General features: G+C 39.7%; 4 protein-coding genes and 1 long non-coding RNA gene across 12 annotated transcripts; all 5 read left to right on the forward strand.

The window, feature by feature from the left end:
* Positions 1-37,500: 37,500 nt before the first annotated feature.
* LOC148879872 (ribulose bisphosphate carboxylase/oxygenase activase, chloroplastic-like) lies at positions 37,501-40,199 on the forward strand. Of its 2 annotated transcripts, none has more exons than XM_088961589.1 (7): positions 37,501-37,727; positions 37,827-38,143; positions 38,404-38,509; positions 38,647-38,732; positions 38,855-39,327; positions 39,522-39,803; positions 39,980-40,199. In XM_088961589.1, exons 1-7 carry the CDS (start codon positions 37,680-37,682, stop codon positions 40,093-40,095), a joined length of 1,428 nt encoding a protein of 475 aa, XP_088817715.1. In that variant the 5' UTR covers positions 37,501-37,679; the 3' UTR covers positions 40,096-40,199. The 2 variants fall into 2 exon arrangements, with proteins under 2 accessions (XP_088817715.1, XP_088817716.1); XM_088961590.1 differs by having other exon boundaries at positions 37,577-37,712.
* A 6,844-nt stretch (positions 40,200-47,043) lies between these two features.
* On the forward strand, positions 47,044-62,248 carry LOC148879873 (uncharacterized). Of its 6 annotated transcripts, none has more exons than XM_088961592.1 (14): positions 47,044-47,617; positions 49,175-49,233; positions 50,258-50,336; positions 50,888-50,997; positions 53,659-53,727; positions 54,952-55,575; positions 56,658-57,184; positions 57,352-57,416; positions 58,773-58,852; positions 59,120-59,224; positions 60,449-60,588; positions 60,688-60,816; positions 61,523-61,666; positions 61,761-62,248. In XM_088961592.1, exons 1-14 carry the CDS (start codon positions 47,446-47,448, stop codon positions 61,897-61,899), a joined length of 2,442 nt encoding a protein of 813 aa, XP_088817718.1. In that variant the 5' UTR covers positions 47,044-47,445; the 3' UTR covers positions 61,900-62,248. The 6 variants fall into 6 exon arrangements, 4 of the variants coding, with proteins under 4 accessions (XP_088817718.1, XP_088817717.1, XP_088817720.1 ...); XR_016104375.1 differs by having other exon boundaries at positions 47,195-47,617; positions 60,680-60,816; XR_016104374.1 differs by having other exon boundaries at positions 47,196-47,617; positions 59,120-59,278; positions 60,680-60,816.
* Positions 62,249-92,205: 29,957 nt separating this feature from the next.
* LOC148879874 (serine/arginine-rich splicing factor SR45a-like) lies at positions 92,206-100,582 on the forward strand. 2 transcript variants are annotated; one of them, XM_088961597.1, is made up of 7 exons: positions 92,206-92,384; positions 92,693-92,715; positions 92,818-92,904; positions 93,035-93,146; positions 98,522-98,671; positions 99,381-99,444; positions 100,138-100,582. In XM_088961597.1, the coding sequence occupies exons 2-7, from the start codon at positions 92,693-92,695 to the stop codon at positions 100,326-100,328; spliced, it is 627 nt and encodes a 208-aa protein (XP_088817723.1). In that variant the 5' UTR covers positions 92,206-92,384; the 3' UTR covers positions 100,329-100,582. The 2 variants fall into 2 exon arrangements, with proteins under 2 accessions (XP_088817723.1, XP_088817722.1); XM_088961596.1 differs by lacking the exon at positions 92,693-92,715 and having other exon boundaries at positions 92,252-92,384.
* Positions 100,583-111,291: 10,709 nt separating this feature from the next.
* LOC148879875 (uncharacterized) lies at positions 111,292-112,513 on the forward strand. The gene is made up of 2 exons (XR_016105806.1): positions 111,292-111,365; positions 111,528-112,513. It is a non-coding gene; the product is annotated as an uncharacterized LOC148879875 (long non-coding RNA).
* Positions 112,514-116,147: 3,634 nt separating this feature from the next.
* On the forward strand, positions 116,148-120,358 carry LOC148879876 (uncharacterized). Its single transcript, XM_088961595.1, has 7 exons — positions 116,148-117,473; positions 118,244-118,638; positions 119,231-119,354; positions 119,496-119,623; positions 119,728-119,790; positions 119,889-119,957; positions 120,063-120,358. The coding sequence occupies exons 2-7, from the start codon at positions 118,447-118,449 to the stop codon at positions 120,132-120,134; spliced, it is 648 nt and encodes a 215-aa protein (XP_088817721.1). The 5' UTR covers positions 116,148-117,473; positions 118,244-118,446; the 3' UTR covers positions 120,135-120,358.
* The last annotated feature ends 23,821 nt before the right edge of the window (positions 120,359-144,179 follow it).

Below are 144,179 nucleotides of genomic sequence, written 5' to 3' on the forward strand. Positions count from 1 at the left end.
TGGCAAATTATCAAACAAGGTGTGCTTGGCAGTACAAGAATTTTTTCAGGGTGCTTACCTCTCTCCGAGTTACACATCCACTCTATTAGTTTATATTCCAAAGAAAGACCAACCTAATGAATTCTCCGACTTTAGGCCCCCAAGTCTGTGCAATGTTGCTTACAGGGATAGAACCAAGGAAGGAGGCCAAAACCTGAAGTGTATTAAGGGGGATAAATATGGAGGGGCCATTGGGGTGGGGAAGGAGGGCAATTTACATGGAAGAGTGTATTACAAGTGGGGATTTCTTGACAATATTAGGGAGGGGGGGCATGGCTCCCTTGGGTCCCCCTGGCTTTACCCCTAGTTTCTTATAAAATTATAGATAAATTGAGTGTGCTAAGCTTGGGTAATATTTTACCACAAATCATCTCTAAGGAGCAAGGAGTGTTGGTGAAAGGTAGATTGATCCTCAACAATATTGTTCTTACCCAAGAAATGACAAATGAAATTGGAAGAAAGATTAGGGGAGTGAATGTATAATGTTAAAATTATATATGGCAAAAGTTTATGATGGATTAGATTGATTTTTTTCATTTTTTCAATAGTGGATAAATTTGACTAAGAAAATCATGATCAATTGTTGGTTCTCAATAGGCTTGAATGGCTATTTCAAGTCAACGAGGGGCCTCCATCAGGGGGATCCACTATCTCCAAGCTTGTTCATCCAAGTGCTCAGTGGAGGCCTTACGAGTGTATTTGAGGAGGAGAGAGTTAGTCGTTTTCATTTTTGGAGACGGTGTACTTTGGTTTCTCATTCTTTGATTGCTGACGACGATCTTCAGTAATGCAACTAAGACCACCTCCCTAATAATTAAATTTGATGGGTTTTCTAGGGAGATATGAGAAAGCTTCAGGTCAACGAATAAGCAAGGAGAAAAGTTGCTTCTTGGTGTTGGTGGGTACAATGCTGAGCACCTACAGTGGTAGATGTAACTGCTCTAGCCGGACCGGGCCGGGCCGGGCCGGGCTGTGTTTTCACTCTGTATTAAAAAAAAAATTCTAAGGCCTGAGCCCGAGTCCAGCCTGACCATCGGACCTACAATTTGGGCTCGAGCCCAGCCCTCATAAAAAGTCCGAAACCCGGGCCTAGGCCCGAGCCCAAAATTTTGCCCATACTGTTACTATTGCTGAAGCGGCTGAATATAGAGAGAGAGAGAGAGAGAGAGAGAAATTATAAAGAAAATGATAAAATATGTATATATATTAAATTACAAATATATATTTTAATAAATATTATATTGTTTATATATTTTATATAATATATAAAATACGTATTATATATATAAATCTGAGTCAAATCGGGCCATGCTTTTTTGACAAATCCCGAGCCCGGCCCGAAGCACAGTCGGACTTACTGTGTTAGGCTCGAGGTCAGGCCAATAGGCCTAATTACATGATCAAGCCTGACCGGGATGCAGGCCGAGCCATCGGGCTACCCGGCCCATGAACAGGTCTAGGTGCTAGTAAGACATGTCTTCTAATCTATGGACTATGGCTATTAATGTGTTGGCATCTATTTCCCTTTTGGGGTGACTTGGAGACCAATGCCTCCCCGTGGAAGAGGGTTGCTAGGCTTGGTTTGAGTTTGAGTAGGATTGGATCCAGAGGTCCTTGTAGGTTGTAGGAATCCGGCCCAGATGGTGGGTGTGTATTCAAGTAGAGCCACGGGAGTCTCCATTGAAAATTTAGGAAAAAGAAAGAAATGATACAAGAAAACATCTTGGTCTAAATTTAATTAGGTTACAAGTGTGGAAGGTATTAACCACCACACTCATCTGGAATAATAATGATTCCGGTCTCTACATCATTGCTTTATTCCTTAAAGCTTAGTGTCATTATGTTGGCCTATTTTATCCAAAAAAGAATAGGGCGTTAGTAATTTAGTTGTTCTCATTGGCAGTTTTTTAATCCACCGTTGATTTGGTTGGTTTAGCTGTTTGAATCATCACTCAGTCAGTATTTTGGGTCTAATTTAATCGCTCGGATCAATGATAATTTGGTCAAAAACCATTCCATTGGGCTGGTTCAATTGTTGACCCGTTCAATCCAATCACCAGGTCACGGGTTTAACACTCAATACATGCGAACTTTCAGAAGTCATAACTTTGCAATCTAATGTTCAATTAGGTTGATCTGTTTTTTTCTTTTTTGGTAACTTTTCGAGATCTATGCATCTCAAGGAGCTGTAGGAGCCTTGCCCCACTATTTTTGCAAAATAAAAAAAAAAAACTTTTTTGGCCTCAAATTGTATTTTTAATATTTTTATAAATAAAAAATAAAAAACTGAATAAAAAATATAAATTAAATATAAAAATACATATAACATATGCAAAACATGATTATATATATACTATGTATATGTATATAAATATATATACCTTAAATACATGTAGGACGATCTGACCTATTCAACTGTGACCCGCGAGCCAGAGGCAAAAATAGTTCAGCCTTCGGGTCAATTTTTAAGACATTGCTCATTGGTCCCCAAAACGCTAATTTTCTAGTTTACATGCCTAGGTGCAAAGCTACATGATATACAAGCAATTAGGATTTTCCCTTCTATATGCAAAAAACAGTAGAAAGTTATATATGATGCATGAGGAAGAAAATATACAATTAAGTAATTAAGATTAAGCCATCAAGATTGCTCCTATTTAATGAATCATATATGTACTCATGAAAGGCTTATCCTGATACTGCTTTAGAATTATGAGAACACAATTTACCTGAATTAAACGAAACTAATGTATTAGACAACCAAGAATTGATCAGAAGATGATGGATGAAGCATAGTGAACTACCCGAAGTGGGGATGGTGGACACTTTTCCTTGAGCAAGTTGGTGAATTGAACATCTTGATCATATCCCTTGGAAGCTTCAGTAGGCACACCATACTTGGACAAGAGTAGGGGTGGAAATGAATCAAGCCGTTTACAAGTAATTTGAGTTCGGTTCGGTTTAAATCAAGCTTCAAGTTGAATTCGAGTCTAATATATAGACTCGATTTTTAATCGACTCGAGATCAAGCCTAATATAGCTTGATTCATAAGGCTCACGAGCCTAATCGATCATATATATATATATAATAACTAGTTTTTATAATTCTTAAATTTTTATATGTAAAATAAAAAATATTATTTTATCTTTATAACTTTTTTAATTGTGTAGGGCTCACAGTTGAGTTCAACCTTACAAGCTTTTGAGTCGAGCTGAACTCAAGTTCAACTCTCTAGCTCAAACCAAGTTTGAGCCTCTTTTCTTTCTGGTGAGCCGAGCTCGAATAGCCAAATATTTGGCTTGGCTCAATTCAGCTTGGCTCAAATCCACTCCTAGACAAGTGACTCTACTCCATATGTATTCTTGCTTGGGAGAGATCGTTCTAAGTAGAATTTTCAACAAAATGTGAATTTGCTTCTCTAAAAAGTCCAGCTCAAGTGGTTTGACATTTGCAAAAGAAAGAGAGCTTCCAATCAATACCTTAATCTTGTTGATTCCTTACGGCTCCCAAGACCCCCTATTTATATTTTATAGAGTTGGGAGGACTAGGGTTTCTAAAACAAGGTAGAAGTCGAACCTAAACACAGGTATGTCAAGATTTAAGAACCCTAAGGGCAATTTTCTTTTTAATTATTAGAAAATGGCTTCAAATTTTAAATTTTGAGAGATCTACTTGTAACTACTTTAGACCCATTCTAGAACAATCTAAGGGCTTTCCTTCAGCCAAAATTTCAATTCCCTGTTCAAAAATGTCTTGGAAATTTGAGAATATAAGAAAGGAGCTATGTTTGGTGATTTGACCAGGTTTCACACAATGTTGAGCCGGGGATGGGGATTGTTTTGGCAAGGTGGGGGTGGGGATTTATAAGAATCCCCGATTGGGGTTGGGGTCAAGGATGGGGATTGAGGTCCTTGCTCCACCCCCACCCCGATTATATATATATGTTATTTATATTAAATGTATATTATTTATATTATATAATATCAAAACACATTTAAAACATTATTTATAATTTATAATTTTTATTTATTTTAAATAAATTTATTTTTCAAAAAATACTACTATCTAAAGAAATTTCGAGGATCAGGGATGGAGGACAAATTTTATCATCAGGGATGGGGTTGGGGTTAATTTCATAATCGGGGGCAGGGACAGGGAATATGATCCCCTCCCTGAACTTGCCCCATTGCCATTCCTAGGGGGAGAGGGTGAGGAAAATCGAACGTTGCTACAACTATTTGTAGCGGTAGTGGCGAGAAGATAGGGGGAAGAGAGAGAGAGAAAGAGAGAGAGAGAGAGAGAGAGAGAGAGAGAGAGAGAGAGAGAAACGTCACTGTTGAGAGTTGCAGCGATGGTGGCTGGAAGACAAGGGGGAGAGAGGGAGAGGGTGAGGGAAATTGAGGATGGGCATTTTTGTCTTTTAATGCGATCTAAAAAATGTCTGAGCGCATTAAGGTGACGTTTGATAAATCTGAAATCTGAAAAGGTAAAAAGATATTATTTGTCTAAAATCTGGAAAGAAGCATAGGTGCTTTTCTACTTCTTAGAGGCTCTGAATCCAAAGATTTGTTTGTATTGGATCAACCCATTACCATCTGAAGTTCACTGATTTTATTATTTTACCGCTAGAACATACTATTTGGAAATGTTGAGTTCAATTTGCATTATCTCATAAAAAATAATTTTCAACTTCAAAATAATATTGAAACAATACAAATAATAAATAATAAATAAATAATTTAAAATTACTAATTAATAAATGAAATGATTCAAATTAAAAATTAATTATTGACTATAAAAATATTAAAATAATTAATAATTAGTGAAAATAATTTATAATTAATAATAATAATAATTATTATTATTATTATTACTCACCCTCTTCAGAGAGAGAAATGCCATTGTATATATATATCGAATGGGGTAGGGGTTTTATTTACTTTAGAGCATCTAAAACGCGTTTGAGCACATTAAGTGACGGGCCTGAGTCTTAAAATTTCATATCTGAAAAAACTTTTTAGATCATATTTCAAATGCAATACCAAATAAGCATTGCATCTAAAAAGCAGATATTTCAGACGTAATACGTTTGAAAAGTGTTATCAAGCACCACCTAAGTCATTGGGCTGCCTCTTACAAATTCAGATCTAAAAATGCATTTCAGATCTGAATTTTCAGACTCAACCCAAACATTTAAAATGCGTATGAACGCGTTAAGTGACGGGCCTGAGTCTTAAAATTTCCTATATGAAAAAACTTTTCCGATCATATTTCAAATGCAATACCAAATAAGCATTGCATATGAAAAGTAGATATTTCAAACGTAAGACATTTGAAAAGTGTTATCAAACACCACCTAAGTCATTGGCCTGTCTCTTACAAATTCAAATCTAAAAATGCATTTCAGATCTGAATTTTCAGACTCAACCCAAACATAGGTGGCGTCTAAAAAGCAGCATTTTCAAACTTCAAAGGTCTGAAAAGTGTTATAAAACGCCACCTAAGTAGCAGTAAAGTGTTGGAATCTAAAAGTTCAAGGTTTGTGGGCCGCCCACACTATAGCAGGCCATGCTTACCTTGCCTAGAACCCCTCAAAAGGCAAGACCAATATAGCTTATGACATGAGCCCAGGATGGCCCATGCTGTGTGATGATGCGCATTTTGGCAGCTCCCCGGCTGGTAGGTGACTCAGATGCCAGGCTGAATAATTCCTACCTAGAATGTGGCTTGAATGCCTATCTGAATGGTTCCTACCTAGAAGGTGGCTCTAACGCCTAACTGAGTGGTGACGAGCTGGAGAGATGGCTCTGTTGCCTATCTGAACGGTGATGAGCTAGAGATGTGGCTCTGATGCGACTTGCAAGGATATAGTGTTAGAGTGCCCGGGTTTTTTTACCCGGGGTGGGCAATCCAATGCTTAAGTTAGCAAATCAAAGATTTTAAGATAGCTAAATGTGAGAGAGCTAGAGAGCTGCAAGAACTAAATTGCACATCTCCCCTTGGGGTTGGAGGTAAGGCCTTTATATAGGCATTGTTTGGCATGAGCATAATGCAACACGTCCGGGATATTCGGGAGGACGTGCTTAACTGGTCCGAAGTCCTCGGAGGTAGTCGTGCACGTAGGCCAATCTTTGCACCTTACTCGGTTTCTCCCAAAACATTCGGTGTGAGAGCTGACTTCCTAGAGACCTGGGAGTGATGGGATGCATGCAGAAATCGACAGCAAGCACGTCTCGTAGGTCGCCAGGTCGGCGCTAGAGGCAGGTCACCAAGTCGGCAACAGGGGCAAGTCACCAGGTCAGAGCTAGAGGCAAGCCGCTAGGTCGGCGCCAGAGGTAGGTCACCAGGTCAGCACTAGAGGCAGGTCGCCAGGTCGGCGCCAGAGGCAGGTCGCCAGGTCGGCGCTAGAGGCAAGTCGCCAGGTCGGCACCAGAGGCAGGTTGCCAGGTTGGCACCAGAGGCAGGTCAGCAGGTCGGCACCAGAGGCGGGTCGCCAGGTTGGCGCCAGATGCAAGTCGCCATGTCGATGACAATGCCAGGTCGCTAGCTGGGACTCCATCATTTTAGCTAAGGCAAGTTGTCGCCTAGGTGGTTCTGGGTGTCACCTAGTTGTTCCGAGATGCCATGTGTCATGATGCTAGTGGAGGGTCAAATCTGCCCTCATCACTGTGTATGGCCAAATGTGGCAACACGATTTTTTTTTTGAAAAATTGAAAAAAATAATAAAGTTAAAATAAATTAACAAGATAGATAAGGAATTAAAAAATCTTAAAATTCTATTCTATATGAATTTTAATTACATGTATGTATGTATGTATATGTCAGAATTTGATCAATTTTTTTAAATTGTTTTAACTCTATTATTTTAAAAATCAAACAAATTAAGATAGCATTTGAAAAATTCAGATCCAAATCCAATCCAAAATCCCATAAACCTGATTAGATATAGAATTAATCTCATAGTTGGGTTTTTAATAATAAGATGATTTTGATGTGAATGAACGTAGGGGTGGCCATGAGTCAAGCTTTTCATGAGCTATTCAAGATTGGCTCATGAAAATCTCAATTTGGCTCGATTTAAACCGAGCTTCGGGCCGAATTAAGCTCAATTCATGATGCTTGCAATCCTAATCGAGCTTTTACATACATACATATATACATACATAAACAAAATAATATATATAAATAAAAATTAAAAAATGTTATATATAATATTTTTTATTTTTTATAAATAATAATAATAACTAGTTTTTATAATTCTTAATTTTTTATGTCAAATTAAAAATAATTTTTTATTTTTATAAAACATCTGATTCAAAATCAAGCTCAAGCCAACTCGAACTCAAGTCTCTAGCTCGAATCGAACTCAAGCGTCATAATTTATTGGTGATCCGAGCTCGAATAATTAGATATTCGGATCAGTTCGGCTCAAATCCACCCTAAATGAATGTAGTCCAAATCTAAGTCCGTCATAGCCCTAGGTAACAAGGTGGAAGTGTAGAGAAGTATGTATTAAACTTAGAGACATGAATCCTGTTTCATTACAATCATCATCTATGCCTTATCCCAACTATATGGGGTCAACTACATAATCTTGTTTCACCACTCCACTCTATAATTAAAACCATGTCCACTATTAAATTATTAGTGCTTAAATCATTTCTTACTACATCTACCCATGTCCTTTTTGGTCTACTCATTGCTAAGTGGATCTTCTAACCCCTCACTTGTAATAAATCATTTTTTTTTTGCTAATTAGAGCCATTAGTGGTCTTTCTATGCACGCCACCAAACCATCTTAGCCTATTATTTCTCATTTTATCACTTATTGGAACTATTCCTAGGTTTCTACAGATGACTTCATTCATTATCCTATGTTTCTAGTTTTTCTATTCATCCATCTTAACATTCTCATTTCTATCATACTTATTTTCTAAACATGTTATTTTTTGATGCCCAAAACTCTATTTCATATAATATAACTAACCTTACAACTCTTTTATAAAAAAAAAATCATGATAGTATATAAGATAATTTTTGTTAAAAACACTTGTTTTATTATTAACATACATAAATAAATTACTATTTAGTTTCATTTTTCTTAAGGTTATATTATAAAAAATTTGAAGCTTCAAATGGTTAGTGTAACTTAGGCAGATTCGGGTTAGGCTTTTATCAAATTTTGAATCAATTTAGGCCCAGGATCCGAACCTGAAACAGTGTAAAATACTTACTCACATCAACCCGAGTTGCACCCCTAAGTAGTTAGGTAATTATAGATGTCAAGTATAACTGAGTTTAATAATTGGTTCCATTCTGAGCATAAAACTAATTAATAATCGGTTCGAGACCGACCCACCTGCTCCGAACGAGACCCTACCCATTGGTAGCTCTCATCTCGTTAACCTCTTCTAATCTGATGATTGTTTAAGCAGAGTCAGCTCTTTAAGGTGTTGTACTGCTGTGCTATGAACCTATGAGGGGTGTTAATGTAATGCAGTATGCAGGTTGGTGGTCTCTGAAAAAGAAAATAAAGAAAAGAAAAAAACATTATTATTTAATATAAACAAATCCATCACTACCGTTCGATCTCTCAAAGTCTCAACAAATAATTGTCTTGGTTCCGTTGACGAGTCAACTGGTCGAACCGTGTAAAGATGGCAGGGAGCAGAAAAAGTGTATCAATCGAATCGAACCTAGTATTGTGTGGGACCCCGTTCTGGCAAACGTGGGATAGATGTGCATTGCTGTTGTAGGTCAGTCACACCGGACACAATTCCGCTGTCCTCTTCCGTTTTCCCCCATTCCCACCGGAGAGAGAGAGATATGAAGTACTTCCCACCTTACTCCTTAATTCTAATTATTTTTCTGATTTCTCAAAAAAGTAGATGGTAACACAAAATGTCGAAAGTACCCCTTGTCATTGCTGTTAAGTAATTAATATTAATTAATTAATTAATTCCAATCTTTCTGCAACTCCAGAACTATAACCTGTTTGGCTGTTTCCTGAACAGTGGATTGTATCTTGTATGTTGTATGAATGTACGTATATATGTATGAGTGTGACGACGTTCGGAAGAAACAGGCATTTCGGATGGGTATTTTTAATAGTTAATGAGGGTATTTGGGGAAATGAAAGAATGGAGTCGAAACATATGAAAGAGGCAAAAGCAACAGCAGTTAAGAAACCCTGATTATCGAGTCGCGTGAGATCTGTAACCGGGCGAGCCTTTGAGCTTTGGATCTCTCTTCTCTTTCTTTTTTGTTTTCCTCCCCCTCTCCCCTCGACCCTCGTCCGCTCCCTCTGCGTCTACTTCACCATGAGAATCCGAAAACATGCTAAGATGGATTCTCTGGCCTTCCCGCAAGCTCCACTAGATTCGTGTGCTCGTGCGAGTCTGCAGACACATGTGTGCGAGCTGAACCGGTCGCCTTGGGATGTGATGGCGTTTGCTCCCCAATCCGACCTCTCTTATCCAGACGATTACCAGGTCAGTAGAAATCCTCTCTAGTCTCTTTCGTGTCTGTATCGTTTCAGATCTGCAAGTACCCTCTTCCGAGGTTTTACGAGAGAAGCCAATGATCTCAGTTTTCTTTCTCAGCTTCGTCTGTGTATTTCTTATTTCTCGGTCTAGGGTTTTCGTTTTCCGGCATGTTGTTTCTTGCTGTTAAGGCCTGCCTAAACCCTAAATCCCGTCGCTGCCGTCATCTCTTCTTACCAGAATAATGGAATAGCTTATTGGTGTCACCTTGTTTTCTTTTTCTATATCGACTTTGAAAATTGGGTTGAAGAAAGGGAGAGAGGGGTTCGTGAGCTGCAATAAGACGGACGGGAAGGGGTGGCAATGCAGGAGAGAGGCAAAAGAAGGGCACTCGTTGTGCGAGCATCATCTAATGCAACTAAGGTCTTATCACCATAGCTATAGCAACTCTTCCAGTCGGAAATCTGATAAAAGCGGGGCTGCTGGCGGAGTTCGTCGCCGGAATCGGGGGAGAATATCTTCGTCTACGAATCCGTTGGAGTTCTATTACTACTCAGGGTTCGGGCCGTTATGGGGTAAGAGGCGAGGAGGAGGAGGAGGAGGGGATTCGACTAAGAGGAGAAACGCTGAAGCTGGGGCTGCTACGCAAACGACCTCGACCCCACCATCGACATCCGACATTGATCAAAACCGTCCAGTTGCTGCTGCCGTTGATGATGATTATATCATTAATGAAATCGATATAGATATGGTCGACGACGATGACGACGATGATAACGATGACGGTGTTGGTCACGAAGGTGAGACCGGAAGAAAGAGGGTTAGGAAGCCTGTGAAAGCTCGATCGCTGAAGTCTCTTCTTTGATAGAATTAATGGTTTTAAGAGATCTCTCCCTCTATATATCTATCTATCTATATATATTATTATAAGTTTAAACTGTTGTAGTTCGTCTCAATTTGTTCAGCTTTAATATGTTGTCGTTACCACGTGCCCCCATGTTATTTATTTAGATGGAAATTTCAAATCTGGCGGAAGCAATTTTGGTCATCAGGTTAAGTTTTTTTTTTTTACTTTTATAAAGAAAATTGAGGAAGTTTTTTTTTTGTCGTTTTAGTCTTAATTTCTTCCTACTAAAATCTCTTTTCTCTCCAGCAAAAAAAAAAAAAAGAGAGAGAGAAAGAAAAAGAGGAAGAAAAGAGCTTCTAATTAAGTAATTATCCAAATCGCAAAGAAAAGCATTTCGGGTTCTTACCGGATCTACGGTGATGGACCACCTAAAGATGATAGTTTGCTGCATACGCTATAGGTTCCACATTGAAGAGAAAGGAAATAAAAATTTTAGAATTTTGATGCGCTGCCGCTGTTCCAAACACTGACAGTCTGACGTTCTCTTCACAAATAGTTTTAAAGACGAAAAGGCCCTTTTCCCACCTCCTCTTTTGGATGGAACGCTGTTGCTTAATGAAAGAGGTTGTAACTCGTAACCTTCTAATTCTTCTAACCCTTGTTAATTTCCTTCCTTCATTATCTTATCCGCTGGATGGAGGGATATGAACGATCTTGATTTCGTGGATCTCTTCCTAGTAATTAAATTCATGATCGTCGTCACTGCAGTAACGTTTATATTGCTCCTGTCGGGCGTCGGTTCTCGGTCACAACTCACAACCTCTCTCTCTCTCTGTTTCTCCTGCACCATCCTCCTCTTGTTGATTTCCGGTTTCCCCAGCAAGTAAATAAAAGGTCCCCCCAACCCAGAAGCCAGAATGATAGTACTAAGTCCAACTGCAACGAGCTCACCCACGAATAAATCTTTTTTATGCAGTAACAGACTAACAGTAGTGGTTATTAACTCCTGAGCTACATCATCAGACACAGCGAATGCCTTCCTTAGCCTCCATCCCCTCCTCTCCATTTCATTGTAGAGCGCCTGCAATCCCATCTTCGTCTTCTTTTCTTCTTCTTCTTTCTTGTCTTCCGCCCGATAATTTCCTCTCTCCCTCCTAATTTCACCAGGATTCCTTCCTTCAACGAAGACGTGCTTCATATAACAGTAAACACTCACTCTACTTACACCTCTAACGTTTTCTTCTTCATTTATTTGTCTAAAATTACCATAAGTTTGACTCCATCTCATCTAAAAGAAACCCTAACGCCACTGTAATTTCTTTGTTTGGCAATTTACAACCTTCCGCAGAACCAACCAATCCTCCGCTAACCATTTGTTTCTTCGTTTGCGTTCATCTCTGCTTCCACCTGCATATATCATCACCATAGCAGCGTAGCTGAACCACGAAGCCAAGCTCAAATGAATAATAACGGTATATAATACACACAGCAGAATTATTCTCTTAACCTGACGAGATATATCACGACTTATCATTGGAATTAGGGTTTTATCACTCAAAACCCAACAGCAACAACAGAAAGACTCCCGAAGGATGCAAATTGGAAATCATACACCAAGAACAGAAAGAAAAAATGCACATAAAACAGGATTTGCTATTGTTTGTTTCGTTGCGGAAGAACTGCTGCGAAGAGGATGAGGCACTAGATCTGAAATAAGACAAAGGAATTCTTAGCATGAATGCAAATCTTCGTATTTGGCAGAAAAAATCGTCGAGCAAGCGAACGAGCGGGCGAGAGACAGAGATTCAAAATCCACCTGTGAGCCTGTGACTTCTCCTCCCGTTTCTTCAGTTCTCCTTCTCTCACTCTCTTTCGCTTCAGTTTACAGATCTCGTAAAACTCGACAAATAGGAAAAAGAAAAAGAAAAGGTTTTTTCTTGTTTTCCCCTTTGGCTTGCATCTTTTGTTGCTAAACACCCATAGTTTTCAATGTATTTTACAATTTTGCCATTTTTCGCAGTTAGCGTTCGGTGCCCAAACACATCCAAAGACATTATTCTTGTACAGGTTTTTTTTTTTTATTGCGTAAATTGTTAAAACCTCCCCTTAAGTTTTGTAATTGCAATGACCTCCTCTAATATGATTGCAAGTAGATCATGAAAGAGAGGCATGAAAATGTCTAAAATAGCATTAACCAAAATGTTTATTTTCCCAATTTTTTCCTCGTATGAATGGCTAACCCAAACCCCATATATTTTTTTTCTAAAATTGATTTGTTTTCTAAATTTTCCTTTCATATTGAACACTTAAAAGGTAAAATTGCAATTTTAAATTCTTTTTTTTTATCATTTTGTTGTTTTTGAAGCTTGTATTTTTTTTTGGGGGGCGGGTGGAATTTTGGAGTGCACTCCCCCTCAAAAATCTTTTTTGCAGCTCCCTCCTACTCTATTAATAGCCCCCCCATAAACCACATCCTGCTCGTGAATTTGACATCAATCCACAGGCAAGATTCAATCCACCCTTAGAAAATCCTAACTCTACCTAGGGGTGGACTGAGTCATAAAAACCATTTTATTTTCTATAGAGACCAAGCTTAATAGTAATTGCTTGGGTATTTTGGACATTTTTGTGCCTCTGTTAGAATATCATAATAGAGATAGGGATGCAAACGGATCAGGTCAGATTTGAATTAGAGTATCTTTGAATCCGATCCGGTAGTATAAATAGTTGATTTGATTCGATCAGATACTACAAACACCGATTCTAATTTGAATCTGTTAATAATATGAGATATCCAAATATTATCAAATTTGATTTAATTTCTGAAAATTTTAAAAAATATAGCAATTTATATAAAGAAAAACAAAAAAAATACAAATATTTTGTTTAACTATTTTCATCATATATGCATGTGTTTTTATAAAAATAGAAAATTACAAAAATACAATTTAAACATATTTATGAATAAATAAATAACGTGTATATATATATATATATATATATATTTCAAATTGAATAAGGGGTGATTCTAATTCGATTAGATTTTCAATCAGATCCTTTATTGATCTGATCTGATTTAAAAATCCGTCAAAAGTATATCTGAATTCAACAATTGATCTAAAAATCTGTCAAAAGTATATCTGAATCCAATAAAATAGGACCAGATTTCGAATCTATTTGCATCTTTAAATACAGGGGTTTACTTGTAATTTTGTGAAAAGCAAGGAAAATAATTACAATTATCAAACTTCAGACAATACTGAAAAACATCAAAGGACGTTTCAGCAATTTACCCTTATTATTTATTTTGATGAATTGGTGTAGGAAGGATATTGGATAAGAGGCTTCAAATGGATGGAATTGAATTCTGGAATCTGGATCACGTTGCAAAGGCGCATGTCTGATTGCGCCCGACCCATTCGTCAACAGACCACACAACAATCTAAGAAATGCCGATGCTGGAGGGTTTACATGGGCTTGGACTGTCTGAATCCGATCTTTGACTAGATGCCAACACTCATTGTACGTGGCTTTCCTGCATTTATTACCAAAAGCAAACACTGAATTGGGTCGTTGGCTTTCCGAAAAGCTCATTTCGGATTTGAAGGATGGACCATTGGATTTATAAATGGAACGATTATCGGGGCTCCAAGGAACCGAACCAAAACACGGGGGAATTGCAAAGAGAAATTTTACACGTGACGAAGTAGGGAGCAGATACGCAGAAGGTTGAACATGCGTCCAACCACCAACCTGTTGAGTCCCCATAACTTCCCAAACACAAAAAGAGGCTTTGGAAAGTGGTCAGGCCATGGAAACTGGGCTTCTTACTGCAAAGGAATGATAACATCCTACTAATCCTAAATAATTAATAAACCACACGTTTACATGTGTCCGAGAGAGAGAGAGAGAGAATTGGACGAGTTATTATTTTCGAATGGGGTTCGTCTGACGTGAGGCTAAGGTGGCGTTCGTTTGATGACAGCTTTCAACCGTTTAGCCGTTTACGTCTGAAAATTTTGGTTTTCAGACCCCACCGGCATTTGGGTTTAGGTCTTTAGACCATCTGAAATACAAGTTCAGAGACCTGCTTTCATGTATTACCAAAATCAGATGGATTTCAGACATGATAAAATGAGGTTAATGCACTCATTATTGTCATCTGTTAAATAATAATAATAATAATAATAATAATAATAATAATAATAATAATAGTTTATTAACATTATTATTTTCTTTAGTAAAAAAATATTTTTTAATAAATACTAAAATTCATTCAAATAATATTATAAATTATTATTTCATAATATTAAAATAATATTTAATAATAATAAACATTAGTGTGAAATATTTATTATTAATTAACTATTTAATAATATTTTTTATTTGAATCAATAATAACAATTAGCAATAATATTTATTTAATAATAACATTATTATTAGTATTCAAAAATAATATGTTTGTTAATAATGATAACAATAATAATTTATTTAATATGATTTAATAGTAATAATAAATCAATATTGTTGTAAATATTATTATTTCTTTACTTAAATAAATAATGATATTAGTAATAATATTTATTTAACAATAATAGTAATAATAACATGCTATTATAAAAGAATAAATGATATCATTTTAATTAAAATAAATAATAATATAAAGTATTAATGTTTATATAGTAATAAGAATATTTAATAATATGTTTATTAATAATAGTTTAAAGATTTTTATTTATTATTACTTAATAATAATAATAATAAATCATTATTAATTAACTAATAAATAATTATTTGTTTCAACAAATCATAATATTTTTTATTAATATAATACTATGTTTATTTAATATTCCTTTTATTAGTTATAATATTGCCAAACCGTCTTTCTAAGGGTAAAATAGTAAACTTCATAGTTTTAGATACTTGAGAATTGCACCAACTCAAATGATTTTTTCTTTCTAGAACTTTTAAAAAGAAAAAAAAATCATTTTTACCTCTTTTCAGATTTCAGACCCGAATAATAGCTTTTTGACTTTTCAAGCATCGAACTTAAGATTTATCAAACGCCACCTAAGGCAAAATTTTCTATTATTTTTACCATGAAACATTTTTACAAAACCTACCCCATATTATGACACCAATTACACTTTGACTTTTCAAGAATCGAACTCGTTTAGGCAGATTTAGGGGGTTGTTTATGAACGTTCCTGTTTTGATTTCATTTGTTTCAAAAATTGTCAAGTCAGCAAAAAAACAAAAAATATCTTTGTAAATTCTGTTTGTGTTTAAGGAAAAAAATAAGTTGTTTTGTTTGCAAAGGAATATATATTTTTTAAAATCATCAAAATATTGATTTTTTTTATAAAAATAAATTTTGTAGTATAGTAATTATATGATTTATATAGAACATGATATTAAATAACCGGATGAAAGCATTCCTTTAGACATAAATTCAAGAATACTTTTTTTTTCGGTTTTGAAAATGAAGAGACACACATAAAGCCAAGAACATATTTTCTGTGTTTTTTTTTTTTAACTAATCTGTTTTCAAAATCACTTGGTTTTATTTCGTTTTTAGAAGTGGCAACAAGAAAAAATAATTCACATAATCACATTTAAGAACACCCCTTAGTCAAAGTTAAATTTGGATATAAGATGTTTAAATTATATTTAAGAAGAAGATAGATTTTTTCAGTTTTTATTTGTTTTCATAGATTTTTCGTCATCTCCAAATAATTAAGTGGATATTATTAAGGAAAAAAAATAAAAATACCCTCATATTTCAAATAATAATAGCAACTAGCGAAGGGGCCCTGCTTTGCAGGGGCTGGAATGGAACCGTCGACCCATTGACCTAGTCTCTGGCCAAAACTATTGAATTGGTCAACAACCCATTGGCCCGAAGTGTCAAACCATCGACCCTTTGACCCGTAAAATGGTTTTTGGCCATTTTTTATTTTTTAATTGGAAACCATCTAGGCAACCGGTTTCGTTTTATTCTAATCTCAGTCCTTGGCCAAAAATCATTGAATTGGTCAACGACCCATTGACCCAGGCGGTTGAACCATTGACCCATTTAATGGTTTTTGTTGTCAAAACGGGCCATCTATTCAAACCAAATAGTTGAACCGTTGACCCAAAAATCGATGGCCAAAACAATTCCATTTTCAGGCTATATAAGTCACACGCTTGAATGACATAACACGTATGGTACTACTTAATGGACCTCACACACTCAATTTTTTGCTTGTAATTTTTGTTGTCAGAATGGGTCGTCCATTTTTTTTATTCTTTTTTAATTGGAAACCATCCAGGCAACCAGTTACGTTTTACCCCAATCCCAACCCCTAGCCAAAAACTATTGAATCGGTCAATGATCCATTGACCCGAGTGGTCAAACTGTCAACCTGTTGACCTGTTCAATGGTTTTTGGCCATTTTTTATTTTATTTTATTTTTTTTGTTATCAGAATAGGCCGTTCATTCGAACTGGATGGTCGAATCGTCGACCCGAAAACCGATGGCCAGAACGGTTCCATTTTCTGGTCATATGAGTCACATGCTCGAATGACACAACTTCATGGTTTTTAAAACCAACCCAAAGACTAAATCGGTCAGGGGTCCAGTTATCGAGTCGAATAGTTCGATATTTAGTTATTAACATTATTTATAATAACTATTATTTATTTATATAATTAGATAATTATATAAACAACAATTAGATAATTATAATAACAATATATATATATATATATATATATATATATATTGTGTTCCACTGCTACAAGAAGGAACTTTTTCTGTGCAACCGCGGTGGGGAAGGGGCCGAGGATGTCCATTCCCTATTGGGCGAATGGGCATGGGTTGGTGATCGGCTTTAGAGGGGCCGCAGACTGGTGATGGAGATTACAGTGACGCTGGCAACTATCGCGCTTCCAAACTAACTAGCGGCATCCTACTTCATCGTTGGCCAGAAGTAGCCCTGTCGGAGTACCTTATGGGCCAGTGTGCGCGCGCCAAGGTGATCTCTGCAAATTCCCTTATGTAACTCCCTAAGGACGTAGTCTGCTTCGAATGGGGGGAGACACTTCAGGTATGGAAGCGTGTGGGAACGACAGTAGAGTTGACCCTGTATTAAGCAATACCTAGCCGCTCTGTGTTGGAGCCTTTTTGCTTCTGCTTGATCCTCCGAGGAAGTGCCCTCTCGAAGGTACTCAATTATGGGATCCATCCAAGATGGGCCTTGCTGCACTGGAAGGATGAGGATGGCTACAGGGGCGATGCTCGGTTGGTGTGTCTAACCGGACGGCTGAGTCAAGGTCGGTTTGTGGTGAGCAAGACAGCTTCAAAAGGGTGTTAGCTCAGACATTCTCTGCTCGAGGGATCTACAAGATATTGAAATGCTTGAGCTGCTAAATGAGCTCCTGCACCTTTGTAGGTAGCTTGCCATAGAGGGAGTCCGAGCCTCAAACTGGTCACGGATTTGGTTGACCACAAGCTGTGAGTCACTGAAGGCCTCGATTCGTTAGGCCCCGATGTCCAAAGCAAGGCGGAGCTTAGCAATCAGGGCCTCATATTTGGCCTCATTGTTGGATGCTTTGAACTCAAACCTGAGGGCGTGTTCCAACACTGTGTCATCCAGGCCGAGGAGGATAAGGTCGATGCCGCTACCCTACTGGTTTGATGAGCCATCTACATGGAGAGTCCATACTAGGGGGAGTGGGGTTGGCTCCTCGATGGTGAATGTACATTTTGCGATGAAATCTGCCAAGGTCTAGGCTTTGATCGCCGGCTAGGGTGAGTACTCGATGTCAAATTCACTTAGCTCCACACTCCACTTGACTAGGCGACCCGATACTTTCGGTCTTTGTAGCACCTGCTTAAAGGGCTGGTTGGTGAGTACTCGAACGTTGTGCGCCTGGAAGTAGGGTCTGAGTTTCCTGGCTATAGTGATGGGGGCCAGAGCCAACTTTTCAAGATTGGAGTATCGGGTCTCTGCGCCACTGAGAACCTTACTGATGTAGTAGATCGAACTCTGTACCCGATCCTCTTCTTTGACCAGTACTGAGTTGACGACCTCATCTTTGACTGAGAGATATCGTCCCCTGGGTTTGGCTTAGTCAAGAGGGGCGGTGAGCTCAGGTACTACTTTAGTTCTTGGAAAGATTACTCACAATCTTCTATCTAGTGGAAGTCCTTTGGCTGTTTGAGGGCTTTGAAAAAAGGGAGGCACCGGTCCACGGATTTAGACATAAACCTGCCAAGGGCGGCTATTCCCCCGGTGAGCCGTTGCACCTCTTTGTGGGTCCGGGGGATGGCATGTCAAGGATGGCCTTTATCTTCTCTGGATTTGCTTTGGTTCCTCTCTGTGTTACCATGAACCCCAGAAACTTGTCGAAGCCAACCCCGAAGGTGCACTTGATTGGTTTAACCTCATCTTGTGCTTTTTGAGTGCGATGAAGACTTCGCGGAGGTTGGCTAGGTGATGTTCAACCTTTTTTCTCTTTACGAGCATGTCATCAACATATGCCTCTACGTTCCCCCGAGTTGTTCTTTGAATACCTCATTCACCTGTCGTTGATAAGTGGCGCCAGCATTTTTGAGGCCAAAGGGCATTACCTTGTAGAGTACAGGCTGCGGTCAGTGATAAAGGTCGTTCGCTCCTAGTCGTCTGGGTCGTTCGCTCCTACTTCAGTTCGGTGAAGTAGATGCAGATTCTCAACTTTCCATTGGCCTTCTTCACCATCACTATGTTGGCCAGTCAATCGGGGCATTTGACTTCCCGAATGAATCTGGCATCAAGCAGCTTCTACACTTCATTAGCGATTACTTATCACCGCTTCGTGGTGAAGTTTCTCTTCTTTTGCTTCACAGGTCGGTAATGGGGGTCAATGTTCAGCCAATGAGCGATAAATTCAAGGTCAATCCCAAGCATGTCCTCTACCGACCAAGCAAATACATCGGCATTATTCCTCAGTAGTCGCACAAGTTCCTCTTGGAGGTGGTCACCTAGCAGGGAGCCAGCTCGGACTGTCTTTTCAGAATCATCTTCAAATAGTGGGACCTAGACGAGGTCTTCCATGGGTTGGTCGCGTTGTGCCTTTACCTCATCATGCAGGTCATATGCTTCTGCCATCAACATCTCAGTCGTTGGACATGGTCCCCGGTAGGATAGTTGATAGTAATGTCGCGCTATTTTCTGGTCTCCGTGTGCCACCCCTATGCCATACTTGGTTGGAAATTTCATGGCGATGTGGTATGTTGAGACTACGACATGCAGGGAGTTGAGGGTCAGCCTACCGAGGATCACATTGTAAGAGGAGGGCAATGCACCATGATGAAGTCTACCATGGCCGTCGTAGTGACATCGTCGTCTCTAATCAAAAGGGGAAGAGTTATCCTCCCATTGGGCTGGAGGGACTCTCCCGAAAGTCCCATCAAGGGAGTGTTAACTGGTGTAAGCCATTCTCTATCAATGCCGAGCTTTTTGAATGCACTTTGAAATAATACGTCGGCAGAGCTTCCTATGTCAACTAGGACCCACTGTAACTTGAAGTTGGCCACTTCAGTTGTGGTGACCAAGGCATTGTCGTGCGGTGTCTAGATCCCTCGGAGGTCGTCGTCAGTGAAGGTGATAGATGTGTTGCGCCTCCTCCCATGACCTCGATCATCGATCTCACATAGTCAAGCATATCTTTTCTGGCCCGAGCTACTTTCCCCTTTGGTAGCAGCTCCTGATATAACGTGGATGATGCCGACTGGGGGGCCTCGAGGTAGTGGTTTCCGAGCTTCATCCGCTCTTCGTTCCTCTTGGGTTGGCTTCTTCCTTCGTTCTATGAAGCCGCTGAGATAACCGCGCCTAATCAGATCTTCAATATGATTGCACTGGTCGAAACAGCTCTCCGTGTCGTGACCGTGGTCCTTGTGGAACTCGCAATATCTGTTTTGGTTCCTCTTGTTACTTTGCGTCTTCATCTTCTCGGGCCACTTCACGTAGTTGTGGTTGCAGATTTGCATCAGAATTTCAAACCATGGAATATTAAGCAGCATGAAATTCTGATAGGTCGGCGGAGGGGTGCGAGGTCTATGGTTGATCTGACGATCTTGTCTCTTGTGATCTTTGTCCAACCTTGGACTTTCGCTCATCGATCTCTCTCCAACGTTGATATACTTCTGCGCATGGCTCATTAGTGCAGCCAACATCTAAGGAGGAATTTTGGAGATTGAGAAGTTGAATGGGGAAGGGTAGAGTCCGTGTTGTATGGCAATCATCGCAACTGATTGATTTAAGTCCTTGACTTGGAGTGCTTCTTTGTTGAACCTCGCCATGTAATATCTAAGGGACTCCGCCTTCTTCTGTCAAAACTGCATAAGGTTAGCCGAAGTTTTCCAATGCTCCTGACTAGCGGTGAACTATGCCCGAAACTGGGTCTCCAACTGGGCCCATGATGTTATGTACCTCGGCGGCAGAGAGGAGTACCACGCCAAGGCTAGGCCCTACAGCGTGGTCACAAGGGCTTTGCACATTAGTCCCTTCGAGGCACCGTGTAGAATCATTTAGGCTTTGAATGCCACGACATGGTCGAAAGGATCGGAGTTCCCATCGTACTTGTCGAATTGGGGGGTTCGCCATCCAGCAGGGGGTACCTCGTCTATGATGCCCTGGATGAAGGGTGACTCCTTGGTGGTATGCACGGTGGCCTGCACAGGTTGGTTTATGGTGAGAGTTATGCTGTTGTGGGTCGAAGTGTGTTCTAACTCTTCCAAACATTGCCAGAGCTCTTTGATCTCAGCATCTCTGTTGTCTGGGGTAATAGTTGTTAGACAGCTTTGTATGCCCTTAGCTTCAATCCAATTTGATGTACTTTTGACATTTAGTGTAAATAAACAAAGTACATGATTCATGTTGTTTGGTATATTTCTGTGTAAGACCCTAAAACTGAACACTTATAGAAACTTGTGTTAGTTGTAAATGTTCACAGCCATTGGATAAGTCTGGGGAGATTTATCCTGCCATGGCTGATACTGATGTGCCACCAAGTGTTGGGATGGCTTGTTTCGGCCATCAGAGTAAGACCCAAGGCGCATGCAGTATGGGATTGATTGAACCCTTGAACCGGACCAGATTTCCAACGTTGCCCTAGACCTTGGAGACAGATGGGAAAAACTGGAAAGTTACACCTGAACCCTGGACTCGATTATGACACTTCACTAGGTGTCGGATCGGGCTGTCTTTGATATATCAAGCAGTGAGATCCTTAGTGGGGGTCAAAACCTGGATATGTTGGGGCAGTCTGAGAATTCATCTGAGTGAGTGATCATAGTGACAGGATCAACCCCTTAGTCGGACAATGGTAATGATTGGGAATGCACTCTCTCTGATGGAAACCAAACAGCCGATAGTTGATTTCAATCGTTGGAATTTTGTTTTGCAAAATTAATATATATATGTACATGTATATGTACGGTTTCAAAAGATTTGCAAAATGTTTTAATTCCCGGGATCCATGTGAGTAGAGAGTGCGGCATTGTTCCTTGCAGCCGAGGGAGAGGTTTTCTCTTGTCGGGCAATGCTTGATCATTAAGGGCTGAGAGGTTAAGTGTAAGACCATTTAGGATAATACTTGATGGGCTAATCTTGCACCAACCCACAATCCCTGGGGTTTTATAAGATGGCTTGGCCCAAGGACCACTTAATGTAAGTGTTGGGCCCATAGGGTCCATGTAATGGGCTCAAGGGTGTCACTGAGTTTTTTAGTGAATTCGGCTGGGCCTTGTATTAAAGGCTGGGCCGAACCCATGTGGCTAATGTGTAGATCAATGCTTGGGTCCCACGCCATACAAAGAAGCCCAACTGGGCAGCAGATTGGAAACTAGTTAAACACTGAACACTTAATGGGCCAAAAGCCCATTACGAGCTGGGCTGATATAATCACCCATCTATGGGGCGAACCTGAGATTAATGTTAGTGAAAAGGATTGGGCTTTTGACCTTATTCACTCTGGGTGACCAAATTCAAATCAGATTTGAATCTGGTAACCTCCTGATTAGATCAGGAGTAAACTAACTTAATCTGCAGATAGGAGTAAGATTATCCCCTATCCAAATATTGATTTGGATTGGAATAACTCCTAATTAGGAGGATTACTTAATCAAGAAGAAAGGAGGAGAAAGCAGAATTCGAATATACCAGATTTTGAGCTAAGTTTTTCTCAAGAGAGAAGAAAGTCTTCTACACACAGAGATTAGATCTAAAAACTACAGAGAGAAGAAAAGTTGTTCAGTCATCTTCGTCCCAGGAGTTCTCCTCCACCCGCCGCCAACCCCTCTTGCAAGATTCGATATTTGTAGGAGAAAGAAATCAAGAAATCAGTTCTTGACATCAGTCTTGTAGAAAAGACTAAAAAGAATTCAGTGTTTAGAGTTTCCAGTGCGTTCTTGCGAAGGATCCAGTGTGTAGGACGCACCCTGTTGGTTCCGTTCCATCAACAGCTGTGTCATCTTCAGTAGGAGCGGATCTTGGTATCTTCTTTGGGCGTGAACACCAACTTTGGGAGATATTGTTTCTCCGGATCAGGTATAATCCTTCTTATTCCCTTTTGGTTCAGATTTGGTTTGATTATGGTTCAAGTAGAATCCTTGAATATTGTATTCTAAATTTAGGGAATATGATTCCTAGTTGGGAGAATGTAGGAAAATTTTTGAAATTCGCCCACCCATTCCGCACATTTCTTGGCGTCCATTAGATGGATCCTACCATTCTTTCAGCAGTGTGTATGGCCCTCCTCTTGGGTCGCATGGGTGATCCTTGACCGAACTTGATTTGGCGATAGAGACCACAAAGGGCAGCATCCTTTTGTTGAGCCTTTCTTTGGCGGGGATGCGCACTGACTGGTGTGTCTGGCTATGGTGGTCCTGTCCACGGGAGTGGGCAGTAGAGGTGGGCCTTCAGGTCGTGTCCTACCTCATACGCTCAGATCGCTTCCCCCTTATGTCTGATTGACGCGCTTTGGGGTCCTTGGTCTGAGGATCGTCCTTTGTGCACGTCAGGGAGTGAGGGGGGAGACCCGGTTGGGTGGCACAGCAGGCCCTAGTGTCTGCATGAACTCGAAGATCTTATCAACCTTCTCTTGCATGGCTCAGAATTGCACTAGATCTACTGTGGTCGAAGGCTGTGGGGCTTCTTGATGCGAGGAGTCACGGTGTCGGTTCTCCCGAGATGGGGAACCACCTACTGATCGTTCAAACTAGTTCTTAGACATCTTAATTGGCTTTGAAGATATGCGGCGAGAAATTTTTTGGGAGAGCTTTTTGTAAGTTCCCATAGATGTGCCAATTTGATGTTGCTCAATCCGAAGTGGTGCACGAACTGAGGAGGGCAACCAAATAGTCCTTGTTGGCAGGGCGGGGTCGAGCTTCAAGGACAAGGCCGCACTTCAAGACCTATGATCAAGGAAAAAGTCAGAGGCCCGAGGAGTTATCCCCAGGTAAGTACTCCGACGCTCAAGTCAGTAGGAGGTGGTGGATGGTCAGGCCTAGCTATAAGAGTGCTGGCATAAGCTAAGTAGCAGTATGGGTGTCAGAAGTTGTGAGATCCCTTACATCGAGCATGGAGTACCTTTTTATAGCCGAAGGGTCCGCATCCTATTCGGAGTAAGGTTCCAGGGAAATCGGGATAGAGTTCTCCACCGAGGTTATAGGGGGCAAAGTCCTACGCCGACGTGGCCGAGCTGTGACAGGTGGTCGTGGGCCTCTGTGCCAGTTAAGTCATGTCCCCAATAGTATGTTTGGTTCATATATGAATGAAAATAAAAATTGAAATCAACAAGAATAGGACCCCATTCCCAGGGGAGAGGCAAGGAGTGGCCATTCCTTCAAATGGGGGAATGCCATTCTAGCAAGAATGGAAATGAGATTCCAATTCTACCCAATCAAATAGTTGGAATTGAAATAGCCCATTCCGATTCCGATTCCAGACCCCTATTCATGTGAACCAAACAGGGCCTTAGGATAGTCATTCTTATTTTATTTTATTTTTTTCTGGGTAGAAAGGAGAGTCATGCTTTCCAATTTTTCAAATGTTCTATAAAGAAGAAGCATTGTACACTTGTATCAACATCCCTCCCCTTATGCAGCAAAGAGAGAGAGAGAGAGAGAGAGAATTGCCCATTTCAACATTAGATTCTAGAGTTTGATATTGTTTTGATGGTGTTTAGGTTATGGTTGAGCTAGCCCCAAACGCCACGTTCACCTACGTAGCCATCTTATCTCCTCGGCCACATCAGCGTCATGTCACCTCCACGGCCCATCATATCTTCTCGACCATGTTAACTCTGCATCATGTGAATAAGCGCAACCAAGACAGGAGAACGGATGGGGACAACTCCACTGGGGATTAGGTCTTATCCCGAAGACCTTAGTGGACAACCTCATCCCGACAACCCCAAAAGCCTCATTTGACAAGGACACAGGTCCTTGGCTATAAAAAGGCACCTCCTGCTCAAGGTAAGGATCCAACTCTTGATTTCCATATTGTAACTCTGCTTGAACCAGCACTATTCTTTAATTGCCCGGCCCAACCGCCCACCTTTCTCGACTAACTTGAGCGTCGGAGTATCTACCCGGGGATAACTCCTTGGGCCTCTGACTTTTCTTGGTTTCAGATCTTAGAGCGCAGCCTTGTCCTTCCACCTCGGCTCTGCCCAGTTGGTAGGATCATCTGACTGTCACCCTGGTTCAAGAACTACCTCGGATCGAGTAGCATCAGATTGGCACCATCTGTGAGAGTACATAGATAAAGGTTCAGAACCAAAATGTACCTTTCCATTAATCATCAAAGGTTTATACCTAGATAAAGGCCCGGCATACCGAGCCACTTAAATTGTCATCATAAAAAAAGGGAAGGAACGATAGCAACAAGAACAAAGTAAGCCGGAAGTTGCATTAGAGCGGCAACAGCAGTGGTGGACAAACACCTCAGTCCTCGGCAGGGCGGTCCTTGGCCTCTTCATTCTCCTCGAACACATCAACAACGGTCATGTTGTCCTCAACGGGAGGGGTGTCAAGATCATAAAGACCCAAGCCCTGCACGGCCTCAGCGATGTCAGGGAACCAACGCAGAATCCTGTTCTGGAAGAGATTTAACTCCGTCTCAAAGGAGCATGCAGCAAAGTCGTCCACCTCATGTTGATACTCTTTGCAAGCCCTACACTGAGCAACTGCCTCCTCCCTTGCCTAGGCCTCCCTCTCCTCAGCCTCCTTTAGCTGCTTTCACACTGCCTTTAACTCAATGGTGTGCCCTTTAAGCCTATGGACAGTATCAGACCACTTCGCAATGTCGCACTTCAGCTCAACAACCTCAACCTCCAGTGCAGCCGTCCGCACACCAACTGCCTCGAGCTCAGCCAACTGAGCCTTCAAGTTCAGGACCTCGATATAGCTTGCCTCATAGAGGCACCACACTGACCTAAGACGATCGACTAAGGCGATCGCTGAACAAGCATTCTGCAAAAAAGGAACCAAGTGTCAACACAACAACTTCAACCAACCAAAAAAGAAACTAAGTGCAAGCAAGGACTCACCGGTGCAACTTAAAGAATGAGTGCGCTCTCTAGGACGCCACTCGTTGACTCCATTGCCTCCCACCTAATGGCCTACATCAAGATGCTATGGAGAAGCTACTCGAGTACACCTTCCGTTCCGAGCCCATCCTCGGAACGAACGTTCCACTACAACATGTGCAGGGGGGACTACCGCCCTCTGGCATGGTCACTCGCAGGGTAGGAGGGTGAATGGCTTGGGTGCCCTCCTCCAGGTCAACCGCCATGACCTCTTCCTCGACCCGCTGCCTAGCTTTCTTTTGCTTCCAGGGAATCCTCTTGGCAAACCTCGACGACACCACTTCGGATCGGGGCTGGGCCCCTTGAGCACCTTGGTTGTAGCTGTCTTGCTCAGCCCTCATCTAGCGAAGGATCTCTTCTTGGCTCACCATCTCAACACCTGCACCTAAACAAACACCTAATCAGTACAATTCATAAGCTCAGAAAAGAAGAGATCAGCAAATAAAGGACCAAAGCGACAAAATAGACCGGCCTCGTCGATCATCAGCCTAGTGCGGATCAGCATCGAGAAGGATGTGTATCGCATCACATCGATCTCCTTGATCATGCCTTTTGCCTCCCTCTCCTCCTCGAAAAGTCAGGCTAACTCACGCTACTTCACCTTATTCCTTGGCTTCTGGAGCTCGGTCGGCAGAGGTGAGCCTCTAGGACAACGCACAAAGAACTTCTCCTTCCAGTGCTTCACTAAGGATGGGATCCCGACCAACACCTTGATGCGCTGCCTAGCCGAGAAGTAGTAGTACCTCTGTTGGTGATGCTTCAGTTGAAGGAAGTAGGTGACCATCCCCAAGGTAAGCTCAACATTGTGAACGAAGCAGTAGGACCTGAGACCGATCAGGAACCTAAACGAGTTGGGCATCAACTGCATCGGCTACCCCTCATGCAATGGGAACCTCAACACGGGCTTCAGACTCTTTTCATACACACAGAGCTCGCCCGGCTGAGCATCTATGGGACTCTCACCGGCCCTTAGACACCTAAGCTCGTATTCCATGAGTATGTAGTACAAACCCCGGATCTAAGCCATATCCCTGAGGGTCAAACAAAACGAAGTGGTCCCAAACTGACAACCAACCCACGATGGCAGGGCAGCTTCCTCCCTAGTTGACGACTCGGTCTCGGCCCCTGGCCTCGGCCTCCCATTCAGCAACCTACTTAGGGTCAAATGCCTCAAAGTTTTCGGCCTCAGCCCCCTGGCCATCAGCCTCAAGAACATCGAGCACGGCAGCCTTGTTGAAAGACCCCGGTTCAGACTCAGAATAAGAAGCAGTGAAATCGGAGGAAGAGGAAGAAGAACGGAAAGACGAGGAAGACATCTTACCAAGTCTTGTAGGTTAAGGCCGTGGAACTGAAGCAAACATCGAAAACTGAAGACTACTCCTCGCCGAGCTTTGCAAGTGACTTATTTCACAAATGATGAAAGGGAAATGCTCTTCTCCCCCTATTTATAGGATTCCCTACGATCCAGGTCAAGGCAAAATCAACGGTGAGGATCAAACGCCGTTCTGACAACTCGGGAATGGCCATTCGACGCTACTGACTTCCGCACGCGCATAACCTCGAGAAATCAAAACGTTGCTTCTACCAGCATGATGCGAGTGTCGAACCAGCCGGTTCACTCAGAAACCGGTTCAATCCCAAGGTCCACCCCTCACATGGCATGCTCAACCAAACTTCAACTTCAAGTTCCTCAGCCGAGGACTGAAGAACTCTTCCATGCCACATTGTGGCTAAGCACTGCTCTCCTCAACTTTGGAATTGGGAGAGTGGTGTTCGTGTTATGGTTGAGCTGGCCCCAGACGCCACATGTCACCTACGTGGCCATCTTATCTCCTCAGCCACATCAACACCGCATCACTTCTGCGGCCTATCTTATCTCCTCGGCCACGTTAGCTCTGTGTCATGTGGATAAGTGCAACCGAGGCAGGAGAACGGACGGGGACAAATCCACTAGGGTTAGGTCTTATCCCGAAGATCTTGGCGGACAACCTCATCCCGAAAACCCCGAAAGTCTTATTCAACCAGGACACAAATCCTTGGCTATAAAAGGTACCTCCTGCTCAAGGTAAGGATCCAACTCTTGATTTCCATACTATGACTCTGCTCGAACCAGCACCATTTTCTAATTGCTCGGCCCGACCGCCTACCTTCCTCGACTAACTTGAGTGTCGAAGTATTTACCCGAAGTTAATTCCTCATGCCTCTGACTTTTCTTGATTTCAGATCTTAGAGTGCGGCCTTGTCCTTTCAAGAACTATCTCGAATCGAATAGCATCAGATGGTACTGCATAAACATGCGCAAGTACAGTTTTAAGGGATGCAAATCCATTGGATTTTAATTTGATTTAGATTCCATTTCTTTTAAGTTAGACTTATTTATCCGTAAAATTACATCATATCGGATTTTAACAACATAACTTTTTAAGGCAAAATTTATGATGCATCCGTTGCATTATATAATAAAAAATGTGATTAATTGAACATTTTGTTAAATTCGTCTTATTAAACATGAAAGTACATTTTGTAAAAATTGAATCGACGACAAATAAACAAATTTTAAAGTGATTGGTTGAGATTGATTTAACATGTGGCTAATATTAGTGAATGCAATGCATTTAAACTCTTTGTTTTTATTGATATCTATTTTTCTATTTACAACCTATGTTATATTTGACATATGTTGACCCAACCGGTAAAGCCTGGGTCAGAACAGTCCGTTTTTATGACATATGTTTAATTAAAAGGTGCACCAAGTGTTAGATCATTCTAGAACATTAATTAAGAGAACTTGTGATCAAAGAACATCCTAAAATAACAATTAAAGACATGTGCACTAATTAAATGTGAGAATATTTTAAAGTAACTAAGCGTCATGGGCCAAGCGTCATGGGCGATATGGAGCAGCTATCGTCCAAGGTTCACGAGCTGGAATACCGTCTCGTGGAAAATCACGCGGGGTAAGAGAAGTTAAAGAGGACGTCAGGGAATTTCGGCATCTTCTGGAGTTATACTTCTCCACCAGGGAAGGGAGCCTTGAAGGGGCAGCCACTAACCACAGCCGCTGCCCAGATCGGACAGAGGGCTCCGGTGAGCGACAGAACGACACATTGATAGCAGCAATCATACCCAAATACAGTCGTCTGGAGTTCCCCTCATACAGCGGCAGCGGTGACCCACTCAGATGGCTGTACCGCTGTGAGCAATTCTTCCGCAATCAGCGCATGGAAGAGAAGGACAAGGTCAGCCTGGCAGCATTCCACTTGACCGATGAAGCACAACTCTGGTTCTACCGAGTGGAGCAGGAAGAACCAGGCTTTAGTTGGGGCTAGTTCAAGTCGTATTGCCTCCTCCGGTTCGGGCCCCCATTAACGAGCAACCCTTTGGGGGAGCTCATTAACTTCAAGCAGACCGGGACCGTTGCGGAGTATCAGCGGCAGTTTCAGACCCTCCTTGCCAGAGCCTCTTCAGTTTGGCCAGACCAGCAGGTGGACATGTTCATAGCCGGCCTATCTGAACCCCTGAGAGTTGATGTGGAGATGCAGAGCCCACCCAACTTGGTCACAGCAATGAATCTGGCCCGAGCCTTCGAGCGCAAGCTGCAGATCAGCCATGGGCCGTCCAGCATGGGGCATCCCGCAATGACTTGGGCGAACCCAAGGTCTACCGCAGGAGGGCCTTCGATGGCTGCCAATAGGGAACAACACCCTTTCACCAGCAACACTACCCGATCTACAACTAGCATGGGTAGCAGCACGACAACACCTCCCATCAGGCGCTTATCCAGGGCCGAGATGGCGGAGCGTCGAGCCAAGGGTCAATGCTTCAACTGTGACAAGCTGTACTCAGTCGGCCACCGTTGCAAGCGGTTATTCTGCCTTCTGGTAGACGAGCTGGAGGATGAAGAAGAGGAACAGGCGGCACTAGAACCCGAGATCTCCCTCCATGCCATCACCAGTGTCCAAAACTCCCAAACCATGCAGTTGCAAGCTTAGGTGACAGGACAACAGGTACGGATTATGGTTAACTCAGGGAGCACCCACAACTTCATCAACAAGCAGGCTGCGCTCCAACTGAAGCTACCAATGGAAGACAGACAGTGGCTCCAGGTGGCTGTAGCAAATGGGGAGAGAGTTTACAGCCCAGGGATCTGTCGAAGCGTCCAAATCCAGGTGGATTCTAAACCATTCCTTGCAAATCTATTTGTACTGACCCTAGACGAGTTCGACATAGTGTTGGGAATTAAGTGGCTCATCACCCTCGGCCCCATCCTATGGGATTTTAGCACCTTGACCATGACGTTTGACTTACATGGGAAATGAGTCACCTGGAAAGGGACCAAGATAAGAACAAGAAAACCACTGGTGCATACTCTCCATGGTGACGCCTTTTACACCGCAGAGATGGAGAGGCTTCTTGCCGATTTTTCAGACGTATTCTCAGAGCCTAAGGGCCTTCCACCTGGCCGGTCGTGTGACCATTGAATCCCCTAATACCAAGGGTAGGACCCGTGGTCGTGAGGCCGTACCGCTACCCGCACCTACAGAAGGACGAGATAGAGAGGTAATGTACAGAGATGCTAGAACAGGGAATCATACGCCCCAGCCGCTCTCCATTCTCTTCACCAATCTTGTTGGTGCCAAAGCAAGATGGCACCTGGAGATTTTGTGTGGACTACAGGGAGCTCAACAGTAGAACCGTCAAGGACAAGTTCCTGATCCCAGTGGTAGACGAATTGCTAGACGAGCTCCACAGGTCTCAGTACTTTTCCAAGCTGGATCTTAGGTCAGGTTACTTCCAGGTCCGAATGGCCCCTAAAGATGTGGAGAAAACAGCCTTCCGAATGCATCACGGCCACTTTGAATTCCTGGTCATGCCTTTTGGTCTCACCAATGCTCCATCTACATTCCAGGCCCCGATGAACGAAGTATTTCAGCCCCACCTCTGCAGGTTTGTCCAAGTATTTTTCGATGACATCTTAATTTATAGTACTTCATGAGTGGAGCACGTTTGTCACCTAAGGACAGTTCTGGAGCTGTTACGAAAGCACAAGCTCTTCCTAAAATGAACCAAGTGCTCCTTCGGAGAACCGCAAGTCCTTTAGCTAGGCCATATAGTCAGCAGGGAAGGAGTCTCGGTAGATAATTCCAAGATTCAAGCCATTCGGAAGTGGCCCAAACCTCAGACCGTTAGGGCTATCTACGGGTTCTTGGGGCTCACGGGATACTACCGCAAGTTTGTAAGGGACTATGGACTCCTGGCGGCCCCATTAACCCAGATGTTGAAGAAGAATGCATTTCAATGGGATGAGGCAGCTAACACCGCCTTCACAAACCTAAGGGACGCACTCTCCACTACCCCCGTGTTGCAACTACCAAACTTTGACCAAGAATTTACAGTGGAGTGTGATGCATCTGGCATAGGCATCGGCATAGTATTGCAACAGCAAGAGCACCCCATAGCCTTCTTCAGCCGAAAACTAGCAGATCGGCGCTTCAAGCTATCGGCCTACAAGCACGAATTGACTGGACTGGCCAAGGCCGTCCAACACTGGAGGCCGTATTTGTGGGGCAGGCCTTTCGTTGTCAAGATAGATCACTACAACCTCAAATACCTTCTAGAGCAGCGGCTTACTACTCCACCCCAACAGCGCTGGGCAAGCAAACTGCTAGGGTTTGACTTCCACATAGACCACAAGGCGGGAGCCTCTAACCGGGCCGCTGATGCGCTGTCCAGGTGTGAAGAGGATGTGGCACACCTCTGCGGGGTCTCCCAGCCCCGCGTAACCCTACTAGAGGACCTAAGGAGCGTGTTGCCCCAATCACCAACGTGGAGGGACCTGGTGCAAGAATTGCAGTCTGGCACGACCAAACCAAACTGGACCATCCACGAGGGACTTGTGCTGTACAAAGGAAGGGTGTATCTTCTAATAGATTACCCCTTGATTCCAACTATCCTCGCCAGCATCCACAACGCCACCCATGAATGGGTTCAGAAGACGTTATACCGCATTCGTGCAGACTTTCATTAGCATGGTATGCAAGGCTCGGTTAGGGATTTCATCCAGAACTGCTCTGTATGTCAGCAACAAAAGTGGGAGAACTTACACCCAGCAGGACTCCTACAGCCTCTTTCACTCTCAACGCAGATCTGGGCCGATATATCTATGGACTTCATTGAAGGCTTGCCTAAAGTTGGTGGGGAATCCATCTTATTCGTAGTGGTGGACCGCTTCTCCAAATATGCTCATTTCATTCCATTGTCCCACCCCTATAGCGCAGTTTCTGTGGCCCTTGCCTTCTTCACACACATCTTCCGCCTACATGGGCTGCCCGAGTCCATCGTCAGTGACAGGGATGCAGTCTTCACCAGCACCTTCTGGAAGGAGCTATTCAGATTACAGGGCACGACCCTAGCCTTTTCCTCCACCTATCATCCACTGACGGACAGGCAAATGGAGGTTGTCAATCGCACCATAGAAATGTACCTCCGTTGCTTCGTCGGGGACCAACCACGATGCTGGGTGGACTGCCTTTCTTGGGCCGAATACTACTATAACACATCCTACCACTCGTCCCTTGGCATGACTCCCTTCTGCGTGGTGTACGGGCGAGACCCTCCTCGTCTTCTCTCCTACGAACCGGGTTCAATACGGTTGGAAGAAGTGGACTGCAGCCTCCAAGACCGCGATGCCCTACTGGCTGAAGTCTCCTTACGGTTACAGTAGGAACAGGCACGCATGAAGATAGCCTACAATCAGCACCACCGCGAGGTCACCTTCCAGCTAGGACAGTTCGTTTGGCTAAAGCTCCAGCCCTATCGGCAGCTCTCCCTCAGGCGACGGGGCCCCCAAAAGCTGACCCCCAAGGTTTTACGGGCCCTTCAAGGTTCTTCAACAGATCGGGAAGGTTGCCTATCAACTTGAACTGCCAGAGCATAGCAAAATCCATGACGTCTTCCATGTATCCCTACTAAAGCCTTTTACAGGGACGCCCCCAATGCAAGTGCCTCCTCTACCCCCTCTCAAGGACGGCAGACCCATCCTCCAACCTAGAGCTTTGGTTCAGTCGCGCATCAATCAGGGCACCTTCGAAGTTCTAGTAGACCGAGACAGACTACCATCAGTGGAGGCCACTTGGATCCCCTGGACCGACCAACACAACGCCTACCCCGACCTCGAGCTTGAGGACAAGCTCATTGTCCAGAAGGGGTGTAATGTCATGGACACGACACCCGGCAACACGCTGCGTCGCAATCACAGGCAGCAGCGTGCCGCAGTACAGTCTGCTAGGCGCACGCATAGTGGCACGCACCGCCCGACAGCGACACGCACCACACGGCAGTAGCACACGCCTCACAACAGCAGCAAGGAGAGATGCGTGCACCAACGGTAGAGTAGGGCCCACACAACAGCTCATCCGGGTGGGCCCACTCTTATCCGACCATAGTAGCCTGGCTTGGCAACGCCAGCTGTACCTTTCCCTTATCCCCTATTTTTGTGTTCCCCTTAGAAGTAGGAGTTTGAGTTTCTCTAGAAGCTTAAGTTGCGATGAGAGAGGGACTACCTTAGCCGAATACAAGAAGGAAACCCTCTTATAATCTCCTATTTAAGGAGCTGATTTTATTCAATAAAGGTATCGAATTTTTAGCCAAGAAGAGAGCAAGGAGAGTTAGGTGATCTCTTGAACAAATCACCCCTCAGTCTGCCACCATAGGGTCAACTCGCAAAGGCAAAGAGAAGGCAAGGAGTTTTCCCAACAAACCGCCCAGTGACGAGATCCTACGCCCGGGCCCATAACAATGGTTCAGTTGGAAAACGTCCCATTAGAAACTACCCATTAAATAAATGGTTCAGATATGAGTTGCTATTTCAAATGCATGGAATAGATACCTAAAAAAATAGGTATCCGAAGATCACTAAAATGTCTCAATTTGAGACTTGTTTTAACATAGTCAATTAGTATCCTATACTTTGGGCCTATTGTCACTTTGGTCTTCAAACTTTAAAATGTGACAATTTAGTACTTGAACTTTCAAAACATGCCAATCCAGTACTTACTGCTTAACCATCCGTTAAATGATATTTGAAAAGACACTAACGTCTTTCAAGTGTCATCCAATTTTCTTTATTAACCATTTAAACACTTGACAAAAAATGAACAGTCCCAAATGGTTTTCTCTTATATTCATGAATGTTAGGATCACATCTCAGTGGACATATTGATAATCCCAACTTTTTTGAATAGAAAAGACAAGGATTTGAGACTATTGATTTTTTATCAATATTTATGTCTTTTCAATTGCCACTTAATAATTAATTAACAATAAAATTGATGCATTTTAAAATCTCAAATACTTAATTAGTTAACAATCAATTTAAATTCAGAACCAAAATAAAACTAAACCAAAAGTACAGCAGGAAATTTTCCTTTAACGTAACATGCCTCCTCACAATCACGAAGCACCCCACTTCGTATGGACGAAATGGACGGCTGATTCTATTTCCAAAGACATTGGCTTGTCCTTTGTGAGAGTGAGGACACGTACAAATACAAAAGATGTTGGTGTATGTGTATAAATCCCTAAAGTCTTCCCCAAAATATAAGGGAGGGTGAACGAATAATTATCAATAATTAAAAGGATTCCTCAGTCCCCACCAATGAAATATGTCTTTGTCCCCACACATGCATTTCCGTTATCACGTTTATGATTTAGATTAGACATTAGAGAGCCTATGCACAAAAATAAACTTTTGGGATTTTTAGACTGGACTCCACCTCACAATTTAGATTTGAGTGATACACCTACAATAATTCAAATTTATGAAAACTTCCACCTATAACACCTATATCCATTCTTGAATTGACATCAATTCCAGTTGGCACCTATCCTCAACTGTACAGTAGAGCTAGGATTTCAGAGGTAGATTGAACGATAAAAACCCCTAAGTTTTTTTTGTTATTGCTCCATACTCCAAAGTGTGGAGCAAGTGAGACCAGATCTGCTCCTCACACCTAGCGCCTCACATGCACATCCTACCATGCATTGGGAACATCTCCCGTAATTATTGTTCATGGAAGATATTCCCAATACACTGTGGATGTGCACGTGAGGCGCCCATTTGTGAAGAACAGATTCCATCTCGGATAAAGAATACTGGTGGTGGTGGGGAGTCCTTCTTGGCCCCCCAAAATTTTTATTAGAAGTTAAAACCATCATTTTATTTAATTAGTAAGTGGAGGTTGGATTAAAAATGTAATAAAGTGGGTCTTTGGCGTCCCTTAGGGATCATTCTTTAATTCTCCTCCAATTCTTAAAATTAAAAATATTTTGTTTATTTTTTCTTTTAAAAAAAATCTGTAATAGATTCAGACCTTCCTGTCCCATTTCTCTTGAAACTCTACCTCTTCTACTCGTTATGAAAAACTAAGATTATTCATTAAGCTTCAATGGGCAAGTTCTTATCCAACTTAAGAAGATGTCAACCACCATGAGTACTCAAGGTCAAGATCTTCTGCACAATTTTCGGACTTTTCTTCTGCACTTCCAATCAGGCAAGGATGCGAGTATAACACACTAATGTCAAAGTGGAGGGTTATGCAGGGGTGGGGTGCTCTTTGCTAATGTGAATGATTTTATTTTCTAAAACAATATGGACTTTCAAGTTTATAAAAACAATACATTTTTGCCTGGGTAAATTTCTGAAACTTCCCTTAAGTTTCTAGTTGTTACTGAAACCTCCCCTAAAGCTTGGTAATTGCAATCACCTCCCCTAAACTTTTTGACATAGTTGCATGTAGACCCCCTTTCATAGAATCTTTTAAAAAGAGGCATGAAGATGTCCAAAATGCCCATGCAATTATTTCTAACAAAAATATTGTTTTCCAAATTTTCTCTTCATATGAATCACTACCCCAAACCATTCCAATCTCTTTTCTGAAATTGATTTATTTTCCAAATTTGCCCTTCATATCAATCACTCAATGGTAAGACTATAACTTTAAGTTCTCTTTGCTTTTGTTGTTTATAAAGTTTGTATTGTTTTTTTTTTCTAGGAAAAACCAACCAAATAGTAATTGCATGGGTATTTTGAACATTTTCATGCTTTTTTAGAAGATTACACAATAGGGGGTCTAGTTGCAACTATATAAGAAAGTTTAGGAGAAGTAGTTGCAATTACTAAACTTTAGGGGGAGGTTTCAGAAATTTACCCTTTTTGCCTTTATAAAAACAAAATACATTGGTCAACACCCATGTTAACAACACATCAAGCCTACTAATTAGTTAGAATCATCAAGAACCAAAGATGCTTTAATTTATATTGTAAGGAACAAGATTTCATCTATATGTGCTTTGTTCCTCGGGTTCAGTTTGGAAAGAATACAAATACAAATATGTACAAGGCAACTACATATAAAATAATACAAAATACAAGGTTTTGCATTCTACATACTTGTATTTATAGTATTTCCAAACTATGCCTAAACTTTCTAATGGAACGACCTCAAACCAATCCTACCCAATTTGTTAAAGGGTAGGGCTTGGTTCCAAATTCTTAAAATTGATCCCTGCCTAAGTTGGATACAGGGTGTAGGGGTTTACCTTATCCAAACTGTCCCAATGAACCAACTTTGGTGGAACTGACCTTAGAACCAAACATGCCTTGAAATAAACCCCAAAATATTATGTGAAAATTTGAGCCCAAGAACTCATGGTTACAAAAGCCATGATCTTATTTGACCATCAAGTTACTTAAGTGATTTAATCATTTATTTTCATTTTAATATTTGCATGTGTATAATTAATAATGTAAAAGGTAATATTCACAAAATTTAAATTATAATGACAAATTTTCAACCATATATTAATATACTATGATGATCTACATATTAAATTACTCAATTTAATGAATAAAAATAATATAAGTTTTAAATTATATATTATCATTATTGAAAATCAAGCTTTTAAATAACACATTACTTTTTTTCTTGAAAAGGGAGGGTAAAGAAAAAGATTCCACGGATAGACCCCATAACCGACCCCAAAACCATCAAACCAAAACTAACATTGGAACCGACCGTTTCAATTCCAAAAATCTAAAATTGATCCCTAAAAAATAATTTTTAAATTCTGCCATAAAACCAAACCGGCCGATGCTCACCCCTAACGAGAATACTTGTCCAAACAAACTCCCAATCAAAGCTGTAGTACGTAGACTTGCTCATCTTTTCTGTTGTTGGGTGTGTGGATGGATGGTTGAGCCCTTCGCGACTGCAGATTAGGTTGGTGCATTCCCGTGCCCCGTAAACAATGAAAATAATATAGATGGGTCCACCAAACGTAAAAATGATGTATCAAAATAGAAGAAAAGGAAGCATCGGTGGGTCCCCCAACCGGGAGCCCCTACTGGATATTTCCCGATCTCTATTCGTTGCCTGGAATATTATCACGTGAGGCCTCTTTACTTTTCGGAAACCCCCCAATTATTGATCTCCTATTAACTAATATCTTTTCTATTTTGAAAGATGCCTTTTTACTTATATCTTATCCACAACATAGCCGGAAGCCACTGTATTTTGCCACGTGGCCATCCTTAAGCTTTTCAACACTGCTAAACCTCCATCTGGTTCTTCTTGACCTGCCCCCCCACCCCACCTCCCACAAGACTCAAAATATCAAGAACCTGGCTAAGCAATGGCTTCTGGTTCTCTGTACACCATCAGCTCTGTACGTCAGGCCCCTGTATGCGAGCCACTCTTTCCTTCCCACTCTCTCTCTCTCTCTTTAGGTAATTAAGATAAGAAATGTGACTGAGCATTCTTTGGTTCTTCACCTTTGCAGCTGAGGGGTAGATGTAGATCCGCAGGGAGAGGGCTGCAGAGATCGCCCTTACACGGTGTTAGCTTGAAGAGATGTTGTTCAGACGGAGGCAACAACAATCGAAAGGCTAGCGCCTTCAGAATTGTAGCAGAAGTGGATGAGGGGAAGCAGACCAAGACCGACCGATGGCGTGGGCTTGCCTTTGACATGTCGGACGATCAACAGGACATCACAAGGGGGAAAGGGGTGGTGGATTCCCTCTTCCAAGCTCCCATGGGATCTGGGACCCACTACGCTGTCATGAGCTCTTACGATTATGTCAGTACTGCCCTCCGCCAGTATGAACTATCAACCTTCTCTCCCCCCTCCCCCCCCCCTCCCATCTGAAGCTTTATTTAATTTGGTACCCGTGTCGTGTTTCTTTCTGTATGTTCAATTCTGAAAGGAGGAAAAGGAATATATATAAATGAAGCCCTCAACAATCCAACCCATCGAATTGATGGTTCATAGAAATGGTATAAAGTGAACCCAGCAACATGGGTTCACATGTTTCAATTCTTTTGTAACTATTCATGCCCTTTAATTTTGGTGAGTGCAGGTTCGCTATGGACAACATTAAGGATGGCTTCTATATAGCTCCAGCCTTCATGGACAAGCTTGTGGTTCACATCACCAAGAACTTCATGACCTTACCTAATGTCAAGGTATAATTAACACCTTAACTAATTACCACCAGCTGCTGCCTTTGTCTATCTATATATACAAATTAAAGCTGATGAAGAAGCTAGCATTTAACTAAAGGTTGGGTTTTACTAATTGGAGCCACCAATCACTCAACCAGGTTCCTTTGATTTTGGGCATATGGGGAGGGAAAGGTCAAGGCAAATCCTTCCAATGTGAGCTTGTGTTTGCCAAAATGGGGATCAAGTAAGTCATTCATCATCAATATTATTTCATTTAGTCGTCCACTACTACTACTACTAATATTACTACTACAGTACTTCAGTATACACATTCTCGCTCTCACCTTCAATCCACTCTCCATGAAGCCCAATCATGATGAGCGCCGGAGAACTAGAGAGCGGCAATGCCGGCGAGCCAGCAAAACTGGTCCGGCAAAGGTACCGTGAGGCGGCCGACATAATCGCCAAGGGAAAGATGTGCTGCCTCTTCATCAACGATTTGGATGCGGGAGCTGGAAGGCTTGGGGGTACCACTCAGTATACAGTTAACAACCAGATGGTTAATGCCACTCTCATGAACATTGCAGACAACCCAACAAATGTGCAGCTGCCGGGAATGTATAACAAGGAGGAGAACGCCCGGGTACCCATCATTGTAACGGGTAATGATTTCTCAACTCTATATGCTCCGCTGATTCGTGATGGCAGGATGGAGAAGTTTTACTGGGCTCCCACCAGAGACGACAGAATTGGGGTCTGCACTGGTATTTTCAGAGCTGATGATGTGCCTAAAGATGATATAGTCAAGTTAGTCGACACGTTTCCTGGTCAATCCATCGGTAAGAATATAATTAGGATTCTCGCCATGTTTTAACACTTTAATTTTCTCAAAGTCATTTAAACCCTGGAATCACACACAGCTTAATTAAATCACTGCATTGAATTTTCAAAGTATACTTTAGATTTGCTCCCCCTTTCTATGTATTCTTAATGAACACCTTTCTTTAACCTTTTGTTGCAATTAACGTTGCAGATTTCTTCGGTGCACTTAGAGCCAGAGTATATGATGATGAAGTGAGGAAATGGATATCAGAGATTGGGGTGGATAACATTGGCAAGAGACTGGTGAACTCCAAAGAAGGCCGACCCACATTTGAGAAGCCAGCTATGACCATTGAGAAATTGTTGGAGTATGGTAACATGCTGGTTCAAGAGCAAGAGAACGTTAAGAGAGTCCAATTGGCGGACAAGTACTTGAGTGACGCAGCACTTGGTGATGCAAATAGAGACTCCATTGACACAGGCAACTTCTATGGTAAATTTCATCGTCACTTCTGGTTCATGATTCCGGTGATGATACAACTTTGGGCGCGCCTCTGGACAGTTTTTATTACTGGTTTTCTTGTTCTTTCATCTTTCTTTGCTTCTTTTTTAACTTGTGGATTATCAAACATGGCTTTGATGAACATCTTGCTTCATTTCCTATTTCAGGAAAAGCTGCCCAACAAGTAGACTTTCCGGTGCCTGAAGGTTGCACAGATCCTGTTGCCGGAAACTTTGATCCCACAGCTCGAAGTGATGATGGCTCATGTTTATACCAGTTTTGATATCGTGCATTCTTTTTTTTTTTTTTTTTTTTTTTTGCATTTATAGACTAGTTAAAGATGTTTACTAAGAATTCCCTACAGCGTGCCACAGTGTATCATTCTCATTCGCTCTTCCCATGGATCACTAGCTAGGTTGAATTCGTATTTGCTGCTGCAACACAAACAAACAGGCACCCAATTCAGATCCACAAAACTAGACATATTCGGGTTGGACTTCAGCTTCTCTTAGAAGACTATCAAAGCATAAATCCCGGCCCTACCCATTTATATGAGACGGGATGGGCTCCCCACAGCCTAAAGGGGATGGGCTGTGGCCTGTGGGTGACTGTGGGGAACCCATCCAAACTGAGACGGGATGGGCAGTCCATCCCAAGCTCTATTTGAGATGGGATGGCTCCCCAAATAATGTGCCCCACGCACACCCCACAGGCCATAACCCATCTCCTCTGTGAATTGGAAGCATCTCTCCATGCAAGCCCATCAAGCACATAAATCAGTTATCCACAGGAAGCTCAACCTTGGCGCAGAATCAGTTGATCACTGTCAGACCAGCCTGAGCCATGCGCTGTATGTCTCAACTCCCAAGTATGTTACTTCTACTTCTTGGGATAAGATGTTTTCAACCATTCGTTGAGGAGATCCTTGCGTGAATGTCAATACCCAGTAGGATGAATTAATAGCCATGAATCCCACAATTTGTCATGTGTCGGAGCCAAAGGATCGTGGTCTACCCTTGGAAGAAGAGTGCAGCACTTTTCCAAACTTGTGAGCCAATCATGTCCGCTCAAATTGAAATTGGTAAAATGAAACCTACCCGAGCTAGGGTGGGTTTTGGTCGATTTAGATTCGATTCGTTTTATATATACTTCATTTTTATACATTTTTTAATCATGCATTCACTCAAATCTTTGAAATACAGCGTTAAAATAGGCCTAATAAATCAATGGGACCTAACCCATTGAGCCAATTTTAGTACGGGCCTTGAGCTTCCTGGGCTCTCGCTTAAGAAGAAGGATTTGTATATTAGCTTATTACGTTAACTTCTTTAAGGCTATTTTGTAAAGGTTTTCCTATCTTTCCCTACTTTTTCCTTCAAACGAAACAACAGCCTAAACTCCCTTTGAGAAGATTGCAAATTCTGGTTCAATATATATATGCGTTTTGGTTCAATTTTGCAAGTATTTGACCTATTGCAACAAAAAAAAAAAAAAATTCATTTAGGGTTTATTTGAAAAGATTGCAAATGCAGGTTTAGTGCATATATGCACTCCAGTTCAATATTACTTTTTTTTGGTAACATGTTCAGTTTTGCTAGTGTTTGGTAAGAATGCATTCTGAAAGTGACAGTCAAGGTTCAAAATTTCGTCACGTATTGGCCCATATCAGCCGATATGTATCGTTCCAGCAAGTTTTTGGCATGGTAAATGGTACCAAATTGAATGTGCCATATCTATTCGTCGTATCAAGACTGTATCATACCCATATCGTTGAGTATCGGTGCGTTTCAGCACTGTATTGGACGATACAATACGATTTTACTGTGGCGGACGATACAAGCCCTCTAGGTAGTGGAATGCCTCTGTGTTTTAAAACATGCAAAATATGCAAAATAATTATTTCATCTATTATGTCCATAAATCCATTCAATTTTTTGTTACATATTTACTTATCTTAATTTTAATTTAATTTTTAGAATAAAACATGCAAAATAATTACTTGATCTATTATGTCCATAATTAGATAGTATGTTTCTATTCCCAACTTCCCATTTATTGATTATAATATATTTTTTCATAAAACCCACTAAAATGTGTTATTTTTATGCATAAATAGCTCATTTATGTCTTATATTTAGTGATATTAATGTTTATTTATGATTTATTAGAGTATTTATAGCATTTCCATGTATTTCCATGCGTATCTTAATTTTTCGTCCGTATCCATGCGTATCCAAGGCGTATCCCGATACGTCTCTTAAATTTGCCTTTCCGATACACATAACATTTCTGATACTCTGAACCTTGGTGACAGTTTTCACAAATTTCAATGCATATTTGCATTCAAAATGAGAACAAAATTTACATCCAAAAGAGTATATGAACTTTGCGGTCTAATTAAGTTGATCAATGTTAAAAAGGTATATTTCAATCTAATGATTCATATTTGCATCCATTACAGCTAAATATCATTTGGCAAGGAAATAAATTTATCAATGCAAAATTTAACCAACTTTGTATTTGCATGAGGCCATAAAATAGAATACACTCTACAAATTTAAATTTATACTCTATTAGTCTATTTGCACTATACAAAATTATCATTACAAAACTAAATCAACTTTGCATTCCTATGAATCATACATATTTATGTTAACAAAATCCAAATGGTAATTTGGTTAGGGAGGAAAGGGATGGCACTTACCTTGAAAACATATTGGCTCAATGGCTTGTTTGGGAATGAGTTGAATATCTGTTAAAATTTGAAGGGCCCAGGCCCACTGCACGTGCAATATGTACATCCTTTAAATCAAGCATCTATTCATCCCTAATTGTTATGTTGTCCACGTGCGCAAAATTCATTGGTGGATGTCACCATCCAAGGATGATATTCTCATTTTCCAACCTAATCTTGAATAATGCCTTACCTTCCTACATACTTAAATTTGGTATAGGTAGAACGTAACTTCAGCATTTTCTTTTTTTCTTGTTTTTTAGGCCCATTGGCATTTTCTTTTCTTTTCAACCAAATTTGTGATATATTATATTTTAACTTTCTTTCAAATATTCATAGCAACCAAACAAAGCATGGGAGAGTGGAAATGGGAATATGAATCTGATGTAACTATTTTCGGCCAAGTACCAATGTTTTGTGATGTAAAATTTTTTGGCTAAGTACCTCGTTATTTGACCCGGTGGTGACGTGCCTTAGTGATGAGCTACTTGGTGAACTGCCTAGTGGCGAACTGCTTGGTGGAGAACTGCCTAGGGGCGAACTGCCTGGTGGCGAACTGTCCGGTGGCGAACTGCTTGGTGGAGAACTGCCTAGGGGCGAACTGCCTGGTGGCGAACTGTCCGGTGGCGAACTGCCTGGTGGCAAGCTCCCTGGTGGCGAACTGCCTGGTGGCGAACTGCTTGGTGGCGAGCTCCTTGGTGGCGAACTCCCTACTAGGCGGCCAGTGACTTAGAGAATGGTGGAGCTCCCTGGTGCAACGCAATCCGACTGCCCTCAGCATGAGGTGGTCTTCTTTCCCTTATAGGCAGTGGGAGCTGAGGGACATGCGAGAACTCCATCTTTTCCTCCTCTTTGTAGGTGGCGGGAGCTGAGGGACCTGCGAGAACTCCTTCTTTTCCTTCTCTTTGTAGGCGGTCGGAGCTAAGGGACCTGCGAGAACTTAATCAGAGGACCCGGGGGTATTTTCCCGACGGGGGCTCTTTGACGCTTAAGTTAGCACTCTGATTGTAGAGAGCTTTGAAGATGATATTGGAGAAACGAGAGAGCGAGAGAGCAGGGGTTACCTCCCTTTTTTCCATCCCCCTCCCCTTTGGGGGTGAGGTCTTTATATACCGGAGTCCTCGCGGGTTAGGTAGGTGAAAAGCCTCCAAACGGTAAGACTCATCACATCCCGTCAGAACCGGGGAACGGTGGTGAACTCCTCGAGGTCATCAGGTTGGCGCTTGTGTCAGGCAGCCAGGTCGGTGCCTGGGCCGGGTTGCCAGGGTGGCGCCTGTGTCAGTTGACGGGTCGGTGTCTGGGCCAGGTTGTCAGGTCGGTGCCTGTGTTAGTCGGCGGGTCAGTGTCTAGGCCAGGTCATCAGGTTGGCGCCTGTGTCAGTCGGCGGGTCAGTGTCTAGGCCAGGTCATCAGGCAAGAGATCTTCCTACGATACGCCAAACTACTCCTGTACCGAACTTCTCTACAAGTGGCGAGCAGCGGCATGCTGCTTATGGCAAGCTACCTTTGGCGAGCTGCCTAGCTCGTGGGGATGCATGCCGAGTTTATCGGTGGGCGTCTTATGGGCGGCTTGGCCGAACCATGTGCTAGGCTGATCCAGATCGGCCAGGTCGCGCAGGCCAAGCGCAGGTCGTGCCAGGTCGGCCAGACCGGTGCCTGGGTGGGTCCAACTTCGTAAGTTGTTGGTTGGGTGTTTGCCTAGTTGTCACGAGGTGCCACATGTCACAATTCCACTAGAGGGCCAAATCTGCACTCACCAATACCCCCCCACTCCCGAGTTGAGAGTAACTCAGCGAAGGGAGTAGATTTCTTTTGGCCCGTAAGCTAACAAGCTAGTAAGTGCTGATCCAATTTCTAGTGTGGCCCGTAGGCTTTGGGAGTGACTCATAGTCTACTCTTCTTTGACTTTTGCCCGTGCCGGAGAGGCGACCGGGTCTTAAGCAGTAATGTGGCCCGTAGGCTTTGGGAGTGACTCGTAGTCTACTCTTCTTTGACTTTTGCCCGTGCCAGAGAGGCGACCGGGTCTTAAGCAGTAATGTGGCCCGTAGGCTTTGGGAGTGACTCGTAGTCTACTCTTTTTTGACTTTGTCCGTGCTGGAGAGGTGACCGGGTCTCAAGTAGTAATGTGGCCCGTAGGCTTTGGGAGTGACTCGTAATCTACTCCTTTTTGACTTTGGCCCATGCCGGAGAGGTGACCGGGTTTTAAGCAGTAATGTGGCTCGTAGACTTTGGGAGTGACTCGTAGTCTACTCTTCTTTGACTTTGCCCGTGCCAGAGAGGCGACCGGGTCTCAAGTAGTAATGTGGCCCGTAGGCTTGGCCTGTGAGGTGTCGAGCTATGATGGTGCTACATCAGCTTCGTAATGCCGGTCACCCACTCCGACCAGAAGCTGCTAGGAGCTCGACCTTCGGGGGCAACACTACTAACTTTAGGTTGTCAGCTCACATGGGAGCCTTGGAAGGCTCGACCGGTAAAGGCGCCTATGTAGTCTGTTGGCCGCCAACTCCCGCGGAAGCCACGAAGAGCTCATCTTTGTAGGGGGGACCTTGCGGAGATGACTGATGTGGCATTATCTGAATCAAAAGTAAGGTTGGTAGAGCTACTTAGTCCGTTAGCTCCCTGCGTAGTCTTTGAGTTCATAAAAAATGTAAACTATAAAGTGATAGCTTCAATTTCTAAAAAGCGAGGACTTAGATTCGGTAAGATGAGAACTTAGCTTTTGTAGGATGAAAACTTAGCTTTTTGTAGCGTTTTCCCACAGACGGTGCCAATTGATGTAACCGTTTTCGGCCACGTACCAATGTTTTGTGATGTAAAATTTTTTGGCTAAGTACCTCGTTATTTGACCCGGTGGTGACGTGCCTTAGTGATGAGCTACTTGGTGAACTGCCTGGTGGTGAACTGCTTGGTGGAGAACTGCCTAGGGGCGAATTGCCTGGTGGAGAACTACCCGGTGGTGAATTGTCTGGTGGCGAACTCCTTGGTGGCGAGCTCCCTGGTGGCGAGCTCCCTTGTGGCGAACTACCTGGTGGCGAACTGCCTGGTGGCGAGCTCCCTGGTGGCGAACTACCTGGTTGTCAACTCACATGGGAGCCTTGTAGTCTGTTGGTGAACTGCTTGGTGGAGAACTGCCTAGGGGCGAATTGCCTGGTGGCAAACTGCCCGGTGGTGAACTGCTTGGTGGCGAGCTCCCTAAGGGCGAACTGCCTGGTGGCGAGCTCCCTGCTAGGCGGCCGGTGACTTAGAGAATGGTGGAGCTCCCTGGTGCGGTGCAATCCGGCTGCCCTCAGCATGAGGTGGTCTTCTTTCCCTTGTAGGCAGTGGGAGCTGAGGGACATGCAAGAACTCCATCTTTTCCTCCTCTTTGTAGGTGGCGGGAGCTGAGGGACCTGCGAGAACTCCATCTTTTCCTCCTCTTTGTAGGCGGTCGGAGCTGAGGGACCTGCGAGAACTGAATCAGAGGACCTGGGGGCATTTTCCCGGCGGGGGCTCTCCGACACTTAAGTTAGCACTCTGATTGTAGAGAGCTTTGAAGATGATATTGGAGAAACAAGAGAGCGAGAGAGCATGGGTTACCTCCCTTTTTTCCATCCCCCTCCCCTTTGGGGGGTGAGGTCTTTATATACCGGAATCCTCGCGGGTTAGGTGGGTGAAAAGCTTCCAAACGGTAAGACTCGTCACATCCCGTCAGAACCGGGGTACGGTGGTGAACTCCTCGAGGTCGTCAGGTTGGCGCTTGTGTCAGGCGGCCAAGTCGGCGTCTGGGCCGGGTTGCCAGGGCGGCGCCTGCGTCAGTCGGCGGGTCGATGTCTAGGCCAGGTTGTTAGGTCGGTGCCTATGTCAGTCGGCGGGTCAGTGTCTAGGCCAGGTCGTCAGGTTGGCGCCTGTGTCAGTCGGCGGGTCAGTGTCTAGGCCAGGTCGTCAGGCAGGAGATCTTCCTACAATATGCCAAACTACTTCTGTACCGAACTTCTCTATAAGTGGCGAGCAGCGACATGCTGCTTATGGCGAGCTGCCTAGCTCGTGGGGATGCATGCCGAGTTTATCGGTGGGCGTCTTATGGGCGGCTTAGCCGGATCATGTGCTAGACTGATCCAGGTCGACCAGGTCGCACAGGCCACGTGCCAGGCCGCGCCAGGTCGCGCAAGCCGCGCGCCATGCCGCGCCAGGTCGCGCGTAGGTCACGCCAGGTCGCGCGAGGTCGCGCAGGCCGTGCGCAGGCCACGTGCAGGTTGCACAGGCTACGCACAGGTCGCATAGGTCACGCCAGGCCGACCAGACCGATGCCCGGGTGGGTCCAACTTCGTAAGTTGTTGGCTAGGTGTTTGCCTAGTTGTCACGAGGTATCACATGTCACAATTCCACTGGAAGGCCAAATCTGCCCTCATCATAATCCTAGTCGGTCGCCACAACTAAAATCTCCGTTGGTCCCTCCGATCAAACCCATAATTCTTCTCGGAGTATAGTCTTGACTGTCGACTCTTGAGCAGAGTGAGGATTTCGGAAACCCAAATCTGTTCATAGTCTAAACGAAGAAAATAGGACGTATGAAGATTGAAGAAGCTATTTACATCAGTAAGATTATAAAGTAATAAAGTATTAACCCTCCATGATTATTATAATTAATTAATGTCGTTCGAAGACAAACATGCAAATATCAATCTGTTTTCTGCCTTGAAAATTGAAGACTTTGAAGTCACCCAGCATGCCGAGGAAGAACCGTGTTTTCCTCTGCTACTTAAAATTAAAAGCATCTACCTTTTTGTTTCCAACTTTCTCTCTTAGTTTTTTTCTCTTTTCCCCCTCCGCTGGAGAACAGTTCCATTGCTCTTCCTTTATATATAAATTAATTAATTCGTTTATTCTTGTTGAAAATTCTTTATGAGATTCAAGGTGCCCAATGAATCCAATTATGGGTACTGCTCTGGATCTCCGTCTTCTCGTTTTCACGTCATGTTTTTTGCTTTCCTGTTCTTCATACGATGAGCAGGGTACCAACAATTCTTTCACTGTTTCCGCCTTCGCCTACTCTGATATTAGGCTCAAGCCATACGACTGGCGTTACATCAGAGGTGCGTATTGCCTGTTATTTCTCTTTTCCCACCCTCCTCTTCAGTCTTCACTGTGTTTTAGTTCGTCGGTTGTTGGTCTCTACCTCCTTGGTTTTGTTCAACCAAGTTTCTGGCCGTTATTGGGTTGTGGGCTAAACTATTTCTGCTTTTAGGACACTTTTTTTAAGGCTTTTTAGGACACACTTAAGTAATCGATTAACTGATCCTTGTGATGCGGGATTGATTTATGTTCTTTTTTTTTTTTTGCTTTCTACTATTTGACAATTAATGTACTTTTTTACAAGCATTTCGTAGCAGTTTCATTATAGAGTATTCTACCGTTTTATAGAGTAGTCGTGGTGTTAATTCGGAAATTCCGTTTTTATTTTTAGCATGTACAAGGATGGGAGCAAGTGATGAACATTATTTCCTCTTTCCCTTCAGCTTTTTTTCATCTCGATTTTCCGATGTTCTTTTTTGTAGTGTTTAGGGTGTTCTACTAAGTTAGTCTAAGGAAAATATTTGGAATCGTTTACTCTTTTTTCTGATACAACGTTTATGTGGACTCGTTTAGCTGATTGGATAGTCTTACTGATTCTCTATTCAGCTTTCTACGTAATTGTCGTTTCAGTTTGCTCTTTCTTCTTCCCCCATTTTGTTGTTAAAGCTTATAGTGCACTTTTACAGATAGGAAGAGCCGAATACCAGTGAATATTAAAAAGTTTGATTCGTACATTCAATGTTCTATTCCAAGTAATGTTATAGAAGTTTAAGGATAAATTAATTGCTCATGTAGTGGGTGTGATATCAAGGCAGTGGATTTGAAAATACTGTAATGGATGGAGTTCAGTCTTTTATTGTTAACGTGTATTTTGAAACGTCATCTGATTGATTGTACATTTCTTTCTGCAAGAAGATATGTTCTTACAGATTTAATGTTGTAAGCTGTACTCCAAACACAATATTTCTATTGAAAAGGGTGCTTCATAACTCCAGTTATGTGAATCGAAGTTTGTGAAATGCTCAGAAAAGCTCAAACAAAGTTGGATATATCCCACTACAGGGACAATCCACTTAGTGTAGGAGTTGACATATACATACTCAATAGATAAGGGGAACTAATGCAGTATCAGTTGAGAATGATAGTTCAGACGTCTTATTCGGGAACATTTTGGGGTTACAATATGGTTGCTGTGAATTTGGTCCATTGTTCTGTTTGGCTGCTTTATCTTCTGTTCATGATACCTCCATTTTTGTCTATGCTGGTTATAGACAGCTGTGTATGGTTCTACCAAAGCTCTTCTTGAAGTTGTCTTTCTGGGCCAACATATTCTTTGAGATTTTGTTCAAGCTTGATAACTCATTTTTTATTATTTTTACTGTTTATAAACAAAGAGAAAACAGAATGTGCTTAGCTTGTATTTAATCTTGTCAAATAGAGGAAGAAATCTGAAAAAAGTTGTTTATTTATCCAAGATTTTGACTCTCACTTTCCAATTCTTAGGGACCTCCTTTTTGGCTTTACCATTGGATTCAAGTGTCTTATTTTTTTCTTCTCTTTTTTACTCATTGATTCAGTTGATCTTCCACCTTGGTTTGCTTCACTGTCAATTTCACTCAAGTCAGATGTGAATATTGTAAGTATGCTTTCCAATCTTCATAGAATCAGGATGGCCATCGCAGGTCTCACTGTTTCTCTGATATTGTTATTTTGAATTTCAAATTTTCTTCATAATTTCCAATATCAGTCGTATATTTTGAAATTCATATCATAAAATATAAATATATGATTCTTCAGAACATATAAGCATTCAAATGCAGGGTAGGCAGGATGCTCAGACTGGATCAATGCAAGGAACTGGGCCTCCAAACAGTTTGTTCTGATCACAAACTTCAATTAAAATGTATAAAAACAGATTGAGCTGTTGAATCACATTTCATCTCAGCTTGCTAGACTACCGAATGGAACCTCAAATTAAATATTTTATATTCAGTTGATATCATCTGTTGACCTGAGTCAGTGCATTTGTCCAACTGTATTAGACTGCTTGTTTAATTGACCAAATGAACATGTGATCTAGGTTTTAAAAGTATATGAAATATCCATCCATCAAATGTCATATTTCCATGTTTGTCCCCACTCTGGTTCTATTGTCTTGCTTGCCCATGTAGGACTGAGAATGGGTCAGGAAGACCCAACAGACCTGAAATGAACTGACCGAATTATAAAGGGTCTTGGCATGCATTATGTTTCCTGATTATAATTGGGCCGCTATTCATTTTGGTTGTTCCAAACCAACTATATATTTAGTTGTATATATAATCATGTATATGTGTATTGGCATATCACAAAGATGCCCCCTGTTTAAAAGGTACCTATTTTTCTTATGATATAGTTGTGATATTATCATATTATGATGTTCAAATATGTCAGTTTAACAAACAAGTAGGTTTATTGTTGAATTGCAGGTTAAAAGTATGGCTAACAATTACAATCCAGTCTTATTGGGCCAGATTCGATAGTCCCAATTGTAGATCCTGTCGGGTCTGGCTCAGAACTGGTTCTAGACATTTACTTATTAGTTGGGAGTGGATTTACCCTAATCTGGAAAAGATTCAGCCCATTGACGGCACTATGCTCATGATTCACATTGTCTGCAGGATAAGAGTATGATCCCCATGATATGCTTACGAGATGGCAGTCCTCCTCTTCCAGATGCTACAAATACTTCTTTAAAAGGTTTAAGTTATGCAATAGTTTCTCACCACTTCCATGTTCCTATATTATGTGTTGTTATTTCCAAACTCTGCAGCATATTATAAGCGCAGGGTCAGGATATGGTTAGTTGGTTTTCTAAACCTATTTAAGGAAAGGCGTATGACCCAATGGTAATCATTTCACGATTTACTGTTTCACATAGATTTCCACATATCCATTTTGGCCATGTTCATGCATCACAGCCCTATCCCATTGTATGAGTTATAAGAAATGTGATCTGAGATTCAGGTCCACCTTAAGCATTGGCTGTTTCTCCCAAATTTCTTCTGGGAAGTTCTATTTCTTGATGCATAACATGTAATGCCTTGGATTACTGTTAAAACTTTCCAGTTGTTAGCATTCCTGCTGCTGTATGAGCAAGATTATCAGTTTCTGCATAAACCTCTTCTCATGATTTAAAAACTTTCTGGGCTACTTTTTGTGTGAACTCTATCTCACCATTTAATATTTTCTTTTCATGTTTAACCATTTGTTGATTACTATTAGCTCAATAGACACTTTTGTTGTTGCAGCATCAGATCTTTTCTCTGACGGTTCTGTTGGAGGTTTACAAAATCTTTCAAATGTGGAACATTGTCATCTTTTGCAGAAAAATATGATGGTTAAATTGACAAATGAGCAGGCAAGTTAAAATTTGTGTGCATGTAACAAATGATAAATTATTTCTATCTGTACAGATACCAATCTCCTTTCTCCACATCTTGACAACAGATATTCAGTGATACAAAGTTGTTCATGAGAGTAGGTTTTGACAATATGAATCCTATGTTCATGGAAATAAATCCTTGATGATACTGGAACTATGACTTATAATCATTATTGTAATCAATCTTACCCCACTGAAGTCAGAGTGGAAGCACCTATCCCATTCATCCATTCTGCTCATTAGAGCCTATCCATTCTCATTAACAACATTTAATGTTGTCACTTGTCAGTAAGTCCAAACCATATGTTCCTCTATTAGCATCTTCAATCTCAGGATGAATCAATAACCCAGCCATCAACATTGAGCAAATATCGACCACAGTTATTCTACTATATTGAACCTTTACTTTAAAAGAATGTGTTTATTTCTCTCTCCAAATACCCCCAGCATACAGGTAAAGGAATAATGCTCCATGAGGTGTTAACCTTCCTACCACAAGCAATGGAAGACCAAGGAGAAAATATCTCATGCTGCCAAGGAGTCCTCCTTGACCTATCAGAGAAAAAATGACCAATCCTTGTATGTTTGAAAATGGAGAAGTACGCCCAAATGAACCTTGCCATGTTGCACTGCATAAACAAGTGATGGGCATCTTCTTGAATCCTTTGCACATAAACCCTACCGTCCTGCACTGTATGAACAAATGAGCCCTGCATCAGCTTATCTCTCAACTCAACTCAGTCTTAATCCCAATTGTTTGGGGCTGGCTACACAAATCCCACCCCACCATTTTGCTCTATCAAAAGCATAAGATATAAACTTGTGATATAATAACCTCCTGATTTCAGTTGATGATTGCCAAGTAATATCTAAACCTAGCAACCAAGCAAGCACTTAAACTTTTGGAGGATTAAGATTACTAAAACAACCCTTTATTTAAAAGTGCTCATTATTTCTTCTAATTAATTCATATAAAAAAAAACATAACAGAGAATTCCATCAACTCATTCCTTCCAACACTTAGAATCAAGCTAAGAAACATCTGCTTTAGATGACCTCTAATCTCCTAAGTAGTAAGTACATTCCTTCAATTCTCTATCTAGTGATGGATATCTGAAACTGGATGATATACAATCTGCTCCCTACTTTCCTCAGAACATTCCTTCGCCATGATATCCTTGTCACTCAACCTGTAGACTCTAGGGCATAAATTATATAACTTAAGCTCCGCCATGGTTCCTACTCCCAATAGGTTAAGATGGTTTACTCAACCTATGGAACCTATGGATTGACCTATCATCTTGGCTTTAGGTCACTCAATAGCCTGTTTACTGCAAGGTAAATCTGACCAATCAGAAGATCCAAATCAAGCTCTGGCCCCCATCCATCAGTCTCAAAAATCATAGTCTGGTCCAAGAGAAATAGAAGGATCTTCCAGAATGAAGCTAAAGAAGCAGATTGGTTAATCTCGCTCACTTTTGGCAAGCTGGTCTCTTGGGTAGCATCTGCTAAAGGCCTTCACACATCGGCTCTAGGAGCTCAGTTGAGAGCTAGAAGTCTGCTAGAGTTGTAACTTGCTCTTGAGTTCTTTTCTGGTGTATCTGGCTCTGGTTGTGAGGGCTGCTGTTGTATTCTCTTGTTGAATTTTAATAAAATTACCTTACCTTTTCTCAAAAAAATCAGTCTCAAAAATCAATTACAAGCAATGTTTGAGAGACCTGAATCTAGGACCTATTCAAAATCCACTTGTAGTGTACACTAATCGACCATTCAAGGCATCTTACTTGATTATATTACAGTCAATAATTATTAAATTCATTAGCAAATTATGGTTTTGGTGATTTTTAGGTCGTACTTAGCAATGAAGTCAAATTTTATCTGATACAAGTTAGAGGGTATAGGAAATGTAGGAGCTTCCAGAAAGGACACTGGTTGGTTGAGATAGCAAGAAATGATGTGACAGCCTACAATTTAACAATAGATATGGCTCTTGAATCCTTGATAGAATGGAGTGACAAAACAGGATTTGTTATAACTGACTCCATATGGTTGGGATACGGCTTTGTGAATTAGGTTGAGTACATCTGAAATATTTGTTCCAGTGTGCATCCTAATAAAAATATTTTGACTGCAATCCCTATCTGCCAGTCCTAGTATCTCTGCCCAATCATATTTATCTCTGAATTATCAACTAGAAGGTTTTATCAGTGCTGTCAGACGCAGGCTAGAGTGGATGGTTGGACCATCAGAACTGGGAACTGGCAAACTTGGTCAAATTTACCCCTTATACATGTCTTAATAGTTGTTGTAACCTCCAATAGTTACTATTTTATGCTTACTTTGATGTAAAATAGTTGTAAAGGATAATCTGAAACCATTTCTATTTTTCTATTTTTTTTTTGTTGCATCATTTGAGCAAGACGGACAGTCAAACTGGACAGTTAACCATTTGACCTGTAGCACAGTGGCCAAAATGGTTTTATGTCTGGTCCAAGTCTGGCAATTGGGTTTGAGTAGAATGGTTTATATGTTGCTTAAGAAGAGTAAGTTTCATTTTTGTTTTTATTTCTGTTTTCTTCTTTTCATCTATATCATTTGGTTAATAATAATGATTGAAGATGGATGTTTTTTCTACAGATCTCTCCAGGAGTTTGGTATGTTGGTTTGTTCAATGGCATTGGACCTGTGAGAACACAATCTAAAATGGTGAGTATTTCATACCATGAGTTTATGTATGCCTTCTATAATGGTTACTTTGAGACATTCTTCCTAGTTTGAGCTTTTTTTTTCTGTCCACTCTCTCCCTAGCATATAAGTAATTTCAATAATGCTCACAAATTTTTAAACCCAAATTTTACTTGAGGTGGGAATGCTTCTGCCACCTTAGAACTTTGTGTTGATGATATTGAAATAAATAGAACCTAGTTGGGGCCTGGGGGAGGAGGATGTGGAAGCCATAGAAAATTTAAGTATGAGAAACGTCTCTTATAGGAGCTATAATTAATTAATTATAAATTAAGGACTTTTTTGCAACCACAGACTATAAATAAAAGGAAAAAAACAAAAAAGTTTAGATTGTGGAAAATCCCATATTGTCATTAAGAGAGGTTTAAAGTGAAATATGCTTTCTAATTTATGGTTACAATGATATCATCATTATCTAAGCCTTGTTTCAGCTATATGGGATCAACTACATAAATCACGTTTTGCCACTCCATTCTGTTTATTGCTACATCCATTATTAAATTATGAGCAGTTAAATCATTTCTCACTACTTCAACCCATGTCCTTTTTTATCTGCCTTTAGCTCTTCTAGCCCCTTCAACTTGTAATAGATCACTTCTAATGGATGTTGTGGATGGTCTTCTATGCACGTGAACAAACCATGTCAATCTACTTTCTCTCATTTTATCACCTATTGGAGCTACTCCTAGGTTCCTCAGAATGTTTGCATTTCTGGCATGTTCTTTCTAGTTTTACCACTCATTCATCGTACATTGACATTTCTGCCACACTCACTTGTTGGACATGCTGTCTCTTGACTGCCCAACACTCTACTCCATATAACATCGCAGGCTTTACAGCTTTACAGCTGGTTATAATGGTATGCTACTTAGTTTTTAAAACAATTATTCTTTATTTTGATGATTTCTCTGTATTATGTTTTGCTTAACTAGTCCTGTACCACTCACAGATTCTTATGCTTGGGTTTCAGAGGCTTAATAGTATTACTAGAAATCCCCAAAACTGTTGAGAAAGGCTCTTCCTTTCCATGAACATGTCTTATTTCACAGTATTAGGTCCTTGGTTTTCCAACCATGTCTTTAGCGAATGTTTTCAGAAACTTTTGTTACTTATATTCATCCATTCACAATGACACTTATAATGTGAGACCTAAAAGCTATCATTGCTACTATGGTAAAAATGCAGATAATTCGAGGTCCAACATACTCAATCAGTGCCAATGTGAGTGTAGAAGGGTGCACAACTTCAACAACATGGGGCCCGTACTGCAACCAGACAGTTGACCCGCTTAGATGTGATATATCTGGTGTCTACAAGCAAACAAAATATCTTTTAGATGTTAATATGCACAACCAGACAGTGGAAAGTTTTGTTGGTTGCAGAAGTTCTTATGAGTCCGCATGCCACAGGGATGGTGAACCAAAAATTTACTCTCTGGAGGTGGTAGGGACAGCTGCACAATTGACAATTATGGCCACAAATATCAGTTTCAATGAAACAAATGCTGCAAATAAGACAGAAAATACCAGTGGAATTGTCTTGATGTGTTATGCTCGACATGATGCAATTCCTTTGACAAATTTGCATGATTATTCAAGTGATATAAGTCAAGCACCTTTGGTTATTAATTCACCAAAGGTTGGTCGCTGGTTTTTCAGTATTCAACCCATTTATCAGTCAGAGGTACACGGAAAGATGCAAGATGTAAATGTTAATGCTGATCTTTGCTATTCCATGGAGTGGCAAGTAATTCAATGTCCCATTGGAAAGGCAGGACCAAATTGTACATGGCAGAAATATGTGCTTCAGGTTTGATTGATGAATACATGTTCTCTCTACTTTCATTTTGTTTTTTCAACTTGTGAATTTCTCAGAGACGTGTTAGCCTACTATACTAACTGGTAAACCATAAGTTTGAAGGAAACATGAATGATAAAGGGTATATGAGCTGGTGACTGATAATGAATATAGGATTTAGGAAATATATGGTTTCAATTAATGTTAATGAGCAAATTATCAAAAAAAAAAAATAATGTTAATAAGCAAGATGCATAAATTTTCATTTTTTGCAGGTGTTTTCTGGCTCTTTATTTTTCACTCTATACATGCCAGCATGAGTAAAAAACACAAAACGTCAAGTTTCAAAAAAAAAAAAAAAACAGAGAGAGAGAGAGATGGCCCAAAATGTGGGCATGCACAAGCATAGGGGGGAAAGGGGGATAATGTATGCAGAGGCATGGTACAAAGAGGGACTAGGACCTTCTTGGGTTAGATTTGGAATGTATAAAATTTTGGAGGAACTTCACTACCTTGTTCCTTTTGTCATTTTTTCTTTTTCTTTTTGTGTGAATTTGTAGGAGTGGGCATCTCATTAAGGATTTCTCACTCACACTAGCAAAACCCCACAAGATTTGAACATATGGTTGTCATTTTCCTGGTTATTTTGCACCTGCTTGTCAGGGAAGCTTCATCCAGCTTTTATTACTAAATCATTCTAACTCAAATAAGATGAAAAAACCAGTTGGGGTCTCTTGCCCTGTTCATAAATTTGCTTCTCATATATAAGTCTACCAGGATCCTTGATGAAAATCATTAAGCCTTCTGGATTTATATTATAATATCCAAATGCATGGCATGCAATCTTATTGTTTCTTCACTATATTTTATCCATTGATTTGTATATGCTTTAAATGGTTAGGATGAAGGTTAAGCATCTTTCCACAGTCTCTTTCTACTAATATACATGATATATTAGAATACATTTGTTTCATTAACTTAAACTTACATCTTTTTATCATGCACTCATAGTGAAAAGATGATTGCTTTGACTGATATGTTGTGTACAGCTTATTTTCTAATATGTTTTGACTGGCTGAGATGATTTTCTGCAGACCATTCTTAGGAAAAATCCCTCTGTTCCTTTTGAGTCTTATTATTTGCCAATAGATGAAAAGATATCCTTGGAGTCGGCTAATTTCCCTCTGGAGCCCCTTTTAAGCAACTTCTCATTTGGGGACCAATTAGATAATGTTTGGACTTACTTTCTTCTGGACATTCCTCATGGTGCAGCAGGAGGCAATATGCATGTCCAATTAAAATCAGATATAAAATTGGAATATCAAATATATGCCAGGTTTGGTGGATTACCTTCTAAAGATACCTGGGATTACTATTACGCAAACAGGACAAGTAATAGCAATGCGTCCATGTTTTTCAAATTGTATGATTCTAGTGAAAAAAGAGCCAATTTTTATATATTATATGTTAAAGAAGGCACTTGGAGTTTTGGGTTAAGGCATGGTAATCCTTCCAAACATCAGACTACAATGTCAATTTCTATTGAGAGATGTCCAAAACAATGCTCTAGTCATGGGACATGTCAGAATGTTGTAGATGCAAGTGGTTTGACACTATACAGGTATTAGATTCTGCTATGTGCTTATTTTTTAAGCCTCTCGATTTATAAATATGTTTATCCTCTTCCTAGGGGAATCACATACTCTTTATCTCCCATGACCCCCTCTCATGCCCACATGTGGAAGCTTGGTAATCTATCATTTTTTAACCTTGTCTTTGTATTCTCAGCTATTGCTCTTGTGATCGGAACCATGGGGGATTTGATTGCAGTGTTGAAATCGTCTCACGTGAAGGTAAGTGTGTAACAATGTTTTGAAAATCATAATTGTATCATAAATCGTAGAGAAAGTTGAATCATATTGAATCATGAATCATATTGTAAATCGTAAGATTGTTTCTATTTTTTGCAAATTTGTCAAAAAATAATTATTTATACACTAAAGGATATATATATATATATATATATATATATATATATATAGGAATGTGGTTTTACTCTATATTTAATCCATATCTACCATATATGTACCTATAACAATAAAACTTACCACTTGTGCAATTTAAGCCTAAGATGATATAATCAAGTTTGAAAGTCAAATAATCTGCATGCAATGGCTCTTTAACCTACATATGATGGAAAATAAACTTAATGTTTGGTCTTAAATAACATAAACAAATTATTTTCTTCTATGGGCTTTAAAAAAGCTTCCCTTGACAAAATTATTTATAAACAAAAAAAAACGGCTAATGAAAACTAATTCTTAATTGAATTTATTTGAATTGTAGTGAATCACAGGAATCATATAAAACATAAGATTTATGAATCAAATCGTAGGATTCAAACAAAAAAAAAAACATAAGATTTTTGCAGAAAAGGATTCAGAAATAAGACTCAAATCAAAACCCTTGGGAGTCATGATTCATGAGTCTCATCTTAGACCATTTGGAGAAGAATGGTGCTTTGGTAGGTCATAATAAACCCTTCTGCTTCTTGTGCTAGTTTTTTATTCAACCTAGTTTTCATTTCTTCTTTCTATATTGTTTATCCTTTGCTTATCAGGTAGCTTCCTTTTTTAGTATAGTAATATCACCAAAATCCTGTATCACATAAAAGGCCTTATCCAATGTTGATCCCTACTGGTAGAATTGTGTAATGAACCTGGAAAAGAAATTTTGAATTAGCACAAAATCAGACAGCCAAGCTGATACAATATAATGGAACTGTCCTGGCTCTGTGTCCAATATAATGGAACTTTCTTTTAAGGTATAATAACTTTGTTGGCAGCCAAGCTGATACATGTATGGATGTCTCATTGGTCAAAAGTGAGGAAGTTTAATGAAACAGTTACTTGCTTTCACAAAGGAAAGTCTACTTCATTTATTGAAGAAAAGCAATTTACTTTCCATCACAAAGACCCACTGAAATTATTTAACAAAACTGTCATTCTCATAATGAAAGGCCCAACTCTAATAGTTATTTTCTCCCATTATTAGTGTTTAGTTTCCAAGGGAAACATCATTTGGGCCTGATCTTTCCATTAAATTTACTTTATTTGTCATGTGATGTAATATGTGTTCATATTTTTTCCATCTTCTAAAGAATCCCTTTATCTGTAATCTAATTCACTCATTCTTGAAAAATAATGTAGGACATATATGGCAGTCAATTGCTCTTATCTCATCAAATGCAGCAGCTTTGTTGCCAGCATTTTGGGCCCTTCGGAAAAAGGTAAGGTTCACTTGAAATGCATACTGGAGTTTATTTGTAAACTCAGAAATTAAAAACTTGACACCTACTGATATCTAGTTCAGAGCCATTACCCAATGCATTGTTAGCACAAAGTGGCTTTCAGACTCAAACCCACATTGACGTTCTGATACTTGTCAGGCTGAGATGTACCATCACACTAGGCAATGACTTTCCAACCATTTCTCTTCTTAACTAGTTATATTCCTATCCCACATTGTGATTAACTTCATTTATTGCTCTCTGCAGGAATTTGCAGAGTGGGTGCTCTTCACATCTAGTGGAATTTCAAGTGGATTGTATCATGCATGTGATGTGGGCACTTGGTGTGCTCTCTCCTTTCATGTTTTGCAGGTACACGAGTTCTTTATAGGGGGGGAAAATGCCCCTTGCCTAATGGTTGCCAATGTAATTAACTTAACCGATCATTGTGATCATTCAACATCTTAACCAAAGTATTTCATATGTTTTAGTTTATAAACATTGGGAAATTGTCTAAAACTCATCATGAGTTTTCAACATTTCTCATAAACTCACCACAACTTTTCTAAATGTCTAAAACTCACCATGTCAGTAAGTTTTTATTTTCCAAAACTCACCATCCATTAGTGCACCATTAATGCTTCTTAACAGAGATGTTCATGTCAGCATAAATAACAATTTTCAAGACCAAATTACCCTTGAATGGTGAGTTAGAGAAAAAATGGTCTTTTTCAGTATTCAATTTTCTCGTTTTTTTTTGCATTTTTAGTATTTTGTTATAATTTTCAATGTTTTTTTATAATTTCTTTTTTTTTTACATTTTTCTATTTTCTACAATCTATAAATTTTCCTTTTTTATTTATTTATAATTTCTTTGTTTTTCTATAATTTTTGGTGTTTTTTCTACAATTTTTATTTTCTGATTTTGTTTTTCAATTTCTATAGTTTCTATAATTTGAAAATAGTTTTTTATTTTGTTTGAAATTTCTACAATTTATATTTTTCTATGAAGGTTAAAATGGTAATATATTAACACCCGTTAATCTGTTTTACGTCAAATTAGTGACATGGTGAGTTTTAGACATTTTGAAAAGTTGTGGTGAGTTTAAGAGAAATACTGAAAACTCATGGTGAGTTTTAAACAATTTCCCATAAATGTTGACATTGCATTCAATCTGCATGATGGGAACAGTAAAAAAAAAGGGAGCAAACCAGGGGGGAATGGTTGTTCTTATGGAATGCCTCTAAATAATATACCCATACTTAGAGTACCCATGGAAATTTTGTGTTTCAGGACAATTTTTTTTTCCTAAACTACATAGATCTTATAACTGTATATACTTTAGGTTCAAAAATAAATAACATCCAGTGAAGTACCAGATGTTGTAAGGTTAGCATGTCCAAAAGATCAGCAGGAAAAGAATATGTTTCATTCTTTTTCTCTTAATATTTTAAGTAGTACCTGAGATATTGCCATAATTAGTTTGTCATAATTAATGAAGGTTCACAGTACCTATCACAAAGACAGTAAGAATTGGCCTTTGATGCCTGTGTTTTAAATTATATATAAAAATGTAATCTGATATCTGGTTTCAGTTTATGGACTTTTGGCTTTCGTTCATGGCTGTTGTGAGCACCTTTGTGTACCTAGCAGCTATTGATGAAGTTTCAAGAAGGGCAATTCATACTTGTGTATCAATTCTTACAGCTCTCATGGCTGCAACTGGAGCAACTAGGTAAGGAGAACTGTTGGACTTAGTTTTACTGTCTTGAAACTTAAAATTTTCTTTGGTAGGTACAAGTTCCTCCTAACCAGTTATTAATTAGCATTGCAGGTCTGCCAATATAATTATTGTCATAGCCATTGGAAGTCTAGGTCTTTTTATTGGATGGCTAGTAGAGTTTTCTACAACACATAGGTCAATATCATGGTCAACAGGCTTCTGTTTAAATATCATTGATGGGTATGTTCCTTCAAAGTTCACAGATATTTTTGGATAAATTGTGCACATATCACTCCAGCATTAGATTAGATATATTGGTAAATTCTGTATTTTCTTTAATTTTGGAAGGTTGAAGAACTTCTTGGATATCTTCACTGGTTGAGTCCATTATTATGTGAGAAACATTCTTTTAGAGATGACTTTCATTTCATTATCTTAAAATATTCTGAATTGTTTTTTTCCTGGAGTGATCCATTTACTCATTTATTATGGCTTAAGTTTTTTTTACCAGTTTCTGCAAATTGTTATGCCATTTTTTCTCATTTCCTGCTTTAGTGCTTCAAGTGATTTCTTTTTCCTGAAAATCATTATTTTCATGGGTGAGAATTTTTTAAATGCTTTTTTAAAGCTGTCACTATATGGAGTGCTATCCCATGATGATGGCAGGAATTGAAAAGGTCCCAGGAAAGATAAACATGTAAAGGCTTATTCGCTGCTCACTTACTGTCTAACTGTTGACCAGTGCTTGTAGATCATTCATTGTAAAGGCCATCATAATCACCTAAATAAGGCAATTCTTCTTAAATTGCTATATTCCTTGTGCTTTGTGTATGAGAAGAGGAAAACAGAAATGATTATCTTTGGATAAGCTGTTTTGTTTTTTCCTTGAACAAGACTGTTTTTTCCTCTTTACATGTATGAAATTTAAAACTTTCGTTTACTGCAGATGGAGAGGATGGGTCCGTAATCTTATCAAGACATTATTTAAACGTTTCCACTGGGTTTTTGTGCTCCTGGGTTTCATTGAATTGTCCATGGCTGCCATTAGCTGGAAACTTGAGAGCAGTGAAAGCTACTGGATTTGGCACAGGTATGATGGAGAGAGAATACTTCGTTTTCTACCTGATGCATTTGAACTGTGAGGCATACAACCTAACATCTTTTTTTCTCTTATGACTTTGCAGTTTGTGGCATGTCACCATATACACATCTTCTTTCTTCTTCCTCTGCTCAAAAGTGATGTCTGTAGATACCAGAAACCATGAACGTTCAGATGGAGATTATGCTCTAACTCGGCAGGATTCTTTCCCAAGGGTTGGATAAACAGAGAGGAAAAGTGATCTAACAGCCATGGGCAATGTAAGTTTCAGGGACCAAGTGACAGATAGCCACATTAACTATAGTGGATTGGTGAATTTACAAGTTGTACAGCTCTATTTTTCTCAGCAGAAGTTGTTCAAGAGACGCCTTCTACAGTAGTGTCTAGTATTGTGAGAATCCAGCTTACTTTGATGTATAATAGTGTCTTTGTTAGTTACCTTTGATTTTGTATAGTATTACACTGATAAAGTTGTGATTAATACTTGAATCTTTTGTGAGGATCACAAACAAGCTGCACAGCTTCCTGCAGTACGATTTAAGTAGAGTGCCAAATACCAATGGCTTTTTTTTTTTTTTTGTTTCCATTGAAAATAATTGCTTTTTGTAGAGGTGAAGTTCAACGGTCAAGTTTGCTCTGTTGTAAGTTAAACCTCAGCAGTTAGCACTGTATGGAACCAAGATTAGAAAAAAGAAAAAAAAAAAAAAGACTTGCCTTCCTAAAATACAAATGCAGGATTAGAGATATTGGTGTGATTGAGAAAATTATTTTTTTTGGATAGGCAAATTAAATGGGAATCAAAAATATTCCTTGTAATTAAAATATTCAAATATTAGGGTGGTTAATTATGCTTATAAGTTGTAAATGCAATGACAATTCAAATAAGTCCATATTTACATGTAAGAAACCTGAACATATGCAGCAGAAGCTGACTTGAGGGAAATGAAAAACATAGAGCATTCATGATTGTTTGGGAAACCAAGTGGCACATATCGTCATTTTGTACCTGATCTACAGTTCCTATTTTTTGTCTCCCTCGGTTTTCCCATGATTGTTCACTGAACATTTTAACTGAATGAATAGCACTTTTTGGCGTAAAAAAAATAAAAAATAAAAAAAACATACAGCATTCAAACAAAAAAGGTATGAATTTTATGTGGCTATAAGCATATATATTTAAATATTATGAAATGATAATAAACGATGTGAATTTGAATCAGATTGAACTTTACTCCTAATTCAAATAATAATGCAATAAGATCAAAACTTTAGTGTCTTTTGATTGACCCCACCTTGTAACAGAGGTGCTATTGAAAACCAGGAGTTATTTTGTCTTCTCAAGGGGAATGACTTCTTTAGAGTTTGAGAGCCCGTTTATAAGGGCTAAGTTCAAGATTCGGCTAAGCTGGTTCAGCTGGTTTGGAGTGCTGTAGGTTCAAAGTATCGTCCTCGATAGCTTATCAAGAGTTTATTTCATCTTATTTATTTTGTTATTTTGGTTTGATGTTTTGAAAATACGAACGCCATATCACGTATTGATATATAAACATAAAATAACCAAAATATGAAGTGGATAACTCTTCAAATGACTGACTGACTGACAACCAATTTGAGCTCTCCAGAGTCCAGATTTCTCACCATAGGTTATATGATATTCATATGAACGAACCTCAGAAAACCAGAAGCTGATGAGCTTCAGCCCTCCCAAATGGGCACTGAGGGCCTTTTGGGAGGGCTTAGCTTAAATTAAACTGCCTTGCTTCTTCGACTTCATTGAAGAAGCTATTAGAAGAGGCTTGTCTGGAGAGCTGGCTAAATGTGAAATGCAAAAATAAAGAAAATGATTTCAGTGTTTTCTATTTTACACCAAAAAAAAAATCAGCATAAAACAATAAATATAGAGATCATAACACCCATTAACACGTGACACAGCACTTGGGACACGGTTGACTCAACTGCTATTTCCGGTTTGAGCTGCCCAACTGATCAACACGGTCGAGTCTAACAATACTGCGATTTAGTCCTTAGAGTTAGGGTTGTCCATGAAAAATCGAAAAAACCAAAAAATTGAACTAAATTGAGAAAATCGATTTGCAAAGTTCAGTTAATCGAATCAATCGGTTTGGTTTCGGTTTGGAATTTTTGAAAAACTGAAGGACCAATTCGGTTTTCGGTTAATCTACAAAAAAATTGGCAGTTAATTGAACCGACCGGTATATATATATATATATATATATATATGTCACATATTTTCTATATATTACTGCCATATGTATTTTATATAACTGAACCGACCGTGCAGGAAATGGAAACTACTCATCCACGAGAGCAACCCAGTAATTACTGCCATATAAATAACAGTAGTTACTGATTATTACAGTAATTAATTATTGTAATTTAATAATTACTGATTATTACTGTTATTATAAATTACTGTAATTTAATAATTACTGATTATTACAGTAATTTAATAAATATATCTATTTATTTTAAAATTTTCTGATTATTACAGTAATTTAACAAATATATAATTAGTGATTATAATTAATAATTACTGTTATTATAAATATTGTTAATAACTAGATATTTACTTTAAAATTATAAATACTATTAATAAATTACTGATTATAACAGTAATTTAATAAATATATAATTAGCGATTATAATTAATAATTACTGTTATTATAAATATTGTTAATAAATAGATATTTACTTTAATTTTATTTTAAATTAAAATTATAAATATCGTTATTAATAAATACTATTAATAATTTTAGTAATTATTGTTATATTAAAAATAATTAAAAATGTTATTAAAAGTATAGTTATTGATTATTTAGTAAAATATTACAATTACTGACTATTACGGATAAATATTGTTAATTTAATTTAATTTTGGTAATTATTAATTTAATGAATATTATTAACAAATCCTATTCATAAATCTAATATTTACTATTATATTAAAAATAACTAAATAATATTATTAAAACTATCATTAATGATTAATTAACTAAATAGTATAATTACTTACTATTATCCATAAATGTTGTTAATAACGTTCTGACAACCGACGATTCGACCATTCGGATCAAACGGATGGCCCGTTCTGACAACAAAAATTACAAGCAAAAATCTACGGATCAAACGGATGGCCCGTTCGAACAAATGGTCCGTTTTGACAACAAAAATTATAGGGAAAAATTTGAGTTTGTGGGGTCCATTAAATAGTATCATACATGTTATGTCATTCGAGCATGTTTCTCAAACGACCCGAAAATGAAACCGTTCTAGCCACCAGTTTTTGGGTCAATGGTTTAACTGTTTGGTTCGAATGGACAGCCCGTTCTGACAACAAAAAATTACAAGCAAAAAAATACGGAACCATTCTGGCCACCAATTTTTGGGTCAATGGTTCGATGGTCCAGTTTGAACGGACAACCCATTCTAACAACAAAAGTTATAGGCAAAAAATTGAGTGTGTGAGGTCAATTAAGCAGTATCATATGTGTTATGCCATTCGAATGTGTGACTCATACGACCCAAAAATGGAACCGTTCTGGCCACCGATTTTTGGGTTGACGGTCGAATCATCCGGTTTGAATGGATGGCCCGTTCTAACAACAAAATTTTAAAAAAAATGAAAAAAAAAATAGTTAAAAAACATTGAACGGGTCAATGGGTTAATGGTTCAAACACTCGGATCAATGAGTTGTTGACCAATTCAACGGTTTTTGGCCAGGGATCGGGTTGGGGTAAAATGGAACCAGTTAGCTAGACGGTTCCTAATTAAAAAAATAAAAAAATGGATGACCCATTCTGATAAATAAATTGTAGGCAAAAAATTGAGTGTGTGCGGTCCATTAAACAGTACCATACGTGTAATGTCATTTGAGCGTGTGACTCATACAACCTGAAAACGGAACTGTTCTAGCCACCAGTTTTTGGGTCAATGGTTCGACTGTTCGACTAGAATGGATGGCCCATTCTGACAACAAAAATAAAAAAAATAAAAAAATGACCAAAAACCATTGAATGGTCAATGATTCGACCACCTGGGTCAATGGGTCATTGATCGATTCAACGATTTTTTGCTAGGGACCGAGATTAGGATAAAATGGAATTGGTTGCCTGAATGGTTCCCAATTAAAAAAAATGGCCAAAAACCATTGAATGGGTTAACGGGTCGACAATTTGACCACTCAGGTCAATGGGTCGTTGGCTGATTCAACGGTTTTTTGCCTAGGACTAGGTCAACGGGTCGACGGTTCCATTCCAACCCCTACGAAGTAGGGCCCCTTCGCTAGTATTATATTTATAATGATTTATTTATAAATATATTATATATCATTTATTATTTATAATATAATATATATTATAAATATAAAAAACTGAAAAAATGAATAACCAAATTAGTCAAAACCGAAACCGGCGGACCAGTTAATTGGTGGTATCGGTTTGGTTTCAGTTTGGAGAAATTGAAAAACGGGTACCACTAGTTCGGTTTACAAAAAAAAAAAGTCATGGTTCGGTTAACCGAACCGTGGACACCCCTACTTAGAGTTAGAGATACATTTTGGGCGGGTTGGGCGAGCTTTAAGGTCAACCTAGGCCCCTGAGTTTTGGGCATAAAGCCCAATTTTGGACCAAACCTGATGTTATGCCTCATTTTCCAGCTTAAACTAAAACTTAACAAACTTGGGTTGGGAACCGGTCAGAGCTCCGTTTGGGTTGATCAGGCAAGTATTCAGGCCCAAATTATTGAATGGATGCATATATGGATATGTATAAATGTATGTGTGGATGGATGGATGGATGGATGGTTAAACGAGTTGCCTACCTAGCTAGCTTCCTTGCTTTCATTCTTCCTGTCCATCTCACTCGCAGATGGAGAGAGCTGACTCTTCTTTAAGGCGCGGTGAGTATGTCTGTAGCGCCTCCTTTTGGACACTTCGGATGAACTGGTGGCTTCAGTTATGATGGGTGCGGTAGCTCGGCTTTCCACCGGGGGCTGGTTTAGGTTTTGGTCAGGAACCTGGTTAGGAACTTGACTAGGAACCCGAACAGGAGCCGAGTTAATGTTCAGCCCAGCGTTCTGTCATTGCTGTGGCCATTGTTGCTGTGTTCGCTGGTTCTATTGTTAATCCTGCTACTAGTGCCCCCTATAAGTGTGGCAAACTTATCTTCTCAGGCCCTCATTTGATTGCTCTAAAGGAAAGGGAGATCCATCATATGGATGGGCAAACCATGCAGGGTGGCTGGGCGAAATTTCAAAAATTTTCTTTCTCCCTTCTAAGAATCCTATTCCCTAATTTAGAAAAACTGCATTTTTCAAGGTTCGTTCTTGAAACAAACTGGACCAAATATGAAACAAAGATTAAGGGAGGGATATACCTAATACAGAATCAATAGTAGTTCCCAACACAGGTATTCATGCCCAAAGAGTTCACCAAATCCGTCCTCCACTAAAGATGACACAGCTTAGGGCGAGGCAGGATCAACAAAGAGATTCTTCAGTAAGAACCCCAATTCTTCAGCAAGAATCACGTAGAGATGTGAGCACAACTTCAAGATCGTATCAAGATCCAAACTTGATTACTTCCAAGAACTGGAGATCAAACAGGACAGGGGCAGCAAGAGCAAAGGGAGAAAAAATGGCAAAAGAAGAATTAACCTACTGTGCAACCCTTTTAGGATCAGCTTCCTAATCCAATTAGGAAGGAGTTTCTTGATCCAAATCTATATTTGGACCTAGACTCTTAAGTGGATAAGACTTATCATATCTTGTAATTGATCTTAATCAGATTATAAACCCAAATTCGCCCCTTTTAATTTATCTCATTAAACCCAGATCGAATTGGGCTTTAAACCCATTAAGCTTTCAGGCTCACTTCCTTTTAATTGCTGGCTAGCTTGGTTCTTTTTCTATGGCGTGGGACCTTAACATTGATTTCCACAAAAGCCAATGGGTTCAGTCTAGCTTCTGTTACAAGGTCTGACCGAATTCATTACTGAAGACAATGAACCCCTGAGCCCTTCAATATGGGCTCTTAGCACACCAACATTTATACTAAATAGTCCCTAAGTTCAGCCACCTTATCAAGGCCCAAGGACTATGGACTTAAGTGAGATTAGTCCATCGGTAAAAGCCCTAAATTGTCTTACACTTAACCTCTCAACCCATAATGATCAAACACTGTCCGACAAGAGAGGACCTCTCCCTCGGCTGTAAGGTACAGTGTTGCACTCTCCGCTCACATGGATCCCGGGAATTAAAACATTTTTGCAAACATTTTGTAAAACCATAATATATGTATATCTCTATATAAATATATTTTGCAAAACTAAATCTCAACAAGTTTGAAATCAATTGCCAACAGTTTAGGTTTCCATCAGAGAGAGTGCATTCCCCGATCATTCACTTTGTCCAACAAAGGGGTTGATTCTATCACTATGATCACCCATTCAGGTGAATTCTCAGACTGCCCCAACCTACTCGGGTTTTGACCCCTGCTAAGGATTTCACTGGTTGGCATATAAAAAATAGCTCAATCCAACAACTAGTGCAATACCATAATCGAGTCTAGGGGTTAGGTGTAACTTTCCAATTTTTCCCATATGTCTCCAAGGTCTAGGGCATAACTGGAAAATGGTTCGGTTCAGAGTTTCAAGCAAACCCACACTACATGTGCTTCAGGTCTCACCCTGGCAACTGAGACAAGCCACCAACATGGTAGCACATTAGTATCAACCTTGGCAGGATAAACCTCCCCAGGTCTATCCAATGGCTATGAAGATTCTAAACTAGCATAAGTCTCTTAAGTGTCTAGTTTAAGGGTATTACATAGAAACACACCATATATAGCACGAATCAATTATGTACTTTTAGTCATACAATAAATGCACCAGTACATCAATCTGATTGGAGCTAAGGGCATACATTGTCTAACATTCTCATCCCACGGACACATTGCACTAAGCCATAGAACTACAGTGCATCAACTCCAACAGGAGCCACAGAGGGCTCGATGTTAATTTGTCCAATTGTCACTGAAGGAACCCCTAGTGGAGTTAAGGTATGTTAATTTGTCCAATTGTCACTAAAGGAACTTCTAGGATTAGTCTAAGCTACTCGTGTCCTCCAGTGACCTGATGTTGTTGTTGTTGGTCACTTGAAGAAGCCATGGGTGCTGTTATAAAAATGCTTAAAGGTAAGAACTTAGTTTTTTGTAGTGGTTCCCACAAACGACGCCAATTTATCGTGCACAATCTAGCAACTTTCACTTGGCAGGTGACTCAGACATCGAATTGGAAGTTCCTCTGTCGATGGCCGAGCTATGTAGTTATACAAGAGAGAGAGTTAGAGTGCCCAGGTTGCTTTTACTCGGGGAGGGTACTCTGATGCTTAAGTTAGTGAAGAGTTCTTTGGGATGCATAGAAGATAAGAGAGTGTGATAGCTTAATCGCACATACCTTCTCTAAGAAGAATGGTGGATTTATATAGGTATGGGTGATTAGAGATCTTCTGTAACGTGTCCTAGACTCTCGTAGAGCCGTTTATGTTAAGTTGGGAGAGAGTAAAGACGTCAATTATGTAATCTGCACGGAGGGCTAAGGTTTGTCCGATTGACTCTGATGCGCGTGATGCGGGTAAGCTAGTCTAACGGTCGACTCATTAATGTTCCAGAGAACTCAATCTAGCAACGGATCTATGTAAAGTCGGCGAACATGACTCGTAAGTCACTGATGGTACCTTTCTCAACGGTCCCTAATGTAGGTTGCTCCTTGCTCGAAGGTCCTATAGGTCCACCAGGCCGAGGTACTTTAAGTCGGCCCTGGCAAGGTGCTACTAGCCGACTTGCCAAGGTGTCACTTGGAAGCCACGTGTTGCAATCTAATTCATAGGACCAAATTACCTTCATCAAGAACAGAACAAAATGTTTCGCATGGGATAGGTGGTTCACTTTCTAGCCCTTTAGCTTCAAAGACAACTTATCTGTAATATATTTATAATCCCAACATCTACCACTAGGACTTATTATATCACCAAGGTAGACCTTTGCAGCTTTATTAGTCGTAACCCTGATGCATGCATACCTTCCCCACTTATGTACCTCATCCAGAAATGGTTTGTAAGGTTTGCCCAAGCGTGAAGCCACCCACATAACTGCAGAAGCATTGATGTAGGGCAAGGGTAAACCAATAAGTTGTACCCAAAAGTCTGCTCAAATGAATTCATGGTTCTTTGGGGCTAGATTTGGATATCCTTTTCTTAGGATGATGAGATCATTTTCAAATAGCCACGACACCTTGTCAACCACTATGTCCCTACAATTGATTTGGAAACCGAGCTAGGAAGGCACAAAAGGATGATTCCATGAAATCCCAGATCTATGAAGGGCTTAGCCTCCATGAGTTACACATCTTTTTTTTTAGTATTGCTGCTTAATAGGATTGTTTGTGGGTAATTTGACCAAGGATTAAAGTATCGGACTATCGGAATCGGGTATTGTATTGGACAAGTCAAATACTAATATGGATATGCTTTGGAAATGTATGGAGCTTGGATATGCTAGAGAAATGCAGACAAATCACATAAATACATTAATAATACTAAACAAAAATCTGAATTATCTATGAATAAGATATAAATACATGAGAAATACATACTTCAATAGTTTATATGAAGAGGAATATTACAATAAACAATATCGGGACTCTAGAACATTCAAACATCATACAATAATTATCACTCTTTCAATTTTTATTAATTTTTAGGAATATTTATTGATGTAACATTTTTATTTAAATAACAACACCTTTCTAAATAATAAATATGTTTTCATTTTTAACATATAATGCTTTCATTTTACATATAATTGTAAAATAAACCATTTAAGTTAGATAAAATAAATTATTTGTAATTTTCAATTTTTATTAATTTTTTGGAGAAATTAAATCTTAAATTATTCATTTCAATTTTTATAATTATAATTTTTTGTTTTCCACTAATTTTGTTGGGAAATTTTATTTATTTAGTATTTTATATAATAACTTTTTTTTTAATTATAACCATGTTTTCATTTTTAACATATAATTATGTGTAAAGTAAAATATATAAATCATCTAAGGTAGATGAAATATATTATTTTTATAATTTGTAGCTTTTATTAATTTTTTTGGAAAAATTAAATCTTAAATTATTTATTTTAGTTTTCATAATACTATTTTTTTTTTTTATTACAAATAAAAAACAATCGAAAAGTAGTCAATATATAGTTTTGTCAAACTAGGCACGAATACACCTCTACATCGGTGTGTATTGAACCTTAGCCACTGATACAGTGCAATATGGCCCGATACAGAGGCATACCATGCTGATACGCACGACTCATGGGATACGTAACCATTCGTGGCATATCATGTAGCCATGACCATGGGTATGAATATGTATGCCCTGTGTTGAGAGTATCGTATCACTACCCCAATCCTTGAACTTGGCACGGTTAATCGAACTGGTCAGTTCGGTTTTAGTTTGGTATTTTTGAAAACCAAAGGACCAGTTCAACTTTCGGTTACCCTAGAAAAAATTCGCAGTTAATCGAATCGACCGGTATATATATTTATATGTATATTTTATATATTTTTTAAATATATGTCACATATTTTCTATATATTATATATAAATATATATATGCATTATATATAAATATATACATATATTATATTTATAATAATATATTTATAAATATATTATATATTGTATATTTTTATAATATTTATAATAAATTATATATCATTTAGTATTTATAATATAATATTATACATATATTTATAAAATATATATTATAAATATAAAAAAAAACAAAGAACCGAATTAGTAAAAAAACTGAAACTGACAAACCGATTAACCACTTTAGAGGAACACTTTACTTGCACTTAGGTTCTAATTTTAACTCAATACCTATTGATAGCGATGAGATTTAAAGAAAAAATGACACAACTGTAACACCTACAATATAGCCCAAATAAAGTCAAAAGCAAATAACAAAAAAAAAACATTTAAGTTCTAATTTTATCTCTATTAGTCAATTGTGTTCTTGGTTGAGGGTGATAAAGATAAAAACTTTAAAATAAGATACCCATTGTATTAAACATTGAAAATGATCCAATAATTTACAAATGAGGTTGTGACCTTTTGGAAGGAAACTATAAATGGTGAAATGGACTCGATAATGTCAAATAACACATGGGTACTAGTAGACTTGCCTCCATGATCAAAATCAATCAAATGTAAATGGGTGTTTAAAAGAAAATACAACATTGATGGAACTGTACAAGCTTTTAAGGCTAGATTGATAACCAAAGGATTCAGTCAAAAAAAAGGGATTGACCACTTTGACACATATGCACCAGTGGCCAAGCAACTTTTATTAGACCACTAATAGCACTAACATCCATTTATCACTTATCTATTCGTCAAATTGATGTTAAAACTGTTTTCTTAAATGGTGATTTAAATGAAGAATTTACATGAAACAACTAGAGGGATTTGTCCTTCTTGTAAATGAGAAGAAAGTCTATAAACTGGTTAAATGACTATATAGTTTAAAATAAGCACCCAAACAATGGAATGAGAAATTTGATTCTTGCATTATAGATTTTGGTTTTAAGCACAATAGTGATGATAGATGCATTTACTCAGAGTTTATTGAAAAATATGGTGTGATTGTATGTCTTTATGTTGATGACATGTTTATTATGGGTACTGATATGGTTGGCATAGATAAAACTAAAAACTACTTATCATTTGTCTTTAAGGATGAAAGATTTAGAAAAAGTAAATATTATCTTGGGAATAAAAGTTAAAAGACAGAGTAAGGGTTATTCATTAGGCCAATCACATTATATTGAGAGAATACTTGAGAAATTTAAGCATTTAGGACTTAAAGAATATAGCACACCATATGACTCTAGTATAAAACTAGTAAAAACTTCTAATAAGCACTTGCACAATTTGAATATGTTAGTGCAATAGGAAGTCTGATGTATGTCATGCTTTGTACTAAATCTTATATTGCATATGTAGTAAATAAACTTAGTCAGTTTACAAGCAATCCTAGTGTAGAGCATTGGAAGGGAATTGGGAGAGTTCTTAGGTACCTTAAAAGGATCTTGGAATTTGGCTTATCCTATTGCAATTACCCAGTTATACTAAAAGGGTATATTGGTGCAAGTTGGATTACTGGTAATGGAGATATTTCACTTGACCATACAAGTCCACATCTGGATGGGTTTTCATCTTTGGTGGGGGTGCGATCTCTTGTGCATCTAAGAGACAAACTTGTATATTTTACTTGACCATACAATCTAAATTCATAGTTTTGGTGGCTGCTGGAAAATAGGTTAAACGGACTAGGAATTTATTATTGGATATAAAACTGTGGCCTAGTCCTATGCCCCCAATTTCCATCTACTGTGATAGTGAAGCAACTCTATCGAGAGCCTATAATAGTACCTACAATGGTAAATCCAAACATATAAAACTGAGACATGAATTTGTTAGGCAACTGATTCAAAATGGAGTCACCACTATAATTTATGTGAGGTCAAGTAAAAACTTGGTTGATCCTCTTACTAAATGTTTACTTAGAGAATTTGTAAGGACAACAAATAAAGAGATGGGATTAAAACCCTTTACTTAGTCACTAGTGTAATCCAACAATAACTGAAAATATCAGTATTGGGTTTAACGGGTAATAACAAGTTACTGTGATGTGACTGTTAGCATTGACATTGAGAAATTTTTCATCGCAACATAAACTGGGTTGTCCATTACGATGAGAGGTTCAGTTAAAGTCTTAATGAAGTTCTAAAATGTGTCAAATAACGAAACGCATACTATAATCTCACCTATATGAACATAGAAGTGGTGCTGCTTCTGATGAGAGATTGGGTTTACTCTTGGAATTGTTCATGAAACTAGGAAAGAAGCATATGGCCATAACAATGCTGAGCAAAATTTGAAATTCTTGTAAAAGCAAAACATTTTTATGTATATGAGTATCTCCGGTTTGTCTTGAAATAGTTGGTTTAAGGTCTTATCACCAATAACCTTGACAAGACTCTAAGATATCTGTACTAATAGAATGTTTAAGTCATAAAACGCATTTTGTATGCATAACTATGTCATAGGAGTTTGGGTTGAGAGAGACCTATGTAATTGATCAATCAAAGTAAGGGATTATTGGATTTTAATCTCATTAGAGATTAAATCCAATGGGGTTCGATTGATCAATTACATGAAAAACACACATGCACAACATATCTTGGAAAATAGTTTTTTTCTCTTACTAAAACTAGTTTTCAACTTGCCCCACATTGGAAAACTAGTTTTTTTCTCTTCAATTTACTATTTGCAGATTCTCACCCAAGGCTTTGTTGTATCTTAGAACGGATTTGCCTATAACCTAACAACAAACTCAATAAAACTGACTAGGGGCAAATAATGTTCTAAAGGTGGTGTCTTCTGACACACCTTAGAGCTTCTCCTCTAAGTTTCCGTGACCCACTTTCCCCAACAAAGGGTAACAGTGGGAAGGGGTTTTAGGAAGCATGCATAAACGTCATGAGAGAATCATGCATAAGCAATTTGCATTTGTATTGTATTGTACAAATACAAATTGAGCTTTACTATTAGGAAGCATGCATTGTATTGTGTGTATAATACGAATACATACAAAATAATACAAAATACAAGGTTTTACACCCTACATATTTGTATTTGTATTTGAGCTTTACTATTAGGCTATGTTCGGTTGCATTGTAATTTTATTTGCACTAGTACAAATGCATAGGAGTGCAAATGAAAAAAAAATGCAAAATCCCATTTAATTTCATTTTGAGTTCAACTTCATTCTACTTCATGTCTTAATTTACTTCATTTGTAGTGAAATCAAATAAAATAAGATAAAATTTGAAACTAAAATATGTCAGAATTTACACTCGAATCATTTACACTGCCATAGTTTCGCTTCAGTGCAAATTTATTTGCATTGCAACCAAACATAGCTTTAGGGTAAATTACTGAAACCTCCCCTAAAGTATAGTAATTACAATCACCTCCCTTGAGCTTTTTGATACAATTGCAAGTAGACCCCTATGGTATAATCTTCTTAAATAAAAAGCCATAAATTGTCCAAAATGCCCTTAAAATTACCACCGAGGTTGCTTTTTACTGTAAAAATACAATACAAACTTTACAAACAATAAAAACAAAGATAATTTAAAGCAAAGTTGTAGCTTTACCTTTGAGTGATTAATATGAAGGAAAAATTTAGAAAATAAATCAATTTCAAAAAAGAAAAAAGGTTTGGGGTAGTAAATCATATGAATAGAAATTTGGAAAACAAACATTTTTGTTAGAATTAACTACATGGTTATTTTGGGCATTTTCATGCCTCTTTTTAGAAGATTCTACGAGCTGGGGTCTACTTGCAATTATGCCAAAAAGGTCAAGGGAGATTATTGCAAATACCAAACATTATGGGAGGTTTTAGCAACAACCAGAAACATAAGGGGAGGTTTCATCAATTTACCTTACTATTAAAAGTGTGAATGAGAGTGTGTAACTTTTGTTAAATAAAATACCCCAATTTTTTGAATTTGGTCAATCTCTATTTGTAAGGATATAAATGTAATTTGAACAACCATTTTTCTCTTCATTTAAATCTCTCTTATTAAGTTTGAAATTTAAGGTATTAACTCTTATTAAAATTCATTGAATCATATTGTTAAATAGAATGCCTCTATTTTTGAATTTGGTCCCTCTTTATATTGTAAAAACACAAAATGTAATTTGAACTACCCCATCTCTCCTCATTCAATTTCTTCATTAAGTCTTATATTTGGGATATTAACTTTCATTCTTTCTTTGGATCTTATATTAATTAACCATATTAAAGAAAAATAAGTATGACAATGAATATTTGTTTACATTGATGATATAAATAAAATACAAATTGTTAAAAATGATTTTTTTTTGTTTGGAGGCAAGCTAACAATTCAATCTTTTCATCAAATTTGTCAACCCTTGATGTCATAATTAAATAATGACAAAAAGTAAAAATAAAAAACACAAAAAAAAAATACAAAAAAAAAATGTAGAAAACTTCCAGATACATTTCTAATATTGTATACTTATCGTACTAAACAAAAAGAAGTGTGACAAATAATTAAGAATATTTTTTTATAGACAAAGAAATATATGAAAAATGTAATAAAGTTTTTAAAAACATATGTTTTACTATCATTTTCATTTATCATCAAAATTTGCCAAAGCTTGGACATACTTATTAGTTAAAGTAACAAAAAACATGTATGTGTGGATGGAATAGATTCACATTGATTGAGGTCTGGTTAGAAATCCTAAGCAAGGATTTAAAGCGTTTCCACTTCTGCCTTTGTTTATTAAAAAATGTGCATACTGTGATTCAAACCCAACTTTCCCAATGCATAAATTTTAAACATGACTTTAAGCCACTGAACCAACCTTCATCTTGCAATAATTAATGAAATAAATTAACTTTCATCAATTCTAACATCTAGATGTAATCCAAAAAACTACCTATATTTATGTTCAACAACTTAAAATAAAGATAAAAAGTATTCAAATTTATTATTTTGTAGACTAATGGAATAAATAATTCCTCAAATCCACATTTTTATCAAAAATTGGTTTTTAATGTCAAAAAAATTATGTAAATGAAAAAATTATAATTATTTTACTTAATATTTATAAATTTAAACATGATATGAATCTTAAACTTTATATAAATTATTTGAATATTTTAATTTCCATCAAATAGCAACATATTTACTATTTACAAAAATAGAAATATTATTTATAAAATACTTGAGAATATAGTATAAATTGAAAATGTCCAATCCGCAAATCTACCTTCATATCAAAAAATGATTTTTTATTTCATAAAATTTATATAAATAAAAATATTACCAATGGAATAATTATTTTAGTAATTAAAAATTATGAATTTTCATGTGGTATATATCTTTGAAATTTTAATATATTTGCTACATTTTAAGTTAAAATTATAAAAATATTGTTTACCAAACATTTGAGAATTAATTTTACTTGACTTTTCTCTTAATGTTAAAAGTTAAAAATAGAAAAATAAGAAATAATTGATATATTAATTCACATATAATAGTTGCATATATTTTATGCCTTGAACTTCAATAGAAAATAATAATAATTATGTGCATGTATTAATTTGTAAAAAGAAATATAATATGTTATAACACTCTTAATTGATACATTATTAGTAAAATTTTATAATTTATATGTATTCCGTTATATTAATTGTAATATATTTCTCCACATATACCATAAAAATATACATTTTCTATGTAATTATACATCAATTATGGCTGTTTTGATCCTAAATATAATGTTATTGATATTTTTTGTGTAATTTATATGCATTTCCTAGGGTATTCAAATGTTTCCATATTTTCCCTTCGTATCCATACATTTCCAAAGCATACTCATATCCATATTTGTATCCAAGTGATCTAATATAATACCCAATACCAATACTTTAATCATTGATCCTAAGTAGGCTGGAAAATACAACCCTAAAATTAAATTTTGAAAAGAGACAACCCAAAAACCAAAAGTCCTTGTTTAATTCGTATGAAATTTTGGATTGGATAGATCTGGATTCCCAATGGTGCCGCCCATTCCAAATTGCAATGTTGCACCACTTGGGTCTGTTTGGGACCTCAATTCAACATTTCAACACTCATGCACGATTAATCAATGATTAACTATTTTAATAGTAAAAATTAAAAACAAAAAAGGAAAATGGAGAAAGCAAAAGTAAAAAACTTTTGGAATGACCAAAGTGTCTTTCACAACAAAAATATTTTTCTTGGTTAATCAAATTAGGGCAAAATTCTTAAACTATCCCTAAGGTTTAGTAAATTGACTAACTCTCACTATTTTAATATTGTCTTAAAGTGCCCCTACTATTTCTAACAATTGTCCCCATTGTTAAATTGTAATAGAGACAGAGAAAAAAGTCATTTTTTCTCTTACGATAAGAAAGGGCCTCAAATAGTAAATTACTATTTTGACCCTATATTTAACACAACATGCGTGGAGATATTGTGTTGTCAATAACCCTAGTTGCATAGCCTGACCTTTAAATTGCCATCAATATTCCTGGCCTTTAATGGCCTGTTCACACGACTCATTGATGTGTATGTTGAAGTTCATCTTTATCTACACCAAACTAGTGTTCTTACCGATGACTACTAATGATAGAACCAACATAACAGGTTTTGGTCTTCATCAATTTGTGTGTAAAGGGCATTTCTAACCATTAAAAGGGATTTTAGATATAATTTATATCTAAAATATAAATGATATAGCGCGATCTAGCTGCTCCCTATTGGAGGTGATCTGGCTTCCAAGCAGACGATGGACTAAGTTGATCTACAAGAGAAAGATCAGAGAACCCGGGGTTGCTAGCCCGGCGAGGTCACTCCGATGCTTAAGTTAGTAGACTGTTGCGAGCTAGAAAGCTTTAGAGTGTAGAGAGCTAGAGAGCAAAATAATCACGCGTACCTTGAACCTCTGGGGGTGGAGCCTTTATATAGTCAAGTCCTCCTAGGTTTCGCTGATCGGTTCCGGGATCTTCATCACGATAGGATCCGTTTCCGCGTTAGTTGGAAGATAACGTTGCCTACCGATAAGGTTCATCAATTCCGCCCGAATCGATCGGGGAGATAATGCTAACTGTTACGCAGCTTGATCCCGTGAGGCCTGGGATCCGTTGGAGGGGTTTTCGGGATCACCACGTAGTGACATGTCGGTATCCCCGAACTAATGTCTTTAAGTCCTGAACTAGGTTGAGTGTCAAAGTTTCTTGGCATCGAGGTGTTCTTGTTGCGATCTGGTAACAAGGCGATCTCGTCCTGTAGTCACTTTAGCCCGGGGTGTTTGGGTACCCGAGCTCGATCTGTTGCGGAATGGACATGATAAGCTGAGTTGTCATCTCTTGGTCTGGTCGTGTCCATGTGTCCCCTCTTTACTAGGTCGGGCCAAATCACCCTTCATCAATTGCCCCCCACTTCCCAAGCCAGGGATCTTAACCCAGTGCGGGGAGTTCATGGATTTGGCTCGAGGTTTGGGCGGCCTGTCAGACGAATTGTTGGTCGGACCTATTCGGCTACCCGGCTCAACCAATAATAACCCAGGTCGCGTTTGGTTTACGCGTGGACGTCACGCGATCTACAAACTTTGTGGATGTCAAAAAACGTGCTAAACTGATTTCAACATCGGGGGTCGCGTAGCCGGTTTTCCTAGGAGCCGTTGGATTGTTTCGATCTTGACCATTGATTTTCAGACATACCGACTATAAATAGGGGGCCCGTGACTCATTTGCTTTGCCACAAATTCGCAAATCTTCATTTTCAGGTCGCTTTCAAGCTTCTTAGCACGGTTTCTCCAATCCGGTGTCTTCTTTCAGTTCGGTCTTTCTTTGGTGAGTCTTCCCTAGCTCTCCTTTTCTGATTGTCTTTTCTTCGCTATGTCTAGTTTTAGCTTTGATAGTCTTTTAGATGAGAGCGGTGAATCCACTGGGGCCGAGGTGGGTACCTCGGCTCAAGTCGCAAATCGCCTTACCGAAGAAGCTACTTCGGGTCAAGAAGTGGTCCGCGGTCCTCCTAAGGTGGAATCACCTTGGGAGGCACAAGAGGCCTCCGGTGGTCTGGCATCCACCTCGCACCGAGGTCGACAACCAGATAACTTTGGCCCATTGATTATGACAGCAGACAAGCTCCAGGCCTTAGTAGCTCGGTATAGGCTTCCGAGTGACCTTGCCTATTCCAATAGGTAACTTTCCCTAGGAGCACGATCACGACAAGATCATGATCTTCGAGGAGTAGCTAGTCTTTGTCTTCCACTTCACCCCCTGATCATCGAGGTCATTAAACTCTTCAACATTACCATAGATCAGTTGCACCCGAACTCCATCCGCAACATAGTAGGAACCATCTTGCTCTACCACAACTATAACCTGCCCCTTGATCTTGTCATTTTTTCTTCAATCCTTTCAATAAAGAAGAATTCCTCCTGTTTTCTACCCGAGCACAGGCGAACTTACTACTTGTCCCCATGTCCGGGCTACAAGCTCTTACACGAACTCCCAAAAAGGGCCCCAACCTGGAAAAGGGGCTACTTTTTGGTCCGTAACACTGAGGAGTGGCCTTTCTCAACCCACTAGAGGGTGTCCATCCAAGATCCCGGTGTCAGGCTAGGGTGAAGCTCGGTCTCAAGTTCATAGACTATGTGACCGAAGACAAGCTCGTGTAGTCCGGTCTAAGTCCTGGTAGGTCATTACTTTTGTGCTACCTTTGTTTTACTTTGATGTTGTTTCTGACGTTTTGCTTTAGTTACAGAAGCCATGAATCTCCCTATGAACGAACTTCTTGGCCGAATGAAGGGGAAGAAGAAGCGAGCTGTTAAAAGACCTCGCGTTGAGTCTCTGCATGCTGTCATCCCTGAGCCCAAGCAGCCCTCCACTGCACAGCCTCTAGTGATCGATCTGGTCGAGGAGGAACCAAGAAGGGTCTCCTCGCCCCGCACGCCCGAGGAGGCAACATCTTCGGAGCTCGCCCCTGTGGCTGCCACTTTGAGCAGCAAGGGGGAAATTCAGAGCATCTTGACTCTAAAGTTCTCAAGAGCAAGAGCGCGACATACGCTGAGGAGGTTGCCAACTGGGCCTAGCTGCCAGTCGCTCAGCTCGGAGCTCGAGCGGCTACTCATTGTATGGTTGTAAGTTGTCTTTACTTCTTCAATTATGTACTTGAGAACTTTTCTTGTACTAAATGCTATTCTTCTCTTGGCAGATGAACTCTGTTGTGCACGCTCTGATGTACCAATCCGAACTACACCTGCAGCTAGGTCCTCGCCTCGTGAGGCTCACACCGAGTTAAACCTGGCCCGCAGCGAGAATAACCAGCTGAAGAAGGTTGCACGGGCTCAGAAAGAACTGATCACACTATTGATGAGTGAGAAGGAGGAGCTCGCAAGGCAAAAGGCTGCGTTACAGCAGAAGGTAGAGAATCTCGAGGCCCTCGTGAAGGAGCAGATTGAGATACTCCTTCAGGCAGTGGAGGAGGCCAAGACTAAGGCCGTTGAGAAGTATAAGACCTTGGAGGAGTTCCATAGAGAGCTGATAGAGGCGGGGACGAAAGGCTACCGTAAGGGCTTCAAGCTTAGCAGGTGGCTGACCCGACGTGAATTTCTGTAGCTCGATCTAAGTGCCATCACCACCTCAAGAGTCACAGATGAAATGGTTGTTGAAGCTACCGAGGACCCAAACTACAAGGTGGGGAGTGACGGCGAGTTGCTTAGCGACATCGAAGAGGTCGGTGCTGACGAAAGGGTTGACCCTCCTGTTGAAGCCTCGGGCAAGGGCGAAGAGCACGGTCTATAGTAGAAATCTCTTTTTTTTTGTAGCGAACTTCTCATATTAATGAAATACACTTGTCTTTTTGTTAAATGTTCCAAGTGCAAATAACTCCCTAATTGGCGAACTAACCAAATAGGTACAGGTTACCCCGAACCATCGAGCTACCGAGCTGGACTACCAGTAGGGGTAACTTTGCATGATGTACGCCGAGGTGCGCGGACATTGTAGGGCATATACCTGACCTGCCTGCGTAGGGCTACTTAGTAATGTAATTTGTCCCTTAGCAGGGGTTCAACTTTTTCATTATATGCCAAAGTGGGCTAGACATCGTAGGGTTTATACCTGAGTTGTCTATACCTTAGGCATGAGGAGATGAGTTGCCTATGCCGAAGAGGTGATTAGGTCTTGTCTGCCCCTGCCGAGGAGGCGACTGGGACTTGTATGCCCATGCCGAGGAGGTGACTGGGACTTATATGCCCAGTCAAGGAGGTGACTGAGACTTATAGTAGTGTCGAGGTCTTTTATCAGCTCGACACTTTAGTCCTTGAACTTCTGGGAGTGACTCGCAGTCCTCTCTCCAGTTCGGCGATCACAAGTAGTATCGTCTCAGGTTGTCGATGTTCCATGCTCAAGGTATTTGTTTCCCATCCAAGGTCTCGAGCTCGTACGTACCTTCCCCGAGTACCCGTCTTACTCGGTACGGACCTTCCCAGTTCAGTTGTATCCCCATCTCGACACACCAATTTTGGAACTTGATGTCCTCGAACTGGTTTCCGTTGTCGGAGATAAGTACCCGAGGTAGCCCAAAGCGACATACTATATTCCTCCAAAAGAAACTGTGTATGTTGCGGGTTGTGATCGTTGTTAGGGGTTCTGCCTCCACCCACTTCGTGAAGTAATCCACTACAACCACCAGGAATCTCCTCAGTCCTGTCGCTAGCAGGAATGGGTCAAGAATGTCGATTCCCCACTGTGCGAAGGGTCACGGGCTGGTGAGATATTTGAGATTGGCAGTAGGTCGGTGATGGATGTTGGCATGCCTTTGACACTTATCGCACTTCTTGACGAGCTCGAGTGCGTCTGCCTTCATTATGGGCCAATAGTACCCCTGTCATAGCGCTTTCTGGGTGAAAGCCCTGCCCCCAAGTGTCCGCCACACAAGCCTTCATGAGTGTCGTGGAGAACGAGCTCGGCCTTTGAGGGTCGCAAGCAGCGCAAGTAGGGGAGCGTGAAAGATCTCCAATACAGTTGTCGGTCTATAATGACGTACTTCGCTGACTAGCGCTCTACCCTTCGGGCCGCATTGCGAACTGGAGGGAGGGTCTTGTGAAGCAGATAGCTCGCAAGTGGGTCAATCCAGCTCAGCTCTGCTTGTACTACAGGACCGACCTCTCCTGCCCCCCGAGAATGCTAAGCCGAGGCAGGTTCTCTATGTACACTGTCCTCATTGTGTTGCTGCTTGTGCTGGCCAACCAGGACAAGGCGTCGGCCTCAGCGTTCTCAGATCTCGGGATCTGCCTGATGAAGTAAGATAGGAAGTCACGTAGAACTTCTCTGACCTTGGCCAAATAAGCAGCCATGGTGGGGTCACGGGCTTCAGACTCGTTGGTGATCTGGTGGACCACGAGTTGGGAGTCGTTGCAGATGGTGAGATGTTTAGCTTTCACTTCTTTCGCTAAGGTGAGCCCGGCTATTAACGCCTCATATTCTACTTCGTTGTTGGACGCGACGAATCCGAATCGGAGCCCATATTCCAGTTTTGCCCCGCTTTGACCGTATAGAATTATGTCCGCTCCGCTTCCTTGCTGGTTGGGTGAGCCGTCAACATGGAGAATCCAGGGCTCCTCGTCCCAAGACGGACTTGCTCGAACCGGGATTGGTGCCACGCTAGTTGATGCTTCCTCCATGTGCCTGAGCTCGGCCAATTTGGGGGTTGCGGTGCTGAACGTGAATTCTGCCACGAAATCTACTAAGGCTTGGGCCTTAATCGCCACCTGAGGTTCGTACCGGATGTTGTACTCACTGAGTTTGATGGCCCATTTCTTCAGTCTGACATACACCTCGGGCTTGAGCAGGATTTGCCTCCGAGGCTGTTGGTGACGACGATGACGGTGTGGGCTTGGAAGTATGGACGAAGCTTCCAAGCTATTGTGACTAGCGTGTACGCCAACTTCACGATCTCTAGATACCTTGTTTCAGCATCCTGCAAAACCTTGCTGGCAAAATAGATGGGTCATTGGACCCGATCTACCTCTACGCCAACTTCACGATCTCTGGATACTAGGTATTTTTTCAGCTAGTCGAAGGCGAGCTGACATTCTGCAATCCATTCAAAGTCCTTGCTTTTCTTTATGGCCTTAAAGAAAGGTAGGCAACGATTTGCTGACTTGGACATGAAGCGGCTTAGAGTGGCTATCTTGTCGTTCAGTCTCTGAACCTCCTTTAGTTTGCGAGGTGGTCTCATATCTAAGATGGCCCTTATTTTCTAGGGGTTGGCTTCGATGCCACGTCGGTTAACTATGTAGCCCAAGAATTTACCCGAGGTGACACCAAAGATGCACTTGTTGAGATTCAGTTTCATGTTATACTTATGCAACACCCCAAAACACTTTGTAAATCATTCAATAAAAATTTTGAAAACTGGGTCTTTATGACCATAACATCTACATAATATTCAACCTTGTTGCCGATTAATGGCTCAAAAATTCTATTTACAAGTCCTTGAAAGGTCGCCCTGATGTTTTTTAGCCCAAAGGGCATAACCTTATAACAGTACAGGCTGAGCTCAGTTATGAAGGTCATTTTTTCTTCATTGGTGGGTCCATCTTAATCTAGTTGTATCCCGAGTATGCGTCCAAAAAGCTTAGTAACTCATGTCCTGAGGTCGCGTCCACTAAGCGGTCGATCATAGGCAGTGGGAAACAATCCTTTGAGCAGGCTCGATTTAGGTCGGTATAATCGACGCACATGCGCCATTTACCATTGTCCTTCTTTACCAGAATTGGGCTAGCTACCCACCTCGGGTAATGAACCTCCCCAATGAAATCGGCTGCTAAAAGTTTCCCGACCTCCTCGTCGACTATCCTCCAGCGCTCCGAGGCGAAGTTGCATTTTTTCTGTCTAACGGGCCTGACTAAAGGATCAGTATTTAACTTGTGAGTTAGAATTTTGGAATCTATGTCGGGCATTTCTATTGCGAACCGTGCAAATACATCTAAATTTTTAAATAAAAAACTTACCAATTGAGAGCGGAGCAGTTCCTCGATCGAAGCACCGACCTGGAAAGTCTTAGTTTCTATTGAGACTGGGATGTGAACCGTCTCTTCTGTTGGTGTAGCTCACTCCTTGAGATACTCTACAGGTCGCTCGAGCTTGATATCAGCTGTTAGCTTGGCTTTCCCCTTGAGGGCGGCAACGTAGCATTTGCGAGACTCGAGCTTGAAGAAATGAGAGATCCATCCCATGGACGCCCAAAGATTGCAGAATAAGGGGGCGAATTTCAAAAACTTTTCTCTCCCTTCAACTGGGAATCACATTCCCTATTTAGAAAATCATATTTTCAAGGATCATTCTTGAACCTTAAACTGAACCAGATCTGAAGCAAAAGGAATAGGAGAGAATTATACCTGATACGGAGAAGTAATATCTCCCAACGAAGGTGTTCACGCCCAAGGAAGGATCCAAAGACTGCTCCCACTGAAGATGGCGCAGTGCAAGATGAAGCAGAATCAGCAGTGTTCTTCCCCAAGAACTCTGTCCTTCGCAAGAATCAGTAGAATGGTACGTGAGCACAGCTTTCTTTTCAATCATTTCTCAAAGAACTAATGTCAAGATCCAATCTTGACTTCTCCCACAACTAGAGATCGAACTGGCAAAAAGGGCGACAGGAACAGGGAGGCAGCAAGAGAGTATTCGTAGGGTGCAGAATTCTCTCTTCTTGATTTCAGCACTAAAGAGGATCTGATGTGTCTCTCAAAGGCTGCCGCCCCCTCATTCTTTTGTTAACTTAAAAGATCAGCTCCTAATCCCATTAGGAGGTGCTTATCCAAATCATATTTGGATCAGCCTTCTCTTCTAGTGATAAGGATAAACCCTTATCTTATCTGCAGATTAGATTAGCTTTCTCCTAATCCCATTAGGAGGTTTCTAGATCTGAATCACATTCAGATCTGGACTCTCTGAGTGGATAGGATTAAGACCCTATCCTATCTGCTAATCCATCTCAGAATTCGCCCCTTTAATTAACTAAATAAATAGCCTAGTTCGAAATGGGCTTTAGGCCCATTTAGCTTATGTGCTCACTTAACCTTCCTAATTGCTGCCCAGTTGGGCTTCCTTGTATGGCGTGGGACCCAAGCATTGATCTACACATCAGCCACATGGGTTCGGCCCAGCCTTTGTTACAAGGCCTGGTCGAATATACTGTTAAAGACAGTGCACCCCCTGAAATCCATCAAATGGGCTCTATGGGCCCAACACTTACCCTAAGTGGTCCCTGGGCCAAGCCACCTTGTAACACCCAGGGACTGTGGGCAGATGCAAGATTAGCCCATCAGGTATTATCCTCAATGGTCTTACAATTAACCTCTCAGCCCTTAATGATCATACACTGCCCGACAAGAGAGGACCTCTCCCTCGGCTGCAAGGAACAGTGTTGCACTCTCCACTTATATGGATCCCGAGAATTAAAACCTTTTTGCAAATATTTTAGAAACCATAATATATATACTTTTATATCTCATCTAAAATATACTTTGCAAAACAAATCTCAACGGTTGAAATCGGTTCCCGACAGTCTTGGTTTCCAACAGTGAGAGTGCATCCCCGATCATTACCTTTGTCCGACAAAGGGGCTGATCTTGTCACTATGATCACCCACTCAGATGAATTCTCGGATTGTCCCAACATACCCAGGTTTTGACCCCCGCTAAGGATCTCACTGATTGGTACATCAAAGAAAGCCCGATCCAACACCTAGTGCAGTATCATAATCGAGTCTAGGGGTCGGGTGTAACTTTCCAGTTTTGCCCATCAATCTCCAAGGTCCAGGGCAATACTGGAAATCTGGTCCAATTCAAAGATTCAATTAATCCCACACTGTATGTGCCTAGGGTCTCACCCTAGTAGCTGAGACAAGCCACCCCAACCGACTTGGTGGCACCACAGTGTCAGCCTTGTTAGGATAGGTCTCCCCAGACCGACCCACTGGCTGTGAACATTCTAAACTAACACGAGTCTCAATAAGTGTCCAGTTTAAGGGTATTACACAGAAACATACCAAGGGAACATGAATCAAATATGCACTTTTATTCATTTACAATAAACTCATAAAGTACATCAATTTTGATTGAAGCTAAGGGCATATAAAACTGTCTAACAGAGCTGGTCACCTCGCACAACCCCTACTCCATAGTCCGTAGGGGAACTTCATCGTCAAGTAGTATGTGGATACTACTGGACGTAGGGCATGTGTAATGGGCCGACCTACTATGGCGTTGTACGGGGATGGAGTCACGACCACTAGGAAAGTGTGCTCGAACCTTACAATGTTAGGCCACGTGCCGACCTCTACAGGTACTGAAACTCGCCCTAGCAGTCTAACCTCTTTGCCGCTGAAGCCCACCAAGGGTTTATCTGTCAGCTTGAGATCGCTTTCTTGGAGCTGGAGCTTGTCGTAGGCATCATTGAATAGAATATCGGCCAAACTGCCCGAATCCACTAGGATGCGCTTGACTTCAAGTCATTTATCCTCAGCTTTATTATCGGTGCATCATCGTGGGGGTACTAGATCCCGCGTGCATCATCTTCTGTGAAGTAAATGGGATCTTCGAGCCTGGGTCGCTTTGGTGGGTTTTGCTCTTCATGTTCTAGTTCGCGAATTGAGGCTTTACCCGCTGCTGAGGTGTAGCCCACGATGATGGACCCGCCAGTAATCATGTTGATTACTCCGCGGATCGGTTTTTCTTCTAGTAACTGCCTTGGCGGTTGCTCACTCTGCCTACTGTTGGACTTGGGAGCATTTCTTCTTTGCTCCCCCTGCCGGTCTACTTGGCAGTTAGCCTGATCTCTATCTTCTTTCTATATGAAATTTTTTAGATATCCGCGACGGATGAGCTCTTCGATCTCATCGCAGAGATTTCTACAATTTTCGGTGCTATGATTGTGGTCTTTATGAAAATGACAATACACATTTTTGTTCCTGGTGGCGGGATCTCCCCTCAACCGAGGTGGCCACTTCACGTAGGAGGAGTCTTTGATCGCCATAAGGATTTATCCTCGCTTCGTGTTGAGGGGTGTGTAGCTTGTCCTTTCAACCAGCAGAGTTCTGGAATGTCGACTTGACTTATGAGATTGTGAAGAAGATCAGCTTTCAGATTTGTTTCCTCCCCTGGTCAGGGACTTGCTCTTTCTTCGTTTGCTGCCACCGTTACTCGCGTTGTCACCTTCTCTTTTCCTCTTTTCCGCTGGATTTTCATTCTTTTGGTTCATCTCTTCTTCGATCCCGATGAACTGATCGGCGTGCTTGAGGAATTCAGTGATGTCCTTAGGCTTGTTGGCCACTACATACCACTTGAATTCCCTATGGGTAATACCTTTCTTCGCTGCCATGAACCTCACAGCTAGATCTAGATCAAGGATCTGTAAGTAGGTGTCGTTGAAGCGTCTAATGTAGCTTCTAATAGACTCCCCTTCTCTTTGGACTACGTTGAGGAGGCTTTCTTGGGACCTCGGGCACTTCTTGCTGGTGATGAAATGCGAGGTTAACATCTCTACGAACTACACCCAACTTTTGATTGTCCTTGGCACGAGGTTCTTGTACCATGTACGAGCTACTCCTTTGAATGTTGTGGAGAAGGCCACACACATGCAGGACTCGTCAGCCTCAGCTAGGTGCATCTGGGACTAGAAGGAGTCCACATGATCGTTTTGATCAAAAGATCCACCGTACTTGTCTAGCGGAGGCATTTTGAAGTCCTTCGGCATCGGGGTCGCCAGAAGCTCGGAGGACAGAGGGGATGACCCAAAGAGGAGAGGAGCGGTCTTTGTGGCTACTGAGCTCGCCTCCTCTTCACCTTTTACCTGCTCTGCCTGGCTGGTCCCGGCGAGCTAGCTATGAGCTGTAGTTCAGCGTGCCTTGCGACGCCTTCATTGTTGCTTCTTGATTGGCTCCGCATTAGTGCTGCTGACCTTTGTGTAGTCGGGTACCGTTCTGGCGCGGAGTGGCTCTGGATACTGAGGCTGATTGCCATGAACGGAAGGGTCTCGCTTCGAGTTTGCGGCCAGAACCCCGAACCGGTTCCCTGCAAGCGAACCTTAATGATGCGAGGGCCGGGGTAAAATGGCTCTGGTAGGCTGAGTATCTCCTAACCTGTTCGCAATGTTGCCCTGTGAAACGGGCAGGGTGACTTGTCTGTCCCTCCTACCGCAGGACGAGACCGGACTCCCAAGAGGAAGTGGAACTTGGGAGGTCTCACCTCAGCGAGGAGAGCGAGTGTTCTACCGAGATTGATTCTGTACCTCTGGGTGCTGGGTGGAACCAGTTGCTAATTTCATTGTAGAGGAGGGAATTGCTGCTGATATTGTTGCTGGTAGAAATGATGGAGGACTTGTTGTTGATAGTGTTGGTACTGTTGGACCTGTTGCATTTAGACCTGAATGGCCTGAACGCAGTGTACCAGGTTGTCAAGCTGGGATTGCCCGCCTCCAGGGGAACCACAGATGGTTCAGTGAAGGTCGCACTAACTATTGGAGGGAGCAACACATTTACCTGAGTCATCGCTTGGGGCATGGTCAGCGTTGGGACCCCAGCCGCAATAAGTGGTATGGTGAACTAACCAATGCAGACAGATGGGAATTGAGGCTGCCCCCCCAGAGATGTTCACTTCGTTGTTTTGCCCGGCATTGCTGGAGGATGCCATGGATTTGATTATGTGATTGATGGTGGAAAAATGCTTTTTGTAGCATTTCCCACAGATGGTGCCAAATGATGTAGCGCGATCTAGCTGCTCCCTGCTAGAGGTGATCTGGCTTCCAGGTGGACGACAGACTAAGTTGATATGCAAGAGAAGGATCAAAGAACTTGGGGTTGCTAGCCCGGCGAGGTCACTCCGATGCTTAAGTTAGTAGACTGTTGCGAGGTAGAAAGCTTTAGAGTGTAGAGAGCTAGAGAGCAGAATAATCACACGTACCTTGAACCTCCGGGGGTGGAGCCTTTATATAGTTGAGTCCTCGCGGGTTTCGCGGATCGGTTTCGGGATCTTCATCACGATAGGATCCGTTTCTGCGTTAGTTGGAAGATAACGCTGCCAACCAATAAGGTTCATTAGTTCCACCTGAATTGGTCGGGGAGATAATGCTAGCTATTACGCGGCGTGATCCCGTAAGGCCCGAGATCCGTTGGAGGGGTTTTTGGGATAACCATGTAGTGGCATGTCGGTATCCCCAAGCTGATGTCTTTAAGTCCCGAACTGGGTTGAGTGTCGAAGTGCCTTGGCATCAAGGTGTTCTTGTTGCGATCTGGTACCGAGGCGATCTCGTCCCGAGGTCACTTTAGCCCGGGGTGGTTGGGTACCTGAGCTCGATCTGCTGCAGACTAGTCATGATAAGCTGAGTTGTCATCTCTTGGTTAGGTCGTGTCCCCTCTTTACTAGGTCGGGCCAAATCACCCTTCATCAATAAATATATTAAGCTGAAATATGTACGTAAGAAGGCATGAGGATGAGGGAAATGGAATCTAATAGTATTTTTTGCTTTTTTTCATAGAAATTACAAGAATGTCACTCTCTACCAACTCTCTCTTTTGCCTTTTTTTTTCTTTTAAATTACAAGAATGACACTTTCTCCTACCAACTCCCTCTCACTCTCTCTTGCTTTTTTTTTTCTTTTATATTACAAGAACACCACTCTCTCCTACCAACTCTCTCTCTCTCTCTCTCTTTCGTATAAATTATAAGTATGCCATTTCTCTCTCTCTCTCTCTCTCTCTAAGGATGACAATTTCCCCCCGTAAAACTGAGGCCCTACCCCGAACAGGGCAGGTTTTCCCCAACCTTAAACAGGGACAAGGTGGGGACGAAAACTGGGGACGGGTTTTGTATCTAATTCCCCGAACCCACCCTGAACTTGAAGGTAAATTAGTAAAATATTTCTAGGTTTAATATCGATAATTTAAAATATTTATAATTTTTCCATAAATTCTTAAAATCCTAGGATCCCATGATTCTATTTTTGAATTACTCCTAAAACATTATAATTCAATTCCTAAAATACCCCCAAAATCTTATACCCTATGTGTAAATTATCCATAAAATAGATAATTTTTAAATAGTTGCCTTAGAGTGGGGAAAATTCGGGGATTCCCCATACTCGACAAGGAGTAGATGCCCAACCCCGAACCCACCCCGCCACCAGGGACAGGGAGGGGGTGCCCCACCCCAAACCTGCCTCGTTGCCATTCCTAGCCATCTCTCTCTCTCTCTCTCTCTCTCTCTCTCCTTTAAATTATAAGAATGCCACTCTCTCTCCAGCTGAAGGAGACCTCGGCTCAACATCTCAGCTATTAGAGGACCTGCAATCAAATGTAGTCGAGTTCGAGTCGAGCCGAGCTCAAACTTTTGAGCTCAAGCTCAAGTCTCTAATTCGAATCGAGCTCGAGATAGACAACACCCTCGACTACTTAGGGAGACCTCGACTCAGCACCTCAGTCACTGAGGGAGATCTCGGCTCAGCACCTCGACAACTAAGGGAGAGCTCAACTCGGTACCTTGTCAACTAAGGGAGACCTTAGCTCGACACCTCGCCTGCTAGGAAAACCCTAGCTTAACACTTTAGCAGTTGAGGGAGACCTCAATTTGGCACCTTGGCAATTGAGGGAGACCTCGGCTCGGAACCTTGGCTGCTTGAGAGACCTATAATTAAAAGTAGCCAAGCTCGAACTTTCAAGTTTTTGACTTGAATCGGGCTTGAGCTCGAACTTAAGTCTCTAGTTCAAATCGAGCTCGAGCCTGATAGTTTATGAGTGAGCCCCTACAACGTAGGGCCTCCTCCGTTGGTAAATATATTAAGCTAAAATGTGAACGTAAGAAGGCTTGAGGATGAAGGAAATGGAATCTAATAGTATTTTTTGCCTTTTTTCATATAAATTATAAGAATGCCACTCTCTACCAACTCTCTCTACTATTTTTTTTTAAATTACAAGAATGCCACTCTCTCCTACCAACCCTCTCTTTCTTTCTCTCTCTTGCTTTTTTTTTCTTTCAAATTATAAGAATGCCACTCTCTTTCCTACCAAATATCTCTCTCTTTCTTACAAATTACAAGAATGCCATATCTCTCCTTATAAATTACAAGAATGCCATATCTCTCATTATAAATTACAAGAATGCCACTCTCTCTCCAATTGAGGGAGACCTTAGCTCAGCATCTTGGCTGCTAGGGGACCTGGAATCAAAGGTAGTTGAGTTCGAACCGAGCTTAGCTCGAACTTCTGAGCTCAATCTCAAGTCTATAATTCGAGTCGAGCTCGAGCTAGATGACACATCGACCACTGAGGGAGACCTCGACCACTAAGGGAGATCTCGACTCAACACCCCGACAACTAAGGGAGACCTCAGCCCGACACCTTATCAACTAAGGAAGACATTCAACACCCCGAAAACTAAGGGAGACCTCAGCCCGACACCTTATCAATTAAGGAAGACATTAGCTCGACATCTTGCCTGGTAGGGAAAACTCAGCTTGACACTACAACAGTTGAGGGAGACTTCGACTGCTTGAGAGACCTACAATTAAAGGTAACCGAACTCAAACTTCCGAACTTTTGATTCAAACTGAACTCGAACTCAAACTCAAGTCTCTAATTCAAATCGAGCTCAAGCTTGATAATTTATGAACTAACCCTAACATAACATTAAATCAAACATTCTAGAGTCACGTGTAACGGACTATGACAAATAGTTAACATGAAGAGAGTTGTGTCGAAACATAGGAATACTTTATAAGAGAAATAACTAAAGAATAAGGGTAGAGTTGGCCAATGTATAAACCTTAGGGGGTAATTTAAGAAATTTGTCCATCAAAATATCTTCTGTTTCGTTTCTTTTGATGCTAATTTGTTTTGAGAGGACGGCCTGCTCTAGGGCTTCCGTTTTATCTTTCCCTCCTTGCAAATCTTCTTTCATCTCCTTCAAGTTCATCAAATCCAAGCGGTAAGCTTCGTTTGATAATCTCAACCCTCCCGCTCACCTTTTTTTTTTCTGCCGATGTCTGCGTTTAAAGTTATATAACTCTGAAGTTTTTAGGGTTTCCGTCTCGTTCTCGTTAAAAATGTTGGTCCGAGAACAAAATCAATTTCTACGAGCATTTGAAGTCTTGAATTTGAAGTCTTTAAGTGTTTTACCCGTAAAGCGTGTTTATTTTATGGGCATTGAACTTTATTACGCTACCTTTAAGAATTCTGTATCATTAAACTTATATTTGGGTGCTAATGCCATGCATAATGTTTTGATTCTGGTAGATGTCATATTCAAGAGAGGGAAGGTCAGTTCTCTTTATGGAGATTGCTCAAGTTGTATTTCTTTCATCGCCTTAATCATGATTGGTACATAAAAGAAATCACTTATATGTTCATCATGCTTTCAGGTCTACCTCTCCCTCCCGCTCCCCCTCACCCCATAGAGGTCATAGGTCAAGATCATTGTCAAGGTCAAGGGGGAGGAGTCGCTCCAGGTATATCTACTGGTTTTGTTTCATATTTTATGTTAGCGTTGGCATTTGGATGCTGCTCATAACTTCTTTTTCTTTCTTTTTTTTTCATGAATAGCTTGATGCATATTGTTTTGTGTGATATTGACAATAGGAGCCAAGATTCTGGAGATGCAGCCAATCCCGGAAATAACTTGTATGTTACAGGCTTATCTACAAGGGTTACTACCAATGATCTTGAGAAATATTTTAGCCGTGAAGGAAAGGTACTTTTTTCTATCAATAACAGAATTTCATTAGATTAATATATAAACAACAGTACAGAAATCAGAGAATTAAAAAGGCTTAACACTCCCCAAGGAAGCAACATCAAGCTCACAATACTGCCCAGTACAATTGACCCCTTCCCACACCTTGTTTTGCCAAAGCATTTGCTGTTCTTTTTACCCACTGAAATTGGATGTCCATCCCTCTAGTTAGCCATTTGATTTCCTTCCTTTTATTAGCAAACTTCCAAAAACCACTTCCCCTTTGCAGCCAGCTTAACACTAACTTTGAGTTCCCTTCAATAATTAATTTTTGTACATTCAGTTCCGTATTCTTTCTAATACCCTCCAATACAGCATAGATTTCAGCTTTTAGAGAGTCCCCAACCCCAATGGAGCCTGAATACATTGCCATCACCTTCCCACCGTCATCTAAAGACACCTCCTACACCTGAATAGCTTGCATTACTTTCACTACTCCCATCAAAATTTAGCTTTATAAAACCATTGCTAGGTGGTGACCACACAGGAGAAGCAGTAGGCTGAGCCCGAGCAGAATTTGCCACATCCACCCAGCTATTCAACATCATATCTGTAGACACATCATCAAATAGATGCACAGATTTTAGCCAATGCACCCCCCTAACCGTTATGGCCTCAATGATACCTTCTTTATTTCTATCCTTTTTAGAAAAATTATGGAATTCCTTTCCTCCCATAAAGTCCAGCAAGTAGCATCTCTCACACATCTCCACATAATCCTGCCCCTTCTTTTAGGCCATCTATAAGAACAAGGAGCTAAAAAGACTTTGGATGTTTGACAAGGGGGTTCACTTGCAACAAAGGGAGAAAAACCATTCATAAATAACAGAAGCAAAGGGGCAATACATTAATAAGTGGTAAGAGCTTTCACCATTAGCCGTACAGAGAATGCACCAAATCGGCGACAAGCACCAATAAGGCCTTTTTCTTTGGGGTAAGTCACAGGTGTTACATCTTCCCAACTCCCCAAGGAAGCTTCCCAAGAGAAAGCTCCAATCCTTGGAGGAATTGGCTCACCTCAAACTTCCTTAAAGGGGAAACTTTGTGCAGGGTTACTGTTAGAAGGCAAGAGGGACTTGAAAAAGGTAGCACAAGAGAAAGACATGGAATGAGTTAGAGTCCACAATCTCTTATCCCTTTAAGAGGGGTCTAACACCGCCTCATTTAAGATTTGAATCAAATTCAATACACTTTCAGCTTCTGAATCCCTTAGGCCTCTCCTAATCCCCAGATCCCAATCAAACCCAAATTTGGACTGAGAAGAAACTAGAAAACTAGATACAACCTTGCCTTTTTACCGAGAAAGTGAAAAAAAAAGGAAATTGTTCTTTCAAAGGTAAATCACCCACCCAAATGTGTTCCCAAAATTTAATTTGATTCCTAGAACAAAGGTCACATACATGATTTGTTGCAGAAAATATGGTAGAATTGCATGTATGGATTTCCAAGGAGAGGCACCAGTTGATCTTGCTGAGGTCCCTGTATCCCAGCCATCCTCTACCTGACCATGAAAACTCAAAATTACTCTAGTCCACAGCTTCCCCCTTTCACCTTCCAGCTTCCACAGCCATTTTCCCAACAAAGCTTTATTTTTCTTTCAAACATTACCTAGTCTCAACCTTCCATCAACCCTACTTTTAAGAACCAATTCCCAATTCACCTTGCCTATGTAGATTTAATCAAAGTGATTCTGCCACTCAGAGATAAGTAATTCTTCTTCCTAGAGGCTAACTTGTTCTGAAACCCATCAATTACAGGGCTCCAAAAACTCTCTTTCTTCGGATTATCTCCAAGGGGCATCCCCAAATAATTCATAGGCCATTGAGCCACCACACACCCCAAAACTTCTGCCCCTTCCCTTATAGCTCCCTCTTCCGTATTAAGCCCCACTACACAACTCTTATCAAAATTCACCCTCATATTTGGCATCTGTTCGAAAACTTGAATCACTAACTTCAAATTCTTGGCCCATCTCACCTCCTTCCCCTCCCAGAACAAAATGGTATCATCATCAAACTGTAAATGGGTAATAGGTACACTAGCTTCTCCAACCTTCCACCCCCTCACTAGACCTCTCGAATTTTCTCTCTCAATTAACCTCCTCAACACCTCTAATTCCCCTAACAGTTGGAATGTGATCCACCACAACTCCATTACCAGGATAGAATAATGACAAGACTCAATACATTCTAGTATTCATTTGCACCATTTCTCCCCGAAACCAAAACAATCCAACACTTGCATCAAGAAAGATCAATCAACCATGTCATAAGCCTTCTCTAGGTCTACCTTGCACACAATCCCTTTCCTCGTTTTTTCTCACGCATCAATTATTGGTTTTAATACAATAACCAGATATGGGGTTTTACAATTTAGTGTTATATTTTCACTACCCTGTTTCAAGTTTTGAACTTTGAGAATTACTCAATTTTAGCTTGATTTAATTGTTACAAATCTGAGGAATGCCTTTTTGATAACTTTTCTGAGAACTGACAAGATCTGACATTGCAATAGTAGTTGCAAAGCCTTAAACCATAGACCACATTGTTCAAAAGTATTTCTGACATTCAAGTTTATTATGAGTTTTAGAAGGGTTTTATGTGTAGCATCATAGAACAGAGGAAAAGGAATTTAATCAAAGCAATAACGTAGTATAAGGATTAATGGTTACATTTCCTCATTTCAAGGACCATTGTATGTCCTGAAGGTAGATGTTAGCTTTAGTTTTACATGAACTTGGATGGAAATTACTGAATATAATCATTAGTCCATGATGGAATTAGTAAAACTAAAGCTATATATTGGGGAAGGAAAGATATAATTTTGTTACTCAAGTAAATGCATCATTATATGTATATGCCCCTGTACAACTACTATCCATATACCATGAATCTCAGTATCTGAAAAAATAAGGCTATATGTTGTCTACACAGCCCATATAAAAGTAGAAGTCAAAAAAAAAAAAAAAACAGTATGAGGGATATCCCTGGATTCCTTGTGTACAGGTAGCTGTGAGTGGGTTGTCCCTGTAACTTGCATCAATATGTCTTTCCTTCCATGCCACCCCAAAAAAAAACCACAATGATAGAAGGATTTCATGATTGGCTATGTTTGGATTTTGGGGAAGAAGTGGAAAGCAATGAGTATTGTGCAATTAGCTGTTAGTTTGAATGATTATTTATTCCATTTAAATCAAACTGACGGAAAACGCAGTTTGAGAACTGCTGTCCTTTTTGTTTCTCTCAGTTCCTTTTCCAGCGTTGAACGGCAAAGACCAAAGAGGGATTAGTGAAATCCTTTTCCTTTCATTGCACATTTCCAGCTCTTCCCCAACCATACACAGCCTTAGCTTCCATTGAAGAATTTATAAATGCCCTTGAGTAAATGCTGCCATTAGATTTTATGTGGATTTTGATGCAATGGATGAGCGTAACAATCAGTACGTGCTCCTTTTTTGCATCCACAACAATAATTACCAGTTTTATTATCAAATCAGAGATAAAAACTCCAATATTCCATGTTCTACACCTTAGCGGCCATTTGATGATGGCTAAAGTTGCTGAACTGAATGACTTATTGCTTTCCTTTTAGTGGATAACATAATTAAGTACTAAAATATTAAATGGTATAATAATCTATCGAGCTTCAGCTTCATCCATTTAAGGAGCTCACAACCTCCACAACCTCCTTTAAAACTTATTCACTATAAGATAAAGGAATAAGCTTTTCAGTTCAGCCACTTAAGCTATTATAGAATGGCTCTTGAGTATAGGTAATGTGTTTTCATCACATTTCACTGGTGAACTTTGAGGATACTGGCTGAATATGACAACCTACAGACTACAGAGAGTAAGAGATGAATGATGAAATCATAGAGGTGATATGCTCTATTGTTCTTAAATTCTGGTGATTCTTGAGATTGTCATACATACTCTTTATGTCTCCTATTTGCTAGATTCTAGGGATTCTAATTAGTTTTACTTGATGATTTATTTTAGATTTAGATCCTTTGTACAGAAGAATAATGAACTGATAATTATATTCTGTGCATTTTAACCAGGCAACCCGAAATTTTTAAGATTAAGGCTGAATTTAGTTGTGTTGTATTCTAGACAATATAATTGGGATTTTGGGCATGTGAGGTTATATGCCTATGAGCCTTGATTTCATGAATATCTGGTGAAGCTGGTGCTGCAATCCTTGACACCCAAACTTAATTGCTTTAATCTTATCTTTTTTCAGATATGCCAATTGTCAATGCTGGGTTTGCATTTCCTCATTTTAGTTGATTAACTCAACCTGATAGTCTTGATCTACTCCTAGATACAGGCAGTAGAAAAGGTTTTGTGGGCAAAAAGGCAGTGTATGGGTTGAACTAATTGCAGTTTGGACATTGAAGATTGTTCTTTTGTATTTTTCTGTTGAGAGATTTTCTGTAGATTTTACTTCTCATTTATTATTTCTGCAATAAGTATGGTTTTGGATTTGATCAACCCATTTTTACATTATGTTTAATAATGTTAAAAAAATGTTTTCATTTTTTTAAAGTTGAATTGAATTAGTAGAGTTTTTTCACATGTTTTCATTTTTCTCTTTTCTTCCTGTTGTTAATTGACATGTGAGGGATAAAAGATGGTTAAAATATTAGATTTGTTACCCATAATAAAAGGATTAAATGATTGATTGCTTTGCACAGATTACTGGGATTAGCAATGTGATATATGGTGGGTGTGGGAAGTGGTGCCCATCTTTAGAATATTCTCTTCTCTTAGTAATAATTGAAGTTGAAACTTGAGAATATCCCTTATTAGTTAATGAGACATTCTGTGCATGGTTTAAGTCTATGGTTATGCAATCTGTTTTGCTTTTTGGTTGATTTTTTAACCATGCAATCTAAACACCAGAGTACAAGCAAGATCCTTGTTATTTCCTGCTGACCTTATTCTACAGAAGTAATGGGACCAGGGTTCAAAATATCGTTAGACTATACTTTGAACAGTGCACTTTTTCTTTTTTTTTTTAGTTTTTTATCAAAATTTCAGAGAGGTGTCCATTTTTTATGTTATTTAATTATTAAAAAAAGATTTTCTTAAAATCCTTTAAAATAGGTGTATCAGTCTACAAAAGATACAATACAATATTACATTGTATCAAAATTTCAAACCTTGAATGGGACAATTCAATCATCAAACAAACATTTACAGGTTAACTAAGCCACTTTTGCTTGTACCTGTAATTTCTGCTTAAACCATATTTGACAGGAAAAATTCATTTTGATAATGTTTTCAAGTATCAGTTATTGCAAGACCTTATTAGGTAATATTGGACTGCAGGTTGTGGAATGCCATCTTGTGACTGATCCTCGTACAAGAGAATCTCGTGGATTTGGATTTGTAACAATGGAAACTCTTGAGGATGCTGACCGCTGTATCAAATATCTAGACCGTTCTGTGCTTGAAGGTCGATTAATCACAGTTCAAAAGGTATTAATGCATCTAGCAGATGAAGTAGAAAAATAGTGTATCTTGTAATTGAGTAATTTTATATGTACTATTTTTATGGTTTTGTTCATCTTCGGAAATGTTGCCTGATAACTTTTGGCAGCAGGTCTGGTGTGTGTAGCTCCATCGAATTCACAATCTAAGCTCTAAACAGTTGAACCTTCCCCCTCTCGACATGAGCTCTTCATCGACATCCCAAATTCATCGATTCAAATCCGACTGTTTTGCAGAGGGTTGTATGCCCTGTATACCTTTTCTTGGTTGATAGTAGTGCATGACAAGGTTGTTTTATTTGTTGTTCCGATGAAAATAAAACCTTAGGGAATAGTTGACAAGTTTTGACATAGATTTGGTGGTCTCCCATATTCTCATTTTTTGGTGAAGGTGAATTGTTTACATGTTCAATATCATGAGAGTTGCTGGAAGCTCTCTGCTTCAGAGTAGTAGTCAAAATATGGCCTGAATTTCAAAGATGACGGGACTGAGTCTTCAAAATGATGGTAACCTCGAATTCATATAAACCCTTCCCTAGTAGAGGTTATCATCATTCTAGAGGACAACTGCATTTCTTTTGAAATTCAGAGTGGTTTCAGTGATCTAGCAGAACAATGTGTAATTTTTTGAGCAAGTAGCTGCATTCAGTATCATGCTTCTTTGATTTTATCTCCCTGCTTTATATCTATGTACTCAGGCAAAACGGAGTCGTGGGAGGACACCAACTCCAGGCAGATACCATGGTCTGATGGACCGAAGAGGTACATTTGAACCACTGATTACTTGATTACATGTTACATGGAATGAATTGGGGTTGGCTCAAGACTAGCTTGGAGCTCTACTAGGATAGGCTTGAATGCAGCATGGCATCATGTCCTATGCCAGTTCTTGTTGGATAAGATGCAAACCTCGGCACTATTGGGCACTACCTCAATATTAACCCTGAGAATGCCTAGCAGAAAAAGGAAAAAAAAACTGAGAAAAGGCTGGAATGGCTTTGAACTGTTACCCATGCAGGTCACCATGCCATTGATTGATACGGTAATTGTAGGCATTATCATACTAAAACATGATATGAGCGTGACTAAAAGTCTTTGGATGAGCATGTTGATCTCGGTCAATTTGCATCAATAGCTTCTTTTGTATTAATCCCCCTATATTATAGAATTATTTCTGCCCAACATCTTGACTTAAGAACTTTTATACTCTTTTGATACAAACGTTTTATGCATTTAACAAGAATACAGATCACCTTGCAAAAGACCTTTTCTTTTTTTTTTTTTTTCCTTTTTCTGTAAGATTTGTGAAGCCCTCTCTTGACAGTGAGTTTATTGTCCTTAGAAAAACCGCTTGGGACTTTGTTTGCAAAAATTAGCACAATTTTCATTGCATGGGAATAGGTTTCTGTAACTGTTTGACTTGATTTGTGTTTGTTTTGAATACGAATTATGCAGGGCGTGATCGCAGACAGTCTCAGTCTCGTAGCTATTCACCTCGCAAGCGGCAGGACAGAGATTATAGGCGAGGAAGATCAAGATCTCGCTCTCCATATGGAAGGAGGGGAGATGATTACCCGGACCTGCATAGGAGGCGTAGAGAACGCTCTTTATCAGCTGGCAGCGACGGAAATCACAGGGCAGGTTAACCCAAATTTTTATAGTTACTCCACTGAGCTTTGTCCTGTCCTGTGCATTAATTAGCTAGCTGGACGTCTTTTAAACCCTGTACCCGTGGAGCCTTTTTTCTCCCCAAGTGTGAACTTGCATGCAACTGAATTCCCATCTGTTGTCTGTGAAACGTTTAACCCATTAATCCTCTTTACCGCTTCAACGAGTTCATCTTTGAGGATTGTGTTTGACTAATTAATTGAAGCTTCCTTTTCATTTTCAGCATTACAAATTTCTGCTCTTTTTTTTTTGGACAAAATAGAAAGGATACACGATCTAACAACCTAGTGATAAATGGAGAAGGGCTACGAATTTCCACTACAATTTTACTTGTAATGTTGGAACAAATCATCATTTACCATGGCAGCTCTGCACAGCTGGGGCCTACGATGCTGATGTAGGAAGGATTAGACTGCGTAACTTTTGAAGGCCTTGAGCACCTCGCTAATAATATATTATGTAGCTAGGCCAGATGTATGTCACATTAAAAAAATGGGAGAAGTACAAATCAGCCCAGCTCAGAATTTACTAGGCCCAAAGTAGAGGGGGAATGCATCCCGACCGTGAATTGATGCCAAATTCACGGGCAGGATGTGATTTATAGGGGGAAACACGGTTAGTTGTAGCTGGGCTGGAATTCAGAATTCTGCATCGTGTGTAGCTGTATGTCACGTTCTCAAGGTGTTTTCATGATTTTTGTTTTGGGTTTTTTACGCAAGTCGTGTTTTGATTAGAGAACTTCAGCTTTATGTCATGTTATCAAGGTGTTCATGATTTTTGTCTTCTGTTACTCGTGTTTTGACGAGGGTAATTTTAGTGGAAACGTGTGACCAGTGACCAATTTTACGATATCGTAGAAGTAGAAATCAATCAGATGATATTTATCAAAATTAACAGGAGGTTTTGATCGGTCAAAGAGATTTATCAATTCCTGTTTTGATAAGTTTCCTGCCTTTCTGGCAACTTAGATTCTTTAAAATTCTAGATGTTATACATCTCTAATATAAATGGATATTTGCCTGAGGTTATATGCAATTCATGAAAGTTTATCATAGGGGGGAGAGGTGTTGCTAAATAAAACCTAAAAACCTAATAAAAATTGTTGAGGTGATTGAACTCTAAATTTTCCAAACTTTTTTTAAATTCAAATGCCATGCATCGTGTATGGTTAACGCATGCATAGCATTTCAATTGGTGCTGCACCAGTTCAAAAAAAAAACAGAGCTTTAATGCCAATTTTTCTGATGCTCCATGTGTTCATTTGGTCCATCAGAAAAATGGTTACTTGTTGGGATCCGATAGATGTGACCATGGGCCGGGCTAGGTTGGGCTTTGCACCCCATATTTGTTTCCATGGAGAATAGGGATCCTCTAATTTGCCCCACCCTATGGCCTTTGGGGATGGGTCAAATTGCCATTTTAAACAAAACCTAAGACTGAGATTGTCTAGGCCAAGTTGAAATTATCACCCTTTGTCCAGTTGTACCCTTTAGGTATCATGGTAGAAAGGGTGTGGGAGTGTGTTCATCAACATGGTAGCTCTATTAGAAGTTTATAAAGTAACTGGGAAATTCTACTGAAATAGCATTATAATTGAAGGTGACTGAGGCTAATGGTGTGAGGGTCTTCCCTCGAATATCAAACCTATGTTGAATGTGTGGTGTGTCAAGCTAGATATTATCTCTTATGTGCATGTTTGCAAAGATATTATCTTGAAAACATGTTTTTGGAGATAATAAGCTAAACTTCTATTAGTTTTTGTGACATCTTAGAAGTATTATCCTAATACCAAGGATTGAAATATTGATACGATACACCCAATATTGTTATTGACCTAATCCAATACGAGATATGCTACGACTAGAGGTGTATTTTGCCAGTTGTGCATATCGAGGCATATTAGGCTAATACGCAATATCACATTGTATCGATCGACACATATCGATAGACTGATACACTCCCTTCTACTAAAGAAGATGACACTAAAGGGGTTCGATGTTTCAAATAAATGAAATAAAATAACTTTCATTAAATTTAGTATTTACATGTACTCCAAATACATATTTGGATGGTTTTGAAAACCAGACCAAATCAGACGGTTGGATTGTTCGGCTCATAAACCAGCTAAGGTATTGGTTTTGTTTTAATATCGTACCATTATTTTACCAAAAATCATTGAATTGGTCAATGAACTGTTGACTTGGATGGTTTGATTGCAGAACCATTCAACCCAGACAACAATTGCGGTTTAATATAATTTATTTAGAATTAAAAAAAAACAAAATAACAAAACATAGCAAAAGAGAATGAAAAGAACGACCTCATATCAGAGAGAGAGAGAGAGAGAGAGATCTTAGATCATTGTTGCTATCGTTGTTGCCATCATCGGTACATGTCACCTTCTTCTTCTTCTTCTTCTTCCTCTTCTTTCTTAGTCGACTACCCTCTTCTCATTCTCTCTCAACCTCCATCTCATAACTTTTATATCCATCTTACCCTAATATTCCAATCCAATGGGTAAGATGAGATATAATATGATTTTAAGCTTTTAATGGTTAAATGTTCAAACTGTTCGACTCGGACGGTTGAATCGCTGACTCGGAAACTTGTGGCCAAAATGGTTTCGTTTCTGGGCCAATTTTTAAAACCTTGCATGTTTCTGTTTAAAAAATAAAAATAATAATATTTAAGATTAATATATTTATAAACTAATGAAATATATAATCTATCAAATCTACATTAAAATCAAAAGATGATTTTAATTTCAAGAAATTTATATAAATAAAATATTAATAATAGAATAATTATTTTAGTACTTAAAATATATATATATATATAAATTGTTAATTAATATTTTAATTTACATTACATTAAATAAAAACATATTAACCATTTACAAAAATAAAAATTGTTTATGAAATATTTGAGAATATATTAAATAGAATCTATCAAATCTACTAATCAACATTTATATAAAAATGGTTTTTAATTTTAGAAAAATTATAGATACAAAAATATTAGTAATGGAATAATTAAAAATTACAAATTTACATATGATATGTATCTTAGAAAATTTAAAAGATTTGATATATTTCAAATTGTGATTATAAACTTTTATAAATTATTAATTGATATTTTAATTTACATTTGTGAATTTAATATGTGGTTGAATTTTTTGTTAATGTAAAAAAGTAAAAATAATAAAATAGAAAATAATTGATATAATAATTAAAATATAATGTGGGCATATATTATGTGTGTCAGACTCTTGATTAATGTATTATCAATAAAATTGTATGAAATTTATACATCTTACCGTATTAATTGTAATATATTTTTCATATATATCATTAAAATATACATTGTGTGTATTTATATATTATTTGCAATTATTTGATTTTAAATTTAATATGATTAATATATTTATGAAATTTATATGCATTTTTATAATATATCTATATTTTTTATCTATATTCATACATTTTCAAAGTATATTCATATTTGTATCTATATCTAAATTATCCAATATAATACTTAACACTATACTTTAATCTTTACTCTAGCTTAGTGTTGAGTGTTAAATCTCTATATTGTATTCACTATTCAGATATGTCCCCATAGAAAACATCTACCACTCATGTCTTGGAAAGGAACCTTACCTTTTTTTCTTTCAAACCAAATAGGGGTGTAGAGTAGAGCTGTCCAAAATTCCTAGAGATCGGCTTCAGTCAGAGCTTCCCAGGCAATGAATGAATGAATGAATGACGAATAAGGGTTGGGTCCGGTGGGGAGCATATGTGGGCCCCATGCCTTTCAGAGAAAGCAGGATATTTGGTAGTGCGCTCCAGCTGCAGCTGCTGGAATTGGGAGCGGACTTTAAACCAGCATAGGGACTGCACTTGAGAGTTGCTTTCCATGGATAAAGAACTAAACGGTTTCCCACTGCTGCCTTCCTGACACGTGTACTTCATATAAAATCTCTTTATTGTTTTATCGGCTCGGCTCGGTTCGGTTCGGTTCGGCGCTCTCGAATGTCGTATAGGCTTTGGCTCACTTTTCAGCTTTCACGCTTCCCCAACCCCGACTTCCAAATTTCAAAATTTGAATTCAAAATCATCCTTTCCGTTTCTTCCCAACACTCTTCCGTGCGCCGTTATAGTATAACATTGAGAGTTTGGCCGGCTTATGGAGTAAGAAATATCAAATATCGATATTTTTTGGTTTTTTTTTATGTCATTTATGATGATGCACATTTTAGCAACTCTCGGGTTGGCAGGTGATTCGGATGTTTGGTTGAATAATTTCTACCTGGAATGTGGCTTGGATGCCTAGTTGAATGATTCTTACCTGGAAAGTAGCTTAGACGCCTACCTGAATGGTGACGAGCTGGAGAGGTGGCTCTGATGCCTAGCTAAAATGTTACGAGCCGGAGATGTGGTTCTGATGTCTAATTGAATGGTGATGAGCTGGAGAGATGACTCAGTTGCCTAACTAAATGGTGATGAGCTGGAGAAGTGGCTCTGATGAGACTTGCAAGGAAACAATGTCAGAGTGCCCGGGTTGTTTTACCCGGGGTGGGCACTCCGATGCTTAAGTTAGTGAATCAGAGATTTTAAGATAGTTAAATGTGAGAGAACTAGAGAGCTGTGAGAACTAAATTGTGCATCTACCCCCTGGAATTGGAGGTAAGGTCTTTATATAGGTATTGTTTGGCATGAGCATCACACAACATGTCTGGGATCTCTGGGAGGACGTGCCTAATTGCTCTGAAGTCCTAGGAGGTAGTCGTGCACGTAGGCCAATCTTTGCGCCTTACTCGGTTTCTCCCAAAACATTTGGTGTGAAAGCTGACTTTCGAGAGACTCGGGAGTGATGGGATGCATGCAGAAATAAATGGCGAACATGTCTCGTAGATCGCCAAGTTGGTGCTAGAGGCGGGTCGCCAGGTCAGCGCTAGAGGCAGGTTGCCAAGCCAGCGCTAGAGGCAGGTCGCCAGGTCAGCGCTAGAGGCAGGTTGTCAAGTCAGCACTAGGGGAAAGTCGCCAGATTGGCGCTAGAGGCAGGTCGCCAGGTCGGCGCTAAAGGCAGGTCACCAGGTCGGCACAAAGGCCAGCGACAGTGCCAGGTCACTAGTTGGGACTCCATCATTTTGGCTGCTAAGGCAAATTATCGCATCGATGGTTCTAAGTGTCACCCATTTGTTCCGATATACCATGTGTCATAATGTTAGTGGAAGGCCAAATCTACTATCATCAATTTAAATGCTTAAATTCGACGACACAAATGCCCTTTACACAAATGATATTTACACTTTGCAATCAAGATTCAAAGAAAACAATTCTTTTGATGCATTGATCCCACAAAAATGACACATTAACGGGCTCACTCGTGGGATATCATATGTTAGTAATGTAATTAGTCAACGCTAGGCATATCATGTTTTTATGCAATTTTCCTTTTTCTTTTCCAACTTTGGTGGTAAATCCATAAATCACGACCTTTGATTATTGTTGTAGCCCCACATTACGTCAGTGCAGCTTGGACCACATTACGTCAGTGCCTCACAACGACCAGGTACATCTCACCGTGCATCATCAGAAACATTTTCCATAAATAATAACATATAAATATGGGAGATGTTTTCAATACAGGTGGGATGTTCATGTAAAGTCAGTGTGAGGCACCATATGTAAGGAGCAGATCCGGTCTCCAGCAATACATCAGCCATCAAGGCTGCCATTTCACATTTTCACCACGTGATGTATGGTGAAAACTAGGAGTTCTCACGATTTGATTAATTGGGCCGTGAGCATTTTTTGTAATAGAACCTGTACTATATGTTTTTAGAAAACTGGTAACTAAAACCAATTGGTTGACTGATTCGGTTTGTCGGTTTTTCTATTTTTACAATACATATTATATAAATATATAATAAAAAATTATAAATATATATAAAATATATTATTTTAAATAATAAATAATATATCATATATTATAACTATATATTTATATATAATGCAAATTTATTAATTTATAATACATGAAAATATTAAATATATATATATATACAATATATAAAAATATATGTATACCGGTCAGTTCGGTTAATCACTGGTTTTCTATATTGGTTAACCAAAACCGAATCAACCGGTTCAATTAACCAATTTTTTAGTTTGGTTTCGGTCGGTTTTTCAATATTTATTGCTCACCCTTAGTGAAAGCTCTACTATGGTTTCAAAACTGTGATGTGTCTGGCAAGCAAGTTTTTACAACCGTCAATTAGGATGATTGAATCAGCCAGGGTTTTGATTCCGTTTCAGCCCCCAAACCAATTAGCAATCTACTAAACCAGGCGGTTGAACCATCAACACATTTGACCCAGACGATGATTTTTTAGTCAATTTATATTTTAATTATTTTTATTTTTGTTAAAACATAAGCTGATTTGTCCAGATTGGATGATCAAAAGGGATGATGGTGGCCACGGGCCAGGCCAGGCTAGGGTTTTTATGGGATATCAACAATATTAAGGCCAGGCCGGGCCAGCCTTGAGCTGGGCTTTTATTGGGTATCAACAGTATTAAGGCCACATCAGGCTGGCCCCAAGCCAGGTCTTTATAGGGTACAATAGTATTAAGGCCCATCAAACCCTTGACCTGGAAGTGGCCAAAGTGGTTCTAGTTCCAAATTAGTCTTAAAACAATGGTGTCTAACATTGTTTGTTATTAGTAGATCCTTATTATAAATCATCTTATGTTTTTCCCATAAAAAATCTTTATACCTCCCATGACGATTTTAACAAATACTGGAACTTTTTTTTTAGTTTTATTCTAAAATTAAAACAGTTCCAATTGGACCACACAAAATACAAGGTTTTGTACTCTTTATACATGTTTTTGCATTATACATATTTATATTTGTACTCTTTCCAAACTGAACCTTGTGATTAAATCTTGTTGCCACCAAGGTTAGGGTTATGGGTACGGGAGATGGGCTAACCCCTCCAGGCATGATGCAAAAGAGAGAGAAAAAGAAATATCCCTAATTGAATGATTTGTACTATTATGCTCAATTTGGAAAGAATACAAATGCAAATATGTACGGTGCAAATACATATAAAATAATTCAGAATACAAGATTTTGCAATGTACATATTTATATTTGTATTCCTTCCAAACTGAGCCTTAACTTCAATAAAATGGGAGAAATATTGACAATCTTCTTATTAGGGTTTTGGATGTTTGAATCTAATACCAAAAAATGCCCTATTTGTGACGAGTCACCCGATTTTTTACGTGAACAAATTAATGACTTAACAATAGATCAAAGAAATTTGTATCGAAACTTTTTTTGAAGGACTAAGGTCAATTCCATTAATCAACAAAACTCAGTATTACATCTCCCATTGTAAAAGATTGTTCAATGAAGGAGGGAGTATTAGACATTTAGACCAATTAACTGGCCTAGTACAATGTAAGGCATGTTCAGCAAGCAATGGGTTGGCCTCTTGTTTGCTTATTTATTTATTTTTTAACAAAAAAGAAGAATACTTCATTATCATATGAAAGATATATACATAATACATTATACATCCAGTCCAGAGTCAAGCAGCTGGTATAACAGATTCTGACTATTCTCACAGGCCCTAACCCTATACAACAAAAGTATACATATAAAAAAACATTTTAGAAAACTAGACAACTGTGCTTTCAATTTCTTTCCATCCAGTTGCACTGCTGCTGTTGAAACTCCATTATTGTGTTACTGGGTCATAAGATATTAATATCCATCCACATATAAAGAGAATTCATAATGAGCAAATTGTTCTAGCCAAATGGTTCTAGCAAATTGTGATTTATGTTTTCCTCTTCCTGTTTACAAACAGGGTAGACTCTCTGTTTAAGGTAAGAATCTGAGTTTGTTCCGTGTTAATAAACCATCCCAATATACTTTCCATATGAAAAAGTTGGAACCTACGTGGAACCTTCAACTTTCATATACTCCCCTAGTCTAACTGTAATTTTTGTAACTTCCATTCTCATTCAGTAACTCCGCCACTCTCATAGATCGGTTCTTTCTAACAGTTGGAACCCATTAATCTAAAAGATGTCAAAGCCTTCCCCATTCCCTACTTGCCAACATAAATTTTGTCTCAATTCCTTACTTGTCTTCAAGACATGTTTCCACCAATTAGAGTCTAAGCTTATGGGTTGACAACTAAATATAGAATTGGTGCCTAAGTAGTTTGATTTAATTACACACACCCATTAGCCTCCAGACTTGTTAAAAACCTCCAAACCTGCTCCTAAACAAGCTTTATTCATCTCATAAATCTTCCTTAAACCCAAATCTCCCTTTTTTTTTTTTGTTATAACAAATTTCCCATTTAATTTTGTGAGTTCTGATCCCCTAGCCACAAAAAAAAAAAAAAAAAAAAAATCTGCAATTTCTCAAGTTGTGATGTCACTTTCTTTGGTAACATCGTGTCTGTTTGGCATCGATGCCGTTGCTCCAAAAAATGGCAACACATCAGCGCCACATCGGAAAAAATAGTGCTCCAAGAAACATCAGTTTGTTTGGAACCATTTTTTCATAAAAAATGGTGCTCCAAGCCACGCCATAGAAATTGGGAAGGCATGACTTGGAGCAATGTCGAATTTAACGTTTCCTGAAGCTGCAACTCTTTGCTGCCAACAATGACATGATGTGGCATTAGATAATAGGTACCAGTGCTGAAAACGTTTCCTAGAGCATTGGTACCAAACAGAAAACGTTGTTATTGCTCTATAAAATGTCCTACCTGGCAGCAACGTTTCCAAACAAAAAAATACCATTTTCTCATAAAACGGTGTTGTATCGGCACCATCAATGTCAAATATATATATCACCACTCCCATTGTATATACAGGAATTGCTTGAGCACAGGCTTTATTAATATTGTTCTTCCAACCTGTGATAACAACTTGGCTTTAATGTTCTTGTAAGCTAACACTTTCTGCTTCCCCACCCCACCCATTATCTAGTTCCCAAATATTTATCATTCAAACATAGATTTCTAAATCCCATCATCTTCTGAATTTTTTTGGTGCCTTCTATGTACATTACTACTAAAAAACATTCCTGATTTCAATAGATTTATTTCTTGATTCGATATTTCTTCAAAACACCCCATTATTTCCTTTGATTACCTGCGGTTATTCAACATCAGCATTGTAAAACAACATGCAATCATCCTCAAAAAGAAGATGAGTGGAAACCCCGTTTCCTTTGATCTTAAAGCCCCACATATTTTCCCTTCTGCTTCGGCTTTCTCCGTCCTGGCTAACCCATTGACCAATAAAGCTTACCAAGTAATCTGGTTGAGCTCAAAGAATACCTCTGCAATCTGCACCAACAGAAGCTTGGTCTGGCCCAACCCCGAGCCTCATATATAAGCTTAGGCCAGGCTTTGGGCCTATGCCATTAATTACATTATATTTAATGAATATAATACTTTATATTATTTGGCATATAATTTATGTATAATAATACATATTATCATTTGTAGAAATATAAAATATATCCTGTGATTTTTGTAATATATATGAGTTCGACTATGATATGGTAAAAGATATATGATATCCAAAAAACAATTGATCAATAAATTAGAATCATAAAAGTGGTAGAGAATAAAGTATTATTTATCAAAATTCATGGGTGGTTTTTGATTGGTCAAAACTCTTTCCATACCATATCTTTTCCATATCATAGATTTTCTGAATTCAACTATGATATGAAAAGGGAAAGTCTCATAGAAACCTACTCAAGAAATATGTAATTATTATTGTAATTGAATGGGGGAGAGAGAGAGAGAGAGAGAGAGAGAGAGAGAGAGAGAGAGAGAGAGAGGAGCCTGGATCCTTATTCGTACATTTAGCGGGTAGGACCTGGCCTGAAACGTGGCTGTGAGGTTGGTGTAAAAAGCACTCTGTGGGGAGCAGATCCCAATGTGTGTGTGTGAGAGAGAGTTGTATAGTGATCTTAACATGATGTCAAAGCAAGTATAAATATTCTATAGTAAAGATGTTGCATTTAAGGTTTAAAATTTTAAGATTAAAATATTCAATCCGGATCTTCTATCTATAAGAATTTTACTGTCATCTACCCACAAGATACTACAGCTATACATTGGGAACATCGCCTCATAAATGGTAATATGTAAATACAGAAGATATTCCCAATGTAAAGTGTAGTGTCCTGTGGGTGGGATTCTTGTAGATAGGAGACATTCCCAAAAAGTACTAGAAATTTTAAGATACATAGTGAGATACGTCTGTTCTGCGAGGTGCCAACTGGTTTGTTGGTAAGGCCTTTTATTGGTTGTAGCAGAGGTTTCTAATCATGTTATGTAGCTCCATGGAGAGAGAGACGCTTAGAATGCTCTTCTATGGTAGAATGGTTAATGATTAGTATATGTATATATACTTAAAATTTATTTTAGGGTAAATTACAAAGACCCCCTTATACTATGGGGTCTATGACAAAAACCCCCTATACTATGACGTGAGACAAAGACCCCATTGACCATTAAGTAAGATGCCGGAATGCATTAAATTAATAAAATATCCCACCCCCTGTGCTATGGGGTCTGTGACAAAGACCCCCTATACTATGACCATGAGACAAAGACCCCATTGACCATTAAGTAAGATGCCGGAATGCATTAAATTAATAAAATATCCCACCCCCTGTGCTATGGGGTCTGTGACAAAGACCCCCTATACTATGACCATGAGACAAAGACCCCATTGACCATTAAGTCAGAACGGAATACATTAAATTATTAAAATATCCTACTAATTTTTTTTTTCTTTTTTTTGCCCATTTTCTCTTAAAACATATTTAACCTATTCACTGACTGATTGGGTTCGGGCAACGGAGATACAGATTTTATATATTGTTATTTTTTATTGTGATCATTTCTCTCTATCCTACTTTGAGGAGTGTATTTCTGCCCTTTTTTTTTATCCCTTTTGGTATGCCTCTTCTTCGTTACAGTCAAACAGAAGAGACCGAAATAGAACTTGAATAGTTTGAATTTCATTTATATTATTTCTCTCTCTCTTTTATTCATGTCATCATATCTGGGATCTCGCCCACACTCTATTATAATAATTTATTTTTTTCTGTTATAACAGAGTGGAGTAATGGAAATTTTCCACAAGGCCAAGGCTGTTCGTCTCGGAGCCACCACGAGAAGACCTCTTCGTCGGACTTCGAGTTCGCCATCTCTCCATGGTTCGAATTCTCCTGCTAGCCTCGTCCAGCTCTTCGCCTTGCTCCGACTCCACTACCACCGCTTCTCGAGACTCGACCGGCAGCTCCAATTACTCCAGCTCCTCTTTTTCCGGTGATCTCGTCTTGTTCCCCGAGTGTGACTCATCGCGGCCGAGTTCGGTGACCGAGGAAGACGAGTTTAAGCGTCTCAACCTCAATTATCACCATCAGAGCCCACAGATCAAGAAATCCAAGTACTTCTCTCTAGCGAGGTTCTCTTTTGTGTTTCACAAAGACAACAACAAGCATAGAGATCAAGAGAATGTATCGGGTCCTTCTGTGAAGCGGATGAGCACGTCAGCCAAGGACGTGATAAGGAAGTATTTGAAAAAAGTGAAACCTTTTTACGAGAAGTTATCACAGAAGCGGCGGCCATGGTAATTGGCTTGACAATTTAAGTTTACGGATCTGGGCTCTTGGGCTCAAAATTTATTTGGCTTATGGGTGTTTGACTTTTCTGCAATTTACGTTTACGGATCTATTTCCATGTTATGGATGAGAATGGAAATGTTGGCGACGCCATTGAAGGTTCTTCCTTCATTTTCAAGGGGACTAGAGTGTATGAATTGAAGCAAAAGTTAGAAGAAGAAATAGGGATCGAGGATCATGAAGTAGGGGAAGATGAATAATGTTTTTTTTCCTTGTCCAAATAATTATTATAAGGGTATTATAGGCATTAGAAAATATTATAACAGCCTTTTTGGAGGGAAGTCTCACGGAAGGGTCTTTGTCTCACCGTCATGTATAGGGGAGTCTTTGTAACGTACCCTTTATTTTATTTGTATCATTGGTTTGAATTCATTGTTTATATTATTATAAAATGCAAAAATTATACACATTGGTCCCTAATTAGTTTTTTTATTCAACATAGGGTCTGTTTGATTTACAGTTGAAATCAGAACTGAATCCCTCAATCAAAATAATCTGTTTCTATAGTCTGTTTTGATTTAAGCATGATTCCAATGGACATTAGAATCAGCTCTGATGGGATTTCATTCTTAAGGAAAGAAGAGGGAATGACAATTTTCTCAAATGGAAAAATGTTATTTCACCAGCATTCTAATTCCAGACCTCTCTATTCCCGCAAACCAAATAGGCCCTTAGTTTTTCTTACAAATATTTGGGTGGTGATCGAAAGTTACTAAACTGGGTAAAGGAATCAGCAAAGAAAGAGGGAAAACTTTGAAGACTTTGACAAGTATAAATGAGATGACCTTTGATGATGCTGAATTTTGGTGTGGACCTCTTTATATGGGACCCATTTCTCCTGAATAAGTTACAACTTACAAGCCACTAGACACAATTAATGGTCATGCTCCCTGATCTCTAACTAATAATACTAATATCTTGTCTAATAACCTATTATTTTCTGTCAAAGCAGTTTAATTTGGAGGTCTTTTCTTCCTAAATCCTAATAACCGGATCTTGTCCCTCTGGTGGCTTTACTGAGGGGAACGTCGATAAAGATATGTATGAACAAAAAGGAAAAGGCCAAAAGTAAGCTTCTTTGCAGCTTTTACCAACTTGCCTCCACATGTACTTTTCACTTTTCAGTAGTTAAATAAAAAAATAAAAGAATGGCGAAGCATGAGAAGAGTGGCAACCAATTTTTCATTTCAAAAGTGATTTATCAAGAATTAGAGCTGGTAAAAAGTTAATCTTATTTTTAAACCTGATCTAATTCAATCCGAAAAAATAGAGTTAGGGTCTCATATTTAGCTATATGAATGGGAGAATGACTGGACCCGATTCAAAAAAATTGGGTTGGGTCATGGATAAATTCATTGACCCGTTTTCAGGTCTAATTGAGACTATTTATGCATTGTTTGAAATTTACACTCTTCAATTTTTTTATTTAATCTTTATTCTTTGAATTGTTAAATGTTCAATTTTTTTAATTTTATATTTGGAATTTTAAGATTAATTCCTTTAATTTTGACATTTTTCATATATTTTTTCTTTATGCTTTTAAATTTTAGTATAATCCGAATTGACCCATGGGTCAATCCTAACCCAAACATTTAGGGTTAGGGTCTATCATTTGACAACCTAACCCAAAAGTCAACCTAACCTGGAATCAATCTGAAGTGTCTTGACCCAACCCACCCAACCCAATTGCCAGGTCTACCAAGAATATATTTGGTTGGTTATTTGGAATTGGAGAGTGGGCGTTTAATGATGGGCCCGGACTTTCATCTGTTTACTTTAAGGGCTGTAACCTGGGCTGGACCCGACCCAGCCCAGCCGGCTTATGGTACTGAAACATAAGCCCAGGCATTCTGGGCCTATGATTTTCATGTTTAAAATGTTAAATATACAAGTCTACTCCCGTTGTAGAGCCCCGTAAAACCAAAAAAAAAAACAAAAATGCAACAGGTGTTTTACCCCTTTAGTTTGGTATTACATATTACACATGGGTTAAGGGATGGAGATACCGCTGACCTTAACATGAAGAGGTTGTAGTTATGTATGTTTGATCCCATGCCTCTGTATTTGGAGGACCATGAGTGATCATCTCAGCTACTGGATGATGGGCCAAGGGCTGTTTACCTATGGCACTACCCCTGTACTCCTCGTCTTTACTAGTGCTTCTATTTCCATCTTGTACCAAAAAAAAATAAAGTAAAATTCTGAATAGGACCGAAGCCCAGGCCTAATGCAGTGTGTCAAATTTCTAATTGGGTGACCGATTTACACTATACCCCTAGTATGCCGAAGATTTGAGATGTAATGTGGGCTGTTTCATGGCCTGTATTGTTTTTTTTTTTAAATGAAAAAATTAATAAAATAAATTAACGAGATAAATTAGAGATTGAAAAAAAAGCATAAAATTTTATTCTATATAAATTTTGATGTATACAATTATTTATATATAAAATAATAAAATAAAATTGACAATAAAAATTTATATACATGATACGTACATACATAATATACATAGATATGTGTGTGTTGGAGGGGGCATACTAGGCCATCATCCGAATTGTACTGAGCTAGGCCAGCACAGGTCACTTTTTTCTGCCATGTCATGCTGACCACGGGCCTCAAAACCCAGGCCCGGTATGGCACAGGGTTTGCTTCTATAGTGACCAGGCCAGGACTGGCATGGCCCAAGTCGTGCTAAGCCATTCCAACCTGCAGGCGGCCCAACCCACTTTTCTAATGGGGTTTTCTAAGAGAAATAATAAGTAAAAATGGGTTTCAACTTCCAATCACAAATCTAAGTGTGCACTTTATTCTAGCTGATAAGGCAACTTTTGGGCCCTAATATCAATAAAAATAATCTTTTTAACATCATTTTTAGAATAGGCTAATTTTTTCTCTCTCTCTCTCTCTCCATCTTCTTCTTCTTCTCTGCATCTGAGTTGTTAATTCAGAGTAGAAATGCTATGAATTATTCTTTTGAAACAATTAGAAGAATACATGAAACACCATACTAAGTACACGAATCAGTGGTTTAATTCCAACTACTAAGCCTATTAGAGGTATCTGAATCAGTTTTGAACACCATTAAGCCTAAAAATCAGGATTTGAATATGCTAAGTGGAGAAGCAAGATACACATAACAAAATGCCAAAACGCAAAGTTGGGCTTCTCCATTTTAGCTTGCAAATAATCCAGCAACTAAAAAGGTAAACAAAAAAGTAGAAATCTATGACCAATATTTATTGATGTTGGGGGAGACTTATTTGGTGGTTTGAAGATGAACAATGTTTCTGCCCCTATTTGATAGTTAACCAATTTTAATAATTAGGTTAAAAAAATTATTTTTATTGATATTAATGCCCAAAAATTGCCTTATCGGTTACAATCCCTTTTTTTCTCTATCCTTGTTAATGGGAATGAGTATTAATTACATTAACAAAGAGACCCTCTCACACCTTCTTTGTTTATAGTTGCAATGTTGGCCTTATTTAGTTTATGGCCTATGGGAGAATGCATTTTGAAAGAACAGCGTTAAATGAGTTCAAAATTGGTTGATATAATGTGTTTTTAAAGAACCGGTTATTAATTATATAATATTATAATTGGTTCAGGTCCGGATAAGTTGAAAACCCAATTATTAGAAACATTTACACAGTCACACTAATCGAATCAGGGGCATATATTTAAAACATCTAATCAATATTTTGATTTTTTTTAAATACCAAACTAAAATCGAACCACATCAATTACTTGATCGGTTTGATTTTTCGATTGATTCGGTTAATGATAGTTCTTTCTAGTTTCAATAGATTAACCGGAACCAAACCAACGAATTCCATTAACAAGATTTGTTTGGTTCGATTTTCTGTTTTTTTATGAGTACCCACAAGATCTGCGGCTGTAGTGTTGTGCGTAGGTGTGACTAGTGAATAGCGCCTAGTGGGTAGCAGATCCAGCTTCAGTATTTTGCCTAGCCTTACATTCACATGTTAGTGAGGGGTAGGTGGACTGATACTATGCCCTATCAAATATCTGATTTGATCTCATTTTTTCTAGGGTTTCTAGCAGCAGATGAGGGCAACTTTTTGCCCTGAATATCAATAAAAGATTATATAACTTTATTTCAAAAATATCAAAGGAAGCGCAAGGCACTGTATCCTCTGTATCCGAATACACTGTTCATGCGAGAGACGGAGGAGGGAACAGGCAGCGTTCTCCTTCGCAGTTGTTGTTATCAAATTCAAAAGAGAAAAAAAACAAAAAAAAAAAAAACAAAAAAGATCCCAAATATCTAAATACATGGAATGAGGGGAGAAGGAAGAGAAAGCAAAAAAAACAAGGAAGTGGGTATGATAATGTTTGTATATCAGATAAAGCAATCGACAATAGGAGGCATCTTCCTCCCAAGCTGTAAATCCATCATTCTCCAAAGGCGTCAAATTCAAATCCAAACGCAAAACCCTCCTGCTACTGCTGGATCTCTTTAAAATAGCCGGCACTTGTGGGGCTGGCGGAGGCGGAGGTGGCGGTGTTGAGCCCGCCATCACCTCCTCGCATGTTTCCTCGCTTGCATGGAGATCACAGCTTCCGTTTCCGTAGATTCCCTCACCCGCCTCGACGGCACAGGCACCCGACACTCCTTTTCGCTGGACTGCTTTGCTATGCAGTTTGTTTCCCGACGAAACCTTGTCGGAGAACCTGGTCGTTGCTCCCCTTTCCTATAGAAGTTTCGGTAGAGATTGAACTGCGTTTACGGATGAATACAGATGGGGCTGTGAAGTCTCGGTGTACAGAAGGGAAAAAAAAGTTATTTTATTTTGATTATTTTATAAAAATATTATCTTTAATTGATATTCAGGGCAAAAAGTTGCCCTTATCTGCTAAAATCCCTTGTTTTTAAGCCGAGCCAACCGCCTGGCTCGAGATCTTTGTAGCCGCTCCCGGACCCTGAGTATCATCTTAACCGGCTAAATCCGGTTAACCAGTCCGACTGCGTTGTAACAGGCATGACCGTACGGTTAAGTCAGGTCGTTTCTTTGGCAGTTGGTAAGCATTTAGTGTGCCGTTGCTGTTGTTTCTCACTTCTTCAGTAAGCAGACTTCGATCTGGCGAAGTAGCTCAGAGGATAGAAGATAGAGCGGGCGTCTGTGCATTCGAGCTTCTCTTTTTTCTCTCGCATGTAATCAGATTGTTATACTTCGTTTTCCCATAGATCTGCGGTTCTTCACCAAATTGTAGCTCGCAATTCGAATCCTGAGAACCTCAATTTCCCATTATGGAGATTTTTGCAGTGCCAATCGACTGTATAATTGACTGCATGCATTTCGTGTCATTTTGACCAAATCGATGCTCTTATATAAGACTCGAAGAATTGGTAGCAGGTAGAGTGTAAAATCTTTTTTTTTTTTTGTCTATTTCTGGATGCATGCATTCTAGGAGCTTTGGATCCCCGGAAATTCTTGCATTTTGTACCATGTATAATTGCTAGGGTTACTTGGTCCGTTCGCTCGGTTTAATTTTTTTTTTTTTTGCAAAGCTCATAAATTTGTCTATTTGTTTTATTTTGCATGGCTGAAATTAGTGTAATTCTTGAATGGTTTTTGAACGGGGAATAAATGAGGGATTTGGGGTTTTGCTTTTCAATTAAGTTAATCCTAATCATTGGAAGAAGTTCAATCAGAGGATAAAGATTTTCGATTTTTTTCCTTTCTCCTTCAATTGGAGTTTCCCTTCGGGTGAGCTTCGATTTTTGTTTCATATCTCGAATGCCATTTGCTTCCAGCACTTCATATGAAAATTCAAATTTGACTTTTGATGGCTTAAAGTTTTAATTTCAGCCAAAAATTTAATGTCATTTTCATTTCAGAAGAACTTAAAAAATCTCGACCTATTTTTTTCTCAATCTGAAACAACTACATCCATTTAATATTATTGACCAAGCCCTTGATTTGGGGAGCTTTTGCATGAATTTCTTTTAGGTTCAACGCATTGAAATTCCCTTCATAATTTCATGAGGAAGATTCACCGTTCACTACATATATAATAAAAGAAGAAAAATAAAACAAAATAAAAAACCCTTTTTTTCGTTTCTCTCGAATTCGGTAGCTCCAATTGGAGTTTTGGATTCATTTGTGCTAATATTGCTCTTCAGGTTGGTTGGAAAAGGGAAATCTTTCAACACAAATTGATGGTCTTTGGTCTGCAATTCAACCAAATCTCATGATTTGCCAGATTTAGCTGAAACATTCAGGGGCCGGATTATAGTGGTTAAATTTCCTGCGTCACTCGTCTAATAAAATCAAGTCTACAGTCTACTTCAATATGGCGGTGAACTAAAAACTTGAGATCAAGAAAATGCTGGAACCCGAGTTGTGCTCTTCCCGTGTTCTGTCTCCTTTCCGTGAAGAAAGCGGTGACGAAGAGCTGTCTGTGCTTCCCCGGCACACGAAAGTTATTGTTACAGGGAACAACCGAACAAAATCTGTACTGGTGGGTCTACAAGGCGTCGTCAAAAAGGCTGTCGGACTCGGTGGTTGGCACTGGCTGGTAAGTTATTCTTTCTTCTTCTTCTTCTTTTTTTTTTTTAGCGAGATCTATGTTTAATTCTATTTATGCTTACCGTGTTGAAGTAATTCTCTTTTATTCTTTCACTTATAATTAGAATAGTATGCTTCCTTTAACAAACTGATGAATTTTTTAACAATTGGGTTCTGGCGTCCCCGTGAACCGAGAAAGATTCCTTGGTTGGAGCAAGGCAGTAAACTGGTGAATTTGTCTTGAAAGCAGAATTATATTCTATTGGCATTTCCATTAATAAACTAGGATTTTATGAATCCAGCTTCTGTAAGAGTAGTACAATTATGACGGGAATTAAGTTTGATAGGAAGGGAGAGTGAATTTTATTTATTCCTTCCTCTTATCCTAAAATTTCTTCTCTTTTATCCGCAAAAAGAAAAAAAAAAAGGCTTTGCAATGGGCTCCATGGCAGGTGATGGGTTTCAAATCCCGCCCGTTTTTTTTTTTTTAATATATTGGTGGATTGTTATTTGTAACTCCTATAATGGTCTACCTACTACGATAATTGAAGCTCTTTCAATTCGGCACTTATATTTGGTTGATGGATTGGTAAATCTATTAGGTTCTGAAAAATGGGGTTGAAGTTAAATTACAAAGGAATGCTTTAAGTGTACTGGAACCTCCCACTGGGAACGAAGAAGATGAAGATAATGACTTGGACAACTCCTACAGTAGCTCAGATATGGGTGAGAACATGCATAGTTTCAGCTGGCTTATTGTTTTACTTTATCAGGAAGAATTATTGTTATAGTAGATGAAACGGTAATTAAGTTAATATGGTTAAAACAAGTTGCTATATATGTTTTCTTTTATATATATATATGCAGCTAGTAGTATCGAGTTTCACAAATCAAGCAAGCCAAGAGTACGCCATGCACGACAGTGGATATCTTCATCAAAATTGAACCGAAGCAATTTCAGACAAGTACATGGGAATATTCATAAACCTCAATTGGTGAGATGTTTGGAAATAAGAAGCCATTTGTTTTTCTCTTCATTTTTTTTTCTGCGTCTTTTGTGGTGTTCATTCAATAACGAAACGAATTTTCCCTGAACCAGAAAGTCAACCTGGCTAGATTAGGATCAAACACATTGTGGAGATACTGTAGGCACTTCAAACTCGTGAGTTCCATGCACTATCCTTTCTTCTTCTTTGTCAGCATTACAATGGGTTTGTTTGTTATGCTGAAGCGTAAGTTGTCTAAAATTTTTTCTTCTAGGCGGCCATGAATCCCATTCCATCCAAGGAGCAAATGGTTGATTCTGTACGAAGGCACTTTTCATCTATGGTATTGGTTCTCTCACTTCTGTAGATCTCTTTTCTAATTTATCTTCATGCATGTCTATATGACAGTTGCTCATAGTTTTTTGGGTGTGTCATGTGCACAAAACAGCAAGTGGACGAGATTGATGCTATTGTGGGGTTCATTCACTCAGCCAAAAGATTGAAAGCAGTAGAGATATAGAAAGCGACTACTACAGCATCTGCACTCACAAACAGAAGGAAACAACTCAGATGATTTCCTTTGCCTGTAATATAGATATCAAACTAACCTATAAACTGCATTTAGGGTGATGATAGTCCAATCCATTGTGTCAAGTTCCTGTTTTTTCTTTACCAACTTAATGTAATATGGTGGTGTTTGGAACCGTGGGCACATAGTGCCAAATCCAATCATGTTTCATCTCATCATTTTATTTGGTTGATTGCTTACCTTTGATGAGTTGGATAGGCACTTAAAGCGTTTTCCCCAGAGGATAGTGGACCAATAATCAAATGCATGGGGCCATCTGTATAGAGTTCTGCTTTTTCATATTGCCACGTCAACAGATTTGTCAAGATGCAGCACATGAGAAAACGTATTCAGTAAATGAATCATAGTATACAATAAAATAAAGAGAATTTTTCATTAGTACTTTGGCTTAATGTCAGTTTGGTCCAATTTAGTGTTCAAAATTTCAAAACTTGTCAATCTAGTATCTACTTTTAAGTAGCATTTGAAAAATATATAAATGCTTTTCGAGTGTCATCTATTTTTTTTATTAATCATTCAAATATTGACAAAAAATTAAGAGTCCTAAACCTTTTCATCTTTTATTCAAGAAAGTTGGGTATAGAAGAAGCGAGGATTTGAGATTGTTAACTTTTTGTTAATGTTTGGATGGTTGATAAAGAAATTTAGATGACCTTTGAAGGGCATTGATGTCTTTTTCAAAGGTCATTTAACGGTTGGTTAATGGATGATTAATGGTAGGTATTGAATTGATATGTTTTGAAAGTTGAAGTACCAAATTGTTGCGGAATTAAAATAGAACTAGACCCAAAATTTAGGATACTAACTGGAAAATTTCCCTAAAATAAATGATATGCAAAGCCAATGAACGTGCAATAAAAGGAAAAACCACTCCAATCCATATTTCTATCTCAGTTCTAAGAATCACACACAACTGAACATAACATAACCATCAAGTTCAAGAATTAATGATCAATTCATCTACTAATAAATAATATCGATTTGCCAAGTGATCTCTCAATAATTAATTTTGCCAAATCAATTTGAGGCACAAACACAAGATGGGAAAGTGGAAGGACAAAAGGATTTCTGCCACCAAACACTAGTGTGGATGTTTCAAAGCAATCTTTAGTGTCTTAGAACAATGTAGTGTGTGCGGATATTTAAGTTGTAGGGTGTGTGGATTTGATTTGGTAATCGCCAGGTTGTCGCTTGGTGTCAGGAGTATTGGAATAGGAGGATTGACAGCTACCGCGAGGGTGACGGGTCGGCAAGGGAGTAGCAGAATCCTAGGTCTTCACCCTATTTATACTACTAATGTATAAATAGTAAAGGAAAATCATTTAAAATTCACCATAACTTTTCATAAATTCTCTTAAATTCATCATAACTTTAGCATCTAAAACTCATCATGATTCTTATTTACTATTTTACCCTCTCTTATAGTCGACCCAATTTATAATATCCTAAAATTACCCCATCATTTTTCAACCCTAAACCCTTAAGTTTGAAGGAAAAAGTGATGGGTGTTCTGGAAATTTTGTTTTTTTCTATGTGTTCACCACCGCTTCTAGTTAGGGAACCAGTAACATGTGGTTTTGGAACAAAAATCCATCCTCACGCTCAATGAAAAAATGAGTGCCCAAATTAAACAAAAATGAAAAAAAAATGAGGGTGAAATAACTGTTCAGAAGTTTGTTGAACGTTGAGAGTAAGAAGACTCTTTATTGGATGTTGAGAGGAAAGATTCATCCTTGGATGTTGAGAGCAAGTAAGACTCTCATCTCAACAAACAGAAATCTTATATGTGAAAGAAATTTGGGCGCTTACAGGCACTTCAGTCAAAAAATTGTTTAACAAGCTGATTCACTATTTAAGGGCAATTTGGTCATAAAACTTGCATTTAGGTTGAAGTGGACAATTTGGGTCAATGACTTTAATAGTCACGGTTAATTTTGGATAATTAATTTAAATACCAGTTTTTCAAATTTCAAACTGATACAATAAAATGTATACTAAGAGTAGAGGTGTAAAATAGATTGTATCGGGGGCCAGCATGGCACGCTTGTGCCAAATCGCAAACAGCACGGCCTGATTTACATCTCAGCTGCGGGAGTGGGACTGGAAAGAGGGAGAGAGAGTAGAACTATGTCAAAACAGGTGGCATGGTGTTGTCAATTTGTCACTTTTTTTTTTTAGCCTTTAAAATTAACGGATAGAGATAGGCTCATGGGCCCTTATCCTCTACAGTTCTACTCGGCCAATCACGACACAGACACACCACCAAATCCCGTAGTGGATTCTAAATTTATCTTGGGACTCTTATAACTTACAACGTGGCAGATATTCTGAAGATCAGGATCTGATATCCATCACCGGATGGTCCCCACACCGACACTGAGAGCGCTGATTAGAAGTTGGTTAGTGCCCGTCACGCCGTCGTTTTACTCGGATGCTTTGCAAAACTTCTTGCCGCGCCCGAGTATTTGATACATAAATGCATTTTGAAGTTTCTCACCTTTGAGGTGAGAATTCATTGAATGATGGGTCCTCAATTCCTCAATCCTCATCTTTTAATATGCAACAACAGACGACACCATTTTATTATCTTTCTATTTAAGAATAAGAATGAATTCAAGTATTCAACAAAGAAAATATTAAGAAAAACTACAACACACTGTCAGCATTAGGCCAATGGAAGTCCATCCACGTTTAGTCAACAGTTTAACTGGACGGTCATGTGGATCAAGGGCTCAAGGCCATACTTAGTATCCAGGAATTCGAGCATCCGGGGCTGGGCCTCTTCACATTGCTCCAAAACTATGTTTGCACCAATTTCTTTCTTTTTTTTAAGAAAGAGATGAGATGAAATGCTAAAATCTAGAGAAGAAGAAGAAAGACTCTCGAGCCAGTCAGTCAACCGCAATTTGAGATAGTAATATCCATTCTTTTTTTGAGGCAGAAAATGAAAAGAGACGAATCTCCCTCTATGATGATATGAAGTTCCTTGTAGTTTGTAGCTTGGACATAGGCTTTCCATGCAGTCCAAGCTTCAGCCTAGTTGATAGAATAGGTACCAAGTTTATATGCTTTGACTACTAGTACCTTACCAAGATGGTCCCAAACTATATAGGCCACTAAACATTTTCCACCACTATTGCAAGAGGCATCAAAATTTATTTTAATATAATCATATTTTGGAGTAATCCAACTAATTTGTTTCCAAAACTTGTGAGATGTGGTAGAGGTACTAAATTTATTCCCATCAAAAAGTTTTCATAAACACATTGAGAGCTCTATCTAACATTATTGGATTGGGAATAGTACCATTATTAAAGGTTTTGGAGTTCCTCTATTTCCAGACTACCCATAGAACAAAAGCTAGTTTTTTCTTTGCGAATAGAGTAGCGGCAATCAACTGAATCAACTCGTGGGATGGTTCATAATGTTGAAATAGGATTGATCCTCACAATATATCACAATCATGCATTACAAACATCTCTCATATTTGTATATTGTCATTCATGGCCAATTGGGTTAGTCACCCGGTCACAATTTGGGTTATGATCAACATCTAAACACTTCATACCCAAAAAGATAAAAAAAAAAAAAAAAAATTGTAGTAGGTTTGGTGAGCATATAATTGGCTTAAGCAATTAATTGGTAATGCACTTGATCTGGAGGATGGTAATACTTAACCACCCAAACTTTGTTATGTAACAACCCCCCCGAACTTTAGCACGGCCCACGGCCCAAGCCTATGCCGGGATGGGCCATAGGTTAGGCCATAGGCGTGGGCCAAACCAGGCCAAACTGTTTTTTTGTTTTTTTACATCTTTTTATTTTTTATTACTTTGCTAAGTAAAACAAAAATATTTAACTTTCTTTTGGGAACTATCTGAAAAATAAGAAATCTAACAAAGAAATGAAAAAAAAATACTTAACCAAATAAGAAGTGAATGAGACAAAGACTCAAAGTGAATAACAAATTGGAAGGAAAAAAAAAGGAATTTTATTTCATTAAAATTTGAATGATACAAAGCATACAATGGTTGGATGAATGAAATATGAAAATTGGAAAACATAATAAATTAATAAAATTTAAAAATAAAATATAGTTACAAATTGTAAATAAAAATTGTTATTAAAAAATATCAAATAAATTAAATAAAATTAAAACAAAATTTACAATTGATGTAACCATTTTCGGCCACGTACCAATGTTTTGTGATGTAAAAATTTTTTGGCTAAGTACCTCGTTATTTGACCCGGTGGTGGCGTGCCTTAGTGATGAGCTACTTGGTAGTGAACTGCCTACTAGCAAACTGCTCGGTGGAGAACTGCCTGGGGGCGAACTGCCTGGTGGCAAACTGTCCGGTGGTGAACTGTCTAGTGGCGAACTGCCTGGTGGTGAACTGTTTGGTGGCGAGCTCCCTGGTGGTGAGCTGCCTGGTGGCGAACTGCCTAGTGGCGAACTGCCTGGTGGCGAACTGCTTGGTGGTGAACTGCCTATTAGGCGGCCAATGACTTAGAGAATGCTGGAGCTCCCTGGTGCGGTGCAATCCGACACTCCTCAGCATGAGGTGGTCTTCTTTCCTTTGTAGGCTGCGGGAGCTGAGGGACCTGCGAGAACTTCATATTTTCCTCCTCTTTGTATGCGGTGGGAGCTGAAGGACCTGCGAGAACTGAATCAGAGGTCCGGGGGGTATTTTCCCGGTGGGGGCTCTCTGACGCTTAAGTTAGCACTCTTATTGTAAAGAGCTTTGAAGATAATATGAGAGGGCTAGAGAGCAGGGGTTACTTCCCTTTTTTCATCCCCCTCCCCTTTGGGGGGTGAGGTCTTTATATACTGGAGTCCTCGCAGGTTAGGTGGGTGAAAAGCCTCCAAACGGTAAGACTCGTCGCATCCTGTCAAAACCGGGGTACGGTGGTGAACTCCTTGAGGTCGTCAGGCTGGCGCTTGTGTCAGGTGGCCAGGTCGGCGCCTGGGTCGGTTGTCAGAGGGGCGCCTGCATCAGTCGACGGGTCAGTGTGTAGGCCAGGTCGTTAGGTTGGCGCCTGTGTTAGTCGGCGGGTCAGTGTCTAGTCAGGTTTGTCGGTGGGCACCTTATGGGCGGCTTGGCAGAATCATGCGCTAGGCTGGTCCAGGTCGGCCAGGTCGCGCAAGCTGCACGCAGCACGCAGCTCGCGCAGGCTGCGCGCGCGCCACGCAGGTCGCGCGTGCCGCGCGCAGTTCACACAGGTCACGAGCGCGCATCGCGCAGGTCGCGTGTGCCGCGCGCGTGCATCGCACAGGTCGCTTATGCCGCACGCAGTTCGCGCAGGTCGCGCGAGCCGTTTACAGTTCGCGCAGGTCACGCCAGGCCGGCCAGACTGGTGCCCGGGTGGGTCAGCAACTTCGTAAGTTTGTTGGCTAAGTGTTTTCCTAGTTGTCATGAGGTGCCACGTGTCACAATTTCACTAGAGGGCCCAATCTGCCCTCATCAATAGCCCCCCACTCCCGAGCTAATAGTAACTCAACGAAGGGAGTAGATTTCTTTTGGCCCGTAAGTCGATGAGCTAGTAAGTGTTGATCCAATTACTAGTGTGGGCCATAGGCTTTGGGAGCGACTCGTAGTCTACTCTTCTTTGACTTTTGCCCGTGCCGGAGAGGCGACCGGGTCTTTAGTAGTAATGTGTCCCGTAGGCTTTGGGAGTGACCAGTGGTCTACTCTTTTCTAACTTTGCCCGTGCCAGAGAGGCGACCAGCTCTTAAGTAGTAATGTGGCCCGTAGGCTTGGCCTACATCAGCTTCGTAATGCCGGTCACCTACTCCTACAAGAATCTACTAGGGGCTTGACCTTCAGGGGCAACACTACTAACTTTAGGTTGCCAGCTCACACGGGAGCCTTGGAAGGCTCGACCAGTAAGGGCGCCTATGTAGTCAGTTGGCCGCCAACTCCTGCGGAAGCCACGAAGAGCTCATCTTTGTTGGGGGGACCTTGCGGAGATGACTGATGTGGCATTATCTAAATTGAAAGTAATGTTGGTAGAGCTACTTAGTCCGTTAGCTCCCTGCATAGTCTCTGAGTTCATAAAAAATGTAAACTATAAAGCGATAGCTTCAATTTTTAAAAAGTGAGGACTTAGTTTTGGCAAGATGAGAACTTAGCTTTTTGTAGCGTGTTCCCACAAATGGCGCCAATTGATGTAACCGTTTTCGGTCTCGTACCAATGTTTTGTGATGTAAAAATTTTTTGGCTAAGTACCTCGTTATTTGACCCAGTGGTGGCGTGCCTTAGTGATGAGATACTTGGTAGTGAACTGCCTACTGGCGAACTGCTCGGTGGAGAACTGCCTGGGGGCGAACTGCCTGGTAGCGAACTGCTCGGTGGCGAACTGTCTGGTGGCGAACTGCCTGGTGGCGAGCTCCCTGGTGGTGAGCTGCCTGGTGGCGAATTGCCTGGTGGCGAACTGCTTGGTGGCGAACTGCCTAGTGGCGAACTACCTGGTGGCGAACTGCCTACTAGGCGGTCGATGACTTAGAGAATGCTGGAGCTCCCTGGTGCAGTGCAATCCGACTGTCCTCAGCATGAGGTGGTCTTCTTTCCTATATAGGCTGCGAGAGCTGAGGGACCTGCGAGAACTTCATCTTTTCCTCCTCTTTGTAGGCGGCGGGAGCTGAAGGACCTGCGAGAACTGAATCAGAGGTCCCGGGGGTATTTTCCCGGTGGGGGCTCTTCGACGCTTAAGTTAGCACTCTTATTGTAGAGAGCTTTGAAGATAATATGAGAGGGCTAGAGAGCAGGGGTTACTTCCCTTTTTTCATCCCCCTCCCCTTTGGGGGGTGAGGTTTTTATATACTGGAGTCCTCGCGGGTTAGGTGGGTGAAAAGCCTCCAAAAGGTAAGACTCGTCGCATCCTGTCAGAACCGGGGTGCGGTGGTGAACTCCTCGAGGTCGTCAGGCTGGCGCTTGTGTCAGGCGGCCAGGTCGGCGCCTGGGTCGGGTTGTCAGAGGGGCGCCTGCGTCAGTCGGCGGGTCAGTGTCTAGGCCAGGTCGTCAGGTCAGCGCTTGTGTTAGTGTCTAGACCAAGTCATCAAGCTGGCACCTGTGTCAGTCGGCGGGTCAGTGTCTAGCCAGGTTTGTCGGTGGGCATCTTATGGGCGGCTTGGTAGGATCATGTGCTAGGCTGGTCCAGGTTGGCCAGGTCGCGCAGGTTGCACGCCGCACGCAACTCGCGCAGGCCGCGCGCAGTTCACGCAGGCCGCGCACGCGCGTCGCGCAGGTCGCGTGTGCCGCACGCAGGTCGCGCGTGCCGCGTGCAGTTCGCACAGGCCGTGCGCGCCGCACAGGTCACGTGTGCCGCGCGCGCCGCACAGGTCGCGTGTGCCGTGCGCAGGTCGCGCAGGCATGCGTCAGGCCACGCGGAGGTCGCGCCAAGCCGGCCAAACTGGTGCCCAGGTGGGTCACCAACTTCGTAAGTTTGTTGGCTGGGTGTTTTCCTAGTTGTCACGAGGTGCCACATGTCACAATTTCACTAGAGGGCCAAATCTGCCCTCATCATTAGCCCCTCACTCCCGAGCTGATAGTAACTCAGCGAAGGGAGTAGATTTCTTTTGGCCCGTAAGTCGATGAGCTAGTAAGTGCTGATCCAATTACTAGTGTGGGCCGTAGGCTTTGGGAGCGACTCGTAGTCTACTCTTCTTTGACTTTTGCCCGTGCCGGAGAGGCGACCGGGTCTTTAGTAGTAATGTGGCCCGTAGGGTTTGGGAGTGACCAATGGTATACTCTTTTCTAACTTTGCCCGTGCCGGAGAGGCGACCGGCTCTTAAGTAGTAATGTGGCCCATAGGCTTGGCCTGCATTAGCTTCGTAATGCCGGTCACCTACTCCTACAAGAAGCTACTAGGGGCTCGACCTTCGGGGGCAACACTACTAACTTTAGGTTGCCAGCTCACACGGGAGCCTTGGAAGGCTCGACCAGTAAGGGCGCCTATGTAGTCAGTTGGCCGCCAACTCCCGCGGAAGCCACGAAGAGCTCATCTTTGTTGGGGGACCTTGCAGAGATGACTGATGTGGCATTATCTGAATTGAAAGTAAGGTTGGTAGAGCTATTTAGTTCGTTAGATCCCTGCATAGTCTCTGGGTTCATAAAAAATGTAAACTATAAAGCAATAACTTCAATTTCTAAAAAATGAGGACTTAGTTTTGGCAAGATGAGGACTTAGTTTTTGTAGGATGAGAACTTAGCTTTTTGTAGCGTGTTCCCACAGACGACGCCAATTGATGTAACCATTTTGGTCACGTACCAATGTTTTGTGATGTAAAAATTTTTTGGCTAAGTACCTCGTTATTTGACCCAGTGGTGGCGTGCCTTAGTGATGAGCTACTTGGTAGTGAACTGCCTACTGGCGAACTGCTCGGTGGAGAGCCTGGGGGCGAACTGCCCGGTGGTGAACTGTCTGGTGGCGAACTGCCTGGTAGCGAGATCCCTGGTGGTGAGCTGCCTGGTGGCGAGCTCCCTGGTGGCGAACTGCTTGGTGGCGAACTGCCTGGTGGTGAACTGCTTGGTGGTGAACTGCCTGGTGGTGAACTGCTTGGTGGCGAACTGCTAGGTGGCGAACTACCTGGTGGCGAACTGCCTGGTGGCGAACTGCCTGGTGGCGAACTGCTTGGTGGTGAACTGCCTACTAGGTGGTCGATGACTTAGAGAATGCTGGAGCTCCTTGGTGCGGTGCAATCCGACTGCCCTCAGCATGAGGTGGTCTTCTTTCCTTTGTAGGCTGCGAGAGCTGAGGGACCTGCGAGAACTTCATCTTTTCATCCTCTTTATAGGCGGTGGGAGCTGAAGGACCTGCGAGAACTGAATCAGAGGTCCCGGGGGTATTTTCCTTGTGGGGGCTCTCTGACGCTTAAGTTAGCACTCTTATTGTAGAGAGATTTGAAGATAATATGAGAGGGCTAGAGAGCAGGGGTTACTTCCCTTTTTTCATCCCCCTCCCCTTTGGGGGTGAGGTCTTTATATACCGGAGTCCTTGCGGGTTAGGTGGGTGAAAAGCCTCCAAACAGTAAGACTCGTTGCATCCTGTCAGAACCGGGGTACGGTGGTGAACTCCTCGAGGTCGTCAGGCTGGCGCTTGTGTCAGGCGGCCAGGTCGGCGCCTGGGCCGTGTTGTCAGAGGGGCACCTGCGTCAGTCGGCGGGTCAGTGTCTAAGCCAGGTCGTCAGGTCGGTGCCTGTGTTAGTCGGCGGGTCAGTGTCTAGACCAGGTCGTCAAGCTGGCGCCTGTGTCAGTCGGCGGGTCATTGTCTAGCCAGGTTTGTCGGTGGGCGCCTTATGGGCGGCTTAGCAGGATCATGCGATAGGCTGGTCCAGGTCGGCCAGGTCGCGCAGGCTGCACGCCGCACGCAGCTCGCGCAGGCCATGCACAGTTCGCGCAGGCCGCGCGCGTGCCGCGCATAGTTCGTGCAAGTCGCGCAGGCCGCGCGTAGTTCGCGCAGTTCGCGCAGGTCACGCAGGCGCGCGTCAGGCCGCGCGCAGGTCGAGCCAGGCCGGCCAGACTGGTGCCCGGGTGGGTCACCAACTTTGTAAGTTTGTTGGCTGGGTGTTTTCCTAGTTGTCATGAGGTGCCACGTGTCACAATTTCACTAGAGGGCCAAATCTGTCATCATCAACAATAATTTGAAAAATGTTATACAACACCCTTTTTTGTCTTGTAATCCATTTTTAGCATCCAACCAATCTTTAAAGCAAATGCACATCTCTAGACTTTCATCATTTGTACAGTTTCTCTTGTTGTCCAACACCCTAGTACCTGCACTAAAATAAGATTATGATAGAACTATAGACACTAGAGGGGTTAGTAGATCACGTACCATGGCGGTGAGAACTAGATAAGTTTTTGCATGTTCACTCCACCAGTCTAAGATATCAAAATTATTTGTTCCCTCCAAGGTGAAGGAAAAGTCACCTAAAGTAGAAAAATTTGCTTGTAATAAAAATTAAATTCAGTAAATGATGAACTTATTGTTGAGGTAATGGATTTCTACCTCTTATTAAATAAAAAAGTTTTTCTCTTCCACTACTGGATTCAAGTTCAGAAGTAGAAGGTGCAGCTGCACAAGTTGTAGAATTTTTATTATTCCCTGTTACTTTATATTCATATAAACTATACATTTCAAATAGTAAACTATTAATTTCTTCTTTTTTATTTCCAATTTCAATATTCATATTTTCACAATATGTTTCAAGTAAAATATTTAAACCATCTTTCCTAATCCTAGGATATTGTAGTTAGGCAATAAAAAGGACAAATGTTCTCCCAATATTTTTTTTAAATTTAATTTCCATTATTTCAACAATACTTTTAAATTGTGTATTCTTTCTATATTTTGCAAAAATGATCATTAATCATCATTAATTAATAACCTAAATTACAACTATTAGATAATAAATACCCGATAATTCATTAGTTACATCATAAAAATGTTTTAAAAAATCTCTTATACAAATTGTCATTTCCTAGTCTTCCTCAAATATAATACCAATATGCATTTTTTGCATTATAAAAACCACTAAGAATTTGTTTGTGAGAAATGCAACTTTCTAACATAGCATCGTTAGAATTCCATATATGTTTAACATTTAATATAAAATGTTTATATTTTAAACCATAATTTTGACATAAATATTTAAATTATTGTTTTCTTGCTCAAGAACTTTTAATATATATAATACAATTTATAATTTTAGAGATATGAGTAGAAATAATATTTAAAGCATCCTGAATACATAAATTTAAGATGTGACATGCACATCTTATATGAAATAATCTACCGTTTAAGCGTGGTTTTAATTGAGATTTTAAAATATTTATTGTTAAATCATCATTACTAGCATTATCAAAATTAATAGAAAATAATTTATTGTCAATTCCATAAGCATGTAAGGTATTTAAAATACTTGCAGCAATAGCTGGGCCAGTATGTGGCCATTCAAGCCTAATAAAACTTAAAATTACTTTATTTAAAAGCCAATTTTCGTCAATAAAATGACTAGTAATACAAATATAACTTGTGTTAAATTTAAAAGTCCAAATATCATAAGTAATTGCAACTTTAGAATTAAGATTTGATTACATATAAATTAAATTTTGTTTATATGAATAAAAAAAATTAAGCATTTGATCTAATAGTATTCCTAGAAACTTTTTTAAATTGTGGATTTACAGAATTACATAACCATTTTTTAAAATTTAGTATCTTCAGCTAACAAAAATGGTTGTTCAGCATGTACAATGTACTTTTCTAATTCTTGCCTCATTTTTTCTTGAGAATATTTAAAAGTACCAAACCCCCTGCCCAATTTGTGTTTGTATTATTTCTTCTTCTTCTTCTTCTTCTTCTTCTTCTTCTTCTTCTTCTTCTTCTTCTTTCTCATAGGTGAGCAAATGTCTGCCCAAATGGCCAGTACCATCCTTATTACAATAGCTAAAGTCTTTCCTACATTTTTGGTAAACAATTTTTTCCCTTCTCCTGAACCTCTTCTATTTTAAATATTTTTCAAACCGGGCTAATCATCTTAGTGGCCTTCTTTTTCTTTCCCCTAGTATCAGTACTAGGGGTGAAAGTTCTATCAATATCAATAGCATCCATATCGGTGCTAATACTATTATGTTGCGGCTAGACCTGTTAATGGGCTAGGTGGCCCGATGGGCCGACCCAGCCCCCGGATGGGCTTGAATAGGATTTTTGGCCCGTGGGCTTAACCTCGGGCCAAAAAGCCCGGCCCGCATAAAATTCGAGCCGGGCTCGTGCTTTGCCAAAATAGCCCGACTCGACCTATAGTTAAACCTAAGTAAAAACCCTATGTGATGTCCATTTGAATAATTTTTTTTTATTTAAGAAGGTTGTTGATTCACTTGTAGGCCCATTGTTCATTTAAATAGGGGGAAAACATCTGAATTAAAATAGATAATGTTCATTTGAATAGGTAAAAATTTGAATTTCTTTTATTAGGTCGAGCTTCGGGCTCGGGCTCGGGCCAAGTTGTATGCCCATTGGTCGGGCTCGGGCTCAGGCTCGGGCCCAAGTTGTATGCCCGTTGGTCGGGCTCGGGCTCGAGCTCGGGCCCAAGTTGTATGCCCATTGGTCAGGCTTGGGCTCGGGTTCGGGCCTAACATTTTTCTGTTAATAAAGAGTAAAAGCCCAGCCCGGCCCGACCCATGAGCAGGTCTAGTTGCGGCTGAATATCGTCGGCATTGAACATTGGTTTTGGGAGGAGCTGGCCATTTTTTTAATTCTAAACAAATAAAAATTAATTTAATTACACTTACTTGGATTGTTGGTTTGGAATCCCAACTTGATTTCAATGGTTGAAGCCTATCAACTCCAAGAGTCCAAGCCTCCCAAATTGCTAAGTTTGAGTGTTGAGATTCTTTAGTTGTTGAGCATGCCTCATTCTTGATGAAACTTCAATAAAGTTGAGAATTGGAGAATCAAAGAATGTAAGAGATATTGAGACTCGAGAGAGTATGAGAACTAGAGAAGAGATTAAGAGAATTGTTGAATTGGTGTGATGAGAATGGTAGAGGAGAAGGATACTTATAGGAATTGGAAATAATTCAATTACCCAAAATACCCTAAAAACTAGCCATGTTTTAGTTGTTGGGAGGGGTATTTTGGTTATTGTAAAGTTATTTATCACTTTACCCAAAATGCCCCCCAAACTAGCTATTGGGGGGGCAATCATGTCATTCTTTCTCTCCAAAACCAAAATACATAAATACCCCCTATATAGATGTTTATAGTTGTTGGGAGTATTTCTATAAACCCCCCCAAAAGTTGAAACTAGCCGACTAGTTCACTAGATGGGCCGAGCGTGACATGCTACGAACCCGCGGGCTGGGCTGGGCCGGCACATGGACCACAGGTGGCATGGCACGGACGTACCGTGTCGACCTGTGGACCTGGAACCCCAGGCCCAACACGACTCGAACCGTTATGTCGGATGTAGGTGGAATGGTGAGGCTAAGCATGGTGGTCTCCTTGAAAGACAAAGGAAGGGTAGGAGTAAGAGTAGGCTTCGAGATTTTATCGACAAAGTTGTGTATTTGTTATGATTCACACCCCCTTTTATAAGAGGAGATCCCGAGGCCCTGAATGGAAGGATGCAAAGGATTTGACTCCTATGTGGAAAGGGGATCTTTGATTTGATGTCATTTGTTAGGGGGACACTGTTAGGGGTTCGCCACGTGTCTCATGAGATATTTTTATGACGAAGTTTCCTTTCGTATGAGGATTCTCATAGTATATGTGTGCTAATTCCCTTCGTGGGTCTCCTGTATTGATATGGTGCGGGTGATGTCAGGACTAGTTTGACTTGTCCTGCTTAATCCTACTGGATGTCCTGCTACAAGCAACTTTGGATGATGATATTTTCGTCCATCGCAGGTTCGTGATGAGTTATGGACTCATCGCAGATCCGTGTCAACTTGCATGCTGCTGTGGGTGTTTTTGTGGTTCCTTTTCGATACCTTAATTGCCATCGCAGTCATGGTGAAACATGTACTTACACCGAGCTTGGCACGGCTCGCATGTGGTCGTGCCATATCGGGCCAGCCCGACTGATTTACACCTCTATTTAGCACTTTGTTCTTATTGTTGGCATTCCATCTGTTAATTTCATGGAATATATGGGCTAAGTTTATTTGTTAGAACCCAACCCACCAAACTAATTATATGAATTCTGGTACTAAGTTTGGTTTCCTGATTATGATTGGGTCAAGACCAGTTTTTGTTGTTTCAAACCAATTATGTAAATAATCATACATAAAGATTTCTATTTTTTTTTCTTATGATTTTTGTTATATTTTAGGTAAAGGGTAAATTTGAATGACAATGTAAAAGGGTCCGTTTGATTCATAGTCGGAATTGGAATCAAAATGGTTTGTTTCCATATTCTAGTTGGTTCAGATAGGAATTGAAATGGAAATTGAAATTAGCTGGAATAACATTTCATTCCCAAGGGAGGGGAGGGAATGGGCATTCCATCAACTAGGTGAATGTTATTCCATCAGGAATGGGAATGGGATTCCAATTCTGCCCAATCAAACTATTGGAATGGGAATGACCCATTCCATTTCCAATTCCAAACCCCTATTAACCAAACGAACCCTAAAATATTTTTTTGGTTAAAACACTAATTTTAACAGCTTATACAATGTCATTTTTATCAAATATATAGCATCAACATTGAAGTTCAAGTCGTGATATCATAGGCAGATCAAACCTAATTATCCCAATTAATAATTGATCAGGTTCTGGTCTATTCTATATGCATTTGATTTGTGAATTTACATTGAAAGATTGTTGTCAAACCTCATAACATTTTTCTACAACACCGAGAACGAACTATTTTAAAAACTTTGTTCAATAAGGAGGCAGGAGGCAGGAGGGCCCTAAGGTGATACTGTAACAATTGAATTGTTGTCAGACTGTCAGATCGGAGTTATCACGAATGACCAATCAGCTTGAATTGATGTTAAATTCACGGACAGAATGTGATTTATAGGGGAAAAGGGCTAATAAAAGGGGAGTTGGAATTCAGAATTCGATCCGTACTTTTTCGATTAAAATTTGGGGGTTGGGTGTCATGCGCATCCCCATTCACGGAATGCGTGATACAGCGTATACTTCAACACAGGTAACCTACTTGCTAATTCATTCCGATACATGGTCCAACAGTACCCCACCTTTATTGTACTTGCGGACGAAATTTACATCAACCAACAATGGGTCCACATCAACATGGATTAGGAGGATGCCATGCTTGTTAGTGCATATTCAAGACTTTCAAGTTTTTAAAATGAGCTGGCTTAACAATTTTCCTTTCTTTCTGCTTTTAAAGTTGGTCGAACCAGATACAGAAACTAAGACTTGTTCATTGGAATTTTATCGAAGCGCGATAGTAGAAAATGTAGGATACACAACATCATGTGAATGCCATAAATAGCAATCCGGATTTTTCAAGGTTTTTAAAATCGACCCAGACAACGAATCTGTCAGGGTTCCGGGGTCAAATGGTCTGACCATTCGAACCAAACGATCACCCTGTTTTGATAAAAAAAAATTTAAAAATAAAAAATGATTAAAACCGTTGAATGGTTTGAAGGGTTCAACCATCCAAGTATGCGGTTTGCTGATCAAATCAACGTTTTCTTGCAAATATCCGGTTTTGGGGGAAAACGGAACCAATCACCTGACCGGACTGGTTCTGTTTTTCTGGCCTAGTCTGATTTTGAAAACTATGAGATTTCCTAGTGGTGTAAATCGAGTCTTGCCACCCGCGGCCCGGCACGAACTTGGACCGACCTGACCCAGCACGACCCATATATATTATTTATATAATACTATATAAATTATAATTATATAATAATATATAGTATATAATATATTAATAAAATAAATATATTTTTTTATTTTATTATACTAATTTATTTAATTATTGTATATATAAGCAATTGTATACACAAAATTCATATAAAATTAAAATTTTAAGTTTTTTGTCAATTTTTTTAAATAAATAGCTTTGGCTTGATGCATGACCCGACTTGGCCCAACGCTCGGCCCACAGGCCAGCCCGGCCCATGGCTCGGCCCAGGCTTGGGCCATGGGCCGTGCACGGTCGGCCCCCAAATTTTTCACCAGGGAGAGCGGCACAGCCCGCGTGCCAGCCCGACACGACCCACTTTACACCTCTAGGATTTCCTACTAACTTCCCTCTACTCCCCTCTCTACTAACCCAATAAAATGATTCGAGTTGTTTTTAATCATGTTAGTGGAGTCTGACTTTAGTGTAACAACTAGGGGTGAGCATTCGGTTTATTCGATTAAAAACCGAACCGAATAAACCGAAATTTTAAAAATCAAACTAAAAAAATAAAAACCGAATTGAAATTGAAATTTAGAAAAATTGAAATAACCAAAACCAAAATTTTTGGCTATTTCGGTTAAAACCAAATTTTAAAAATATATACTCTATTATATATATATAATAACATATATATATTATAACATATGATATATATTATATATTATAAAATATATATTGTGAAATCAAATTTCAGTATATTATATATTAATATATAAGTATATAATATATTATATATTATATATTATATATTACTTATAATAATAAAAAGTTCGATTAATTCGGTTAGCCGGAATTCTAATTCTAAAAACCAAATTAACTGAACTGATTTAACCAAAAATTAAAAATAAAATACACCAAAAAAACCGAAACTGAAATTTTCGGTTTTAACCGAATAGTGATTCATTTAAGCCCAAATTCTTCTTCCCCATTCTCTTTCTTCTTCGTTTGTTCTCAGATATCTTTTGTTCTGTGCTTGATCTCTAATATACAAAATGCCCCTATCAGATTTCTTCAAGGATCAAGAAAAAATTCTCTGTAGTTCCACACCAATCGATAGAAAAATTATACAAATTACCTCGTGCTACCTATCAATATTTGAATCTTCTATCTCAATTGTTTGCCCTGCCTCTAGAAACTATCTGCTTGGAAATGGAGGTTTTCTATTTTACCACAAGTAATTTAAATTTTTCCCACAATCCAAAAACCTTCTCAATAGTGTTCATAAAAACAAAAAAGTTATACTCTTCCCAACATCTTCAACGACAATAACAAGAAAAGAAAATCCAATGTATAGGAGGTGATGAGGGCGGATTTGGCCCTCCAATGACATTATGACACCTGGCACCTCATGACAACTAAGTGCAGCCTCTTGACAAATAGGCAGTTTGCCACCAAGTATCTCACCACAGGCATCTCGTCACAGGTAGCTCACTACAGGCAACTCGCTACAAGCAGCTCGCCACTAGGCATCTCGTCACAAGTAGCTCGCTACAGGCAGCTCGCTACAGGTAGCTCACCATCATGTAGCTTGGCACCTCAAAACAACTAGGTAACACCCGAGACCACTTTGGCAACAACTTGCCTTTGCTAAGTTGATGGTGTCCCACTAGGCGTAGCCTGGCACAGGCGCGTCCTGGCGCTAGCGCGACCTGGTGGCCTAACCCTGGTGCGACTTGGCCTTAGCACGAGATGGCAGCCTGGCATAGGCGCGACCCGGCGGCCTGGCGCAAGCATGACCTGGTGGCTTGGCCCTGGTGCGACCTAGTGGCCTAGCCCAGGCGCGACCTGGCGGCCTGGCCCATGCGCCAACCTGACAACCCCGAGGAGCTCACCACCGTACCCTGTGTTTTACGGAATTGTGACTTGTAACAGCTATATTAGCTCACCCACTCCCCGAGTCAGGCAGAAATGGGCAACCTTACCGGTTGGTGGCTTTATCCCCACCTAACACGAAAGAAGGTCCCATCACAGTGGGAATCCAGGAACTGCTCCACCAAACCCGCGAGGACACCAGTATATAAAGGCCTCACCCCCCAAGGGCAAGGGAGGATGGTAACCCCTGCTCTCTAGTTCTCTCATTCTCTTATATCATTTCCAGCTCACTACTAAGTGCTGAGTTAGTCATCGGAGTGATCTCGTCGGATAACACCCCCGGGTTCTCTGATTCAGTTCGTGCAGGTCCCTCAGTTCCCGTCGTCTACAGAGATGAGCAGATCATCTCCAGCAAAAAGTAGCTGGCTCAGTTCCCATCGCTGCTAGTAGCCAGATCACCTCCTGCAGGGAGCAGCCGAGTTGCACTACGCTAGGGAGCTCCACTTCACCAGCAAACGTTACATCAAGAGGAAATTGAATGTGTATAGTGTCCTTTGCAAAAGAACTCAGTTTGATCTTTGTATGTTTTAAACCCACAACTTGAAAGCTGAGCCAGCTAACAAATATTTATTGATCCTTGGAGAAATCGGAAACAAGCTTTCAATGAACAAAACAACGATAAAGTTTCAATGAATATTATAAGTGGAAAAGAGAGAATGGGGAATTTGTGTATAATTAAAAAAGATATTTTTATTTTTATTTCTTTTTTCAGCCTAGTAAGGCAAATTCATGCATGGCAAGAGTTACAGATCACCCAAGAATTTTTTTTAGAAATATTTAATTAATGCACAAAGAATAGATATTTCTTTAAAAAGAGTATCTAGCGAAGGGATTAAGGTGTTGGTGAATCGTTACACCAAGTAGGACTTAAGGACAGATGGAATCATTTTATTGGGTTAGTAGAGAGGGGAGTAGAGGAAAGTTAGTAGAAAATCCAGATTGGATAAATAGGGGTGACCACGAGTTGAGCCTTTCATGAGCTATTCAAGCTCAACTCGGTTTAAACCGAATTTCAAGTCGAATTTGAGCCCGATATATAAGCTCATTTGTTATATATAGTAATATTTTTATTTTTTATGTATAATAATAAATAATTTTTATAATTCTTAATTTTTTGTCTAAAATTAAAAAAAAAATGTTTTATACATATAATTTTTATTTTTCAAAAAAAAACTTGGCTTATAGTCGAGCTTGAACTTGTGATCTATGGATCAAACTCAAGCTCAAGCTCAAGTCTCTAGCTCGAATTGAGCTCGAGCCTGATATTATTCCTAGAGTCAATCTCGAATAACCAAGTATTTGGCTCAGCTTGGCTCAAATCCACCCCTAGCCATAAATACATAAATTGACAAATTAAACTTACAGGAAAGCATTTGTTTACTGTTCAAGGGTATCCACCAATGTTGCCCACCCGTGTGATATTGCAGTTGCAATTTGCACATTCACCATATTGAATTCCCTATGCTAGTTTTGATTGCTAGCATCAATGTTTTTAATCCACTGTTGACCCCAATGGTGAATTGTTTAAACGGTCACTCAGCCTCACTTTTTGTTTAGTTTTTTTATAAGCCAAAAATTAATCAAAAATCGTTGAATTGGTCAAAAACTGTCTGATCCATGTGATAAAACTGTTTGACCTTGTTATTGTGTCTTAGGTTATACATTACATGTATATCAAAATTTCTAAAGGTCAAAACTTTGCATTCAGTTGTTTGATTGGAATGGCTTTTTTTAGTGACTTTTCAATATCTATGCATTCAAGTCACCAAATGCCCCACTTTTTTGTCAAAAATAATGGGACATTATAATTATACATTATTTAAATGATATACTACATATTTATGCATATACATACATATGCATTGATGTATCACAATCTGACTCAGAAGCAAGAACAGTTCAGCCTCCAAGTGAGTTCAGATCTGCTAACCACAACACATTGATGGCCACACTCATTCAGCCACACGTTAAGAACATCAGTGACCACAAATACAACTGATGTTCCATATGTGCGGATGGATGAATGTGGCCAGCAATGTGTTGTGGTCAGCAGATCTGGACTCCCTCCAAATTAGTTTAGAGCATTTGGCATCACTGGACACATGATATGCATCTAAGAAAACAGCATTATTGGGGTGCAAAGGTAAACTTCATCATCATAATAATCTAAGCATTGTCCAACTATATGGGGTTTGTTACATGAATCTCTTTTTGACCTTCCATTCTGTTAGTGTCATATTCATTATCAAATTACTGGCACTTAAATAATTTCTTATTACTTCCACTTAAGTCCTTTTTGGTCTACCCCTACCTCTTCTAGTCTCTTTGATTTGTAACAAATCATTTTTTCTTACATGCACATGAGTAAACCACCTCAATCTACTTTCTCTCATTTTATTTATCATCTATGGGAGATGCAAAGGTAGGTTCATTTAACAAAATTCCATTGGAAGACCTAAACCAATGTTCTAGAAGCATAGATCCTTCTTAAATGATAAGTTGCCTTAGAAATGGTTCATGGGGTAGCAAGTGTGCTGAAGGGTAAGAAAATCATGACTAAGGTTGTATGCTAGCTTGTGGGAATAGGGAGGAGAATATCTATCTAGGAGGACCCTTGGGTCCTAGGTTTTCTTGGCTATAGAATTTATGGTCCCAAAACCCAACTCAAATAAAGTAACTAAGGTTGTTGATCAAATCCCTAGCATTAGGATTCCTCTGGTTGAGATTTGAGAGGGATGATGGATTGATCTAGACTTTGGATAGGAAAGGACAATTTATTAATGTTAAATCAGTTTACTATGTTGCTAAGAATGAAGATGTTGCTCCCCATCTAGTTATAGAGAATGACAAAAATCTCTGGAAGGCCATCTGGTCCTGTCTCTGCCCCCAAGAATCAGAAATTTCATATGGAGATGTTGCATCAGTGCTGTTGTTGTTAAAGCAAACCTGTACAAAAGGAATATTGTAGATTCTCCTTTTGTGTCCTCTCCGCTTCAAGGAGGAAGAGTCTGTTATGCATGCTAGTTGTAATTGTGATTGTGCTAGAAGGTGTTGGTTTGGTTCTCCTCTAGGGCTTGTCTTCCCTCAAACAGTTGATAACCTGAATTTTAAATCTTGGCTTACTGGGTGGGTCAAAGTCTTTAAAGAGCAGAATGATAAAAAAGAGGAATTGTTCTCCCTAATAGCTTCTTTAATTTGATTACATGAAAATTATGTCATTTGTAACGACTCTAATCAATATCCATCTATGATCATTGACAGGGTGTTGATACTAAACAAGGAATTTTTGGGTAAAGTGGCTTCATCATCACCAACATTGCTCTGTTTTGAGGATGTTGTAGAAGTTAATCCTTGTTGGAAACCCGCTCCTTTTGGTTGATCAAAGATAAATGTAGAATTCCATTCTGCATGCAACTGGTGTTGTTGTAAGGGATAGATAATCTTGGTTTTTGTTTAGCTGTTAAATTAGAGACAATTAGTGCAGTTTCACCAATGTTTTTTTTACTGGCTCTTGGCTTCCGCAATACAGGTCACAAAAAAGCCCACTGATGAAACACTCCCAAATAGGTAACCTGAATCTTTCTATTATTTAGTCAATCAAAAGTTGTTTTCAATTTATTTAGCTTTAATAAAATAAGTAGTGGGTTATTAGAGTTCTTTTAGGAGTACTTGGAGTCTATATTTGAGTGTTCCTAATGGAAAATTTAGTTTTCAAATAATTAAAAGCTATTCTGGTTCAATTCCCTGGTCAAGCCTAATGTCTGTAAAGAGAGATTTGGGCCACTATGCTGAGTCAAATAAATCCATTGTACAATTGAGATTTGAGAGTTGAACAAATGGAATTTTTTTTTTTCAATTACTTACTGTAATAGTATAATCATTTCATTTCTCTCTCCTTATATCCAAGGGCTGCATTTGGTTGTTAGAAGTGAAATAGAACGGCATTCACTTAAAATGAAAGAGAATTTAGGTAGAGGTCACAGCCCAAGCCCTTCTAGATGAAGCCCATCCAAATGCAGTTTGATGGTATAAGAACGCAAGCTGCTCATCTAGAATCAGCAAAGTGGCCTATGAACAAGGGTCATCATGGAAGAGTCCTCTTGAGTAGACTACCTATTCCCAATTATACATGTTCATGGGCCGAGTCGGGTTTGGGTTGGGCTTTGTCTATGTATCAACAAAACACATTCAGGTCTAAGCCTGGACAAAAATTTGAAAACGGTTTTTTTCTTTTTTTTATTCAATAAAAGTTTTTATTTATATTAAAACCCTTAAAATTCAAAAATGATAAAACATCTCACTATTACTTGAAAAAAGACAAGAGGAACAGAGAAAATTTATTGTATATATTTTTATTAAATATAATATTTTTTATTATTTAATATATAGTATCAAGTTGGGTTTGGACTCAGGTCAGGCTTTTTTGATAAAGCCCGAGCCTGGCTGAAAAAAGGTCGGGCCCAGTGTTTTAGGCCCAAGCACAAGCCATCGGGCCTAAAATTATGACCAAGCCCTACTTATAACGAGTTGGGCCATCGGGCTACCCAACCCATGAACAAGTCTATCCCCAATTAGGGATGCAAATGATCAATCAATTCAAATTCAAATCAAGGTATACTCAAATCCAGTCCAACACTATTAACTACCGATCTAATTTGATTCAAAGATCCAATCGGATCTCATAAACATGGATTTTGAATTTGAATCTGGTCAGGAAGTCGGATATTCGAATCTGATCTGATTCGATTTGATTTTTTTTGAAAAGGTAATAAATTATTAAAAGAAAAATAAAATATAACAATTAAAATAAAGAAAACAAAAGCACAAGTATCTTTTCAACTATTTTCATTATATATATATATATACATTTTTTATAAAAATAAATAAATAATATACCAAAATTACAAACATGCAATATAAATAATATATTTATAAATAAATAAACAACATAAATAATATATTTATTTACACAAAAAATTGATAAAAATTTTACACCACACTCCTTTTACCACATCAATACATCATCTTGCATCCTACTCTCTCTCTCTCTCTCTCTACAGGTGTAAATCCGGCCGTGCCGCCCACATATATATTTATATATAAATATATATATATATAATATAATATATTATATATTATATAAATTTTAATTATATAATAGTATATGGTATATAATATATTAATAAAATACATTTTTTCAATTTTATTATACTATTTTATTTAACTGTTGCATATATAAGCAATTGTATACATCAAAATTCATATAAAATTAAAATTTTAAGTTTTTTTTTATTTTTAAAATAAATAACTTTGGCACAGTGCACGGCCCGACCCAGCATAGGTTGTGGGCTATGTCGAGTCGACCCCCCAAAATATCCCAGTGGAGGGAGCACAACCCGAGACAGCCCACAGACAGCACGTGGACCAGCCCATTTTACACCATCTCTCTCTCTCTCTCTCTCTCTCTCTCTCTCTCTCTCTCTCTCTCTCTCTCTCTCTCTCTCTCTCTCTTGAGTTCTCTCTCGAGTCTCTATCAGGTCGACGAATCCTCGACGGGTGGTTGGCCCTCCAACCAAGGTCCTTGGTCTGATCCTACCAAAGTCACTAGTCTGCTCCGCCGAGGCGTGTACATCACATAAAGCCATGCCTTCCTCGGTCCTAGCCGAGGTATCGAGGTGATGCTAGACGTTCGAGGTGTGTCCAAGTTGGTTCCAACTGACTTCGTAAAAACACATCATTGCCTATGTGGCACCAAGGTGTTATGCAACGGTTCAGAAATGCCATATGGCACAATTATCCTTATCAATAAGTTTTTTCCAATAACATAGTCAAACACTAACATGAAGTATAAAAAATATATGAGTTACTTTTTTAAAATATTTTGGTTCTTTTAGAATTTATACTCACGTGTGTGCCCTTTTTCTTATGTTTTTCCTTTGTTTACAAAAGTATTGAATGTTTATGGCCTTATGGACCATAAAGGGGTGAGCATGGGTTGGCCTGGTTTAGTTCCAAGGTAGAACCTAGAACATACCCTATAGAGGTCAGTTATAAGGTTTTAGATAGAATCATAACTTACCCTACCAAGATCAGTTCCAAGGGTTGGTTTTGGCCTTTACGATTTTAAGGTCAATTCCCCTGGAACTTTTCACTATGATTTAAATTTTGTAAACATTACGGCCGTGTTTGGCAAGTCTTTCTACACGGGCTTCGGGCTGTTTAGAAGTTCGGAAGCCTGAATTCTGGGCTTTTACCATTTGGCAATAGAAAGATCTATTTGGGAAAAGCTCCAACCCATAAAAGATGCCAAAAGCCCGAATTTGGGCTTTTTCAGGAAGCTTCAAATGAAGCTTTTACAATCTTTTAGCGCCCCGTCTTCTTCGAATGTGTGGTACGATGTACACACTTGGGAGAAAAATGGATTATCTTTCCACAAAAACTATTTGAATGCATAAGTTGGGCCTACCAATGGTATGTGGGGCCCACCTTGCAAAAAGTATATGGGCCCCACCTTGTAAAATGTATATGGGCCCCACATAAATGTCAACAAATGGACCCTACATACATGTCCACCAATTGTATGTGGGGCCTACCTTGAAAAATGTATGTGGGCCCCACATACATGTCCACACATGGACCCACAAGCATGTCCACCAAAGGAATGTGGGGCCCACCTTATAAAATGTATGTGGGCCCTACATACATGTCCACAC

The sequence above is a fragment of the Nelumbo lutea genome, chromosome 1, assembly GCF_056320005.1.
Source record: "Nelumbo lutea isolate HS-2025 chromosome 1, American lotus-T2T, whole genome shotgun sequence".
Lineage (NCBI taxonomy): Eukaryota > Viridiplantae > Streptophyta > Magnoliopsida > Proteales > Nelumbonaceae > Nelumbo > Nelumbo lutea.

Excerpts from the sequence above, each read along its gene's own strand:
- LOC148879872 (XM_088961589.1), top strand. The coding sequence starts at position 37,680 with ATGGCTTCTGGTTCTCTGTACACCATCAGCTCTGTACGTCAGGCCCCT. Across the intron at positions 37,728-37,826 it reads GCTCTGTACGTCAGGCCCCT|CTGAGGGGTAGATGTAGATC; the intron begins GTATGCGAGCCA and ends TCACCTTTGCAG. Across the intron at positions 39,328-39,521 it reads GTTTCCTGGTCAATCCATCG|ATTTCTTCGGTGCACTTAGA; the intron begins GTAAGAATATAA and ends TTAACGTTGCAG.
- LOC148879873 (XM_088961591.1), top strand. The coding sequence starts at position 47,446 with ATGAATCCAATTATGGGTACTGCTCTGGATCTCCGTCTTCTCGTTTTC. Across the intron at positions 60,817-61,522 it reads TGTTTAAATATCATTGATGG|ATGGAGAGGATGGGTCCGTA; the intron begins GTATGTTCCTTC and ends CGTTTACTGCAG. Across the intron at positions 61,667-61,760 it reads AGCTACTGGATTTGGCACAG|TTTGTGGCATGTCACCATAT; the intron begins GTATGATGGAGA and ends ATGACTTTGCAG.
- LOC148879874 (XM_088961596.1), top strand. The coding sequence starts at position 92,281 with ATGCTAATTTGTTTTGAGAGGACGGCCTGCTCTAGGGCTTCCGTTTTA. Across the intron at positions 92,905-93,034 it reads AGGGGGAGGAGTCGCTCCAG|GAGCCAAGATTCTGGAGATG; the intron begins GTATATCTACTG and ends TATTGACAATAG. Across the intron at positions 98,672-99,380 it reads GATTAATCACAGTTCAAAAG|GCAAAACGGAGTCGTGGGAG; the intron begins GTATTAATGCAT and ends CTATGTACTCAG.
- LOC148879876 (XM_088961595.1), top strand. The coding sequence starts at position 118,447 with ATGCTGGAACCCGAGTTGTGCTCTTCCCGTGTTCTGTCTCCTTTCCGT. Across the intron at positions 118,639-119,230 it reads TCGGTGGTTGGCACTGGCTG|GTTCTGAAAAATGGGGTTGA; the intron begins GTAAGTTATTCT and ends TAAATCTATTAG. Across the intron at positions 119,958-120,062 it reads GAAGGCACTTTTCATCTATG|CAAGTGGACGAGATTGATGC; the intron begins GTATTGGTTCTC and ends TGCACAAAACAG.